General features: G+C 44.0%; 1 protein-coding gene across 2 annotated transcripts; it reads left to right on the plus strand.

Moving 5' to 3' along the window:
• The first annotated feature begins 61978 nt into the window (after positions 1-61978).
• Positions 61979-121407, plus strand: pcdh17 (protocadherin 17). 2 transcript variants are annotated; one of them, XM_086107830.1, is made up of 5 exons: positions 61979-62513; positions 63231-66029; positions 84730-84788; positions 85033-85205; positions 116148-121407. In XM_086107830.1, the coding sequence occupies exons 2-5, from the start codon at positions 63534-63536 to the stop codon at positions 116837-116839; spliced, it is 3420 nt and encodes a 1139-aa protein (XP_085963956.1). In that variant the 5' UTR covers positions 61979-62513; positions 63231-63533; the 3' UTR covers positions 116840-121407. The 2 variants fall into 2 exon arrangements, with proteins under 2 accessions (XP_085963956.1, XP_085963957.1); XM_086107831.1 differs by having other exon boundaries at positions 63231-65819.
• Positions 121408-121896: the final 489 nt, after the last annotated feature.

Below are 121896 nucleotides of genomic sequence, written 5' to 3' on the forward strand. Positions count from 1 at the left end.
GCCACGTCGGACATGCAGGCAGTGGCCAAACCAGTATCACACCTGTCCAAAACCTACGATCATAACGTGACGTCATATGTTATGAAAAAAATAATCGAATGGGGATTTATGACACAAATCGTTACATTTATTAAGATCGTCTGTATAACTCTGGTCACACGTTGCCCACTCATAAAAAAAAATGGAAAACCTGTCATTTCATCAAAAACAAAAATTCCTAGTTACCTGACCGTTGCAATGTGCAAAAGAGCCTCATTGAAGGTACTCGTGTCCATGTTTGGGCTTCCTGATTGGAGCGGTCCACGGGTCACCCGCAGCCTCTCGCCGGCGGTGAGTGGGAGTGAACGCGTGTCCAAGTATACATCAAACTATCATAGAACAACTGAGTGCGCAGCCTAAGTCGCACTACTGAAACCGTAATGGAAGTGGGAATACTCTGATGTCCTGTTTACAGATGTGCACCTGACTTTGGAGTCAGCTATTCCTCCATTAAGCGTGTCCAGTTGGTCCAAAGTGCTGCTGCTCGCCTCTAGACTGGTACTCGTGAGAGGGAGCACATTAACTGCTACACTGGCTCCCGACACAGTTCCTTTGCAGATCCTATAATTTGTTTTCAAATCTTAAAATGGCCTCAGCCCACCTTACCTCTCTGAGGTCCTCCGCCCCTACGCATCCGCCTGCCCGGTGTTTCAGGTCTCCGGACCAGGCACTATTAGAGGTAGGGTTTCCGTTACCACTCCCTCTCTTTGGAATGACCTCCCACCGAACGTTCGGCAAGCCCCCTCGCTGCCCGTCTTCAAATTCACTTTTATTCTTTGGCTTCTTTCGATTCAGCATGAGACTTGATTTTTAGTTTGACTGTTTTCGTGCCTTCTACGCTCATTGTTATTCATTTATTGTTCTATTGTTTGTTGTGAAATGAATTAATTTTGCTCCACGCACAGCACTTTGGATACAGCGGCGGTGGTTTTAAAGTGCTCTACAAAGACAGTTGAGTTCAAGTGGGGTGGAAATAAGGGAACGAGTGTTGAAATGTAGCACGTGCGTGGTGCGCGCCAGCCGTCACCGTGTGCGCTGAGAGGGCGAGAGAAGTGCGCCATTGCTCACGCGCAGGCCTTAGAGAGAACGTTGTTCGTGAACAAATAAACTTTGGTCTGTGAATCCTCACGACAATCAATTCAGTGTCATGTTGATGCATGAGATGTTGGGGAGTAACGCGCAGTAAGGTCACATGTCAATGACCTGCAAATCAAAATACAACAAGTCACAACATTGGCATCTTTTTTTGGGTTTTTTTTTCCACGTCAACGAGTGCCTTTCCCTTCTTTTAGGCATCAAAGAGTCTGTAGGGGAAGTCTGTGTGGTTTATAAAAGAAGAATGAGATGATAAGCATCAGCGCTTTATGATCAAAATTGGCATGTAGACACAGGCGCCTCCTTAGCGCAACTGAGTGCCGTTCCATATACAAATCTTTTAGAGCACACAGCAATCAATGGAGTCACACAGATAAGAGCTTCGCCTCATCCGATAAGGCTCTCGAAACATTCCCAAAGGCTAACCTTTGAATCGAGCCACTCACAAAGAGATTCATGTGAGATAAAACACGGGCGCCTTGCTTTGGTTTCCCCATAATTTAACAAATGCAAATGGCTTCCCTCAATGGCAAAGTTCTAATTAAAGAGAGAATGATGGACTCTGCCATCTCTTATGACCAAAAACCAGAATAGTATCAATTAAAAGGAGAATCATTGTGCGTCAACTGCTGCGGTTCATTTTTTTTGGGGACATTTTAATTTGATTTGATTTTCTAATCGCACTTATATCATGGGATTTTTTTGGTGATGATTTTTACTCGACTGTTATTTACTAATTACTTGACTGTGAGTCCAGACTCGTGGAGCAATCAGTGTTTTTTTTTTTTTTTTTTTTTTACTGTCTTTGTTATTCATTTATTGTTTTATTGTTTGTTGTTGTATGAATTATGTTTGCTCCATGGACAGCACTTTGTATACAACGGTGGTTGTTTTCAAGTACTCGAGTCGAGAAATATCAGTTGAATTGAGAGTTGAGTTGAGTTGAGTGACCCCGCCATCAACGGGGGATCAAAGTGTGTTGATGTTAGGTTCGGTTTCAGGGGCGAGAGATTGGCATGTGTGCCAACCCCAAACTCCCGACTCAAAGTAAAGTAAGTTAACTGCCAATATTTGTTTATTCAAGTGAGCAAATCGTAGGTTAATTCAAGCGTAAGTGGTTTCTTCTCGACACAATATCAATATGCTTAGAAATACCCCTGTGTTGTTTTTTGTCAATAGGGCTTTTTTTTCTTCTTTTGGATGAGTAAATAAATACAGGCGATCAATTTCGGAGTTTAATGTTGCCTAATTGTCTCTGACAGCGTCGTGGGTCACTTGCCTGATTTGTTTCAGGCAATGTGGGCTCCGTCCCCATTCAGTGACGGTCTGAATGTGAATGGCTGCGCGTCTCTACACCCGTCCTGTGATTGACTCGTGACCGGTGTCATCTGCCAAATGGATGCAAGTGAAATTACTGGTCTCTCACCCTTCCTTTGATTTGCCTATGAGACTAGATAAGAAAATCTGCTTTGTTGGCCTCAATAACAAAAGCAACTAAATAAAGGCAATGAGGAAACATTTTTATGAGAGGTGAAATAAACAGAAGCGGACTTCATGAGGATCCTTGACTCTAATAGAAATGGACTGCCCATGGCTTCGGGGGGGGGGGGGGGGGCTATTTTATTGAAGCCTTTGTGACACTGCAATATAATCTCTTCGAAGATGGGAATGATTACTTTATGAGAGAAACATTTGAAATCGCCAAGACGGCTTCAACCCTTATGGCGGTTTGTGTATACGTGTTATGTTCTGGACGGTTTAACAGATATTTTTTTTTCAAGCCATTATCACGGCTTTCAATTGGTTAATATTGTGTTAAAAAGTAGCAGATGAAGTTGGGATGGATCAATAATATCATTTTTTGTGGGAAGGGAGCTGGGGGGGGGGGTGAATGAGATTGATCTTGATTTACGGGGTTTCTGCCCAAAAGCAATGATCTAGAAAGATGAAAATGTATGTATGTGTGTGCGTGTATGTTTGGACATAAACAGCGCAACTAATTCCCACAATTTTCCTTCCTCACTCTTAACTCATTTGCTGCGTCTGGAATTGACGCATGGCATTCTGATGCATTGTGTTGGCCTCTGTCATTGTAAATTCATTCAATGGCTGGCAAAAGGCCAGTCATGCTCATTTGCCCTGCAATCCTCCAGACAGCAGTCACAGGCCATTTTGAGCCAAGCGATTCACGTGTGGAAAATCCACCCTACCTCAGCTGCTGCTCATGGCTGCACGGAGTCAAAGGTTACGGGCGCGACCGTAGGTTAAGTTTCTCATTTTTCAGTGTGGTATGTGTAGAAAGGACAGGAAGAAAGGAGGCGGTGAACTGAATGCTCCAACAGCCAAAAGTCAAGTTTTGTCCTTCGAGCAAATCTTTTCATGCTGCAAAAGGCATTTTAGACGAAAGGCAAACGAGACAATGACCACATTTCATAGGTAAACAGGCGGCAGTTGCATGACGTGTTTAATGGTGTGTCCTTGGACTGCGTCTGAGCACAGAGGCGAGCGGAAAGAGAGCTTTCATGCCTTGAGGAACATGATGTCAGCGGGGAACTGTCCTCAAATAAAATTTGGTACAACAAATGTAGCTGGTTTATAAAAAACAACATCTAAAAAGAATCTGCAGGTGTCTTAAGACTGCGACCATTACTTTTCCTTTGAATTAACATTTTGACACGGACCAGTAAAATGAAATTGCAACCTGATCTCATGAATACGAATGCACCATTAATTTTAAAAAATGCATGAATAAAAATGGAATGAAAAATAAGTACAAGAAAGTGAAACAACAACAACAAAAGCAGCTGCCTTTCAACAAAACATAGATTGTGCCTATTTCCATTGGGTCTTCAAGCTTCAACATGACACGGCAGCATTGTCACCTGGCGTAGCACGTGCGTCCTTGGAGGAGATGAAAACCACAAGTTCATTTCAAAGTTGTCATTGTTGTTGTTTTTTTATTCACTGTATCAACTTAATTTGGCATATCTTTGTCTGCAAAACTGTTGCTGTCACTCATTTTCAGATGGAGCGTGAAGGTTTCAAGAAAATCTTTTCTGTCCCTAATTGCGCAATAATGTGCAATGTGTGACATGCACCGTAAAGAACCGGGGGGGGGGGGCGACGCCATGATATATATATATATACTGTGTATATATATATGCCTGCTATAGGTCCTTGGCATTGTTGTCTGCTGTTGTCTAAGTTTCGATTAGCTTTCAAGCAGGTGTGGCTGTTAACTCTTTTGTGCCTGTCGGATTCTGATGAGGCAACCACCCGAGCACCATTTGAACTCAGTAGCATTCCATGTCCTTGTCGGGACCATGTCCCGTTTGTTTTTTCAGTGTCCGGCGGTAGTGGAGGGCGTTCCTTCCAGAGCCGCAACTGTTGCTAATCATCCTCGTGTTTCAGCTGCCTTTACAAGCTCTGCCACACTGACAAGCGGCTGTCGGACTATTCAACCTTGCTCACGACTCTTGTCTTCACGTGCCTGTTTATTCGAGACGTTCATGACTTTTTACCTGGTAGTCTTCTCGCCGCGTTTTGTCTCAGTATCTTCATGTGAGTCGTTCATGTTGATATTTGCCGGTTTGTATTATTCAGGGATTGTATTTCCTTGTCCTTTGTGTGACAAGCAATTTATATGTATCTTTATCCTTGCCTTTTGCGTGCATTTTTGGTTTGTTTTGCTTTATCTTGGTTCTTAATATCAGGTAAATAAACAGGTTTTATTTATTTTTTTTCTTGGGTCAAACGCTTATCTGCGTCTCCGCTTTTGAAATCCAATTGTGTCCAGAGTATGACTGATATCGGACACTTCACAGTTCCTGTGAACTTCACAATCTACAGTGAGCAGAATGTCACAAGCTCATTTGGGTATCGGTCGAAAACATGAGAAGCAAATGCTTTCCTTCCTTGAAACCGGTTGTTGTCATTTTTAACCCTGACGTATGCTTTGCACTTCGCATAGATAGGTAGTAAAAGAAATACAAGGCGGTTGCTGCTGCTGCTGCTGCAAATGAGCCACTCCCGTTGAATCATTTTATCTTCGGTAGAGCCCGAGTACAAGCGGTAGTGAAAACTCAGTACAGCCTCCAGGAACTCATCAACCCGACAGTGCATTTAACTCCGCTGTACAAATTAAGCCTGCAAGGCTCTGCCGTGTAAAACAAAAGCCGTGTCACCTGGCTCAAGAACAAAAACATTAGAAGCTACCCTTTTCTGGTTTTATGCTCAGAATTTGTAAAAATAAATAACTGAGTGATTTGCGGAAGGCGCTTCTCTATGGATCCGTCTTTCATCTTCCATCCTTCCACTTGAATATTTATGCGGTGATCTTTACCTTGCGTGTCTAAAGATTTTACGACATACATTTTCAATGACTCGTAAAGGGTCAGGAGGATTGCTTTCTATTCTCATAAAATGAATACAAGAGCGATGAGATTTGATATTTTAGCCTTTTAAGGTTTAATGTTTGCTAGACATATTCAGGGGGTCGGCAACCCACAATGTTGAAAGAGCCATCCTGGATTAAAACAAACAAACAAACAAACAAAAAAACAAATATGTCTAGAGCTGCAAAAAATTAAAAGCCTTATAATGAAGGCAACACATGCTGTATGTATCGATATTAGCGATATTATATCAAAATGACCAAGTTGGCTACAAATACACAATGATATATACAAAATATCTCCCTCCCCCATCTTTTTCCATTTTCAAACATTTTTGAAAAAAGCTCCAGGGAGCCACTAGGGAAGCGCTAGAGAGCCGCGCGTTGCCGACCCCCGACACATTCAATGTGACCTTGCATTTCTCAAGGGAAAATTGGACTCCGAAAAAAGAAAAAAAAAAAACAGATTTTGAGATAAGATTCTTTTTCTTTGTTTCATTCATGTCACTGAGTGTTGCTCTTCCACCTAACTGGCAGAGCAAACCACGGCCCGTGATTCTCTACTCCCTCAATGGAGGCCCTCACTGACCCCCCGAGCAGTAATTTTAGACTTCATGTCAGCTGTGCTCGAGAGCCAGGCCGAGCTAATTCAAGGTCATTCCTTTTTTTTTTTTTTTATCCTTTTATCATCGAGAATGGAAGCCAACCTTGTCTCGGGCACTCTGCCATGTTGGCAAGCGCAGAGCAACTGCATTCGACGGCATTTCTGTAATCATGTTGCCAGTGTCTCTAAAAGTCTGTTTTCCATATGCCCATTTCCGTTATGGTTGAACATAATATTCAAGTGGCAATTACAAAGGTTACACTCGTTTCTCATCGGGAGAAACACGGATGCCAAAATATCCTCTTGTGTGTGAAATGTGAGCACCATGCGCTGCTTTGGCGAGAAATGAGACGGGTTGCAAAGCGCGTGAAGATTGCCAGCCTTCACATACTTTGACTGGGAAGATAAATATCTTTCAATTCGAATCGGGTTTTAATACATTGATAAAAGAACGCCTACTTAGCTCACTTGGCGCAGTTTCAGAGCAAGTCCTGCTCTCATTTCATTTGTCAAAAGCATTCATTTTTTAACAATGTACTTAACGTTTTCGGCAAATGGTAGGCCTACACGTCCCGCATGAGACCCGAGTCGTAAACACTTTGTTGCCGTTGTTTCATTTTCTGAGATGGTTTTTGCTTACAACTGTACCACGGCCGAGCCCAATCTCCATGCCATGTTTTATTATTTCGTTTCGGTCTACTCGAACATTATGGATGACGGATGTGGACGCGTGGTGTTTGCAAAGCCGGCGTGGTTAAAGTTTACTCACAACTTTTCAAGATCGATTTCCTCCTCCTCGGTTCCAGAGGATCGCATCATTCGATTTGCCTGGTTAGGTGCCACCTACACGTCTGATGGGTGATGGATGTTTTATATATTGAGACTAAATGAAAAATCCCCCGCACGCGTCCACCCATCTGCGTGTTACCCCCCCCCCCCCCCACACGCACACAACTCTGATGCTCCTCCTATCATCTTCTATCAAATAGGCAAGATAACCTCCGAGCCAATGACAAACGTTGACAAATGGCTTGTCTCCAAGCACCTGTGAAAAGACGCTCAGACAGACTCCTTCACCTTTCCTCCTTCTCCACGCGTTGGGCTGTACGTGGCCGCTATAAGTGATGTACCGTAGGACATGGCTGGGATGTAAGTCATGCTCCTTCCGTTTCCTCCAGATTGTGAGGGTCTCCATCCATCACTGTCAGTCACGTCTCTCTTTTCTCCTTTTGTTTGCCTCGCACGCGCCGTCTTTCCCGATGAGCCTTGCCTCTTTGCTCATTCGCCTAAAGGTCATTCCTCCACACTCGCTTCCTCACCCTTTCCGTCCTCCGCCATTGGTCGCGCTCGACACATATCTGTAACAGAGTGCAGATGGCTGGTAATCTGGCCGGAGGTCATTATGAATCGTCGCCAATGCCATGACCGACGGGCACCTCGCTCCGTCTGTCAGTGCATCTCCGCAAGCGTTGCCTCAAATGAGCTATTCATCTAAATGTCCGGACATTTGGATTTTCCTTGGCAAGTCCAGCTTTTCTATCTTGCCCCCAACCATCTAAATCCAGACTCTTAATTCAAGCAGACAATGATGAATATGCGCTTGACTTGTGATCAAAGTGAATGCCAACACATGCGTGTGCACATAGATCCGGGCGGACCATTTTGTGAGCCGGTTTATTTTAATCTCCCAAATGATCGGCGGATGGTTTCATCCAAAAAGGACAAAGTGAGAACTATTTCGGAATGCCATCTGGATTGTCTGATGCGGCTCATGTCTTTTAATCAGCATCCTTGATGATGGAGAAATCTGAAACACTTGAGACTAAACCACCACCGCGGGTCGAGGTAACGTTCAAGAAAGGGCTCTTAGTTCCCGGTCAAATGTAAATTGGCGCTCATAACGATGCGCTCACCGGCTGATCCACGCATCCGTTTTCTGCAGCCGTCGTCCCATCGGATCGCGGGGGAGCTGGAGCCTGCCCCGGCGGACGTTGGGCAAGAGGCGGGGTACACCCTGGACTGTGCCGGCACTCTAGTCTTAGATACAGTATCCAGTATCTGTGTGTGGCGTTTTCTGAATAATGATGATGCCATATTCCTGCATCGTGCACGCGGTCGCCATAGTCTGACCTGAGTCATGGTTATTTCCCCTCGGGGAAAAAGCCTCTCGTTTTAATGTAGTCACTTGAAAGCCTCCTTAAGCCCACTCTTCCTTTCCTCTTAGTATTCATCACCATGTGACATCGCTGACCTTCACTGGATGCTGTTTCCATTAGTTTGACAAATTTGGCGCGTCAAGCAGCTTTGTTGACATGCAGGTGTAGAATCACCACTGAATGGATTCCACGTAATGAAAATGCCACAAGAAGTGATGGTGTCTGTTCGGGTTGGCAATTAGGTTCAGCCAAGGGTCACCGTTTTCAGCCAGTTTTGGTGGACCCGACACACAGATTCGGGTAGCAGACGATACGTGTGCACCGTCTGCATCTGTGAAGTGAAAAGACAATCAAAGAGCAAGAACGCTGTACCTCCGCAATTCAGGTCTTTTCATATGATGATCAAACTGTGGGTAATTTATGCCGACTATATGTTTGGTGGATTGAGTTTGACTGTAATGCGCTTCACTTGAGTTCTCCAGAAAAAAAAAAAAAAAGAATACCACTAAGTTTCTTACGTTTGCTTCTGACCCCTCCCTCATTTCAATGTAAGTGTTAAGAAAGACAGAGCCGCTAATAACATTGAAAAGTGTGGTTGGTTCGTGATGTTTTTTTTTAAACCCCAAAGCATTGACATGGCAACATTTAACTTCCTCATAAGCTACCCAATGAGAAATGAAACAGAATGGAACAGATATGTCATTTGAGCCGGTAAGGCATTTAAATACATTTTGGAGTGAGTGGAACAAAAAACATTGGTTCAGTCACAGAGGCTCTTTAGTGCCAGCATGCTACGCTCGAGTCGCCAAAGGCCAATTGGAAATCTAACAGTGGCCAGAATCATGACATGAAATGTAACTTCTCTCTTTTTTTTTTTTCCTACCCAAGACATGACACCTGAGTTAAGATATTTGAATGAATTAAAAATGTTTTGTTACACATTTAATTGTGTCATGATGTTATCTCTTTTCACATTAAACATAATATAGTTACAGTTGGAACGCTAAATCGGTATCTTAAAGCCGTCAGCATAATAAATTATTATTTTCAATTAATTCAATCAGTGATTATCAGATCCTTCTTTATGCTACCAGATGAAAAAATGTTCACAATTCAATACCTGTATTTTTCAAAAACATGGGGGAAAAAAAATGTCCTCGGAATTGAATGAATTCAAGAAAATGGCGTTTGTGTTGAGCAGCAAAGTGACAGCGTGTGAGTGAAACTATTCTTTTTTTGCCATTAGACCGATGGCAAGTATCGTCCCGTACGTCCATCAAATATGTCCATCGGTCTCAAAGTTACTCGTGAAGATATTCCCGCAGTCGATAGACGGCAAAGGGCAAGGTCGCGTCTTCAATATCCCAGTGCCTCTTCTTCCTCCGAGCACACTGTTGATCTAAACTCGGAAAGACAGTGCAAACAGCTTCCTTTGACTTGAGCGTGAATGTGCAAGAAAGCCTGCCCTTTCTCTGTTGTTCCCAAATATGGAATTTGATGGTTTTTTGAAGCATGTGCTCAGCCCAGAGCCAGCAACAATAAATTCTGCATTCGTGAAGGACATTGCGCATTTTGTTTATCAAAACCGCTTCTCGATACAGCAGTCAGCGGAAGAACGGTGAAAAATGCCCTTTCCATGACAGAAAACTCATCCATCATGAAGACATGCCTCCCCAGTTTATTTCCACCTTGGTTCTTTATGAGAGAAGATTGCACCTGCAAGTACCCCCTATAAAAATTCCCCAAATCTATGTACTTTTGATTCTGTCACACTTACAGCCCGTAGCTGCCAAAAACTAAATCTTTACTGACAACAAATATAAATTTCCAAAGAAACATGCCCAGCATTTTCAAAACGCTTTTGCAGCAACAGTGGCTACCACATCAAACAGCATTCAATTTTTATTTTTTTTTACCCACCGTAAAGTCCTGTGGATAATATGCCCCCACCTCTGACCAAATACACCTAAAATAGTACTTTTTTTTTTCCTGTGTACTCGTGTATAATACAGTACTCTGATTTGTACCCATTATCATCATCCGGTTGCATTTGTGCAAGTACATACGTTTAATGGTCCCATAACACAGTCTCACGAGACACTATAAAACATGATGGTGCCCTTTTTTTTTAAACTCTTTTAGCCAATCTTGATTCAAATCATAAAAATCACTGCTTTCTACTCTTAAACATGACAGATCCAGTGACATTTGCTTTTGTTTGATGTTTTTTTTTTTTCATCTGAAAGGTTCCTAATGACAATAAATTCCCCAAAAGCACAACTGTATTTTACTAAGGTCTCATGTTCATCCCGCGCCGGTGAAAGTGTGAGTGATTCAAAAGTATGCATACGCGCATGCCGTTATCGTCATCATCACACCCAATTTCTGTATGCTTTATAGGCTACTAGCAACTGTTTACTGTCTCGGGTGTGTAGCTGATGGATGACAACAAGCGGAAAATGGTGATTGCTCAAGGCGTATTGCGGAGCCAGGCATCAGCAAACACACGGATCCCGCTATTATCAAAAACACCACATTTTGCGCTGACGTAAGAGTCACATTTCCATGCCATTTCTCCTCTCTCTCGTGCATGCACGAGCACAACCTGTAACATGGTTTTCTGTTTACAAAAAAAATAAAAAAATAAATCCATTTGGTGAAACACTGACACATTATTCGTTAAGCTAGGCGATGTCCTACGCTCAGTGAACAGTGTGTTTCGCATCTCCGTAGGCCTTGTTTATCTGCGTAGAGGTAAGGTTATTATCAACTCCGAGGCAGCGTGCGTGTTCCGGTGTAACGATGCACAGTTGTGTGTATCCAGATAAATATGTCTGCCAAAGTCGTTGCTTTGCAGGCGTTTTTGTCGATGCTTTTGGCTAAAAGATGGACTCTGGTAGGTAAGCCGCGACAAAACAGCCGTCACCGAGTCGTCAAGGATAATATGCCACACCGTGTGTTTTCTATTCTGTTGGCAATACGCTTCCATTTCGGATGCTGTTTGTCTCGTATCCCCCTCCGCCATCTTTTCCTCCGCGATCCATATCAGCGCTCCCCAGAGGAGGAGGAAAGGTGACGAACAAACCTATTCATCATCAGCAGGTTCTTCTGGCTAAACTGTTATCCGGGCTGAACTCTCCAAACTTTTCTCCGTGGCCGGTTGTTTACGGCCGCATACTCTCAATTTACGCCCGCCGTCGGTTTTTATGAAGTGTCCACCGAGGGCGAGGAAGGGGGGGCAGAGGCCTGATGTCAGCATATTTCCCTGCTCTGACTCTACGGCGTTAACGTAGAGTCAAGCGGGGCCTTTATTTGGGCCTTCCGTCTCTATTTTCCGCGTGCTATTGTTTTGTACTTGCCAGTTTCAGAAATACAGCATGATCATGTTACTTAGATCTCTGCGGGGGACTTATTGTAAATGATTGGATGTTATTTACAAAGGCCAAGAGGGAGAGAGTGATATTGGATGACTTGGAGAAAGGAGCGGCTTGAGTACAAACTGTGGCACGATGAGCGAGCACTGCCTCAAAGTTCTGCGTTTAATGTAATGAACTCAAGCGGCTGTGTAATGGCTTCAATTTAAGGTGAGTTCATTATGTGTAATTGTTCCATTTATTCGCTGGGGTTCATTTTTTTTTTTCCGACACACTAATAGCAAATGCAGATCATTTTGAATTGTTTGTATTCCGCTAACATTCGACTCGCAAGTGCGACGGCAGCATTAGTGGCCATTAGTTGTTCACTGCAAAGTCATGCCGGGAACTTTCAGAAGATTTGTCCAAGTTTTTCGTCTGGCAATTTGGGCAGATCCATTTTCAAATGACGCCATGCCATTCGCCATGAGTCTTTTTCAATTCATTTCCAAATTTGTAATTTGAATATCACAGACGCAATTACGAATGTAAGATAAATTTCTATAACAGTTGTGTCACGAGACTAGGGGGGTGAGGGGTGGGGGTCAACACTAATCTAATGCGTTACTATTTCCAGACCTGGAATCAGATGAAAATGACTCATCGATTTCTGTATTGTGACGATAGAGTATCAAAATACAGAGAGAGAGACAGAAAGAAAGAGGTGATTTCGATTTGCTGAAGATTTGCACTCGCGGATGATTCGGAGTCTTTAAATCAGACATGTCCAGCTCCGGGCCTGGAGGGCCACCGTCCTGCCTATTTTCCATCTGTCTCGGCTGCAACACACCTGATTCAGATGATCAGCTCATCAGCCAGCTCTGAAGCAGCATTAGAACCATCCTGATTATTTGAATCAGGTGTGTTGCTCCTGGGAGAGCTGGAAAACAGGCCGGACAGCGGCCCTTGAGGACCGACTTTGGACACCCCTGCTTTAAATAATCTAGCAGGCATGTTTTGGGATTGTGGAAGGACGCCGGCGCACACCCTGTGATTTCCCAAGCAAGCACAAAACATGCAAATTCCACACGGGAGAGCCTCACCTGGCGTTTGAAGACAGTCACAAGCACATCAGGTGGAAGCTAAAATTCTAATCAAGTCAGTTTCTGTGGGCCTTATTTTTTTATGTTTGAGGTTGACCGGGTATGTCTAATCTTCTTAATGCTTACCACAAATGTGTTACTTTCTAATCTCTTATTAAATGTGCTGAACCAATGAATGCCCTTACCTATCTGAAATGTCAAGCTGTGTGTGTGTTTTTTTTAAAATCCCAACTGGGTTGTCTTTTCTTTTCAATTTAATATTTCCTTAAAACCAAAGCAACATGATTTCAAATTCTGCTTTACTCCAATTTCGCTAGCGTAGACAGCGTATAATATGCAGACTGTCCGATGCTTTTTTTGTTTTTGTTTTCTGGGCTTGTCTACCTCGGGGCAAGCCTCCTGCTTGTGTTTGTTTGTATCGCAGACAGATGCTGGGGTACCGATTCTCAAACAGGGTCAACTTCTCCCTTGTGGTGGTTTAGTGTTCAGCTCCCAACTAGACAAGCGGCGAGCAAACCATCGACTGCATCTTTCTGGATGCACAACATATCAGTGAAATACATTAGACTTTATGATATTTGCTTACTGTGTTTTTGTGTTGCATGATGACTAAATTAGAATCATGATTCAATGCAGAGAGCCGTTGACTGTCCACGCCACAGTCCGCTTACTGTAAGGAGCAACGTGCAAATGTCCCTGATGTGAGCTTGGTCTGGTTAGTGTGGTGGAACCCTCCTGACCTTTTGCTGACAGGGTAGGAGAAAAACATGTGTAGTTCCCAGCTGCCACGACACAGCCATGTCCACAGGCGAGGGCAATTCGGCCTGTGGAAACCAGCGGGCAGGAGGGGGGAAGGGTGCGGGGGGCAGGGCAACGGGGTCCAGATGTGTGAACAGCTCGGAGCCATGCGTCAACTGTGGCCTTGGTTGATATGACCTTCCCCTGGGGCAGGGCACAGGTTGAGTACAGTACATTGCTGCATGGAGCACACTGGTGACTTGGAATACTGAATGTGTGCGATTGAGAAAAAAAAACAACAACAAAAAACTTAGCTCATCACCATGAAATAAGGCCAGTGAGTAGATTTGGAGTCTTACTGTACCTCCTGAACGCCAAGATGACATTATTTAAAAAATAAATAAATATGGAGATTGCTTTTTCAGTGCCATGAGTGCAGAGTACACCATTTAATCTGAGGAGAGTTATGAAAAGCAATCACCCGAGTAAAAATCGTCGATGCCATCTGTCAGGCCGAATGGAAATCACAAGCATAATTGTCACAACCGTACGCAGATGAGACCTTATAATCATATAAAACCCACACAAGGTCCCATGGATCATTTTTAATGTCCCTTTGTGTGAGTGTAACCTGGAGGACTGACTGACTGACTGCCTGACTGGCTTTCCACATTCCCCTTTAGGTCGGCTCATTACTCGGACTTGGCTTCAGGGTGCCACAACCTAAGAGGGACTAGTTTATGACCGAGGGAGTGAGGCCGAATCTGCCTTGCCTGCAATTAAGGAAACACTTTCCCTGGCTCAACGACAATGACACAGGGAGAGGACGACAGATTTGGACTCCAGTTTCCTGGGAGCCAATCTGTCTTTCAAACACCTCTCTGATGTATAACACAGTCACAAAAATAAATAAATAAATAAAATAATCGGACGGTTCACGTAAAAGCAGCCTAAAATACAGTTTAGAAGAGCACTGCAGATGAAATAGGCTGTAAAATGGACCATCTATCATCGTGTCTCCCAAAAAGTGGAGGCGTGGGGAAAGGGGTCGCTCGCACTTTTCATTAAGGCTTCTGCAGCTACGGGCGATCACGAGTCGAAACAATATCCTCTGCAGCAAACGGGTTTTCACAAGGAATGGGAAGGCACGCACCACTCGATGCTTGTTCTCTCTTAGGCATGTAAGGTATAAAATGTGATTTACTTTTCTTTTTATCTGTTTATCTGTTCTTGAAGCTTGCTCTCCAGGCAGCGAATGAAATCGAAGGTTCTTGGCAACGTCGAGTGATGTTTTCCTTTCAATCAAAGCCAGACGATTTCAAACAACGCTTTGCTCCAATTCAAGTGTAGTAGAGACTGCATATACTGTACAATGCTTTCGCCGATGAAAGCGGAGGAGAGAAAAAGGTACTGTATTTCTTTCATTGCACTGTATTTATCAAGACTTGGTTCTCATATCCATCCATTTTCTAATTCGCTTATTCTCACGAGGGTCGCAGCAGGCGTGCTGGAGCCTATCCGGGCCGGCCATCTTCGGGCAGTGGGCGGGGGACACCCTGAACTGGTTGCCAGCCAATCGCAGGGCACTCAGAGACGAACACCCATTCGCACTCACACTCACACCTAGGGACAATTTGGAGTCTTCCAAAAATTTTGCGATGTGTGATTTTGGAACGTGGGAGGAAACCGGAGTACCCGTAGAAAACCCACGCAGGCACGCGGAGAACATGCAAACGCCACACAGAAAGACCGGGGCCGGAATTGAACCCTGCACCTCTGCACAGTGAGGCAGACGCGCTAACCAGTTGCTCACCGTGCCGCCCTGTTCTCGTGTCGTTACTTGAAAATAAGTCCACCAAAATAGACGTGTTTGAGAGACCTACTACGGTATTACGCTGTATTTTAATGTTGGTGGGACACGGAACGCAACATATTCTTTGAATAGAAAAAATTGGATTTGTTATCCTCTTACTAAAACTAAAACAGTTGCATTTTCCTCTACAAAGTCAACCATTGATCACGGTTGCTCAACTACCAAAAGACTTTCCGTGCCTGGTAAGCTCGTCTTATCACAGACTTGGTCGTTGGCAAAACTTTAGCTGTTGAATCAAAGGCGATTTGAATCCAGGAACTATGATAAGCTAATAATTTTAAATGCCATAAAGCTTTTGTTTCTGTGACATCATGAGTTGGTCATGTCAGAGAGCAGCTGAAGATGTTTTCCTCACGGAATTATTAAACAGAGTTGACAAATATTAGACATGCTGGAGAAATGAGCCATGGAAGAATGAGAACATTTGCATTTTGTGTGTGTGTGTGTGTGTGTGTGTCTGTATGTGTGTGTGTCACCGCGTTTGATTTATGTGGCGCCACACTCGCATCTCCCAACAATGTCAAGCCAATGAAAAATATATGCAGCTGCTCATATAATGTGTGATGATATCCACGCTCTGGTGAATGCCTTAAGTTTGATCTGCCTAAATAAGATGACTTCCGTCCACTCCGGAGAAGCAGCCATTAGCGAGACACTCTGCATGCTTGGAATGATAAAAGAATTGGAATTAGCATTTTCGAGCAGCCTGCTACCTGCGTAGCAGGAACTGCGGCTCTGTTCACCGAAGCACTGGAAGGAGGACCTTCAACACGGGGGCGTCGGCATTTCTTGACCCACACAGAGGACAATGTTTCCGTACATACAGTTGGGATGTGTTTATGTGGAGAGAAGAATCCTCACGATGAGCGGGTGAGTAAAAGTTGAAAGTGTACATCAGGTATTTATTTCTTCAGGCAAAGCAGAAGCGCGAGCATACGCGCACACGGCCGCATTTACCTTTTTCCCTTTCCACTGGATGAAAGAAAGCAATTATGGGAAGGAGACGTCGTTGGCTTTGAAGTTACACTAAATGGCAAAACACACTTAATGCAGATGCGCCATTCACTCCTGAATAGCCCAACAGTCTTTTCATGACATCTAAAGCCGCTTATGATGTACTGGAACAATTTGCAGTGTGCATTTTGAACAAAAAGCTACTACAGTATTCATGGAAAGATGCACAGATATTTAATTCATCCCTGAAGAGGAATTAATAATCACAGTATATGCCAAAGAAAGCAGTGTCTTGCGTCGACTGTGACCTGCACAGGTCAACTTGAATGGTTGCTTGAGTTGAGTATTCTTGATATGATTTCAAAAGTGCTACTTCCTAAGACACATCATCTCTGAAAACAAAACTTACAGCAGTGTGCTTCTTCTAAGAAATTGTAAAAACGAATGATATTGTGTCAGTGTTTGGAAAAGTCACCTGTGGGGTACCACAAGGGTCACCGATTGGTCCAAAACTATTTATACTTTACATTAATGTCATTCAGTGTTATAATGTGTCATGATTCGGTTTGGGACCAACAGGTGGCACTGTAGGGCTCCCCCTGCAGCTGCACACCTGTTGGTCATTAGGCAATTAGTGCTTTAAAAGGACTCCCAGCCTGACCACTCATTGTCGGGTCATTGTTTGCTCTTTGCTACTGTCATGTTCATTTGTTTGCTGTTCCTTTGCTGCTGTCAGGTTTGTTTTGGTCATGGTTCTGTTTTAGCTTCAGTTGCTATTTTTGTTTGCTACTTTGGACTATGATTGTTTTTGGATTTTGTTTTCTCTGTGTTTTATCAATACACTTCTTCAAATACACCCTGCTCCTCTCTGCCTGCTTTTTGGGGTCCACTACCACCTCGCAACGTGGCAACTTGTTTTTTTTAAATATTTGTCACTTTTGATGATGACATAAATTGACTATGGTCTGATAAAAAAAGTAAATTAATAAATTGTTCAAAGTGGCACGATGGAAGACTGTTTCGCACATCCGCCTCACAGTGAAGATTCCAGCCACTGTCTGGAGTTTGCATGTTCTCCCCGTGCCTGTGTGTCTTTTCTCCAGGTGTTCTGGTTTCTTCCCACATTCCAAAAACGCTAAATTATCCCTAAGTGTGACTCTGGCGACTTCATCAAAAATATACAACTACTACTCTGAGATAATGTCATTGCTTGTCAGTCTATGATCTTGCCTTCAATCTCCTTGCAGAAAACATTCTCCCGTTTCAATATTTCAAGAATGATACATTTTGGACCGAAACAAATAATAGCTTTATCATACCAAAGGAGAAATGCATTTCAGTCTTTGATTAAATGTGAATCCTTTGATAAACACCGAAGGATTTATTTCATTCCAGATAATCTTAATTTTTTTTCAGCAGTCATGAAATAAGTTTTTTTTTTTTTTTTAAATAAACAGACTTAATGCTAATTCTCTCAGCAGTTAAACTATAACCACATAAGGTGGAAACTGGCATTCCCTCACAAACATTTTGCGTGTGATTGCTGAGAGATCGGGCCACCGAGCTGAAATGCTCAGAAAGGAAATAAATAAAGGACTATTTAAATTGCAGCATCAACTAAAGTCCCCTTTAAATCATGTAAATAAGCATTTGTAGAATCATATAAATTGGCGGGTTACAAAATGCCTGGATGTGGATGGCATCTTGTTTCAAAAACATTCCCAACATTTTACAATCAGTGCTTGGACAGAGAATAGTTGTAGCCCAGATTACATGTTGGAGCACACGTTCAAAATGCTCTTTTTTTTTTTTTTCAAGAAGCTATGTAGGGACTTCACTCATTAAACGCCTGCCTCTGCCAATCCACTTAGCTGAAGAGAACTTCAGTCTGCCCAAGTGGTTCCCAGGGGTTGTTAAGACAAACAGCTTGAGGCTCTTGAAACTTGTGCACACTGTTTCTTGTCAGGGATTTTTTCGATAGCCTTATTAGGCCCTCTTTTCATGTTCAAATGGGGGAAAAGTGAGCAGGCAAAAGGTGGTCACTTGTCAATTAGAAAGAATGGAAGGACACATGAGGATCATTCTCAACTCAACTCAACTGTATTTCTAAAGTACTTTAAAACAACCACCGCTGGACACAAAGTGTTGTACATGGAGCAAAATAACAATAATAATAATAATACAACAAACAATGAAATAATACATGAAGAACAAAGACAGCAGAAAGAAAAAAAACAAACCCAAAATAGTAAAACAAAAAAATCACGTCGCACGCTGAGTCAAAAGCCAAAGAATAAAAATGAGTTTTAAGACGAGTATTAAAGATGGGCAGCGAGGGGGGCTTGCCGAACGTTCAGTGAGAGGGACCGGAAACGGAAAAGGCTCGATCCTCTCTGAGCCTCTGCTTCGTCCTCGGGACCTCTCACAGTGTCTGGTCCGCAGACCTGAGACATTGGACAGAGGAGCTCAGAGATTTAAGGTCGGGCGAGGCCATTTCAAGATTTGAAAACAAATAATAGGATCTTCAAAAGAACTCGAGAATGCGTCGGGAGCCAGTGAAGGGATGCCAGAGTAGGAGTGATGTGCTACCTCTTATGAGTACCAGTCAAGAGGCAGGCAGCGGCATTCTGGACCAACTGGAAATGCTTAATGGAGGATTGGCTGACTCCAAAGTCAAGTGCATTACACTAATCCAGCCGGGATGAGACAAACACATGACTTGTATTAAATGACACTTGAGCAAGCATCACAGCCTCAGCCAGTGTGCAGCCTTCTCGCTGCGTACAAAATCATCCATCCATCCATCCATTTTCCGATCTGCTTTGTCCTCACAAGGGTCGCGGGGGGTGCCGGAACCTATCCCAGCCGTCTTTGGGCAGTAGACGGGGAACACCCTGAACCGGTTCCTAGCCAATCGCAGGGCACACAGAGACCAACAACCATCCACGCTCACACTCACACCTACGGACAATTTAGAGTGTTTAATATGTTTTTGGAATGTGGGAGGAAATCGGAGTCCCCGGAGAAAACACACACAGGCACGGGGAGAACATTCAAACTCCACAGAGGAAGGTTGGAGCCGGGATCGAATCCATGACCTCTGCACTATGAGGTCGACGCGCTAACCGTTGGACTACTGCTCCAGTTCAAAGAAAAGTAAAGAATCCAAACTGATCCGACATAATTGGTGTGTGACTCATTTGTGTCTGATGTACACAGAAGTCGTTAGCCAGGCAGGTGTGGGGTGGGAGTGGCTAGGCAGTGGCAAACCACCTTGAAAGTTTGTGACTACAAATGAGAAGATCAAATCGGGATGCTCAAATAATCACAAGGGAAACGTTTTGCCTTTTCTAACCTCAGCTTTAAATGTAATTTACTCTTTGGTTTTATGTGGTGTATGGGCAATTTATGCGTGTGTGTGTGTGTGAGACAGATGGCTCATAACTGCTTACAAATATACTATTTGGCCTTCCGACTTCGAGTGTTAATTCCACGGCCAGTGAATGCGTTTTAGCTGAGAGAAACAGTTATGCTAACGAAGCCTTTATTTTTCTAATGGGATGCAGATGGGTGACGAGTGAAAGAAAAGCCCCTCTGAATGAATGGATGATTAAGAAAGCATGTTGGAAGCCGACATTACCACACAGGTGCATTTTATGCTAGCAGTTTGGAGTAGAAACTCTCCATTCATGTCACATCTGCTCAAAAACTTCATTTTAAAAAGAGGAAATATATCAGCTACTTCGAGTGATCGTCGGGCCCCTGGTGGTACGACCTTCAGCCATGCAAAGTTCTGAATTGGCAAGTCTTTCACCGCCAACTTGGTTTTGTTCCATGTTGGTTCTGCAGAACGCTATGCAATCTAAAGTATATCCCCCTTCATCTTTGAGTGTGTTGACACATGCATATGATGCTGTGATGGAAATAATTGCAAATGATTCACTGCATGGAGAGAATTCAGAACCCTTGTAAATTGGAAATTTCTTCACTAGCAAAAACAAAACAAAAAACTGTTTTTATTTTTTCCAGTTAGGAACAGGGGGGAAACATTCTCCCAAAAGTGCGTCGAGCATGTAATGCTGTCCTTTAATTTTTCTTGATACATTTTAAAATATTCCTTCACTGTGATTCAAGTCTACCCGCTTTAAATCCAACTGATGACACCCACCTTTCTAAAGACGTCCTCATAGAAGGCAGAGTTATCATTGTCCTGACTCTGACTCTGTTTGGTTGTGGTTTCGGTTTCCAGATGGAGTGGAGGGCGGTTCCCTCCGGCAGCGCACCTGTCACGCCTCACAATTTTGCTCAGTATTTGAAATTGTCACTCCTATGTCGGATTTTTCGCCGTGCTCATGACTCTGTCTCCAAGTGTTGAATTCTCTACACCATAGGTGTCAAAGTCAGGTCCTGGAGGGCCGCTGTCCTGCATGTTTTCCAAGTCTCCCTGTTGCAACACAGCTGATTCAAATGATCAGATCATCAGCAAGCTCTGCGCGAGCCTGACATTGAACCTGTTCATTTGAATCAGGTGTGTTGCAACAGGGAGACTTGGAAAACATGCAGGACAGCGGCCCCCCAGGACCTGACTTTGACACCTATGCTCTACACGTTCCCTTGTTCTTGCCACGTTTGTCTCATTTTTCCTTAATTCATAGGAAGAAGTATCGTCGTCTCGGTTTTGTATTATTTGCGTTTTGGGTTTTCTTGTCCTGTCACGACAAGCAATTTCTGTTGATATTTCTCCTTGCCTTTTGCAAGCGTTTTTCGTGGATCTTTTACAGCGTCCTTCGTTGTGCTTTGTCGGTCTTGTGTTCTTTGTAAATGGTTTTTTTGGGGGGGGGTCAAATCTCTTGTGTGGGCCTACGTTTGTGGAATCCATGTCTTTCCGGAGCATTCCGGACATCTGACAGATTTGTTCTTTTTGTTTAGATGTGGCCATAAACCGAGAGCAAGAATAGCATTTCGTGAAGGTTGCAATAACGAGTCTATCTTCATGAAAACACAGAGGTTAAGTTGCGTGGCCACTTCAATGATGTCTCTTCTCGTTTTACTGAAATCAGGCCCTCTCATGCCTCCTCCACCTCCATTCAGACGCGCGTGTGTCTGATCTCGCCCCCGCTCTCGTTGCATTTGCTCATTTCTAATGCTTGCTGATGAGGGTTAGGGAGGACCACGGGAGGCTCGGGGTGTTGAGTTGATTTGACCCGCAGGTGTTTCCCCATGAGCACAAAGACCTCTCGGCAGGTCGATAACGCACACGCTAATGGCTGCGAAGTGACCGGCCGGGAATGAGAAATAGCCCTCATCAGCGAGGGTAATGGTGTCCCTGGGCCCTCGGCCCGTTCAAGGGGAAAACTGTCAGATCAGCAGGCTATCGGTACCGTATGTATCTTTTAGTGATAATTACAAATGGTGACAGACAATCTTGTCGTTTCATTCTACCAATGACGTCATGTACTGCAGACAGTATATTCTTCTTATTGAAGCTAAAAGCGGAATGAGTCCTATATTCAATCAAAACAGTTGGAAGTCACGTCCCTCTGTTTTGGAATGACCTCCCGCCAAATGTTCGGCAAGCCCCCTCGCTGCCCATCTTTAAAACTCATCTGAAAACTCATTGTTATTCTTTGGCTTTTGACTAGGTATGTGTGACTTGATGTTTAGTGTGACTGTTTTTGTGCTTTCTGTTGTCTTTGTTCTTAATGCATTGTTTTGTTGTTAGTTGTCTGAATTGTTTTTGCTCCATGTACTGCACTTCGTACACAGTTGAGTTGAGCTGAGACATGCACAATCACAGTGGAATCAGAATGTCTGAATTGAGCCTCTGTATCACAGCATGACCTGACCGGCATTTATTATTTTTTTTTATGAATAATTTACCTTAAAACATTTTTTTGTAGCCACACAACAAAATACCCATTCGAGATCAAAAATGTACAGTATAATCAAGTGTACCGCGTACATGAAGTGGGGAAAAAAATCTTATGCTCTTTTATCTTCTAATGCTGCTTAAAAAATATGAAACATGCCCATGAACACAGTTACTGAGTTGAAACGACGACAATGATACAATTGATTTGCTCCATATGACCCCTCAGTATCATTCATGGTAGCGGATGGAGAAAAACACCACACTAAAATTGGATCTCATCGGAATGGAATCGGGTCTCCCTCCAGTGTGGATAAGAAGATGATATTTGCTAATCAGGGACCACAGCATGAAATAAAAAAACAAACAAAAAACAAAAACAAGTTGGATGAATTGGCTGGAGTGGAAATTACCTGTTGAAGCTGCCTGCCCATGTAACCCGATAAGTGAAAGAGGACGAATGGACGGATGGATGGATGGAATGACAAAACAAAAAATGCTGTACAGAGATTACAATATAAATAATAATAATGCATTATGAATACAAACAAAAATGTGACAAACTAAATACATAAAAAACGATTTTTAATTACAAGTGTATTAAATTGAAAAATCATCTGAACAGTAGGCATTCTTTCTTGCAATAATAATAATCTCTTTGGTCAATGACCATGAAAACAGTCAAAAAGTTGGTTTGGTAACATTTAACGCAAACATTGCTGACAGTCAAAATCTCACTTTAAAATGCTTTGAGAAGGACATTTTGTTTGGAGGAGTGCAAATTGTTCCCCGACCCCCACTCCTTTTTTTAAAATTAGTAATAACATTAAAATTCAGGTCAATACAGGAAATTATTTGGATTGATTGCACTTGTTTAACTTGCATTTCTTTTATTAGACTTTGTGCCTTTAATTACTCCCACCCTAGCCCTCCCCAAGATTCGATACACACTTAAATGCAATCAGGAGGTCGTTTTATGTTAAATACATCGGCATTGTACTGCCAAAAAAAAAAAAAATCTAACATAATGAAATGGGGTTTTGGAGTAAAGAATGACCTTCAGCGTGTTGCGAAAACACAAAAAGGTCAAACAAAAAAACAAAAAACAAAACAAAAAAACAACAACAACTCGATTAGAAGACTGCTCTTAAGCAGTGCGGGTACTTTGTGAGCAACATGGACCAGAGAGGCAATCCCGACATGCCGCGAGCCACACTCAGGAAAAAAAAAACCAAAAACTGCGAAGTGAGCAGCAATCAAAACTTGCATGATAGCAATGCCGCAAATTAAAGCATCCGTATCAGAATGCGTGGGAGGGAGGTCAGTTTCATATCAAACAAATCAAATATGAACCAAGCTCTTCCTGGAATTGAGAAAAAGCTTTTGGCACTTTCTTTGATGCCCACTGAGTCAGAGCTGTTGCTATGTTTTTTTTCTCTTATAAAATCCAGTTAATGAATTTCAGAAAATGTACATCAATGTTACAAACATTGTGTGCCTTATGAAATGCTATCATTTTATTGGAATACAGTGGTTAGAAATGGGCGGCACGGTGTTCGACTGGTTAGCACGCCGGCCTTCCTGTGTGGAGTTTGCATGTTCTATCCCTGCCTGCGCGGGTTTTCTCCGGGTATTCCGGGTATTCCCCCCACATTCCAAAAACATGCATGGCAGGTTAATGGAACGCTCTAAATTGTCCGTAGGTGTGAGTGTGAGCGCGGACGGTTGTTCGTCTCTGTGTGCCCTGCGATTGGCTGGCGACCAGTTCAGGGTGTACCTCAGCTACTGTCTGATGACAGCTGGGATGGGCTCCAGCACGCCCGGCAACAGAGGAGAAGCAGTTGAGAAAATGGGTGGATGGATGCAGAGGTGGGTCTTTGGCTGCTATTAAGTGCAGAGCGAGATCTATTCTGTGAGACAGAAGGCTGTTAGCCACCCCAAAAATTTGGGAAAAAAATCCTTAACTATTTGCCTAAACACCTTTAATTAAAAGAAAGCTGATGAAATGACCTAGAAAACACAAAGAATATAGGAGTGATTTCTCGACTGACTTTCAAAAGGTTGACCCATTTTGGGCGACCCTTTCATCCTTCCATTTTTCTGGATGTGGCCCTCAAACAAAAAACTTTGGACACCGCTGATTTAACACATTTTGTAGTGCTGTACAGCGATAACCAAGAAAACGTGGGAGTCCATTTGATGAATCGCTGCAGGAAGACACTTTCGGGCTTGTGGTTCCTCCTCAGGACCTGGCCCGCAGAATTCTCCATCAGCAGCAAATAGCAAACTCATCAACTGTTTTGAACCAGAGAACTTGAACTCCAGTATAGATTGTATACGTGTGGAAGCAATCCAAATTCAAACGCTGAGTTGGTAAATCATTTGTCCTTTCAGCCCTGCTGGTATGCTTTGTAATAGACTACTTTCCACAAGATTACTTTTGCCCAAATAAACGGTTCTCTTTCTCCTTAACGTCAGACGAACTGAGTAGTGAGTAATCATTACGACTGTGTGTAATCGTATACAGACACACACAAACAAACGCCCACACACATCAATCAATGGCGCTGCATATAATGAAGAGCGTCCTATGATTACATATGCAGTCAGTAACTGACCAGCGATGGTGCAGTCAGAGCATGCAGGAAGGTGCGACCAAAACAGCTACACAGGCATACCGAGGGAATATTTTATATAATATATAATATTTGTATGTTTTTTTAAAATTTGTTTTGTTTTTTGGTAGTTCCCAAAACATAGAGAGTACCCAAAGGAGACAATTCATTTGTGTTCAACTGTATTGTGCAGAACTGAGAAGATTATTAGTAATTCTGGTACATGCACTTTTTTTTTTTAAATGAAGGACTACAATTGCGTAATTGAACTCGACATGCATTCTTGTGAATCCAAGTCGCATCTTTACGTTGACTTGAGTGAAAAAGCAGTGTAATAACTGTAAATTACGCGCCACACGTCTGACCATTTCTCGAGGAATGCAGCCATGAAATTGGATCTGCTTCTCACACTTTCATCTCACCATGTTATTAATAATTTTGCACTTCTACAGCTACATTCCATAGCATTTACTCGAATATGGATAACATTTGGCTTTTCATTAACCATCCAGTTACAGTGCGTTCACCTTGAAAAATTGTTCCATGATCAAATCAGCCGTAACAAAATGGTGGTAATTTTCACACTGAAAAAAAGAGAAGGAGTCTTCGCCATGTATTCTCAATGCCGGTTGATCCTAAGTGTAAGACGGGCCCCTGTGCACAGCATTCGCAAGCGAAACAATGAATTGCTTGTGACACCCAAAACAATTGTGGGAATATAACTCGGCATTGTAAAGTAGAACAATACTGAAACAAAGAAGTCATTCAACCTTGGCCTGCCGCAGCCTGCATACATAGGAACCCAAGGGTTGATGGGCTCTGCATGCAGCTCATCTTTGCATTCTGCCACGCGGCCTGTGCCCAGTTGCACAACAACATTAGCAAGACAATTGAGAATTGACGGGAGGAAGCGAGGCGCTATTGATAAAGTCCCTGCATACATTTGAGAGTGTTGGGGCCGGAAATATAAGAGGACAGCAGGGGGAGCACAGAACTTGGCTTCCCATATCGCAAAGACATTTGGCCCACATTTGGCATGAAGCTGGCACAGGTGGCATTGCGTTGGCACTGGCATAAGGCATGTGGGCCAAACATGGCCCAGGAGTGGCAAAGGAGGCACTGGCTTGTCTCTGGCAAACCAGATGTGGGCCAGTTGTTGAGTGAAGTATGTGGCCTTGAAATCAATTTACAACTCTGGGCCATATATGGACAGCCAGTATTGTGCCACCTTTAAATGCAGTTTCAGATTTGTTTTTCTACACACAGCCTTGTTTTATATCGCAGACGTATGCGGAATTCTATGCATCATACACACGCGTGCACACACATCGGCACGCCCACACACTCATGCTTGTGCATGCTCGCTCGTGCGCACACACAAATTCAACATGGTCAAGTAAGATTATGTTGAAGTCGACTGATGTCAGCGAAAAAAGGTACAAGTAAAAGTATTGAATTTTAGGGGGTTTTTTTTTTCCTCGCGCGTACTTTACTATACAGCAGTTGTGTATTGCTACACTCCAACACAGTAGGTTGTGATGCACGGCGAACCTCGTGAAAAAAAATATTTGAAGACGTACGTGGAATTGAACGCCTGTATTCTTTAAAAAAAAACAAAAAAAACAAAACAAGAAAAACGTCCTCTGCATTTGAGTGAGTTAATGCTGGTAAATTTTGCAGTACTGGTACGGGCTGGAATTCCTGGAGACAAATGGAACTTAATTTCTGCAGCAGCGTGGGACCAAAATGAACGCAGTACCTCAACTTTGGCCTCAGGACCTGAAAAACAATCAGGATCTCAGAGGTGACAGACCATGGAGGAATCATGCAAGCAAATACCAGAAGACCCCATTTTAGTCCAGTTTCTTGTGTGACAAGACTCCAGATGTTGATCATGAGCATCTATCTGCCATGGGAAATCTGCTGTCGCTGCCTAGTATGTGAAGGGCTTTGCCATTTGTCAGTGACATCGACTACAATTTCAAATCAAGCTGAGAAAAAAGATCATAATCGACCATGAAGCGCAACACCTGCACTAAACAGAACTCAAAAAAGGGGAGGAATGTGATCATGTTTCGCAGATGTTGCTATGTCTGATCAGAATCAATTGATTAGTGGACGGCCTGACAGCGCAAAGGCTCAATTCTGGACCTTGGCCATCCTGTGCGGAGTTTGGATGTTCTCCCCGTGCCCGCGTGGGTTTTCTCCGGGTAGTCCTCTCACATTCCGAAGACATGTATGGCAAGTTAACTGAACATAGAGCACGAAGTGGAAGAAACTACTTCTGCCTCTAAAATTGAATTGTCTTTATTCATGCCCGCATGGGTTTTCTCCGGGTACTCCGGTTCCCTCTCACATTCCAAAGACATTGCATGGCAAGTTAATTGAACACATAATTGAACACAGAGCACAAAGTGGAAGAAACTAATTCCGCCTCTGAAATTGAATTATCTTTATTCACGACAGTCTTTTGAAGATAAATTGTGTTCTTTTAATCATAAATGGTTGATTTGTATATTCGCCTGTAGGGAAAAGTTCTACAGTATGTAGACAAATATATGAGCAGTAGTGGCACCCATTTTACGAACACCCTCCCTTCTCACTCTTCCCCTTTTTTAACTAAGCTTGTCAAATGTCATTTTTTTTAGGACTATTTAGCACCTGGGCCATACTTTGGACACCCCTGGTATCACCTGCAGCTCCTAAATTCGCAAGACGTGTTCAGTGTTGTTCAATCAAATTTGAGGGATGTAGTAAAATGGCCACGAAGCTGTTTTTTTTCTCCCAAATACCGTTTCTTTCTGTCACATCTTTTTACCCGCGGATCCGACTGTATGAAGACAACGTGTTTGTATTTGAGCACGCTTGCAGTGCGGGCTCGATTTCTTCTGAGTGCCGGCAGCATGGAAACAGCCCAACATGAGAAAGAAGTCAAACAAAACAGTCAGGTTACGCACACTGGAGAGAAGTGATACGAGAGCAGCTTCGGTCCTCAAACTCGCTCACTCACAAGGTTATGGAAAGAAACACGATATTTCCAAAACATGCTCCCCAGTAATAAGATAGAGCAGCCCAATTCATTTAGGATTTTTAAAAAAAAATTATTTTTGTTAAAGGAAATAACGGTGGGGGTGCAACGTTGATGTTGTCTTGCATGCAGTATCAGTCTTGAAAAGTGAGGCCACATGGTGTTTCTTCTACAAAGCCAACAGTCTCTTCATAGACACACTCTGACCCTTCTGTTTTTTTCTTTTTGAAAGAAAACTTTTCAAAGTTCTCTGCTTGAATTACCATCTCATTGACCTGACAGGATCTGCAATGAAAATTGAAATTTATTGAAGCACTCCGGTGTTATCATACGCAAAATAAAATGCAGAAGTAATATAAACCCGTGTGCTTTCTCAACACAAGAGCCAATAATTTAGTTTTCATGATGCCGGTAAGAAACTGATTTGCATCGCTTTTTTTGTTTTCCTGGAGTGGAGAAAAACGCAGTGTCACCCTGTGCGTGCAGCCGCACGTGTCGCACTTCCCAGAAACCACCACTGTGGACTTGGCTCCCTCCTCTTACCCAAGCCCCTCCCCTCTTCATTCACCAATATCAACTTTATGCATTCCTCGGTCAATTTTATGTTTTCCAGTTTTTTGTTTTTCAGCGAGATTACAAAAGGAAAAGTGAGTAATTTCATCAGATTGATCCGTTTCTTAGTGCTGCATTTATCTATTGCCAGCTTTGGTGCGATTTCAATCAACGCTTTCGTGGAATTGGCTTCATTTGCATTTTTTTGCTTTTCCAAGCACAGTCATGGCGATTTTATTCTTAAATTCCGAGCGCTGCCAAGATTATGATTCGTCACAGTATGTGCACTGATGAACAAAACAGGTGCTTCTGGCGCTGCTCTGTCAGGAGTGTTTTTACCCAAACACAAACTGTCCCTGTAAATCGAACAGAATTTTATTCTTTTTGTGTGTGTGTGGGGGGGGGGGGGGGGTTGGTCTCTTATTTCATTGGTTTTTCAGAGTCTGTTCGGATTTAGATTTGCCAGTGGTGGTCAGTGAGTGAAGTAATTTTAGAAAATTCTGAACAAAATATTTTGATGTCACAAGTAACTAACCAAAATACATTCCATAAAGGATGAAAAAAAAATCCTAATTCATAAATTTGACAACGTAATCGTTTTTCCTAAAGTGAGATATCGACGCGCATGAAATGCGGAAGTGTGACGTTGCTTTCAGGAAACAATAGCGGTGCTCGCGATGGAAAGTGAACAAAGCCAGGTAGAAATCAGCTGGGAAGTTTTAACCCCCTGGAACAAACGCATACGAGACAGACGGAGCGTTTTTCCGTCAGTGAAATGACCGCCTGCCACTGACGGACTCTCCGTCAGATAATCAGGCGTCCGTCAGTGACAGACTGAAGGACCTTCCGTGACAGAATGCCAACCTCTGAGAGTTTCTCTTTCAGCAGCACACCTTCAAACCTCTTTCAGCCAATATTCGTGGAGCATGCGCCATCTTGATGTGTTTTTGCTGATGATACTTTGTTCAACTTGAGAGCAAAAAAAAAATAAATTATTGTAGTTGCATCCCTTGAATCATGTAGTGTAAATCCCACGAATGGCAGTTGACAGACTTTTTGGGGGGGGGGGGGGTGATAAAACAGATGCTCCAATGCCTATTGATGATAGGAGACTCATTTAGCGATTGTGTACCTGGGCAATGAAATACACCCGGCAGTCTTATGTTCCTCTACATCAGCACAAATGGAAAAAAAAGGGGTCAATTCGGAATTGTTGCTATAACCCGTTTTCTTTTTTATAGCTACAGTACATGCTTCGGTCTCCTGGGATCATCGTACAACATGTTCCATTCTTTGGAACAGCAGAATGTGCTCCGCTTCCTCCAGAGGTGAGGAGGCAGCAATCCTGAAGCTTCATGACGGAGCACACGCAATGATGAAGTGTTTGTCTTGGAGGCGAGTCATTAAATGTCCTCTGACCCAGTCGGGCCACGGCAAACACCGCAGGATGGTTGGAGGGATGAATGGCGTCGGAAAATGGATGGAAAGGAATTAAGATGACAGGGTGAGACAAATTCTCCGCTGTAGAGACTGCGATTAGAAAATATTATGAACCGCGTGGCCACAGGGGACTTAATCGTATGAACGAAAATGAAGATAAAGCTCCTTAGGAGCGAAGAGAATAAGAAAAATTACACATGGGTTTACAAACATTATTCCTCGATGGTCGTGACAGAGAATATTCCATACTTTGCTCCGGGGTGTATTCAAGTCATCCAAAAGGATCTTTTCCTTTGCAAACCCTTTGCCACCATCATGATTACGTTGATTTAAACAAATAATCATAATAATCAACTTTATTCTGAGGCATATCAAATAAAAAAATAAACTTTGAGTACTCCCAATATTGTGTGCTCCAGTGTCGTGTCCTTTTTGAAAATGTTCGCCAGTGTCTTCAAGAAACATCCTTTGATGACGACAATTACAATTTATTATGAACCGCTTGTTGGAGGAAAAAAAAAAATGTATCAGCAGCAGGATTTGCATGGACTGAAATAAAACTGCTCAACTTGACGAACTGGCCAAGACCCAGAATGGTCTTAAGGCAGCGGCTTAATGGGCCGCGGTACATTAATCCCCTTTCACACTGCGCTTGAACAACGGCGACCAGCACGAGCGTGTCCCTATTTGACACTGGCTGCTCAGCTACCGGATAAGGAGTAACCTCACGCCCTTTCTCACTGCTTTGGCAATAAAATCATTGCTTAAAATGAGAAGGAGGAGGAGGATGAGATGCGATACAAGTGGATCAAGTGTGCGATGCCAATCTTTTTTCATTCATGCTAACACATTGTTCACAGCAGAAGTAAAAAAAAGGTCCGTGGAGCTGAAGAGTGGAATTAAAGCGGCCGACTTAATAGTTGACACCTTCCATCGGATCAGAGACAATATTTCATGCTAATTTTTATTGACGTTTCAAAAATGTTTCGACAAGCAGGAAAGTTCTGCCCGACCCCCGTTCATTTTCTAATAATAATAATAATACATTTTATTCGTGGCCGCCTTTCTAAGAACTCAAGGACACCTTACAACAAGCAGTTAAAAAACACAAATACAATATTAAAAACAACATCAAATTAAATAAGATAAAATAAAACAAAATAGAGACAATGGATTTATGGTTAGAGTGAATAAGCTTGTCTAAACAGATGTGTTTTGAGTCTGGATTTGAAAAAGTGTTAATGAGTCTGTGTTACGAAGGTCAGCGGGGAGTGTGTTCCAGAGTTGGGGAGCAGAGCGATTCCCCCCTGGCACCGCTTTGAACGCTGATTCCACGTGCTATTTGAAGACGCACACTCAGCCCACGCACTTGGTCTCGCGTTTGATAAATCACTGAGTGCGTGAAATCACAAACATGTAATACAGTCTAATCATGTCAATTACAAATACGTGTATACAGGATGAAGGAAAAAAATGACTTTATTAGACATGAAAGCATGTGCGCCGTGCCCCCGGAAGTACAACAAGGTACGTATCCGGTCAATCAGTAGTGTACAGGGGAATGCGCGTTGTACATTTTGTTCCTAAGCAAGGTTGCGGCGGCAATTAGCTTCCCGCGGTTCGGTGTCACGAAGGCCTTTTCGCGACTTTGTGGGGAATATCTGGTCGTGATACTGAAGTGAATGTTCTCATGGTGTTTGTTGTAAGCAAAATCGGCAAATCGAAAATGACTGACGTGAAATCGTGACTTTGAAATGTGAACGTTGATGGGGTGGAAACATAAACGGGGTATGTTGAAATGAGGTTTGACTGTGATATGAAAAAAAGGGTTATACTTGCTCAAAGCAAGTATCCAAAACAAAAAGAAAAAGTACCGTATTTTCCACACTAAAAGATGCACTGGATTAAGAGGCGCACCATCAATGAATGGCCTATATTGTAATTTTTTTCATATAATGGACGCACTACATTATAAGACGCAATCTGCAATACATCCACTAGATGGAGCTACGCTCAAGGAAATGCCAACAGAACACTACACCACAATACACTACACTACTCCCTGATTTATATTGTGAGGATCAGATGTCAGTAAAACGTATTTAATAAAACCGCAACACAATTCACTTAACCAACAGCAAGTTATAACAGTGAACTCTCTTGCCACTGCTCTATTTCCGTGTTCAACTGTGTAACCCGATCGCCTTAAGTTTGAACTCTGCGTTGTAAGCACGTCTTTAGCAAGGAGCCATTTTGGGGTTGACATATTACCGTAATGACCATACACAAGGCGCATCGGATTCTAAGGCGTGCTGTGAGCTTTTAAGAAAATTGAAGGCTTTTAAGTGCCCCTTTAGTGCGGAAAATACGGTAATACTTGCCCCAGGCAAGTATCGGTACACTCAGAAGCATAATGAACACAATCATTGTCATGGCAAGTTCGCTAAACCTTGGTCTCAATTCCCTACGATATGGAGGCAGCATTATCATGAGTCGGGCCATGTCTGCATTCTCGAAGGGTTACGTGTTCTATTATAATTGACCACTGAGGAGATTTTATAAATGGTTAACCTTTTTTTTTTTAAATCAAGCGATGTAAAAGAAAAAAGTGACCTACAAAGTGTTGAATAATTTACTTTGAGAATAATGATGCCAGAGAATTCCCAGTTTGAAAATAAATAAATAAATAAATAAATAAATCGCGCCAACAATGAAATGAAACGTGTAAATAAGGTCAAAGAGATGCCAAAGCCTCGGTCAAATTGAAATGGGCTTTCCCTGGCTAGAGTGCTTTTCTTCATCAAGATACTCAAACCCCTTGACGGCACAAGGAGTCGAACCCACGCTCTTCAGGTTGGGGGACAATAGGGGTGTTCACACGGCACACATTTGCTCCGGCGCTGCACCGATGTATTTTGTTGCGATATATTTTGCACCGCAGCAAATTGTGTGGAGCGTTCACACGTACAAAGCCGCTGAGCGTGTCTGCACCGGCACAGCGTCGGTGCAGCCCCACTTGCGTTCACATGGCAGTTTCTGCAGCGGAGCAAAACGACAGAAAACAAATGAGCTGTCGTGTTGGTTCTTTTTAAAACGTATACACAACTCAAGCGACTACTGGACAGGCACGTCCTTCTCCTTCTCGGTCTCCGTGCCTTCTGCTCGAGAGTGACCGCCCCGAAAACGTAAATCAACGATGACTTCAATGACACTCAGAAAAGCAAATACGTAATGCGCCAAACAGAAAATCAAGAGAGGAAATCACAAAATAAATTATATGGGGGGCGGGGGGTTGTGAACACACAACAAAGGAACAAACTACACAAACAACTCCGAGACAGTCCAGTCTCCTACAAAAGGAAAGATGTTACCAGCCAAGTCTTGTGTCGTTATTAAACAAACACATGACGGAAGTCCGACAGAGCGCGAAAGCAACGCATTCTCGCCGTAGGTAAACTCTTCACAAGCATTTGCTCTGGAGCAAATTTAACCCAGTTGCGTTCTCACGTGCAAATTTACACCGGTGCTGCTTCGCAAACAAGCATTTGCTCCGGAGCAAATTTTTAAACCACCTCCCTGAGGTGGATCAAATTTGGTCCGGTGTAAGCTGTTTTCCGGGGCTACGCCGGAGCTAATTTGCACGTGTGAACGCTCTACTGGGGCAGCCAGCACCGGACCAAATCTTGCCGTGTGAACACCCCTAATCACTCTGCCATCTGAGCCATGCGTGGCACCCTTAAGTTATACACTGACATGAAACTTGCAAAAATCTGTTCTTCCTAAATCAAGGAATATTGAAATGAGTGTTCATGTACTTTTTTGTTTTGTTTGATTTTTCTTTGGCTTTGCATCATGGCCCCAGGATGCCATTTCAGCATTTATTGTGTCATTAAAATTTATTTGCTGGGGGAAGGTCACTTCCTTTTGTTTTTTGTTTTTGATTTTTTTAACTATTCTTAAAGAAGTGTTCATGCAAACACAAAAGAGTTGGTCAAATTTAATCATGGCTCCATTACAACAGGTGTCACGGCTAGTGGAGTTTTTGCCAGTGGGGGGGCAATAAATAAATTAAACGGACGCACCACCTTTGCTCGCTACGACACTGCAACGAGCCAGTGGCGTCGCTAGCCAGCTGCCAGACTCAAACTGTGTTTCGCAGCTTGCGCGTTGATTCAAGAGCTAGCTAGCAAGATTCAGAAGTCTGTGGATTGCACAACACATTGACCATCATCACTTCATACGTATTTCTTGGTAAGATACTTCAGTTCTGTCAGGATTCGGTTTGGGGCCAACAGGTGGCACTGTAGGGCTTCCCCTGCAACTGCACACCTGTTGGTCATTAGATAATTAGTGGCTTTGAAAGGACTCCCAGCCCGAGCACTCATTGTCGGGTCATTGTTGCTGTTTGCTCTTCCTACTGTCATGTTCGTTTGTTTGTTTGTGGCTGTTTGCTGTTGTCATGTTTGTTCTGGTCATGTCTCGGTTGTTGATTGTTTTTGCTTCAGTCACGGTTTTGTTTGATACTTTGGATTCTTTTTGTTTCGTGACTTTGTTTGTTCTGGATTTAGTTTCTGTGTACTAAAGTAGTACACCCTGCTCCTCCCTCCTGCCTGCTTTTTTTGGGGTCCACCACCACCTCGCAAACGTGACAAGTTCAGTGCAGACTATTATTTATTTATTTATTTTAATATATATTTGAAAGAATCAGAACGTGTTATGGGGAGTAACATGTGAGCATTCAGGGATTTCAGTAACATTTCACAGTTTTACATTTCAATGTCTTTGATTGAAGCTCAAAATGCAAAGCTTTGCTCCCGGAATGCAATGTGAAACTGCTCATTTCGAGTATTCTGTGTAACGCGTATGCAGGAATAGTTGTTTCCGATGATATTGTTGTCAGTGTTATGCGTTCTGTTGTATTATTGTTTCTTTATGTTATATGTTCTGGAAAGCGTTTTATTTTTCCTCTTAGCTTGAACGTAAGCATTACCTTGGAGTGGCAGCACATAGCTCTTTTTTTGTGAAATGTCAGCCCAATGCAGCATGCTGTGAAATGAACGGAGCTGAGCTGAGTTCGTTCCCACCATCAAGCGTATCTCAAAAATATCAGCCGAGCGATGTCTCGTATTTTGAAAAACTCGTAAGAGATGGACCACTCCTAAGTGAAGATGCCACGGTTATTTGTTGATCAATTAAGACCCACATCACTGCTAAAGGTTATAATTAAGCTAAGCTAAGCGGGGAAAGGAATATTCATCTAACCATGGAGCTTGACCTTGCTGAGTTGTTATTGATCCCCTCCGCTCTGCCGAATGGGGACGAGATGAAAGACACAGCGGTAGTCATCAAGCAATAGGACAGACTGCAGCAAAAGGGATAGGATGTGATGAGTTGGGGAGGGTAATGTCATGGGAGAAAGAAGCCACGTCTGTGTGATGTCTGAAAGACTGAGACATAAAATCAACCACCTTCAACTTTAGGTAAACAGCACCATTATTTTTTTTAAAAAGTACAGATTGTTGGTTACAGAGAGCAGAAACTCAGTCACCCTTTGACATGTGATGGGAAGGCATTGGAAGAAAAGATGCCTTCATTGGCATTGAAACATTTCAAAAGTAACCAATGAGCGCAAAGTGTTTTTGTAGCTCTGCGCCTCACCCGATCATCTGCCTTTGTCTGTCAACAAAACGGCATTTATTGATTGTAAAAGCTCCACCCCAGCACTCAAGTGTCAGGGCATCAATGAAAACACAGCCCACCAAGCAAGGAGGCAGTCTTCAGCCTGGTGAAAAATGATGATAAATCTGTGGGAGCGAGAGCCTTAAAACGTGTGTGAGGGAACTCATCTCTGATGAGAAAGGTACGTGACGCAGAAGGACACTCCATTTAAAATGAGCTTTCGAGCAGCACAGAAATTGAAGACTTGAGCAGCAGTCAGTGGCAAGGACAATGAGGAGTGGGTGTGAGAAGGGCAGAAGATGAGCGGCCGGGTTCCCATCAGAATCACATTTTCTAAACCCATTTAGAAGATACTTTGAAAATGCAATTTGATACGAATTGAGGCATTAAAATGGCAGCAAAGTGTACAAGTGAGAAATGCAAACGGGGGGCAAGAGTATCGTAGGAGAAGGGGTGGTGCAGGAGAAATGGCAAGTGACGACCGAGAACAAATGGGTGCGCCGATAATGGTCAAGAGGAAGAATTTATGTTTGCATTTGGTTACTTTTCATGTTTGTGGAAATTGTTGAAGGTGAAGATGAAACTCCAAACTTGCTTCATGAACCAGTTGTTGATTTTCTTTTCTACTTTTCTAGATTGGTTTAGCCCACTGCTGAACAAAGGCTGCCATCCAGAGGGGAGTCAAAAACATTTACCAACTGGTTTATGAAGCACATTGGAAGCTTCATTTTCCCATCACTCCCGAATATCAATACTGGGTAAAAGCCACACACAATGTCTTGTGTGGTTGGGAAGATGTAGAAAAATATGTCAAGAAACATAGAGTGGTTTTCGCGATGAATCCGTTCCAAAAAGTCTTATGAACACAAGGAATATTTCACTTCCGAAATAATGTAAATCCAATAAATCCTTTTCGCTCACCATAAAATACTAACAAAAAATACTTCTTTTTTTTTAGAGAGAATAACTACTGGTAGGTTAAAATACAGAATACAATGTGAAATAAATAAATATTAAGTAGTATTTAAATATCACTTTCACCTTATTGAAGACTCTTGATGGCATATGAAAGACGTTAAAGCAAACGTAACGCTCGGATGGAGAATCCCCCGTTCCCTTGCATGTGTGTAATTATTTCTTGAAATATTTTGTGTTTATTATGTAATTTATCAAAAGGCTGCTTGGTGTCGTGGTGGCACTCAGTCACATTCAATATATAAGTAGAAAAAAAAATCTATGGTCGCGCTTGCGCCGAGCGTGTGGGGTGGATTGTCAGTGTTGCTCACTCGTGAGCAGGTGCTGCGCCAGTAACATAGCAACAACTCACCGTACTTAAAATTCATCTGACAAAATCTGAACGGAACAGAAAGACAGACAGAGGAAACACCGTGGCAGCACATGTTGACATATTAAACAGCAGATCGTTAGCATCATTAATGATGCGTCTGTCTATAATGTGACGTGTCATAATGAAACGGGGGAGGAGGGGGTGAAACACCAACCCCGCCCGGGAAAGGGCTGGTGGAAGTGGGATTGCATCGGGGACCTTGAAGCTGATGAACAGTAGCTATGTCACTGATTTTCCTTGAAATGCGCCAGTTTGTAATTCGTAGCTACAAGGTATGATTAAAATGACATTTTCTGAGATGCGCTTTATTGGAAAAAGAATCCGGTTGTGAGCTCATGAAGCTTTACGGCTGAGAGGCGCAAATTTGAAAAGACATGCGGCCGTCACGTTTCGCGGTCGTGGTTGTGGCGAGACATGAACAAAATAAGGCTTTATCTCTTCACATACGGCATGCGGGCAGTGTGGATCAGTGGTAGAATGGCTGTCTCCCAACCGAAGGGGTGGCGGTTCGATCCCTGGCCATTGTGTCTATGAGCAAGATACTGAGATACTCAGTTGTGAAAAAGGGAATAGTGTTGAAGCGCTTTGAGTACCTGAGATAGAAAAGCGCGGTACAACTGACGGTCTGGGAGCCACGTTGCGGTGGTCATGCCAGAACTGCAGCTGGCCCCCTTTCGTCATCATATCATTTGATACGTTTCAATGAATATTTCCAAGTTAACATCTCTATACTGTATTATTTAAACCGTTAAGAAAATATTACTGCTGTGTCGTTACTTTTTTGCATGTTACGTTTCCCCGCTCCCCTTCTCAACATAAAATATAACTGAACGTTTTGTTTGTTTGTTTTTTTTGGTTTATTGAACATATAAAAATGTACAGTAATAAATTGACAGAAAGTGAAGTTAAGTACATTAGGAAAAAAGGAAAGGAAAACAGTCATCATACAGCACAATGATATGTTCAAATCATACTGTATGTTTCTGGGCTTTAAATCCTGTTCAAGTCATTCCTCATTAATATTTAATCATAAATATTTTTGAACATGTTGATTTAATTGTATTTATTTGTCAAAATGGCCCCAGGCTCCTGTTAATGTTAAACTATTGGGTTTATTATTATTGTTATTTATTTATTTTATTTGTAAAGATTTTTTTCCCAAAAGATTACTCAAAGCTTGTGTAAGATGAGAGGCTTTTCAAAATTTGTGCCACAATTCTATCTGCAAAAGGCTCTGTGGACCCATACCAGGTCACTGCAAGAGATAATGCATAAAAGTAATATTTAAAGGCAAAGAAATCAAGCCAAAAGGTCAAAGCAAAGGCGATAAAGATGTTTGAAGCAAAGAAAAAGAGCAAGCGCTTAATATCGAGAAGCAATGATCTAATCTCCCCAGAAGATAAAGGAGAATGGGGATTGGACGACTTGTGTTTGCCCAGCTTTGGGCTTTGAGAAAGTTACGCAAGACATCATCTCCGTTTCACAGTTGGCTGCCAAAGCAATCTATTTTCCGGCATTGGACGATCCATCTCGACTCCTCATTAGGTTCCGTACACAGAAGAAGAAAGTGTCTGGTGTGTGTGCGCGCGCATGCGTGCGAAAATGCGCACACGACTCTGTTTGGCGGTGGACACACGAAGAGATTAGAAAGTTGTTCTCTTTCACTTTGCGCTATCCAACTCTTCATCAGTGAGTCATTTTCCCCTTCATCATCAGGCTGGCTAATTCCTTGAGGAGACGAGAGCATTAATACTCTACGCCGGTGTTTTTCAATCCTTTTCGAGCCAAGGCACATTTTTTTCATTGAAAAAAATCCCGCGACACACCACTCGCTGAAAATGTGAAAAAAAAGAAGCTTATTTTAACAATTAAAGTGTTATATCGTTATTATAAGCGTTTTTTGTACTTTGAAGAATAATGTTGCATCTCCGGTAAAAGTAAATCCAAATGAAAGACAGCTTTCGTTGTGTTGCCTCGCACCAGAAACTTCGCTTGTTTCGAAGCACGAGGCCATTAGCTAGCTGCTAGCTTGCTGCCGCTGCTACCTGTCAGTATGGGAGAGTACTACATGATTACTCTGCCAAGCGATAGACCGCACAGGCATACAATTTGGATAATTTCCCACGGCACACCTGAAAATATCTCGCGGCACACCGACAGTGCTTGAAAAACACTGCCTTACACATTCATTTTTACAGATTTATCAGCATCTAATCTCAGGGCTCGCAACAGACCACTAGCTCTACTTTTATGCTAAAGGGATTAGTTTTTTTGTTTTTTACTAATCTCTTCATTTCTTTTCTTTTTTTTTTGTCTCTTGATGTTGGCAAAAGGAGTGGCGCAACTAAGCCACACATACTTGCATTTTGGAAAAAGAAACAAAAACAAATCTGCTCAAGCAGATTATAGTTGTGACAAGATCGGGGTCTGTAGCACGTTCTGTTTTTGCTTATTTATGGAGTCGGCATCCCACCGGGGATCGGCTTGTGTTGATATTGTCTTGGTTTTGTTCAGCTATTTTGAACTCCTTTGCTAATTGGTAAAGCTTTCACTGGGCAGACAACAGGTGACACTCTTTCCCTCTCTTTCAGTCAAGAAAATAAAGGCCCTCTTTGATTTGAGCATCTCAGTCGTTGATGAATCACTCAGTTAACGCGCACGCAATTCTCCGCGCCGGTGTTTCGATCGGCATCGCGTAAAATTGATTGTTTTGGGGCACAACGTGTGATTTGACTGTTAACGTGTCACCGATGTACGCAAATGGGGACAAGGACAATTATTTCTATTGGCTGCGGGCATACGGGGCAGTTAGCCCACCAATTACAAGCAGGTGCCTCTGTCCTAGATCTTGAAGGATAATAGAGGCAGTAATTATTGTGTTCATTTTAATGGGGTTTTATTGACAAGCATCATTGCAGCCTTGCAAGCGCTTGTGAAAACAGCTTTGCAACTCAATTAGCTTTGACATTGCATTTGACTTCATCACGCCGCTAAAAAAAAAAGGAAACGGAGTTATGCTGCAATTATTCGGCTATTTAAAGCGCAGAACAATGCTTCATGATAAACTTAATACACGATGAATTAATTGGATTCACACTCTGTTTTGCTCGATGGAAAATTATCAGGAAAGGTCAGAGGAAGTTGTGAACTCTTTCTCGCCAGCTGGCTGAAAATGTAAATTTCAAGGTAAACTCATATGTTGAAAGCGAAACGTGACTTATTTACTGGAAGGACTTTCCTGTACCCTCATTGATTGGATGGGAGAATTCGCACGGCGCACGTGGTTCATAGTGAGGCAGAGTGAGGCATTTACGACGAGAAATAAACTTGCGAGTGAGGAATAGAAGCTTTGAAACTGTGAAGCGGCTGATTATTGCCATTTCCTCAACTCCTCCGCACGGCCTTCAAGTTACAAACCAGTATGACCTTTATATCGCTTCTGTGATGAAACAAGGGGAAAAAAAACCATTCGTAACTGTGATGTAGTAATATAAATATTTCCATAACAGGGCAGGACGGTGGACGGCTGCTCCGCCTCACGGTGCAGAGGTCCAGGGTTCGAATCCAGGCTTCAGCCTTCCTGTGTGGATTTTGCGTGTTCTCCCCGTGCCTGCGTGGCTTTTCTCCAGTTTCCTCCCACATTCCAAAAACATGCATGCTAGGTTAAGTGGACACGCTCAATTTTCCCGCGGTGTAAATGAGAAGGGTTGTTCATCTACGTGTGCCCTGCGAGCCTGTGCCCCTCCTGAGGAGAAGCGGCTCGGAGAACGGACGGATGGATTTCCATAACGTGACCCACTCGCCGCCCTTTATTCCACTGAGACTTTTAGGTCAAGTGAGTGAGGCCAGGGATGATGGCGGATGAAGCGTACCTGCACGTACTTCAGCCAGCATGTTGCACCTCCAGCGTACCATAGTACTCTTGTGTAGCTCTTTCAGTTTGATCATCTCTTTTGAAGCCAGAGTACGGGGCAGGTGCACTACGGCAGAACGCTGACTAATTGAGACGGCGCTGGCCGGTCACATGATTCAGTGAGCAGCACCCATCGTGCGCGCTCCCAGTCCAAGGACACTGACGTAATTGGCGGAAGCAGAACTTGAGCGATGACTGTGTCAATGTCACCTTAGGTTCTGCTTAGCTGTTAGCAATGTGTGCTGAGTGTCCCGGCCTGCCATCCTCGAGTGGAACGTCGGGCAGACGGCAGCTGAGTGAAGGACAGCGCCACTTTAAAAACCTGCTGCGGCTAACGATGTGAACGCAAAGGCTGCAAGAATGTGTGTGTGTGTGTGTGTGTTTGCATGCATGTGCAGAGGTATTGGATGCATGTCCAGTACATCCCTTGAGGGCAGGGGTGGGGGGTGGAGGGGGGGTTGTTTTGTCATTGTATACATTTAATTTAGCAATAAAGACACTGTCCATTAACTTCCTAATATGATTTTAATCTATCCCCCCCCATCCCCCACCCTGATAAGAAGGTAAAATCAAAATAGCAAACATAACGGCATGCAATTACAATAAATTGAATGTTGGTCTGTGATATACGTTTTAATAAATGACATTTTGGGGGAAAAAAAGCGGAGTGGAGGAATGGTTATGTAGCACTCCCTCGTGTACATCGGGTATGCCAAATGGCACGTACTCTCTTAGCGTGACCCTCGAGTCGGTGGACGCCGTGTGACTCGGGTCCAAATTGTAATGGTTCAAATCACAGACGGCCAAAGATGCAAATGCCGGACATGCTCAGCAGCTGCCGTGTGTGTGAGCTGCGTGTCATCGTCGGTCGGATAGACAGGCCGACGCTAAGTAGCACGCGTGCCCGGCCGCGCTGTTAGCGCTCCCTGGAGTCCGGCCGATCGGATTTAGCTATTCTGCACCAGCTGGGGCCAACTGATGGGGCAATAATGAAAGGCCAGATGACCACCCAAGAAACGAACCTCGGACCCGGTGCTCGACCGTTGAAAGTCATGTTGTTGACTATGTTAGCGCCAGGACTGGAACGGCCGCGTCATCCTCTCAGGAAAAATGTTTGTGAGTTGGTGGCGTTTTCACGTTTATTCACTCTGGGACTTTCGAAATAAATCAATATATAGTGGATACATTTGGCTTCTTTACGCTCAGTATAAAGAAAACATCTGCTTTGGTAAATGTTTCCATTTTGAAAACAAACAAACCCCCCCCCCCCAAAATAAAGATTCTCAAGGAGTTTGCGTATTTAGAAGCAAGGCGGACATCAGCAAGCATGTGTGAGGATGAGATGGGCATACTAAATACACTTAAGTGTCGTGAAAAGCCCTACAGGCCCTGTCAAAGGCCCGTTGCAGCGGGCTGAGTTGGACTCACGACAGTGGCTCGGCTGGCAATATGTGCAAACGACCGATCCACAATCTGCATTCAACGGAGCATTTACTTCGTCAAAAACAACGGTGAGAGAAATCGTGACTTCAACGGCCACCAATATCAAATCGGGGATGTTCATCTGGCCGGTTTGTGGGATACCCCGACTTCTCTCCTTGACAAATTTTTAACATTGCATTGCCGTATGCAGTTGCCAGGATACCACTCCTCTAAGGCCGAGTCTTAATTGTTTTGACTGAGTTACAAGCTGTTTAATAAAGGCACCTTGTACAGTGTTGTGATGCAAGTCATGCACAAGCTTAGCCAACCAATTTGACTGGGAGGGGTGGGGGGGGGGGGGGGCTGGCTTTGCAAATGCTGCCAGATTAATCTCTTGAATCCAAACAGTTGCACAAACGGTTAAGAGGTTGTTTGGGTTCCGGCACGTCACGTGAGGACATGAGTATGATAAACACATTTCGAATAATATCCGAACAGTCTCGTCCAGCTCTGTTTTTCTCAAGTTGCCAGAAGTAGATGCTGTGCAGTGCCTTTGTATTGTCAGTCGAGCATCTCGGATCCACTATGCACGGAATACGCTGAGTACCGTCTGTGGGTGACTTCTCACATATGAGTGAGAAGAAATCCATAGAAGTGGTGGTGGTTAGTGTGATATTGATTTATGAAATCATGGACCGTCAGTTTGGTAAACATTATACTGTGCTCCCAAATATTGATGCGACCACTGCCCACCAACTATTTGAATGTTTATTATTGATGATGATGATGATGATGATTATGTTGATCACATGATAATGTCCACTTTCTCGATCAATCGGGTTTTTTTCGGGGGGTGGGGGTGGGGGTATTGTTGTTTCATGATGTCAAAGAACACCAGAATGAAGGTGCAGCTGCAGACAACTGAAGTCTGATTCCCAGGCGGCTTCTCAAGATCCAGCCACTGCTGTGCCCGAACCTGGATAAAGAATGGAAGTGAGATTTGGTCCCAGACACTTCGGAATTGGCAGCCTAGCTAATGGCTAGAAGGACTCAATACAGAATCGCTGCATGGATTTGAAATAAATAAATGAGTACTATATTTTTGATTGGCCAGTAAATATCGCTTCCAGTCAAGTTGAATTAGTCATCGGTTAAGCATTGGGATGCAAGCGTGCGTGCTGCGTGCAAATCAACGGGTTGCCCGGCCTAAAGGAAATGGTAAAACGTGCACGTTATTTAGAATGCAATTCAGATTGGAGCGATACCCACACAAACGTGAACTCGCATCTGGTGAGGTGAGGGGCTGTCGTTGAGATGCGGCAACAGGAAACCACTTCGCATGTGACGCGATAGCCTTACCAAGTCAGGCTTCCTCGTCACGCAGGTAGATTTGCCGACGTGTTCTCCTGTGCCCTGGGAGGCGGCTCATCGTGCAGCTCATTTCAAAATTGTTTTGAATGCCTTCATCTTGAGGCTGAGAGGACCCTGAACACCCCTCGAAAAGTATGGCCTGTCATACAAAGTATTTAATCTATAATGTTTTATTTTTATATACATTTACTTGACTTGATGAAATGACTGGCTAGCAAAACAAATTATAAATCTTTACATTAAAACATCATAATTTTGTTATGAAAATGAAGTAGTTTCCACACATGTACTATATACATATATTCAGTATATATATATATATATATATATATAGAGAGAGAGAGAGAGAGAGAGAGAGAGAGAGAGAGATGGGTGAGATGAGAATTTATATACAGTATATATTTATATATATATATATACTGTATACCTGTATATATACAGTATATATATATATATATATATATATATATATATATATATATATATATATATATATATAATATATAAATACATTTTGCCAACACCTTTCTGACTGATCACAACTCAATGAGAACCCAGGCTTGTAGCTTTCAGGTTTTACTGACAGAACCAAAAATGTGTGAGAATCAGAATCAGAATCAATTTTATTGGCCAAGTATGTAAAACCCCCAAATTCCTTACTTTCCCAGTTACAACCTGTCCAGAGGAACATAAATAAAACAATGCCCAACAGGGGGAGACAGAACACGAAGTGTTAAGTAAGAGAAAAAAAGTGCCCCGAAATATTAGGATGACAGCTGATGGACTTCATTTTGCAGTCCAAACCAGAACTGGTGTGAACAGGACCTTTAGATCAAATGAAAAAAAAAAAAAAAAAAAAAAGAAATTACATGCTAGAGCCCCCTGCCCCCTCACGTAAAAGCAGCACCCGTCATCATTTTGTGCTTTGGGTATCTAACAACTGCACGTATTACTTGTTCGCAGACTGTAGATGCTCACTACTTAGGAGGCAGGCGCAACCGCCATTTCATCAAATGGATTTCAGCCACAGCAGGTGGACTGGATTGCAAAGAGTCGCTAAGGAAAAGAGTGAGGTTGGCTGTGTTTGTGAACGATAAGTGGTATGACTCCAGGCACATCCCCGTCAAAGAAAAGCTTTGCCGCAGGGACGTTGAGCTTCTGGCTGTAAGCGGCTGTCCTATCTGCCACAAAACTATTCAAATGTTGACCCTCGTATGTTCTCCCCTCTGCAAATGGCAAAGCAGCCTGCGATGTTCGAAACGTATCCCCTTTAGCGGGCTGCAAACACAGAGATGCAAACGCTCTTCCTCATCTCTGGGGACTGAAATCATATTTCTCTCTTATCTGCTCTTCCCACCTTCACGCGGAACGTAAGCCGCCGCAATAACAAAATGACTTTGTATATGCCAACATAGAGGTTGCATACAGCTCAGTCCCCATTTGTCAAACTTTGAACTGGATCTTGGACTGGCTCACTGACTGTCCGCAGCTGTCAGGAGCAGTGTTTCAGATCTGGTCCTCTAGAGTCTGGGAGATATTGCGCTTGTACTTTGGAGACTCTCCGTGGCCTTGTCAAGGTGGATGAGGAGTGCAGAGAACAAATTTGGGACTTCTTCATCAATGCGGGATGATTAAGGAGAAGGCACAGACACACACACACACACACACACACACACACACACACACACACACACTCAACACATCCATTGAGAGAGCGGACTCTGACAGGTACCTGGGTGTTCGCCTCAACAATAAACTGGACATGCTGAAAAAAAGAGGAGACTTTTCTGACGCCATCGTGGCATCCATCACAACATCCATGCATCCATTTTTTGATCCGCTTCTCCTCACGAGGGTCGCAGGCACGCCGGAACCTACCCCAGCTGTCCTCGGGCAGAAGGCGGGGGGACAGCCTGAGCTGGCTCCAGTGGCGGTTCTGGGGGGGGGGGGGGGGGGGGGGGGCAACGGGGGCCAGTGCCCCTGTAGCACCGATTCTGGCCACCCCTGTGACCCCCCCCCGAGCGTAGATTACGCAGTCGTGCCGAGTCGCCGACGCGAAAGGTGGAACCAAAGTGCGTGATTTAACATTCTAGTCGGACCCTTTAGTGCGCTGCGCCACTTAAAAATGAGCGGGAAAATGAGAAGCAGTCCGCAGAGAAGGAAATTACCACGACACGAGTGCTATTTGCGTGTGTGTGTGTGTGTGCGCGTGTGTGTGTGCGTGTTTGTGTGTGCATGTGTGTGTAACTTTTTTAGTCTCCCTTTTTATTTTAATTTTTATTTAACAGGATCAATATATAAGACATTGCCTTTTAAAATTTGGATAATTATATGTATGTAAAACATCTAGCTTGAGTGTATTTGCAATTTTTGTCCCCGGCAGGCTGGTACCATATCATCCCCTGGCTTGAATATTCTCAACAGATGGACACGGCGTATTGTTACGCTTGCAGACATTTTAGCCCTCCTAATACAGTTTTTTTCTCATCACTGTAATGTTATGACTACAATTTCAAAGTCTGAAGAAATAAAAAGTCAAATAAGATTTCGAATCTGTCTTTTTAGCCCTGGGTTGAATGTGCCCCCCCCCCCCCATCAAAACCCCTGGCCCCAGCCCGGCCCGCTCAGTGAAATTGATCCAGAACCGCCACTGGCTGGCTGCCAGCCAATCGCAGGGTGCACATGGATGGACCACCATTCGCACCTCAATGTGATCTTTTTTTTCTCCATTCAAATGATAAAACGATTTACTTATTACAAGGCCTCGACTGAATAAGTCATGCATGTGCTGCATGTATTTCATCAGCCCAATTTAGTAAGCCCCGCCCCAGCCTCAAATAACTCACAAACACACTCTTCTTCGGGGCTTCACAAACTGGCAAGTATACCATATGATACCTTTTTGCTCCTTTACGGTAAAGTTTTCTGTACCCTGCACCGTCAATTATTTTTCGGCAAGTGATGGCCACCGTCCACGCACATTCCTGGGACAAATGCTGTTTCCAGCACGTCCCTGGATTTTCCTGGGTGCGAATGTAAAATTCTGGGGGGGGTTTTCTCTCAAGTAGCAGTTACAACAGAATTCCCTTTGGTCTGGCTTTTCTTTCAATAATACATAGAAATGATTATGAGAAAGTCCAAGACATTTATCGTCTTTGCATGTTGACTTGCAACTCTGCAAGACAATTGCAGCATTTAGAACAACCCCGGGGAGAAGGCTTGTATGCTTATTATTTAAGCATGTGACTCATCCTAGTGGGAGAATAGGTGAGGATAGAATAATGGGGAAAAAAACAATGCCTCTCCTTTCAGTCTTCCTCATTTTCAAAGGACACAAGCTGTGACTACTCAATGCAACACACAGCGAGAAGAACAATTTGTTAAAAGCTAATATAAGCAATTTAATAAAAACCAAATGCTCTCTGTGTACTTCAATGGGTCCAGGTACTCCGACTTCCTCCCAGATGTACAGGATGTTAGCTTCATTCAAAGAAAACTGGAGAGTAAAGAGGCGGCACGGTGGTTGACCGGTGAGCACGTTTGCCTCACAGTGCAGAGGTGCAGGGTTCGGTTCCGGCTCCGGGCTTCCTGTGTGAAGTTTGCATGTTCTCCCCGTGCCTGCGTGGGTTTTCTCCGGGTACTCTGGTTTCCTCCCTCGTTCCAAAAACATACATGGCAGGTGAATTGAACACTCCAAATTGTCACTCGGTGTGAGTGTGAGCGCGAATGGTTGTTTGTGTGCCCTGCGATTGGCTAGCATGTACCCCGCCTACTGCCCGGAAAACAGCCCGCCACCCTTGTGAGCATAAGCGGATTAGAAAATGGATGGCTGGATGGATAGTAAAGGGTATTCAGAATTGGTTGAGAGAGTGTATGACCCCAAAATGATCCACTTGCGTGATAAAAATTTCTGTACAGTGACAACTGTGCTCTTAATTTAAAAAAAAAAAAAGGAAAAAAAAGCCAATCTGGATCTACTTCCAGAACCAATGCTACAGTAGTGCATGCTAGTATTTGCTCAAGCGCCCCTAATAAGGGTCTACAGTATAAAGACTTGTGTTCCTGACAGTTACTTAGCAACGGAAAGCGCGCATTATAACGAAACATCTCCACATTTTAACACCCCTGCCACACGAACTTGCTCATGCATCACCTTTGTAGCTTTGCTTCCTCACGTTACCAGTAAAAGAGAATCCATCCCATTTTTTATTATTATTTTTTTTTTGTTCAAGGTAAATGCGAATGCTGCAGTGAGCACTGCACCAATATGGTCAATGAGAACAAAGCCTGCCTGCGTGCCCTTTTACTCGTCAGCGCTTCTTGTCTTTCTCAATAGTGCCACCTACAACCAACGAGCACTTTTTATTCAAGGGAACATTTGCAAAGGTCTTCCCGAACCTCCTGATGGAAGACAAAACTCTGCCATTCGTCGCAACACCCTTTGTTATCCTTCTTATTTGTCCTCAAATACTCAGGTAAGCCTGTAAGTGAACCAAAATCAAACCTTCGCCTTTTGACAGCTCCTCTGTGCAAAATGTGCCATTTTGTAAGGACGTTTCATGACTGAGATCATCCTGACTTGACACATCAAATGGTTTGTTTCAGTGTTTCTTTCTAATTTTACCCTGGGATAAAAAAGTTACACAAACTATTTGGGAACGAGGAAGCCTTAAAAAAAAATAAAGACATAGAATGCACATGGTCGGGGGGGACACGATCTGTCACATCTTGAGCAAGGCAAGCAGATCAACCAGTAGAACAAAAAACTGTGAATCGGTTGGTCGGCACAAAGGAATTTGATGATCGCTCTGATAGTTGAAGTTGTCCCACTCACTCTTGTACTGATTTTTTTACAATATTTATTTATTTAAAAAAAAAAACATATCTGTTTACAATTCCCGACTATGTTCAAAACATCGGTGCTTACCGCACCATCGGAGACAACTCACCACTCCAGTATTTCTTTTATTGACAGTTGGCAAGCATCACATTTGATCATTTTCAAACACTAAAAGCACCTTTCAAAGTCCCATTCCACCCACTGCCAATCTTCTTTCTTTAACGGTGCTTCTTGTTTTATCCCAGCGCTTCTTTTATCCCTATATTCTTGTTAGCTGTTTGTGTTTTGAACATCTTTGAATCCTGTGCCACATGTAAGCAAAACCGAGCATACACACACACACAAAAGCCTCAATATGTATTTATTAAATTCAAAGGAAGAACAAACTGAATGCATCAATCTGAAGGGCAAGGGCAAGCAAAGAATGCGAGACGACTAATTTCTGTATTCCTCTTACAGTAAATGAGGGCACGGTGGGGCAACTTTCGGGACCTATCTTTGCAACCAAGCAACAGAGCACCATACTGTGTATCCATCCATTTCTTAATCCTCACGAGGATCGCAGGCGTGCTGGAGCCTATCCGAGCTGACTTTGGACATTAAGCGGGGTACACACCTGACCTGGTTGCGAGCCAATCGCAGGGCACGCATCGACTAAAAAACAAAACCAAAAAAAAACCTAACTAAAAAAAAAAAAACATTCACGCCCACAATCACACCCAGGGACAATTTAGAGTGTTCAATCAGTCTGCCATGCATGTTTTTGGCATGCGAGAGGAAACCGGATGACCCAAAGAAAACCCACACATGCACACGGAGAACATGCAAACTCCACACAGGAAGGCCTGAGCCCGGAATTGAACCCAAGAGCTACGCATTGTGAGGCGGACATGCTAACCAGTCCCACCGTGCCGCCCCATCCTGTCGATGTAAAATGCTATTTCAACTTGGTAGCTGACCGTAGACAATATGAAATATCCAAAGCCTGACAGATTTTGTCCCTTACAATCATTGCAGATACGCCCCTACCCAATGTGGTGAATAATGACACAAGTAGGCTACTTAAATTGGGAGTAAACGTGAACAATGGACTCAAGTGAAACAATGGTGTGGTGAATTTACTCAATTATATTTCATCAAATGGGTGCACAAAATGATATCCAGTTGACTTTAAAAATGCATGTGAGTGCGGGTGATTTTACTTTGTGCAACCACTTGATGAAGTAAAGTTGAGTAAATTCAACTGCAACTTTTTATCAGTGTGGATTGGAGCACCAACACGGGTGCTGTTTACAGGAAATTACTGAGCGGACTGTATTTCCTGAAGAAGCTGAGATCCTTCAGTGTGTGTGTGGCAAGATGTCGGACTTGTAAGTGTCACCTACTTTACAGCTGTCTGCTGGGGGAGCAGCAAAACGGATCAATAAACTCATCAAGAAGGCTGGTGACATCACTGGACTAAAGATGGAGACGGTTGAGCGAGTGAGTGACCGGAGATGACCGAGCAAACTTCTCCCCATCTTGGACAATCAATCACACGGGCTCCACGACACTCTACAGCACCTAAGGAACTCTTTCTGAAATGGACTTTTCCGCCTTTGCTGCCAGAATAAATGATTCAGATAACCTTTAAGATCGTTCTGCATTTACTTATATAACATTACTCCTAGACACCACGCAACGCCGTATTGAACATTTTTCACATGTTCAATAAATATTGGAAAAGCGAACACAAATACAATACATATTCACCGTTACTTTGCATGCTACTTTGGATATTAGGACAATTTAATTCATCAACACATACCTTCACTGCCAATGCAATACTTTCCTTTGGCACTTGTTGTATGGCTACTGCTGTGGCATATTGAACTATATTTATACTTTACTAATTACTTGCCATGGTCCACCAAGAAGCAACTTAAAGTCTCTGTCTCCTTTTCTTCCTGCTTACATTAGATTTAAATTTTCCTCTATGTATCTCTCTATCTTTCTAGCTAGCTAGCTAGCTAGCTAACTCGTTGTCCATCTATCTATCATATTGTACAAAGGCAATTTATTTGGTATTATGTGTCGTAGCATGAATCGTTGCTTCAGATTTTCATGTCAGCGTTTCCATTTAAAAGTAAATATTAGTTCATAGTTGGAATATAATGATATTGAATTCACAATTTTGTGGCACCGCCTCAAGGCTAAGCTACCCATCGCATTTGTTGCAATGCTGCTTTCCAACCTTCCAACCACAGCACCAATCCAAACACAAATAATTAAAGAATGAACTGTTTTCACTTTACTCCCAAATTGACCCCGTCAGTGTCAAACCTGGGCTTGTTTATTTGAGCAGAAAGCTGATATACCCAGTGGAGGTCATGTTGCGTGAAAGACAATGTGGGTACACAAGCTTGTTGAGTCTTCTGCCACCTCAAGGAATTGTTCTGGTTTTCACTATCACTGGCAAGATGGGGGAAAAAAAAGATGTAATTCGCTAATCTTCAGGCAGTCGGTGAAATTGGATAGATTGGGTTTCTCACGCCACACTAGGGTGCCACAACGGCAAATCACTGGCCTGTTCAAATCTATTCATCACCGACGACCCCCCGTCCCCTCCTCACAATCTAAATTGGTAGAGAGCAGTCAAATATTTGAATTGTAACTTTCAAGGAATAGCTGTTTACGACATATTTGGGATCACACACACACACACACAAAAGATGCGCACAGATTAATCACCACTAGATGGTGTTAATGTTTTCCCTCCTGTATTGGAATTCTATAACCATCTAAGATGTTGAGTGAGTGCAAAAGATTTATTGCCAGTCGAAGAAATCCCAGCTCCTTTTGCTGTCAGAGCAACAAGCTCTCTTTATAGCTGCAGAACGGACAAAAGCTGTGTTTGTTGACATACGCGGTAATGAGGCAAGTGGCAGCAGTGTTGTGTGACGTTGTGAATAGGTGCCGGAAAATGAATGAATGAATGAATGAATGAATACATAAAGGAGTCTTTTGGTTAGCTCCAATGGAGTATAAATCCCTGAATTTGTGTCTACCAAAACAGTGACTTTACAGGCGCCTGCACTACCTTATCCGTGGACAGCCAAATATTAGTGGATATGCTGCCAGATTAAGATTGACAGTCGTCGTTTTTTGTTCCCCCCCCCCCCCCCCCCCCCATGCGACGATTGCCTCTGTGGGTATGTCGACAAACGACAAGTAGATAATGGGAATGGTGCATTTACATATCCCTTGAAATAACTAACTGCAGCGCGACTGCTTCAACATTAATAATGACGATACCGATGATAGGATTGGAATGAAAAATATATTTCTGGACCCAAAATGGACTAAAGGAAGCATGGATGTTGTTTGTCATGTGAAAAACATTGTAACACCACCCTGCACATCACATAGAAATCGCTGTTGTGCACACCTCAACTCTGAGAGCCTACAGACATGATTGCAGCTGTGATGGATTTGATTTCCATCCCCAATGGTTCTGATTCACCACGGAGAGAAGGCATGGCGCCATTCTTGTGGGAGGGGAAGGGTTGCAGTCTCTGTTTTGCTTTCAGCTGCTTTGATATCACCTGGAGGCATTGTGTGTGTTGGGGAGGGGTGGGGAGGGGGGTCTGAAATTTCAAACAGAAGAGTGAAGCAAAAAAAAAAAAGGAAAAAAAAAGACATTTCATTTGCCTCCTCTCTGAAACACCATCCTTTGCTTAATGGATGATACTGATCAATGTGCGGGATACTCTTTATTTATGGCAATTTCTAATGGCCATCATCACAGATGTCATGAATTCATCAAAATACAGATACTTTTCATTTGTGTGACTTTCTGATTTTTTGTCTTGCTTGATTTCAAGCCACACGTCCTGCAAGTTCTGATCAGTTTACCAGGTTACTGTTTGCATCAGTAAATTTTGTCTTGCGTTCTCCGCTGTAGGATGTCAAGGCAGGATGGCAACAGCGTTGCCGTTCCGTAAATAAGTATGACATCTCGGCGATGCGTGTAACAACGTGGAACTCGCCCAAAAATGACACAAAAAGATGAATGCCACTCAGGAGGAAACGAAAACAGGATCAAACTTAATTCCTCTCACTGTCACCATCTGTAATAGTTTATTGTTTTTTTAAAAAAAGGAACTTGTTGATTTCAGACTATGCCACGGAAAATGAAAGTCATGCCACACTCAACATCAAGTCTGGGCCCCACCCTGAGTGTGTCCTACAATCAAGCTGTACTGCGCAAGGTACGCTCAATCACACATTGTACATCGGTGATTCCTGTCCAAAATCATGTCAGATATGAAAATAAAGTGATTTGGTTGATACAGTGAACTAGTTGATTTGTCGCAGCTACTATTACGGTGCGTGTGTGTGTTCCGTGTGTGTCTGTTTGATTAGTCAACACTCAGTATTGTGAAGGCCTTTGGGCAAATTGCATTCTGAAATATGATTGGACCAAAAAATAAAAATCTTCAAACGACTGCATGCGGCGCAGCCAAAACACACACAATGACGTGAGGACAATCGACCGTTGAAATAAACTCCTCCCATTTCATGTCCAGCAAGTTGCAACTGTCGGTCCCGATTTCTGATCGAAGCCTCGTAGGTCCGGACAGATGGCGCTGTTCTAAACTGGTTTTCCTTTTCTGTTGCCTCACTGTTTCAGATCACAATGAAAAAGAGCAGCTATGCTACGCACCGTTAACCGCGTCTGCATAAAAGTGTCGGCATGTTAGCCGACAAGTACTCCACTTGGAAGGTGAGAAGAACCATACAACAGGATGTCTTGCTCTGTTTTTGCAAACGCTCGGCGGAATAAAACCGACAGGTCGACCACAGCACCCGGACGCAAATTGCAGTTCATCCGACCCACTCGGACCCGTTTGAGTTTTTTGCTCCTTGCGAGAGAAGGAGGTTGTGCGCATTCAAAAGAAGGAGGGAGAAGAAAAAAAACAACAACTCACAAAGCTTGCACAGCACTGAAGATAAAGATTGAAAATGGCAGAACTCGCGTTGTTTGTGAGTAATGAAACAGATGGCTTTGTTGATGAATGTGGGTGAATCCACCTGTCAAAGTTGAATATAATCAGATGATTCCCCCCCCCCCCCCCCCGCACGATGTGATTAAGTTGGTGGGCATATTTTGTGTAAACAGAGTCAGTGATTGAATTTCCCAGCTTTTATGTTGTTTTATGAAGACACTATTATATTTAAGTCATTTTGTGGGGCAATGTTTGAATTTAGATGTTTCATATTTTATGTTTTTGCCTTTGATGTTGACGCGCTATTTAAAAAAATCGAATTAATTTTGGAGATGCCCACCAATTACTGACTACTTGATTAGTATTCTGACTGAGTACCTACTGACTCCTAATCAAGTAATTCTTTGGAGGACTACACTGAAAAAAATGGCGCTTTGGTGTATAATCACCTGGATATACGTTTTTTTTTTTTCTTCCTTGGGGGAGTTATTAATCGAGGGGCCACTCAGACCATGCAGGCCGCCAGTTGCCCAGAGATTTATTTTCCTTAATTCCGCCACACGTTGGGAAGTGGAAACACAACATATTTACACGGGTGCTGCTGTCATAGTCATTACTAAAGACTTATTTCCGGCTAAAATAGCAATAACGAGTCCCGAAGGTCATGACAATGATTTTTAAATGATTTTAGGTAGTGCACACGTGCACCAGATCCACAGGGAGCAAGCTGCCATAAAAATAATGCAATTGGATTCATATCTTATTTCTGATGGTGACCAAATATAGATGCGGGCTAATTCAGACGGGGGGCTGGCATTGTAAAACATGGGTAGTGAGAACCTAAATGAATTCCTCCCGCAAGCGATTTACATAACCTCAATCCGCCTTTAAATTCGTGTTAGTCTGAGTGGGAAAAATAGAGATTACGACCCTTTTCTAGGAGAATTGGTCAGAGTCTTTCTAGCTACCTGAGATTCAGGAACTTCTGCAGTCAGCGAGATCTGATGGATGTGCAAGGCAATTGACCGGCGCACTGAAAAAGATGGTGTGTTGAATTTACTCAATTTTATTTCGTCAAGCGGTTGCACGAAATAAAATCACCTGGCTCAGGTACTTGTGCATCATTTGATAGCGCCAACCGGGGTGAATGAGCGAGAAAAGGTGCTCGAGTGAATCCGAGAGAATTTTGCCTCCCTTTTTTAAGTTCTTGCGGTGTGCAGTTCTTCAAGAACGGGTGGGTGGATATCAATGATTCTTTCTCCGGTAATTCCAGTGTTTTGGACAACAATGGTGGTTAATAAATGCAAGTTCACCGAGAAAACATTTGCTCGGTCTAGAAAAGGCAGTGCTCGGGCACCTCGAGCGGGTGTGCAAGCGCAGTCGCGGAGGACGGGAGAGGTTGATTTGAGATCCGCCTGTCGCCATGACATCCAGACTGACCCGAGTGAGTGCTGGCCAGATGTGGATGGTTTGATCGAGCGGAGCGCTGTCAGACCACCCACTTGGGCTGACATAAGCTGTGAGGCCTAAGCGTATTAGAAGGCGGGGGGTCCACTGGGACCATGGAGACACTTCAGAGTAATAAACTCATCAGGGGAGAGACGGATACACCTGTTCGCTAGGGGGTGACTGAGACGGAGGCTACAAAGTATGATGGGCTCAAGAAATAGGCAGGGGGCCGGTGGGTATATGAAAAGTATGACGAGAATAGAAATGAGGAAACGACGATCTTCCACCACATATCGAAAGAGCTCAAGTCAAATATAGACACTTTACTAGGTCACCTATATAAATTGCTTGATCATTTTCCACAATCCTCGAACTCTTTTCTTTCTGAATCTCCATTAATAATGCAGTGGCCTATATCATTTAATTGTATGGGTCTATTTCCATGCAAATTGGTTCATGTTCTTATTTTTATGCTAAATGCACAAATCACAGAAAGTAAGTCGACGCAGATGCATGACGGGACTGACATGAGTGGGGAAATATTATAGTGAAGTCATCAGTTTGGAAATAAGTAGTTGCCGAACACAAGCGCCGTTTTCAGAACATAAGCCGAAATAGTTTTGGTTGAATTTACTCAAATTTATTTCGTCAATTGGTTGCGCGAAATTCAATCGTCCGGATCCAAAAGTTGCCCTCTCGAGGGCATACCTTTCGAAACCTCCACACAAGCAACGGTACGGAACTGCCTGGTGTCAAAACAGCTTCATCTTTGAAGCGAACGCCCGGTCATGCGTGATTGGACTGACATCAGTGGGAAGATCATAGTGAGGTAATCGCATTGGAAATACGTGTAGTTGACGAACACAAGAAAAGGTTTTTGGGGCTGAATTTGCTCAATTTTATTCCATCGAGTGGTTGCTTAAAATATAATCGTCTGGATCCAGAAGTTGCCCATTTTTGAGAACATACTTTTCGCAACCACCAAACAAGTCACTTCTCTTGTCAAGCTGACGCCAAGTCACGGACGTCAACCAGATTGCACGTTTAGGCACACGTTTGGTCATTGTTTGCTAGCTTCTTCTCCTTACTTTCTCTTTACTTCAACTTCCAAACCAAAGCAGTTGAGGTAAAGGTCGACTCTGAGCGGCTCCTGTCGCGCACATTTCATCCGCGTCTGATGGCATAAATATGCTCACAGCTGGTCGCCGTTATAACAAATATATCATATAAATCCAGCCCGACGCATATTGCCCTTTAGAAAGTCATCAACCGGGTGTGTGGGGAGAGATATTTCTCAAAATTATTCACGTAAACATATCCACGATATTTAAATTTTTTCAGATCTGCAAATATGTGATTTTCACGCTTTTCAGATGCATAAACACATTCGTGATTTGCTTTTTTTTTTGTGCATGTGCATTTATCACGATTTGCTGTTTGCAAATATTCATTTCTGCATTTGAGTTGTTGAATGTGCATTTGTGGATTTTTTGGACCCAAATGACAGGCAGTTTTCACCTGAAAAGTGTCACCAAAAGAATTTTGGAAATTGCCATTGGCCAACTTTTAAGAGGAGAAAATACAAACTGGGTCAGAGATTTCCTTTCATCAACTTTGTTTTTTTTTTTTAAACCCTTGCAGAATCCTTACATTTTTCATGTACAGCCATAACAATAAATGTCTTTTTGTTCGGGACTGTCTTACAATAGACATCATTCCCCAATCTCAGGTTACTATCTCTGACAGGCAGTAATTGACCCCCACCTTTTAATGTCAGACTTTTCTTCCTATTTTTCAATAAAGATGAAAAGTATTTATCCGGAACGCACATGCACATTCACAGCCACATCAATGCCTCGGCATAACATAAAGTTAGCATAAAATGCGCCCCTCCCCCACAGAATTGTCCTTCATTGCATTGTCTCATTACATTGGCATGCAGTAGAATGTCCTTCTCTATTTGTATAAAAAGAGACCAAGAAAAAGAGCCGGACAGGCATCGAGCAGCAAAAAATAGGACACACACACACCAACGATCAATTGTTCCTGCATGAGCAGGATATTAATGTTCAAGCAGAATTGAGGATTGAAAATGCAAGACTGTTTTACCTCATCCTACTTCCTAATTTTTAGTTGAACTTTTCCATCCACGTGGACACGATAAAATACATCATGCATGTGTGGAAATGTTATTCTTGAGGTTGAAATTGCAATGAACCTGGGAGGCATGTAGCTCAAACAAACTGACTCGTCTTCCAAGCTCTATTTATATTCTGCATGCAACTACTTTCGTCCCGTTCCCTGTGAACAGTGCAACACAAAAAAAAAAAAACTGACTTAGAGTCATGAAGGGCGCACAAAATATTGACACCTCAAGATTTTATGGCCGCTCCACAACACAAATTATTTGGTGCCATATTTCGCATGGGTCTCATTTTGATTTTGATTTTTTTAAATTCACGTTCACTTTTATCATTAGACATGCTTTCGCAAGACTATTTCAAACACCCTCTTTGGGATGTTTGTCTTGGGAGTCTAAAAATGTCGTGGCAAGACAGACGGAGAGCAAGTGAAGAAGTGGGGAAAGTTATTGTTTTATTCATGCTTGCTCTGCCAGTACTTCACACATCCAAATTATAAGTGTTTTCTCTTTGCTTCTGTAAATGTCAAATACAGTATGCGGTGTCAGCCTGCCATGAGACAACATCCAAACTGTTATACAACAACTCGCTTGTGATGACACCATGAAGTGCACCTGCTTAAAATACCCTTTGCGCCAAGCGTTTTTCATAAACACCAGCGGTATGCACTCAAAATATCTCTCAGAACGCGGAACGCTGTAAAGAGAGAAACAGATTCGGATTTTAACGAGGAAAAAAAAAATATGTGAGAGGGAAGAAGTGAGCGCATGTCAAACAGGTGACATTTTGCTGCTGAAGAAAAAAAATCCCAATGGAAATGTCAGCCGTGTTATGTTTTCGTCTGAGATGGTGGATAAATGAAAAGCTCACAGACAGACGAGGCATTGACCATCTCGATGGTTGCATTTCTCGATGGAACAAACAAACAAAAAAGGTGTCCTAATGATCATATAACGTAAAGGAGTGCGGTGCATGTGCGTCTACCACACCTGCCTTGTTGCTCTGAGGTTTGGGTTTCAAAGCTCGGCTCCATTCTGTGGGTGCCCTCAAAAAAAAAACACCCCCCCCCCCCCCCCCCCCCCAATAACACCCTTGGTAGGTTGCATGCATGACAGGTTAACAAAAGAATCACCACCAGGGGTGCTCACACTTTTGCAGCATGCAAGCTACTTATCAATTGAGCAAGTCTAAATGATTTATTAGATTGATTTTAAAATATACTTTGAATTCTTTATGTGTACGATAGACATTAGTGGACCTTGCATAACTGCATGAGCCCATATTGCACAATACAACAAGTGTACCGAGTTATCTGGATGGTAAGCGGCTCCTTTTTTTCCCACGCTTTCGACCCTTTTGATGCGGCGCAGTTTATTCATGATTTTTTTTTTTTTTTTTTTTACTAACGAGCTTCAAGCCACCTGTAAATTTACCCATAGTCTCGTCACATCTGACCAATAAATTGACCAAACACCTCACAGTGGACCAATGAAGAGTGATGAAATGATCGGCTGATACATAGAATCCAATGAATGAACTTTCAGAAACAAAAGATCTGGAATTCACGTTTGCTTTTGAACACAGCGATATATTTTTGTTTGAACTCATTTAACGCCAGCCGTTTTTCTCAAATTGGGAGCGCCGGTGGCAGCCATTTTTGAGGCCAAAGGAAAGCAAGTTCTGTTTAGCTATAAAAGCATGAAACACAAAAAGGGCACTTTGATTGCAAAAAATCAGTTTATTGCAATAAAAACACTGCACTGATGCATAATCTATGCATGAACTTTGCACGAACGTTGAACTTTATCACCACCACACTGCTAACGCAATTTAACATTTTGTCACTAAACGGCAGGGTTTTTACTAATGTCATTTAATGTTTTGATATGAAATTAGTTAATAGTTAATCAACAGTTAATTCAATTGGTGGCATGAAAAAAAAAAAAAAAGAATCTGCAAATGGCTGGGTTTATTACTGAGGAAAAAAGTCAGTCATTATTCAAATGTGCCGCAAAGCATTGTTCTGGGAAAAACCAGCACATTTGAATCTTGTTTTGCAGCAATGTGATTCAAAGGAAAGAGGATTACGTGACTTCATTCAAGGTTAAATTGACTGATTTCCCCCCCACGAGATGCTAATCATATTATAAAAAGCATGTTGGAGCTCGGCATCCCATCTCTGCTTATGTGATTCTAGAAATTCCCCGGTGACTTGCAGAGGGCATCGGGCACACACAGGAGCATGTCATGACGCCTCACGTTTCGACGTGCAACACAGCACGCACGTTATATGCGGATCGGGACAGCGATGTGACATTTACTTTCATCACTTATCAACAGTGTGGCATTTGCACATCAACAACTGTTTAATAATGCGTGTTAGTCGCCATGAGACTAATGAATGATTCCGACGCTTGTCACTGGCTCGTGTCAGGCTGAGAGGTCAAAACGGTTGACAGCCGAGCATCTCGGTTGGGCGGACTTAATGATTTAGCGTCATTCCATAATTGGAGGGCATTTTGGCTTCAAAACTCTTTCCAAAATAGACTCTTGTGGTTCTCTGCCACATGTTCATAAATAGTAGCTAATAAACTATCAAAGGCTTGATCAATTCAGCTTATATCAATGGTTCAATATTTAATACGTGATTTATTTGGTGTTTACACTGCCTGTGAATGTAAACTCAGGGTTGCAGGTAAGAGGGTCGCAAATCCGGATGAATTTTCACTCTCTCTCTTTTTTTTTTCAGCTAGTTGTTACTGTTGACCAAGAGCACAAATCTAATTATGTAAATAAGTCAAGAAAAAAATGTATTATCTTGTTCTGATCATTTGCATAACAGGTCGGCGTGAGGTAGAGTGAGACATTTTAAGGGGGTACTCCAGACTTATTGGTGTTTTTAAAACCATTTTCAAACGTTCTTTTCTCTTAGGTTTTTATTTATTTTTTAAGAATCGGTCTCAGGACAAGTACAGTATATGTAATCATACACTGCTCTTTTAGTATATTGTATGTGAAGTATTACTCAAACTATGATGAGTGGCACGTAGCTGAACGTAGCAATCTCACGTGGGGTGGTGGTGGTGGTGGTGGGGACGGGGACGGGGGGGGGGGGGGGGTGAGTCCAAAGTCAGACGACACAGCGTTGGTCGAGCGCTTTACTTCATAGCACTGGCTGGACCCCTCCTAATTTCAAATGAAGGTCCGTGGTATGCAATAAGAGTTTATCCACCTACGTAATATACAGTAAAGCCACAAATAATGGACCAGTAGTTTATTAGCCCTGCTTTGATTTACATTTTCTAATGCAGATTTTGCATTTTGCTAAATAAACGGCGTCGTCGAATGAAAAATATGCATAATGCACCTCTGCAGAGCACATCTATCTGATACACACGAGCAAACTGCAGGTGCTAAATTGCATAGATAACACGATAAAGTATCCTAAAACCTCAAGCAGGCACAGTTATGTACAGATTAAGACGATTTTTTTACCTCATCATGGCCCCTCAAGATTATTTTCACCTCATCATAGCACGCATCCACGTCGTCAATTATCGCGATTCACAGACCACAGCCACGCCCCCTCAAACACGCACTGTGAATAAGCTCATTTTTGCCATGGCTGCAACATTGATTGTGTGACGTATCCGTAATGGAGTGTTGCAAAAAACAAACAAACAAAAAACAAACCGAAAGGCTCTCTTTGTCGAATATGCACAAGTGCTAACGTTCAGTGTTCTATCCATCCCTTTTTTTTTCCAGTAGGAGTTTTTCTCATTAGAGTTAAGCTATGAAAAAGCTATCACTCGCTCATACTACTGCACGTCGACTGGCTGTTTTCTTTTTCTTGCCTGAACTACATTATTAGTGAATTAAGTTGCTGAAATGCAGTAATCAATTCAAAATGTGCTTTGACAGACATACAACAATACATTATTTTTACCACCTTGAATTCAAGAATCTTGTAGTGTAAATAGGACTGAATACATAAATCCAAGGTAATTGCTCGTGAAGTTTGATTCAAAAATACTGGTTCGTGGTACTGTAGCTCACAGGGTCCTCACCAGGTTTTATGAACACGGGAGGAGCAACTTCCTTTTTACATTGATTTAAAGTGGGGTTAAGAATATTTTAGAGTGGGTAAAGCCCACTAAAATAGGCCTAATGCCGCTACTGCTGCCTCCTATCACATACAGGCCACACATATTCAGTACAGCGCATAGTTTTCTATTACCACAGAAAGGTTTGTAAGAGCAGTCTTGCATGTCCTGCTTTCTGCAATTTTTTAAAACAACTTGTGACTCAATGGCGGACGTTCACTTCCAGAGTGTTGGATGAATGGATGGATGCTGCCTGCCATCACTGTAAAATGAACACCTCTAGATTCGGTGCCTTTCATTGCCATCGAGAGCTGATGAATTACATTTGGCGAAGATAAACTCAGCCACCTACGCTCACTTCAGAATTACCAATACACTCTTTGCATCTCACATCAATTTCCAGGTCTCATTTCATTTTCTCATTTTCATTTCTGTATCGTCAACAAAAAATAGATTAGCAGAGCAAAACTAAAACCATTGATATTTTTATAAAATATTTCCTCCTGCGCTATAAAACGATAGAGATTTTTTTTTTTAAAAATCAAAAGTGTGTGTTTACAAATGTGTTGAAAGAGCGACACTGGAATCGTTTCTTGTTGCCTAACGGCTTAACAGACATTTCTTTCCCGGGGCCACGCAGGCACAGACATCCGCTGGCTTCCTGGATCGTAACAACAATGAAGTTGAGTGAGTAATGAGTTGTCGGATTTTTTTTTCCCTTCTCGTCCCTTTTTGAAAAATAACATGTATTGCGGGTGGCCAACGAGCCGCCCGTCATTTGTAGTCCGGGCTGGTGGCTGCGTTTGAATCCCTCCTTCTTTGCCCTCCTCCCGAAAGCGATTGGCTGCCTAGCGAGCACAGAAAACATTTTAATGCAGCGCCTTCGTGCGAGGACTTCATTCTTTGCTCGGAGGCGCTCTCGTACTCAGGACTCGTCCAAACGTGCACAACACACTTTTGAACCAGCGTGCTTTGCACAGCCGACCACTCACCGGTTCGATAGGAACAGCACAGTGAGTTGAATCCAGTATGCAGACGAACTGTTGCCTTTCCGCTCCTCCGCACTTTGGATGAGGACGCCGGACAAGGACACCGCCGCTGCTGCTGTTACTGAGTGGAAACCGGTTGCCCTTTTTCCCTTTGGATCTTACCTTGCCAAAATATCTGGATGCCTATCGTTTGTTGAACGAAGGTGACTCACTGTCGGCAGAAGGCGAGCCCCCCTGCATCCTAATCACACAGAGGAGAGGACTTCGGCTCATTGACATCACAGTCAGACTTTTCTGAAGCCGTCTAAATTTATTTACACTGCGGTGCTCTGTAACCCTCAACCCAAAGGGGATACGCACTCATTCAAGGGGGTCAAAATCACCCAAACCCATTTAGGAACTGACTTTGGATCTTTACATTTTTCCTCTTTTTGGGATTATTATTTCAAGTAATATGGGTAAGTTACCGTTTGTACGTGTGTGTGTTTGTTTGTCCTTAAATCGTGTTTTTGAGTGTCGTGTGTGTTCTCGGGATTTATAAACCTTTTTTTTTTTCTTCGGAGGGAGCATGCGGAGCAACAGCTTTTACAGTTGAGTCTTGCAGAGAAAGACACAGAGCACCAGAAGACAGAATTACACGGTTGTGCTGATGGCTGGCAGCTCGTTTTTTGAATTTTTATGAGGCTCATTTTAAATATCCGGATTATGCGGATTTGTTAATGCGTGTAAGAGGCTCATTTTCTACTCACTTGTTCGAATAACCATGACAAAAGGCCATCTCCTGTTGTATGCCCGCATAGTCACCATATCATTAAAGTTAAGACAGCTTTCATCCTGATATTTTTTCAGCATATTGAATGACCAGGTAGAAAGGCTGACTGGCTCTTGATGTAAGTAGTGACATTCAAGGGGAATCATTGTTTATCAGTGAATCAGAACTGTGTGTGTGTGGGGGGGGGGGGGCGGGGGGTTGCAGGGGGGTGTCTTCCCAAGGTTAACTAATTGGCAAGCTCCACCCATAATTGTGGAGATGAATTACATACGAGCCCGGTTTCAATGTTGGTTCACTCGCGGATTTTATTTCTCCTGGGTAGAATGTCCAATATTTTCTGTCTACCTTCCACCAACAAAGTGACATTCGGATAATGTCTCTGTTTCTTTGTGCTTTCTCCTAGGTGGTTATCCATTTTTGCTCACAATGAGTGTTCAATTTGGAGAGTGGCTCGTGATTATTGCTCAGATGAGTCCGAGTGCTCCGCGGAATATGAATTAGGCATTCAGCGCCGCAGATTGCTGGGAGAGGCAGAGGAGGAGCGCAATCTACCAAGACCAATGTCAAGACCTCACGTGATGAACAGGACTCTTCATTTGATCCTAAGTAATAATTGCCAGATTTAACAACACATCAACAGGTCAGAGGCAGAAGAGAGAGAGGAAAAAACCCAGTCTTTTTGCCACTACTGTACTTCAGAGTGGGGATGCATCTTTCCATTTTCTTTTTCCTCCTCTTTTGGGCTCAAGCCCTGACATTGAAAAACTTGACTTACTCTGTCCCAGAGGAACAAGGTCCGGGAACTGTCATTGGAAACATCGCCAAAGATGCCAGACTTGGACTGGAGCAGACTGGGCCGGGAGGGCAAGGAAAGAAAGCCAACTTCAGGGTGTTGGAGAATTCGGCACCGCATCTCATCAATGTTGACCCCCAGAGTGGACTACTCTACACAAAGCAACGCATTGACAGAGAAACGTTGTGCAAGAGAAACCCCAAGTGCCAGCTCTCGATGGAAGTGTTTGCCAACGACAAGGAGATCTGCATGATTAAAATAGACATCCAAGACATTAACGACAACTCGCCCGTTTTCCCTTCGGATCAGATTGATATTGACATATCTGAAAATGCAGTTCCAGGGACGCGTTTCCCTTTGACCAGTGCGCATGATTCAGATGCGGGGGAAAATGGACTGAAAACCTATCAGATCACGCGCGACGACTACAATCTCTTTTCCTTGGAGGTGAAATCCCGAGGGGATGGAACCAAGTTCCCAGAATTGGTTATTCAAAGGCCACTAGACCGGGAAGAAAGAAGCCATCACACTCTCATATTGGCAGCCACTGACGGCGGGGAATATCCAAGGTCGGGTACCATGCAGATCAATGTTAAAGTGATTGATTCAAATGATAACAGCCCCGTGTTCGACCAGCCCTCCTACGTTGTTGAAATTCCTGAAAATTCACCTGCGGGTAAAGTCCTGATAAATTTGAACGCCACGGATCCCGACGAAGGCAACAATGGCCAAGTTGTCTATTCTTTTAGCGGCTATGCCCCAGAGAGAATCCGGGAGCTGTTCTCAATAGATTCCCGAACAGGGGTCATCAAGATTCAGGGCGAAATGGACTATGAGGAGAGCCCAGTTATTGAGATTGACGTCCAGGCAAAGGACCTCGGACCCAATCCGATCCCCGGCCATTGTAAAGTCACCGTTAAAGTGCTCGACAGGAATGATAACTGGCCCTCTATCGGCTTTGTGTCCGTAAGACAGGGAGCCATCAGCGAAGCGGCACCTCCGGGCACGGTTATTGCGCTGGTTCGTGTCACAGACAAGGACTCCGGCAGGAATGGGCAGCTTCAATGCAGAGTGCTGGGTAATGTCCCCTTTAAACTGGAGGAGAACTATGACAACTTCTACACGGTGGTGACAGACAGGCCGCTGGACAGAGAGGCACAGGATGAGTATAATGTCACCATCGTGGCCAAAGACAATGGCGTTCCTCCCCTCAACTCCACGAAATCCTTCACTGTCAAGATTCTGGATGAGAATGACAACGTCCCGCGCTTCACCAAGGCCGTCTACCTTCTCCAAATCCCAGAGAACAACATTCCCGGCGAGTTCTTGGGTTCGGTCCTTGCTCATGACCCGGATCTCGGCCAGAACGGCACGGTGTACTACAGCATCATTAATTCCAATGTGAGCGGCGGTGATGTCAATACTTACGTCAATGTCAACGCCGCCAACGGAGCCATATATGCGGTGAGGTCGTTCAACTACGAGCAAATCAAATATTTTGACTTCAAGGTTCTCGCCCGAGATGCCGGATCGCCGCACCTAGAGAGCAACGCGACGGTGCGCATCAGCGTTCTGGATGTCAATGATAACATACCTGTCATCGTTCTGCCCCTTCTGCAAAACGATACGGCTGAAATCCACGTACCGCGGAATGTTGGCGTCGGCTACATTGTCACCACCGTGAGAGCGGTGGACAACGACTACGGTGAGAGCGGGAGGCTCACCTATCAGATCTCAGATGGGAACGAAGAGCACCTTTTCGATATAGAGCCGGTGACTGGAGAAGTGCGAACGGCCCACCCTTTCTGGGACAACGTAAACCCCCTTGTGGAGCTGATTATCCGCGTATCAGACCACGGCAAGCCGAGCCTCACTGCCGCCGCTCGGCTGATCATTAAGGCCTCCGATGGACAGCCGGCTGATGGACTGCTGCACGTCGACGGCAATCAGAACTGGGACATGTCGCTGCCTCTCATTGTAACTCTCAGCATAATATCAATCATGCTCCTCGCTGCCATGGTCACCATCGCGGTCAAGTGCAAGAGGGAAAACAAGGAGATACGGACCTACAACTGTCGCATTGCAGAGTATTCCCACCCACAGCTCGGGAAAGGCAAGAAAAAGAAGATTAACAAGAACGACATCATGCTGGTGCAAAGCGAGGTGGAGGAGCGGGATGCCATGAATGTGATGAACGTGGTAAGCAGCCCTTCCTTGGCCACCTCTCCCATGTACTTTGACTATCAGACACGCCTGCCACTCAGCTCACCGAGATCAGAGGTCATGTACCTTAAGCCCACTTCCAATAACCTCAGCGTGCCCCAAGGCCACGTGGGATGCCACACCAGCTTCACAGGCCCAGTCACCAGCACTACAGACACACCTACTAACCGCATGTCCATCATACAGGTAAGGGGAATTGCCCTACTCTCCCACACTGTTATGCCCGCTCCCACGTGACTACCCTCGTGAAGGATCCAGGTCTTGTCTTGTAAAATGAAAGACAGCGAAACCAAAGGCACGGAGAGGCAGTAGAGTACGGAACGGAAACATAAGACGGGGAGGAGAGATCATTCGATGGATCAGATAGTCCCGTCCCCTCTCATGGGGGATCTAGTGACAGCCGCACAAATTATTTGCCTTTGAAATACATCACGGCAAGCTTTTCAAAATCCTCCCCCCGCCCCTACAATTAGCAATTTGTGACTAAAATCTACACACATTCCTGCTCAATCTGACACAGACGCTTTACATTTTCAAAGGTTGCATTATCCTAATTATTACCATTTCTCCAATGTAGACTTGTACATCTATTATTATTTATTAATAAATATTACAATTTGCTCACATTAGGGTTGAGGGTAATTGGATCGGTCCCCGCTGACTTTGGGCGAGACAGCGTGGTCTAAATGCAGCGCACTTATAGACGAACAGCCATTCATACTCAGGTTCACATGGATGGGCAGTTGGGGAGTTTTCAACTAACCTAAGGAGTCTCTCTCTCTCTCTCTCTCTCTCTGTATATATATATATAACAAATGTGGTCATTCCTTACAGTGAGACCGAATGATGCAAACTGGTATTTGCAAACTGCTACTCGTGGAAGACTCACAATTAATAATGTTTTGAATTAACCATGAAGAGATGATCAGATTGAATATATTTTTTCCAGCTACTTTAAGCATCTTTGTGGAGAGTATGTAGGTCTGTAAGTCTCTAATGTGTGAAATTCTCTGAGTCTTTTGGCCTTAAGCTCATTAGAAATCTGTTGTGTCAGACAGGGCTTAAGACCTGCAGCGCTACGTAATGCTCAGACAATGGTCAGTTGGAACAGACCAAGTCTTGTGTTTGTTTACTTTTTTCTTGTCTATTATTATCATGGTTTGTATTGTTCACTTCAGGTGTCGGTATCTTTGCATAACATGAGATATAGTTTTAAATATTTCAATGTTCTAACTTGCGTTATGCTAGCCCAAGTCAGACTTTCTTTCTTTCCATTTGTCTCTTAGTTAAGCTGTCTGTTGTTATTTGTAGCCCCCTATATGAGCTGGACATTTCTGTGATGTTGACCGTGATCAACTGTGACGTGTTCCCACTAGGGAGGAAAGCCACTGTCTGTTGTTCTCACTCTCAAGCAGGCTTCTATTATGAGCCAGCTGCAAAGGGCAAAGGCCAGCGCAAAGAGCATTAGTTGGACTTCCTCATCAGGGCGACAGGGTCATTTCTGGCTGTTTCCTTTCTCATTTGGTGATGATGAATTATACCACGTTACATTTTCTGCACACTCATTGCACGCACTCTTTTCCCATCCGTCTCCCGACAACAGTCGGGAAAACTAGTCGGGGCAGCAGCAAAGCACACGTTGGTATCTTCTTTTAAGTGGGTCCCCTGAAAGTGTGAGCTATGTAGGGTGCTCTATTGTATTATTCAAGAGAAACCAATGTAGAGAGAGATGCCTTGAGGCATTAAGTTTCTTCAGAGGCTGTACAGAAGCGGATCATTTTCTTTTCCACCCTGCCACCATTCTCCCTTCATGTGGACAGGAAGTAACCCGAGTCAGAGCAAAGTGGCGACGGAGAAAGATGTCAGGAAACAAAGACAAAATTCCTCCTTCATCGATCCTCGAGCTCCACGGCCCATCTGTCAGTACAGTTGCGAGTGAAGGGACAATAAATTTATCAAGCGGAAGAGATATACGCCTGCTCCTTCACTTTCACAAGAGCAACTTTGTGGAGCTAGTTTGACAGGCACCTGCATTCACCAGCACTCACAACACTCCTCTTGGTCTCTCATGATGTTTACAGGCACCGCTTGGACTTTTGCTTCGAGAGAGTAAGAACACAAGCGAGTCTTCAAGTTATCCGGGTACCTCCGTTCATAAAATGGCTCGAGGCATTTTTTTTCTGCCGCTTATTTACGTGTGTCAGAAAGAAGTAATCAAGCTAACCGCAGCAACCATGGTTTATGCTACGCGCGACAGTAACATGCCGTCAACACGGTGAGAAGGCCTTCAAAATAAACCATACATAATACAACAAATAATACATTGACAATACAATCGCTAATTAAAATAATGACTTAATTACGTTGACAATGTATTGTACGGCGCCAGTTGCCATCATTTAGCGCCAGCTGCAGCGTTAGTGGCTAGCAGCGCTAAAGTGCCCCATATAGGCTTGCGAGACTACTTTTCAAGGCAGTTTAACAGACGTAGATGACTGCACACTTTGATGCTGACGGCCTGACATGGTTGCCATTCCTTTTGATCGCTTTTGAACAAATCAGGTTTTGTGAAGTGTGTTGTTTTAGCCGGCAAAATCACTCTCATGCTTCTGATGTCCCAAAATATATGGAGGGAAATGACTAAAATCCCACTGTTTCCAGTGAGGGAAATCACTTTGTAAATGAATGTAACAAATTTTGACAATCAAAAATTGAAACCCAGTTCGGCATTCCTTCATAAGTGGAAATGTTTTTGTTTTTTTTTGTCTTCGATATTTAAAATCCAAAAATGTATTGATTTTTAGTTTTTTTCCATCTATCCGATATAATTTTCAGTAGGATACCCAATTCCCAAAATATTCAATAGCTGCAGCCCTAACGTAACCATATCAGCAGAGCTTGGCTTGCCCCGATCATAGTCACAACTGGACCAGCAACCAGACCGGTGGAGAGCTTCCTTCTATTTGCAAGGAGAATTCCTGGGATAAGTAGATGAATGATACGCACAGTAATGACGCTTAATACTGCTTAAGGCGTTGAGAGAATTACTTAGCGCAGGATGAAGGTTAAAGCCAATCTGTTGCGAAATTCCTCAATGCTCAGAAGGGATTGCTGTGACTCAAAAGCATGCCCTCTGTCATGTCATGTGCCCCGTGTCCAATACAGGTGGGGGATTTTATTTCGCATTGTTAAGTTTCAGCACTTGCTGACTCTTTGGGGAAATTGCACTCATTTTCTCCAAGGTTGTGGAGATGTTGTTTCGGCGGCTGTAAAATGATCGCATCCGTTGTTTGGATACACTGTCATTTTAATTGAACAGACATGAAAGACTGCAATTTTAAGGTCACGGGGCTGCAGGTGGTACAAATGGGAGACGCTGACAGATGCCACACTGAGGCAGTTTACGCTGCCTCTAGGTGGCAGCGTTCTGCTGTGAGTTTCAGTTCAGTTTTTCCAAGTTAATTGTGGTTCTCACCCCTTGCTATTAGGGAAGGGTTGTAAATGTACTTGCCTAATACCAGCAGCAACATGCCTGATTTTCAAGCCATGTTTGAAATTCACGCCATCTAATTTCAATCACAAACATCCAACAATGTCTGAACCTTTTTTTTTTCTCCAAAATGAGTGTTAAAAATTAAACAAACTGTGAGAATATCATAATTTAGAACCGCGTGAATTTCTAGTATTGTTTAGCCCTCTTTTGATTTGTGATCGTTGTGCGTATGCACATCAACATTGTTGCCGGAGTGGATGTTTAAAATGAATTCTTCCAGGAATGGTCTCCGTCTGCATAATTCAGGCAGATTTATGTGCGTGGGTGGGTGGGTGTAATTTCATTGTGTATTCCAGGCATAGGATTTAGTCCTGGAGCCAGAGCCTCTTCTCTTTTGTGAGCGTGACAATCTTGCATTTGTCCAAACCTTGAAACACCCTTCCTCTCAGAAAGGCACACACACACACTTAAGCACGCAAACACACTGATGTGCATAACAGCGCCGTGTCTTATCACATCCTCTGCCATATATTATATTGAAATTGCTCCCACACTTGAGAGACCACTGAGGCAATGGATTAGAAAAACAATCTTTATTTAATTTTTCTTTCCCCCTTCATCTTAAGATAGCTGCTCTCCTCCGGAGCCTCCGGTGGGATGGGATAAAATATATAAAGTTACCTGGGAAAACTAACAGTACTTTTAGAACTGACTTGGCAGTTGTTTCAAAGTCACTCGCGTACTCCCACAGTTGACTTGTTAAGAACCAGAGTGCGGGTATCGTAAAACTGCTTCATTTCGCTTTTCTCGATACAGTACGTATTCCTAAATCCTTTATGATAGTTGTGAGGCTGTAGAATGTTTCTTTGGGGACATAAGAGAAAGTATCTCTGAAAACAATCAGTTAATATTTGTTTATTCAATTCCTATGACTGTTTTCTTTTTTTCTGGCAGACTACCAGACAAGCTTGTTTTCAGTGTAAATTAAGCAGCTACTCGGCTGTGTGTGTGGGGGGGGGGGGGAATGTGAGATCTTATTAGTATTTACATTAACTCACTGCTCTGTTTTGTCTTCTGTTTTGAAGCGCCCACAAAAGTCGCTGCTCTGACTCATATTTACAAATATTTTATATTCCCTTGAACTCCGTTTTTGAAGATGGATTTTCCAAGCTCACAGAAATTCAATCAATGTGAATAAAAGGACTCAGGTGCAAGTGAGTTTATTCTCATTTATTTATTCTTGAAAGATTCCTGCAAATCAAAGTAGTGAAATAAGTCCATGCATCCATCCATTTTCTAATCCGCTGATCCTTACAAGGGCAGCGGGCTTACTGGAGTCTATCCCAGCTGTCTTCGGGCACCCTGCACTGGTCGCCAGCCATTCGCAGGGCACATACAGACAAATGACCATTTGCGCTCACACTCACACTCCGGGACAATTTTGAGTGTTCCGTTCACCTGCCCGCGCATGTTTTTTTTTTAATGTGGGGGAGGAGTCCGGAGTACCCGGAGAAATCCCACGCGGGCATGGGGGAGAACATGAAAACTCCACACAGGAAGCTGGAATCAAACCCCACACCTCTGCACTGTGAGGTGGACGTGCTAACCAGTCGCCCACCATGCCACTACTTAAATAAGTAATGTAGATAAATGAAGCAGTGACTATAATTGACTCACTGTGTGTGCCTAAAACTGTAATTGTGACAAAAGGATTTTTGAAATTGAAATACTGTATTTTTTAGTACAGCACATTATTAGATAGAAATTGATAGACTAACATTTCTGTAGTACATTGCACCTTGCAGGTAACTACACTTTGTTTGATTTCACATGCCACGAGAGAGGATATGTTGGCTGTCGGATCGCAATTCTTTGCCCAAAAGCTCTTTCAAATAATTTTAATGAAACGCTGACTCTTTCGCGTCCGTGCGAGTTTAGCCTCTATCGGGAGGTTGGTCTTGTCGGGCATTCATTTTGTAATTTCATTAAAATGAAAGACCTCCTGATCTGGCTAAGGTTGAAAACAAAGACACTTTGTGTTGTACAAGTGTCAAGAACCAGACAGGATATGAGAACACAAGTTGGCCTCTGTGAGACTCAAATGGGCTGGACACATTCAAGCAATTAGCTGAGTTCAAAAGGAAGCAGCCTATTGGAGATGACATGGCCATGATAATAACTGCCTTGGCAGTGTATCCGTGGAGGAAGGGAAGTGGATTTTCAAGGCTGCGCTGTCTAATTTATTGACACCCGAGTTTCAAGTCAATAACCTTTGGCCGTTTTGTATTTGGAGTCGGTGTGATTTGAATTGTCTTTAACTGCCACCGACTGAGACAGCATGACTTTGTTGTACGTCCCATTATTTCCCCTGTTTTCTTTTTTTTTTTTTTTAATCTTATTTTTTGTTTTTTACTAATTCCAGATGTATCCTTTTCCCTTTTAGCTGCTGATTTTTCACTTTGTCTTCTTATTTAATACAAACACCCCTCAGCTCCTGCTGGTTCTGCGATTTCATCCACACAATTTAAAAAAAAACAAACAAAAACACTGATGCATGTGACCAAATGAAATGTTGATATCCCCAGGAGACCTGAGGCATTTACCCTCGCACAGCTGGCATTTTGCTCAAACAAGGCAGCCAAGAAGTCAATAGCACCACCAAAGGTCACATAAATCACGAGAACAAAACATTGACTGTGCGGGAATCTCGAATTGTGCTGCCAAGTGTGTTGACAGGCAACATATAGGCTACAGTGACACAGGTGATCTCACTAGCAGTGCTAGGTTGAAGTACTGATCTTGCTGGTTCGTTTAATTGGAATGGCCTTTCCAAGGGATCATTTACCCCTTCACGACTCGTCGGGTCCTTCTACAGCCAGATGATGGAGCCGCACAATTTTTGATCGGTATAGACCAGGGGTCAGCAACCTTTGACACTCAAAGAGCCATTTCCACCTGGTTTCCCAGTTTTAAGAACTGGCAAGTCAGCGTGCTTTCAGCCCAATGTCGAACAGAGACTGCATTCTAGAAGAGTTAGAAAAAAATACGCACACACACAATTGGTTCATCAAGCAAAATTTGAAGCTTCATTTTCCCATCACGACTTTGAACTAGGCGGCCCGGTAGTCCAGTGGTTAGCACGTCGGCTTCACAGTGCAGAGGTACCGGGTTCGATTCCAGCTCCGGCCTCCCTGTGTGGAGTTTGCATGTTCTCCCCGGGCCTGCGTGGGTTTTCTCCGGGTGCTCCGGTTTCCCCCCCACATTCCAAAAACATGCATGGCAGGCTGATTGGATGCTCTAAATTGTCCCTAGGTGTGAGTGTGGGCGTGGATGGTTGTTCGTCTCTGTGTGCCCTGCGATTGGCTGGCAACTGATTCAGGGTGTCCCCCGCCTACTGCCCGGAGACGGCTGGGATAGGCTCCAGCACCCCCCGCGACCCTGGTGAGGATCAAGCGGTTCGGAAAATGGATGGATGGACTTTGAACTAATCGTCAGTCATCAACATTCACATTAACTCGCCAATAAAGTCGGCATCAAACGTTTCACTGTAGCTCTGCTTGAACAAAAAACAAAACAAAAAACAGATATGCTGCAACTGGTGGAAAGTGAGACAACAGTGCAATATTTGGAAGTCTTCTACTGATAACATAACTGTGTGTACGTGTGTGTGCGTGTGTGTGTGTCTGTGTGGGGCTTGGAGGATTAACATGACAAAATCTTTTCCGGGAACACCAGCGTGTTAATCATCTCACGACTTATGATGGACGAAAACAGTGTTGTTGTTTCACATGCTGGAAAACTGTTTGGTTGCACCGTCACAATTTTTGCTCAGCTCGACCTGTACAACACCTCCCCCTGGTTGAGATCCTCTTTTTTGTAAATCCAAACTAATGGAGGATGATTCATTATTTCACTCTAATTTCCCTGTGGTGTATGAAATGCAAGTATGCCTCCGTTGGATGTTTGTCGTTGGCGGGCTTCAGACGTTGTGCCGTGATAAGCATGAAATGACGTTTGTAATTGGCTGGCGTTAGTGTAAAAATGCCGTTTGCGACTGCCCGGGCACTAAATGCGGGGCGAGCGGGAAAAATCGTGGCTCTCGCTGGTTTTGCGGTCTCAAGATTTTGAATGTTCACACCAGCACGCGGAAGGCCAACGATGCGAACAATGCACTCTGCGAACTGGCAGTAGTTGGGGCAGCGAGTTGCAAATCAGACACTTTCAAAGTCAACGAAAGTGGATCTCACTCCGCAGTGCTTTGGCGTCGGTTCAAGGCGAGAGAGCAACACTCTGCCCTCTAGACATGTGCCACTACCGAAACGCCATGCGGCTGCAAGAACGAATTATGGGGATCTGTTCTCACCTTCTCCCTCATTAGTTGAAGGAAACGATTTATCCCTCGCGCCGTCCTTGTCCTTGTCTTTTACTGCTCAGCGCTTCTCCAGCTCCATCAGTGATGTGATTAATTGATCGACTGGACATACTGTACCATGAAAATCATCTCATTTGCTTGAATTTCGCCAAAGTACAAATCAAAACAAAATGGCTCTTTGCCCACATGATGACATTTTGGTCTCGATCACGTTTGCCCGGTGTTGCAATTAACGGCGAGAGCCATCGAAAGACTATTTTTGAGGAGGCCGGCGAGTTTTTTCCCGTCGGTTCGCGCGGCAACGGGTGTTTGGGAGGTGGTGCTAACCCCACCGTTCGCACTGTCTGCTGCTTCCATGTGGATCCCGGTTTGAAATGTGACTCCCGCGCCTTAAAGCCTTCTGCGTGTCTGAAGGGAAATGACAGCCCCGGTGCTTTGCTGTGACTGTTATGTGTTTATAGCAACAAAATCGGCCTGAGTCGGCACATCGACACGGTATTGCCAAAACAAAAGGCTGGCGGCTCGGCAGAAAACAACAACCCCACCGCCCGTTTTTTCCCCCCCATTTCCTACCTTCTAGGGTTGAATGCAATGACGGCAAATGCTAATGGGGTTTGAAAATGCGGTATATGTTTCATCGTTTTCTATTGCATTCCACCGATTCACTCAATTGGTCCCAAACCAGCGTTATATCTCAGAGAGGGCTTTTAACTTTCCGATCAATTCCTCGTCTGTTCTGTTTCTTATTGACGATGCAATATTTTGTCTTGAAACACAACATTTGATCGTCTTTTGCTTTTGAGCCATAATAAAAAGGATATCGGGAAGCGAGCTCTCTCGTTTCAACCTTTTTTTCCCCCCTCCTTTCTCTCTCCCGGCACTTGTCATTGCTGATAACTGTTGCAATTGCTCATGTTACTGACGACCCGGGCCAAATTCATAATGATGAGATTATCTTGTCAACAGTACAGTGTATACGTCTGCCATATTGATCTCTGCACACGGTCTTAATGAATAAAGTGCCACGGAAGAAGCACTGGCTCAATGTTAACTCGGAGCAGATCTTGCTATTTATACGCTCTCAACACTGCGCCGATGATGAATGGAATTGTGGAGTGCTGCAGCTTTCTTTGCCTCCTTCCTTTCCGTGACTCTCCTTCCTTCCCTGTCCAGATTAGTAAGTGAAAACAGCTCTCTCGCACGTTGCCGGAAAAGTGTCACACCGACATCTTGAGTCCGTGTACTCCCAGGTGGAGAGGCGTAAGTGGTCGTGTGGGTGTGCGGGGATGGGAGGCGATTAAAAGCCAGGCAGCCCATTGCATGTGTCTTTAAATGTCAATGTTTTTATTTATTTATTTATTTATTTGGCCGGTGGTGGTGGAGGCGGGGCGGTTAGGGGATTATTTCGACTGTTCTACAAAAGGCCCTTCTTGATGTTATTGGCCTTCAGAAAAAGAGATTGCACTTGATTGTTTTCATATATGGGCTTGCTAATTATTGCCGAATCTGGTTTGGCGGATTGTTAATGCACTATGGACACACTTAACTCTTTTATTCCCCATAACGTATAAACACGTCTTGAAAATCACTACGGCCGCCTACCCATGACATATTTTTACCTTCTTTTGCGTCATCGTGTGCAGAATAGTCTGACGCAGTCCTTGACTCTGACTCGGGCTTTTCCGCATTGGAAATCATTAAAGATCTGACCAGCGGGTGGCAGCGATCAGCCAGGATCATGCTGCCGAAGAAGTAGAGGGGGGGGAGTTGTGGGCTAGCATGGAGTTAGGAGAGAGTGCGTTCGAAGATCGTAGCGAGGTACAAATCAAAACAATTAACTCTTGATTATTGTTTTGGGAAGAAAACGAAGCTTGACACAGGAGCTGAGTTGACCACTTGGAGGCGCTGCAAGGGCAATTTCTTCTTTGACCAACTGGGCCGATTATTCATCTTGTTTTCATCTTGGACTTTGAATGGACTTTTATGTCATTCTAACACACATTGTCTACCAATATTGTGTCAAATGTTGCCCACTTAGTATCCATTGCAGCCTGGTCATCCTGGAAGGGGGATTCTCCCATCTGCGGCCCCTTCTCAAGGTTTCGCGTTTTTCCCCAGAAGGGTTTACTGTATTCTTTTTTTGGAGGGGAGTTTTTCCCCTTGCCCTCCTGGGGGTTAAGGTCGGGGGATGTCATGAATACTTGTCAACTGTGGGCATGTGAAGCCCTTTGAGACTGTGACTAAGGGCTAGGTCAATAAATGCGACTTGACTTGACTGAAGTCGCTGAAAGCGCTGAGATGGCAATGGAACACAATTGCCAATCAGTCAAAATCCAGCTAAACGGCGGGGTTGAGGGCTTTGCTCCAGTGAAAACGGCTGGCATTCAATGCGTGAAGAGTCAGAGGGGGAACAGGCCAGCTAACGCTTGCACGCTGCAGCAAAGCATCGCCAATTGAAGCTTCTTTGAAGGAAAAGAAGTGTAAAGCTGTCTTCTTGCCTTTCCTATTCGCTGAGAAACCTCATCACCACTGACCTAATGCAAGCAATGAGGAGGTCACCTTGAACGGAAACAGGACCGCGTGTTCGTGCTTGTGTTGAGAGATGGAAAGAAAAGTTATCCAGATGGATGCTGCGTGTGCATATGTGAATCATTGCATGTATTGATAGAAGATGCGCGCGTTTCATAGATCTGGCCTTGGTTCCGGGCTTTGGGGAGCCAGAGAAAAGCCTTTTATCCCAGAATGGCTCTTGTACTATCAATTCCAAAGGGATATTTTTCTTGTTTTCTGGTTCACTTCTCAGCTTTTATGCATTTCATTAGTGATGAGGTTTTACCACCCTGCTTGTTTGTTCAATTTAAAAAAAAATTCTTATTAGTTTTATTTCGGTTGCAGTAGAAAGTCACAAATGTGGATAAAGGGTAGACAAGTTTATAGTGGATGGATTCAGCGTGAGGGCTGCAAACAGAGATTCATTTTGAATGACAACGCCTCAATCAAAATGAATTCATGTTAGCTACTGCAAACTCATTATTAAATGCCAAAGTTAAATGACTCTTGGTTTTCTGAAATTATGATGTACACCAGGGATGGGCAACTTAAATGTTGAAGCGGTCAACAATTTTGCATCAGTGCTACTCGGAAGGGGCAGGGCACATAAGCACATAAGTCTTCCAAACCAGATGTAGGACAAAATGACCATTTTCAATATAAACAAATCCTATGTGCACAAAAATAAGAGCTTTTGATTCATATTACATGTGTAAAAAACATCCACGATCCAACCTCAAGAACAAAAGGAGTTGAAGCAAACAATATATTAACCGCATGCTGTCGATTTTTTTTTCTCCCCCACCTCAAATGGCACTCTTGCATAAAAAAATCACAATTCAAGGATGGCACAAAATTCTGGAACAAGAAAGCAACATTGAGCGTGTGAACTCATTTTGAGTGCATGAAATGAAATTCTTTTTTTGCAATCCAGTGTCTAATTGCATGTTCACTATTTAAATGGATCCTAAGCCAAACCCTTTGCTATGCTCATTATCATTTCATGAATGCCGATTGATGCATGTAGACCTTGATAAGTTGGTTCTCTCTTTGTGTTTTGGGCTGAGTTAGCAGTGGTTTAAATGAGGGTAAACCAAGGTCAGTGCTGAGTCAAGACTTAAGTTAACGGCAAAGATGCACTAAAGTATTGATGAGGATGCACGGAATGATTAGCAGCACCCACACCAGGATTGCATGCTGCGCCCGTGACTACTTTCTTCACAAGGGCAGTTGAACAATTAAGCATCAAGCAGCAGTTTTTTATTTATTTATTTCCTTATTCGCCATTCTTAATCTTGCCCTGCTCTCAGTTTATCAGCAGCCAGGAAGCTTGGTCCTCTTCTCTGAACCACATGGTTAAATATGTCGCATGTCAATATGTTTACTTGAACTGTTTGCCTACTGTGCTTGATATTTCGAGCATGTTGAAGTAAATATCTGTGCCCGAAGCCATCATTTCCCTTCACCCCTACGGCTAAACAGCCACATATGTAGGTAATACACATGATGCGTTGTGTTGCTGCTCCCGTTTGAAGCACACTCCTTCCTCTAAGATAAGATGACTGCTGTGTTCGTGTCATCGGTTGTATTGAAACACTCTCATGCTAGGATTTGCGCACAGGAGGAGATGAAATTAAAAACGGGAGCGCAACTTTCCCTACCTTTGAGTCAAATAGACTCGGGTGTGTCGATAATGAGAAGGCATGGAAGTCTTTCTTTCGTTTGCATTGATGTCCACGCAGAAAGGGTTAAAGTCACTGACAACACACAAACATGTCCTCTACCCAGCAGCTCATGCGTTGTGTTAACTCTCCACTTGCATGCACATAATTACCCGGTCTGGTGGAGGATTTTGGCAGAAATCCGGTCTCAAAGCTCCGAGGTCAGTCACGGCAACTCACTCAATTTTGGTAACCTTCTTACAGGATTTGCATGAATGACACCGTGCTGAAATACGCATTTGCTAATAGATACCGCATATTAATATGATAATAGAATAAAGTATTGTCACTAGAAGCAACGATGACTTTTCTCCCCTTTCCTTCTGAGGAGAATTTAAAATTGGATTTGGGAGGGGGGGGGCATTATAAAAATTGTTACTTCAAAGATTCAAAGTTTATCCAAAAACTGTTCAGAACACAAACCCCATACGATAGCATTCTGGACCACTTATCCAGGGTCCAGTTGCTGAGGCAGCAGCTTTAGCAGGGAAGCCCAAACTTCCCTCTCCCCAGCCACATCTTCCAACTCTTTTGGCATGATCCCAAGGCATTCCCAGGCCAGCCGGGAAACTTCATCTCCCCAGCGAGTCTGGCCTCTTGCCAGTGGGACAGGCCCGGAACACCTCACCAGGGAGGCGTCCAGGAGGCATCCTAATCAGATGCCCGAGCCACCTCACCTGGCTCCTCTCAATGTGCAGGAGAAGCGACTCGACTCTGAGCCGCTCCCGAATGACCGACCTTCTCACCTTATCTCTAAGGGAGATCCCGACACCCTGCGGAGGAATCCCATTTCGGCCGCTTGTATCCGGGATCTCGTTCTTTCGGTCATGACCCACAGCTCGTGAGCATAAGTGAGCATAGGAACGTATAATGACCGGTAAAGTGAGAGCTTCGCCTTTTGGATCAGCTCTTTCTTCACCACGACAGACCGATACAGAGTCCGCATCACAGTAGACGCTGCACCGATCCGCCTGTCTATGTTCCGCTCCGTTCTACCCTCACTCGTAAACAAGACCCACAAGATACTTAAACTCCTGCACTTGGGGCAGGATCTCATCCCTGACCCGCATAGGGCACTGCACCCTTTTCCGACTGAGGATCACAGTCCCCGATTTGGAAGTGCTGATTTTCATCCCAACCACTTCACACTCGGTTGTGAACTGCTCCAATGAGAGTTGGAGATCCCGGCTTGAAGAAGCCACCAATAGAACACAAACTCTTTTGTTTTCAATTTGGCAGCGCAATACAATCTTTCGTTAAAGATATGTTGATCAAGCCGGGTTTTTTTTTCCTTTGGTAAATTTGTGTGATTCATCATTTATCCCGTGAATTTAATGGAGTTACATTTAGGATTATGCAAATGTGTTTCGTCATTTCTGGCAAACAGAGCATTATTAAAAGATTGCTCATTAAGTTGAGACTTTTGAGCCACTTTGTTGCACGCCAAATTCCATTTGGCCCCTCGCTTAGATTTTCATGGAACATAAAAGAGCCCCCCTAGTATGTTGTTGATGTCGGTTTACACTGCGTAAGCGGGAGAGAGAAGTGTCGACAAATAGAAGGTGTTCAAGGGTATTTACTCTCTGGAGGTTTGCCTTTCATTATTTCCACGTGGGTTGACTCTCGAGACAATAATGACAGGCTTTGTTGACCAACTCGAAGGCCCACTTCTGTTTATCCCTTAAGTGTTTTCTTTTCATATACTTGAAAGGTAATTTAGTCTTCCCCAAATTAAATGACAAACGTTATTACAAAGGATAGACGCACGACTCCCTCGCAAGCAGTGCAATACCGTTGTCTTTCCCAGCGCAAGTACACTGTAGCTGTTCATGCCTGCTTGGCTTCGCGACACGGTACCTTAAATGTGACCAAAGTAGTCATTTATCACCACAGAAGAAAGAAACATTACCAGACTTTTCACCTGGCCTGTTCTTCTCTGGTGCCTAATATGGATGGCTTAGGATTCTGTTTTGTGCAGCGCAGATCTCGCAACGGAGCGATACGTACTTGTTATACTGCGCCGGAAAACGGGAGCTGGTGCTGCTCGAAGAGCTCCTGACCAGTGTCGTGAATGTTGTCAGAACCAATGATGCATAAACAAGCTGGGAAATTGGACGAAAAGAGCCAAAAAGAGGACCGTAGCGGCTGCAGCATTATCGTGGTTCTCACTCTGACTAAATAGGGGTGGGGGGTGGGGGGGGGGGCGGAATGGTACACATGCAAAGCACCCTATTAAATATGTTTATGGGTTATATTAAAGTCAATGAATAGAGCCATTCTATATCGATTGTTTAATTACATCGACGATCTACAATCAAAGACCTGAAATGTTGTCTGGTCTATTTATCGGGCTCGTATAATGAAGTCTTCTGAAGAACAATCATCTGGAAAACGAAACGGCTCTGCATTTGCCTTTCTCAGCAACGTTGGTTAAATGGGTGTGCCGTCGGACTTCCCTGTGGCGATTCCGAAGATCGCCAAGCAGGCAGCAGACACCGGCGGCTTTGGCTTGACTTCAGCCCATTGAATGATTTGTCTTTTATCTCCCCCGCTAATTAGATGTGATCACTTACAATCGCTTTGAAGTCACCAAGTAATCAATGTAGTCTAATTATTGTTCAGTGTCCCGAAGCCCTCTTCTTTTTCCTTTCCGTACACAATATCCTTTATCATCCTTGGCTCTTTTTCTCTCCACTTATTTTTTTGTTTGTGCTGCTTTCCCGCCCAACGCCGTGCTTTCTATCTGCTAACCTCATTTTGCTTGTGTTTTATCCTTTACCAAGTCTTGCGATTTGGCCCGCTTGCTTACTTTGACAGTTTTCCAAAAGGAATAAACAACGGTTCCCCTGGTAGAAACACTCTCTCCCGGCCTCCCTCATTCTCTTTCTGCCTCTCTACCTACCTTTCTCTCCCTCCCTCTCTCCCGATCGCTCTGTCCCTCGCTCTCTCCCTCCCTCGCTCTCCCCCGCTCTCTGTCTCCCTCACTCTCTCTCCCTCCCCCTTCTTATCTCTTTCTCTCTCTCTCTCTTCCACCGCCTCCCTCTCTTCATCTCTCTCTCTCTCCCCGTCTCTACCTTACTACCTCTCCCTTTCTCTCTCTCTCCCTCTCCCTCCCTCGCTGTCTCTCCTCCCCCCCGACCCTCTCTCTCTCTCTCTCTGACTCACTCTCTCCCTCTTGCCCTCCATCTGTCTCCCTCTCTGTCTTTTTTCTAGCTCTCTCTCTCTCTTCCTCTGCCTCGCTCTCTCCCTCTCTCGCTTTCTTTGGCGAACTGACTGTTGTGGTCCTGATATGAATCCATTTTCAAATGTGCTCATGCAGTCAATAAAGAACAAACGGGTGTATCATACCCTCCAGAGTAGGTGAAGGTGTTGCCTTTTTCCTTTGAATGAACCATTGCAGTCCAATCATGTGGAAAAGAGAAGCTGCCACTTTTTCTGTTCACTGACCATTCCTCTGACAGCTTAAACTCTCTCTGTCTCTCTCTCTCACACGCACACACCCGTGCACACCTCTCTGTACACTGGCCCTGTGAAAACGAACAAACCGCAGCAACATGGCCTGAGAGTGAAATAGCAGTCTGATGTGCTTGCCCCATTTGTCTCAATCGTTCCTCTGTCTGCTTGGTCAGTCTTAGGGCCTCTGTGGGAGTAGAGAATGGAGTGGAGCTTTTTACACTTACTCAGCCTCACAGTACTGAGTCTCCCTCTGACTCCCCCCCCCCCCCCCCCCCCTCCCGATCCCCTCGCGCCCTTGCTGCATACACTAGAAACCGTACGTCATTCGGGACGACACGTTTTTGCGATTCTCAAACACAGCTGTAAACAAAACCCGATCCCATGTGAGGTGCAGCAACCGAGAACTACGAATATGTGGCAGGCATTCACTTATAGGTACGTGTGTGTCATTTATCGTGTAGTCCTTGCCAACTTGATATTGCTACATGAATTGAGAAATGCGAAAGAGTCGGACAGAATCCACGTTGATAAAAACGGAGCATTAAGATTGCCCCAGACTGTCGCAGGCAAGAACAAGGTTGCCAAGCAGCGTCCGTACGAGCTTTTGAGTTGGTCATGTTGCTGCAGTGATAGACGGAAGGCAAACAATTTCTGTAAATGTCCTTCTATGCTGATCAAATTCAGGTGGAGTCGCGTCACGCTGATTGAAAACCGTGTCCAAGGATGAGTCCCTGGATGGCTACAAAAAGAATTTCATCTCCATTTTTTTTCATCTCCTCAAAGCTTCGCACTATTATCATTTCAATGCCAAATGATTTCAAACAAACGCTCGTCCTTCTGCGTCCAACCTTTTGATATATTTTCTGGGTGTTTTCTTTGACTAATGCCCGTGGAGGAATGGAGTGTTCAGCGTAGTGGTAAAGGTGTCAGAGTAAGAGCGCATAGTTCAAAGTATTGAGGTTTCCTCTCTGACCTTCAAATGCTTCTTTTCATACAGAGCCAAAGAGATTGAAATAGTCTATCGACTGTGAGTCAAGCTGTGCATCTGAAAAACCTTAGCGAGGAACAACACATTTGCTCTCTGATCGTTTCACTGCCATCCGTTCAAGACAGTCCAAGTGATTTGTGTTACTCTAATGCATATTCACGACTGCGCACGGATAATTACGCAATTTTTATCAACGGAGTCATTTCATTCTTCCTCTAATTCGACACCGTGATTTTTTAATCGCTTTTCAGTTTTTTTTTTTTTTTTGATGTTCACTCTTTATATGGGTGACAGGAATTTCTCTAAAGGCCACTCGGCGCTGCAAGGTAATGGTGACCTTTTACATCAATTGCCATCATTAAAAACACTCCCAAAGTACACTTTGCTGTAATTACTGACAGCGAGTGAAAGCTGTTCCAAGCACTGCCGAGATCAAGTCTATTGCGCTGAGGCGAAGTGACTTCACAGTTGATGGCTTCTTGGTCAGTCACTCCGTGTCATTGGGTTTCCTGAATTGAACGGACACAAATGCGCGAAGGGCTTCTTTGATGCCTTTTTGGATTGTTCTTTGCGTTGACTCCAGGTGCATTCGCCCCCCCCCCCCTTCCCCTACACACCCACACCCACACACCCGATGTGCACGATCAGGCTGGCTGCAAGTCAGCCTGATCATGCGTCAATGAAACGCAACGTGTGCAGCATCACGACATGCCGACGTCACATTTACACTGTTAACATTCATTCATTCATTTTCCGAACCGCTTGATCCTCACAAGGGTCGCGGGGGGTGCTGGAGCCTATCCCAGCCGTCTTCGGGCAGAAGGCGGGGGACACCCTGAACCGGTTGCCAGCCAATCGCAGGGCACACAGAGACGAACAACCATGCGCACTCACACTCACACCTAGGGACAATTTAGCGTGTTCAATCAGCCTGCCATGCATGTTTTTGGAACGTGGGAGGAAACCGGAGCACCCGGAGAAAACCCACGCAGGCCCGGGGAGAACATGCAAACTCCACACAGGGAGGCCGGAGCTGGAATTGAACCCGGTACCTCTGCACTGTGAAGTCGACGTGCTAACCACTGGACTACCGGGCCGCCACACTGTTAACAATTTCTGTTAATTTACCGTGTGTTTAAAACAGGATCTTACTCTTTCTGTCATATTTGTAAAATACCGTTAACTATTCATCCCTAGGTGTAAATGAACAGCTAATGCTTGGGTTAAAAAAAAGAGAGCAAGCTATTATACAACAGTATCGAACCATATTTTCCTGCAAGCGGTGGAGGAACTCCATTGCTATCTCCACTGCTTGACGGAGAATGTATTCCACTTCTAAATCGACATTAACCACTGGGATTGGGGACGCACTGTTTTGTCAAACACAAGACACAAAGATGTTGTCCCGTTGTCATGTACTGTAACCTCCCCACCCCCAAAACGGTACTATACTTTTAAAGTAAATTATAGTAGGAGATGCATTGTAAAATAACGGCATAGTAATTGACTGTTATTTTACAACAAAATTCTTGACAGTCGTGGTGGGCCGTGTATTCGGTACTTGAACCTTTAGCGGTGATTTACCCCATTCAATCCACCTCTCAATACCGCCACGAGCAAGTCACTCAGGGTGTGCAGACATTTCGCCACTGAAATCGGTGCCGTTGTTAAATCCAGCTTCTTTCGTCTTTGGCAGCCGGCTAAAGTAAAACCTGACCCCCCACTGAACATTGGGCAAGCCCCCTCGCTGCCCAACTCATTTTAAAACTCATTTCTATTCTTGGGCTTTTGACTCAGCATGACTCAGACGTGATTTTTAGTATGACCGTTTTTGTGCTTTCTACTGTCTTTGTTATTAGTGAATTGTTTTATTGTTTGTTGTTGTATGTATGATAATTGCTCCATGTGCAGCACTTTGTTTTAAAGTGCTCTAGAAATCCAGTTGAGTTGGGTTGAGATATGGTCGAAACACATTGTGTAAATTAGGATTACTTTGTTGCACTATGGTTATTACTGGTGCTGACTGAGATAAATATCCTACCTGTTTTTCATCTCCTACTTTCTGCCACATTTGGAGTTGTGCTCGGTGATGTAGCTCATCATTGCTAATTTGCTCAATTTGCATGGGTAATAAAATGGTCAGACCTGAATAAAGAGCAGATTCAATTCTCATTATTCCATTGAAGCAATCTGTCCTTTTACACCATTTTCCTGTATAATTAATCACCTGGAGATCTTGCTTCACAGTAGGTGTGCTTTCTGTAGTGTCCAGTACATACCTTTTTTCCCCTCTCTTTTCTCTTCAGACGGACAGCTTCCCCGCCGAGCCTAATTACATGGGAAGTAGACAACAGTTTGTTCAAAGGTAGGTGTTGGTGTTTGCAACTATCACTCCATCTCAGACCGGATTATTATTATTTTTTTCCCTCCTCTGGCAGCTCCACCACAGCACTTTCGCAACATCATGTATTGTTCATGAGTTACAAATGGCATGCATTGGCCAATTCTCATTCATTGCATGCAGGATGAACACGTGTCTTATGAAAAGATTTTTTTTTTTTAAAGCATTCAGGAGTCCCGACGCTCTGTTGTTGTCTGTCTTTCTGTAGTAGTTCCACATTCAAAGACCCAGAGCGAGCGAGTCTCAGAGACAGCGGCCACGGTGACAGCGACCAGGCCGACAGTGACCAGGACACCAACAAAGGCTCCTGCTGCGACATGTCAGCCAAGGAAGCGCTTAAGTTGAAGGCGACGGGTGTTCGACCGCCTCCGTTGGAACAAGGTGAGCCACGAGGCTTCCCATTTTTTTACCGTGCCTAAACCGCAAGGTGCCTCTGAAACCTAATGCCTCCCAACCCACAGTCTCCACCGTTATTATCTGTAATAACTCTAATGCAAGCGGGGGTCTCTGATTGTGCCCCGCTACATTATCTGCTCCTTAATTTACGTTTCCCTTTTCCTGCACCTTTCCCCATTCAGTGTGTGCGACATGAACGCGCTATACGCATCTCTGTTTTATCAAAGGCGACAAGCCCATTATGTTTTCATAAGCCCGACTACTTCAGCCTCTCCATTTAGTCCCTCAACCCGAAGCGCACGTCTCTGAAATTTTGATAATGGAACATGGAAAATAACTTAGCGAGCAGCGAGCGACGTGACGCTGTGATGTGGTGATGAAATATGAATAATTATTCGAAGCGCTGCGGGTCGGGCAGATTACACATGACATGTGTTGAACAATAACTCCCTGGATATGAGTTGTTGCAGCCATCTTGCGTGGTTACTGCGGGGGGTTCGAAAAGCCAGCGTAAAAAGGCATAAAGAGCCCTAATAGCGCAAGTGGCGCGCTGAAGTCTCTCCGTCGCTCCAAACAACCTTGTACCTCACAGGAAGTCATTACCTGCTTAGAAAAATAGATATTCCCAGAGAAATCCGCTCTTGTCATTATGGCACGGCGTAATCTTACTAACGGGCTTTTTGAGCTCCACTGTACTATATTGAACATGGATTCTTTGTAATGGTGCTATTAATCCAAGGAACAGAAGGGCCATTTTACTCCTTGCGGAAGGACAATGGCAATTTGTCCAACACTGTGTTACATTATGCATGTCTGACTCCATGCTTTTTTTCCCCTCCCATTTCACAATTAAAATACTAATTCTACACATTGGCAAAACAAAACAACAATAGAAAAAAGCTCCGTAAAATGTCTTCAACAGTTTGAACGCGTTAGTGTGTTTTATTGAATCAAAAATGAATCCCATATGCGCAGATGACAAAAGAAGCGTCTGTTAGTCAATAAAAATAAGTCCCGGTGCGCTGATGTGATGCTTCTGCATTCAAGAGCCGACCCCAGCCAGTTCATCCAACTTTCTTTGTATGACACTGTATACTCTTGTGGTGCTTGAAGAAAGCCAGCACGGGCCCCGTGCACCAATCAAACACACGAGCGCTACAAGTCTATAACCTGCCTTCGATAGCCTGCTTTTCACTCTTCACTGCGCTTCCATTTATTCGCCACCTCTGCCGTGCCTTCACCCCCCCGCCCGAGGACTTTCAGTCCTTGTTTAGGGAAATTGCTTGATGTGAGATTAGGCAGTTAACTTGGCTGCAGCTGTCTCTGTTTAGCCAATAACATGATCTTATCCAAGAGGTGTGTGTGTGGGGGCGGGGGGGGGGGGTGCAACCGGGAAACTAAGGTGCAGGAGCAGTTTTGAGTCGTAATTTCATAACTTTGCTGCTGTGAATTGGGAATTTCTCCATTGCGAGACTAGTAAAGGGTTTCTTATCTTATCTTATCTTAATGTGCGGCGGACGACACATTGCGTCAGGGTGTAATTTTCTGCCTGTTAAATGATTGAGAGAGGTCCAGCTTCGCCTTCCATGTCGTACGGTCAAGAATAAATATCGAAATGATTACCTCGGGCCCGTTCGAGTCAACTATTTTTTTCCAGCAGGCACACTTATGTACAGGGTCTATATTATCACACTTGAACAGCAAATTAATGAGGCTTAGGAAGAGGGAAATGACTTGAAGAAATAGCAACATGAGCTGCCAAAAGCAAATATGGTATTACATTTTCTGCATTCAGCCTTCATAATCCCGCGTGCACGCGAGCATGCAGACCGGCGAGCATTACACACTTTACATCTACTTCCAGGGGGCGAAAGAGAAAGAGGAGGGCTTTGGCATTTATTATTATTATTATTTTTTTTGTTATGGGAACGCCAATATAGGCTTGTATTCTATACAGCACATCTCAAGTGTTTCGCGATGTTGAGCCATTGCAAAGCGTCATGCAGTTCATTCCCATGTGCTTTCTACTATCTTCGTTATGAATTTATTGTTTATTGTTGTGTATATATTTGCTAATGTGCAGCACTTTGTATACAGCAGTGGTTGTTTTAAAGTCCTCTATAAATACAGTTGAGTTGAGTTGAGATAAACAGCTAGAACAACTTCCACACTTTTTGTTTCTTTGTCCATTCAGAACATTTGAGAGATTAGAAGTCATTAATGTAGGGCCTGATGGATTGTTGTTCTTCCCAAATGTGATTGATGTGGTAGACAGAGAAGATGCTCTTCTCGCTCATGCTAAATTACGGTTCTTTTTTTAAATGCTTTCTTAAACAAAATGGCGGCACAGCGGTCAACTGCTTAGCACGCTGGCCTCACAGTGCAGAGGTGCAGGGTTTGATTCCGGCCTTCCTGTGTGGAGTTTGCATGTTCTCCCCGGGCCTGCGTGGGTTTTCTCCGGGCACTCCGTTTGCCTCCCACATTCCAAAAACATGCATGGCAGGTTAATGGACTCTAAATTGTCCCGAGGTGTGATTGTGAGCGCGAATGGTTGTTCGCCAATGTGTGGAGGACAACGTCGAGGAGGTCAACGTCTCCGCTGAGTGGACTGACTTGTCGAACCGTCAACTAAGAAAACGTTTAGCAGCCAACACAACCAACGGTCACCAGATTGACTAGTAATGTAGCAACTTTTTCTTTGTTTTTGTTAAAGGAGCACCTCCTCCTCTCCGCTTCTCAGTTTGTAAGGATAAACAAAACTGCAGGTGTGCAAAACATATTTGCAGTACTCTAGCCAATTTCAGTTTCCAGCCGTAGGAATTAGGTTTCATATAAATATACAAATTCCAAACAAACAAACATTCACACTCTCCTTCCCACCTGTGAGAAGTTTAAAATATTCAGTTGACCTAAAATGTTTCTTTTAGGAATGTGGGAGGAAGCCGCGGTGCCGGGAGACAACCCACACAAGTATGGGGTTAATATGCTCATCGGAAGGTTTATGCTGAGATTCAAACCAAGAACCTCTCAACTGTGAGACAAATATGTTAACCGCGATCCCTCCACTGTTGCCTCGTGAATACTTCCCCTCTGCAATTTTCCTCCAGACGTACGCTTCCAACCTGGAGGTCTTCACATCATGGCTCATTTTCCAAATTGATTAATTAGCCCTGCAAAATTGCTAGCAATTTATTAATTAAGCTTAAGTTTATCAGATGTGGGTTTTTTTTTGCCAGTTTTAATTAGCGAATAATTGATGCTCCAACATGATCTCAACAGACACGGATACAGCCTTGTCTGGTTCCGGCAGTGCGGCTGCCAGTGTTTTTGCTTGCTTCTGTCGAAATGACTGGCCGAGACGCTATCGCAAACAGACAGGCAGCAGTGGTTTAGCGAGATGTTTCCCACTGATAGCGCTTTTCAAGGAAATGATGAGAGAGAGAGAGGCGTGAGGGAAGAGGAGGAGTCGGGAGGGACTCAGGCGGTGTGAGTGTACCAGAAGACCGCTCCTAATTAGCCATGATCCCAGTATGATCATCAAACTGCCTCCGGCTTTGTTTTAAAAGCATGTGTGAGTAGGAGAGAACGGAAGCGGCGAGGTGAGAAAACAAGGACTTCCTGGATACAAGAAGGGGAGATAGTGTCATCCGTGCGCCTGTAAGAGCGCCGAGCAAGCGCAATGAAGTCGACTTCTTCCTGTTATTTGTTGCCAGGGTGGATAATTCCCTTCCCCCAGTCCCTGTTCTCAGCTTGTGAATGGCTTCAATAAGAGAATTTATTTTGCCATTGGCGCTCACTTGCGTCAATATGCAATCTTTGATGTAAAGACAGACACCCACACACGCAGATATTGAATGTATGATGCGCGCCAACATTTTAAGTCACCTGGCATTCAGAGGTGATTTGCTCCAAGCGTTCTTTTGAAGTGTAATTTGCGGTGTGAAGTTGTCAAGAGCTTGATGCATGTATGACACATCAAGCGTTGGTAATGTGTGAATATCTTAAAGCACGTTGGTGGAAGACAAGTGGGAGTCGGTGGGCCAGTGGCTACCATCAAAATGCAAACATGCGTAAAATGAGAGTATGGCGCGAGGTTCCGGCTCCAAGCGTCAAGCAAAGTTGAAGCTCATCGGGGAATGTCATGAGCATTGCTCGGGATAAATATATTGATTAGCGTCATTTAAATTTTGACCTTATGCGTGCACGAGATGAATATTTTGCTCCAAATGTCAGAGCAATTCATCCAGTAGCTGCTGCCATGTATCATTAATAACGTTGCTGATAATCAAGTGTACGGTTATTTCACGCTTCAGTCGGGTTGGGCAACAAACACCTTTGCTTCTAAGATGTCGATGCATCCAATCCGATTCGTTTTGAAAGTGGAGGAAATATGTCATCGTCGGATCAATTTGGAAAACAAATGCATAAGAAAGATGAATGTGATTACGGAATCATCTCCAGGCTTAATGTAAAACTCTGTGGGGTCCCCAGCCTTTTTACACCACAGCCGGGTTTCATCAAAAGATATATTTTGACAAATTGGCATAGAAACAAACGATTACCGGTGCGCAAATCATCTTCAGGCTCGACGAAGTTTTCTTAATTGGTGGGAACAGTGCGCTTGTTTCTCTTCATTGAGCTGGTCCAGTCTTGGGGATTTGTTTTTTTTTCTTTTTAAAATATTTGGCCTGTTCTCCTTTTCGAAGGAACTCTCCAAAACGTGTATATAATTTTTCTTTTCAAATTTTGGCTTCTTCACGTGGTCGAGATGAGCATTTTGACAGAAGCACGGGTACACCCGATGTTCAAAGTAAAACGTCTCTCGTCATCTGATAATCAATAAGATATTCTGTGTTCTGACCGAGCGGAACTCGCCCCCCACCCCCAGTCTCTTCCCCAGCCGCGCAGCTCAAGCCTGCTTGGCCCGCCGCTGCGCAGCTGAAGAGGTTTCATCTGGCCCACCCGTCGTCCCACGCAACCTGCCGTCTCATCGTCAAGCACAGCGGTTCTCGAGCAACGTCTGCTGCTCTGCTGTAAAAAAAAAAAAAAATCAATAGAAACTTGTTCTGCCCCCCTGTGTAGCCCAATACGAAACCGCTTGCAACTTCTTACCGGTGCTTGGCCCAGTTGGGACCCGTGCTTTAGACCAAAGTGGTTAATAAGTGGTGGGTCTTTTCCCCTCATTTTGAAAAGTTTGAACTGGTGTCATGTTTTTGCAACACATTTTGAAGTATGTTTCACAAGGTAGGACATATTTGCCTTTGGTGCAGTGGATGGAGTCAATCAATTGATGAATATTCAATCGTTTCTTTGGACGGCATTCATTCGCCATCTTGGTTGATTATAGCAATGCTCTTATCTGTTTGTAATGTTCGATTTGTGTTATGGCAACAAAGTGGCGTGTGAATGTGGGCACAGGCATCGCCAGAAAATTTTCAGTGCAGTGGACACGATGACGCGGCATCTCACTGAGGAGCGGTGGACATAAGCGCTTTCACGTGGATGTGTACACATTGACATTGACTGTTAGAATCATTCTTTAGTCAAGACTGATTCTTCTAAGCGTTCACATGCAGGTCGATTTTAAATGTTTTCTTGAAACGTGGAGTTAATATAAATAAATTCATTGTGGCAGAGTATCGAGGAATCCAAGAAGATTGGGGGTGGAATCTAAAAAGCAATCGTTGTGAATATGAGAGTGAATGGCTGTCTTTTATAATCTGTCCCTACGATTCACTGGGCGTGTGCCGGTCAAATGTTTCAGTGTACTGTACTGTGCCGTGTCTGTCTTGCCTGTCCTGGAGTCTAACTGCCTTCAACCATACTGTGACATCATGAATGATGCAGGACGCGTGATGAGTTGAGGTGGAAGAAAAGTCGTCTATTGCACTGTAAAAATCAGCTTTCAAAATGATTGTTCTTTTCAGTTTAGGGTTTTCACAGAAGAAAACCCTACTCGGTCGTTAGGTAGGATTTCCCCTTTTCAATCGTTTTGAGCACATGATCAGTTGAGCGGAAAACACATTCAGCCATCGAGCGAGAGACGTCATCGATAAGCTGGATTAGTCATGCAATGTTTCAGCAAGTTACTTCTCCCTCACTTATTTTATTTTATTCGTTTTTAATTCCTGCCCGCTCTGATTCATTGATGTCCACATGAGTGTGTTCATCAATGATTGGGAACAAAATTCGTCCCATCTGTCGATGCTGCAAAATAATCGTTGACGGGGAGTGGTGCGGCCACGTTCAAAAGGGACAACGGCTTTCGCGCGGAAACCCAGGCTTCCCTCTCCCCAGCCACTTCTTCCAGCTCTTCCTGGGCGATCCCAAGGTGTTTCCAGGCCAGCCGGGAGACTTTGTCTCTCCAGCATGTCCTGGATAATCTCCGGTGCCCCCTGCCCGGAACGCCTCCCTGAGGCATCCTAATCAGATGCCTGAGCCACCTCACCTGGCTCATCTCAATGTGGAGAAGAAGCGATTCAACTCTGAGCCCCTCCCGGATGACCGAGCTTCTCACCTTTTAAGGAAGGGAAAGCCCGGACACCTTGCGGCAGTCATGTGCCTCCAAAATAATGGTTGAGGGAAGTGTGGGTATAGAGCCACCGCCATGCCCAGGACCGGCCTGTAAATACACCGGCCGTTTTGGAAAATGACCAAATTTCCCCAAAATTCCTGATGGCCACCTCACTCCGGCTCACTCAACAGGCCAAATCGGCCTTTTCAAAGCACACAAGCAACAAGTCGACACCAACATGATGAAAGTCAAGTCATTACTGCGAATGACATCGTCAATATTTTTTCAATACAGTCATATAAAAAAAATATATAGGAGGTAATGCTTACAATAATATAAACCACAACTCATACAGGCAAGACGCACAAAAAGAAGACATGCCAGCTGTCATGTGATTCCAGCCAGACAAAAAAATAAAATAAAATCCCATCTCTTGAGGAAAGACAAATAAATAAAACTCTCACTCTGTGTGCTTGCCTTTGGGACAGCCAGGTATCGTTTGCACAACAACTTGGCCAAATGAAGAAACCTCCTCGTCCCCGTTCTGGGCGCACCACAGCGGCGGGTTCTGCATTGTGGGAATTTGCTGAGTTTGCAACTCATCACAGACCTCTTTGTGTGCTGTGGAATAATTCCCATCTCTCCTTCCACTTTGATTGCGCTTGTTGTATTGTGTATTAAGGGGTTCAAACCGGCAGCAAGGTGTATTACGCAGTGCAAGCTTTTCCAGGCAACGACGACCCTCCCACTCCACTCAGCGACAATCGAACATCACCAGGCGTGAACAGACCAGTGTGCCGTGGAACATTCAGGTCACATCTTGCGGTAATATATCTATTTTTTGTTGTAAAATAAATAAATAAATAAACGCCAGTGAAGCATCGGAACCAAACCAATTGCTGATAAATGTCACAGCTAAAATGCTGTGACAGCTGACTCACAGCACCTCTTCAACTCAGTAAAATAATATATATTTTTTCTTTTTCAGTCATCTCTATGCTGCCGCGCACGGTGGTTGGCTCTCCTGCTTTCCAGTAGGTGGCTCAAATCTATTTGCTTGCTAATTTTACAGTCAGGCATGGGAGTGATCGGTCTAGCCGAAGAGCAGAGCCTTGATGTCAATATCGACGAATGACAACGTTGGCCAAGCTTACGTCATGAAATTGCCGGAAAAAACAAACAAACTGGCAGTGACGTTTTTAAGACATTTGGTAGCATTGACGCACATGGGAGAATATGACCCAAACAGTGTCAGTCATGCCTGCTTAAAATGCGATGCTCACACCGGAACCCGTCCTTTCGCTGTCGAATGACAACTCTTAATTGCGGTGCAGAGTAAAACCTCGGGCCTCATATTATTACATTTTATTTATTTATTTTGCATATTGATTCACACACGTCTGACAAATGCATATTTTCTCCTCCATTAATCACAGTTTTTTTTCTCCCCCCATTCTGAAATATCGGCACATGAGGATTTGAAAAGGGCTTTGTCAATGCCCGATTCTCGCAGAAGTCATTGTTCTCCGCGTTAATGGATAAACATCTGCTGAGCTTCATAATTAGTCGGTTTACAAACATTGCTTCAAACAGGTAGCATATGGAGGAGTCAAGGTTTTATAAGATTTTATTTTATTGCATCTGTCAGTTTAAAACATGATTAATGGAGGAGTGCGTTAACTCCTTGATGGCATTTGACGCACTGCTGCACTGACTGCTGCTTTTATTTTAAATTGATTCCCCGGCAATTTTATTTTGGGAAATCATTTCCGTTTAAATCTCCGACTCTGCTGAACCATCATTCGGAAACAGTGCCGAATTGCTTCGGAGAGTAGATATGACAAGAAAACAGCATCCAGATGCTCATGTTTCTTCCATTGGACAGAGGATTTGTCTCTGAGCCCTTCATCTGTCCGTGCTCTTCATCTTCTCAGCCGTCTGTGGCCTGTCCCCGGCTGGGCCGATAGCCGGATTCACGGCGGCGTTGCCAGTTCCTTCCCTGGTGGTGGGAAACAGGAATCATTAGCAGTTTTGCCTTTTGCGCAATGCCTCCCTCATGGTCAAATCGTGTGCCCACACACGCGCCAGATTGTGTGGTCACCCCTCTCTTGGAGGATCTGGCCCTATCACACAACAGCGAGGAGATTTGTGGCTAAGCTAGTCGAATCCTGTGGAAAGCCGAAAATCTTGTGGGGTGAAGGGATGGAAGATATCACAGTCTTAGGATTCCTTCTCTCTCATTATGGAAGATTTAGACGGATTAGTCTACTTTTCGGAAATACACAAAGATGTTTTAAATGCTATTGTTGTGATTGGAGTCCACGAAGGTTAATGTCCAGTTTGGAACATTCCTTCATGTTGTGCGAGTGTGTGTGTGTGTGTCTGTGTGTGTGTGTGTGTGTGCGTGCGAGTGAGCATGTGCGCGCATGCGGTCTGTGGGGGTTGTTTTAACCTTTGAGCCTCAGCCAGCCTGCTTTGAGGATCACCCCACGATTCTTCTGCCAGTGGAGCCTCTCTCAAATACGGCGGCATTGCAGTGTAGGGGAGCAATTGATGGATCACTCAGACTCCTTGTGTTTCCGCTATAAATCTCTGGCAATATCCGTTCTCCTAGGTCACCGCAGTGAATAATTATAGGGTGTTTATGGAAGCAATGAGTCAAAAATGTATCTTATTTCACTGGGCGCACCATTATGGCTTCATCATTGCATGATCGTGTTTGTCACTTAAACTATCCCGGCGATAAAGCTTTGTGATGCTGCGGTGTTTTCATGCACTTTAAATCCTGGTTGGTAAGGTTTGCTCCTCGCGTAGTTTTTATCTGCAAGAGTAACATTACACGCTATTGTAATTGTAATTAATGTTTTTTTTGTCCAATCTCAACTGGATGATTGTAACGCATTTGACTTTGGAGTCAGCCAATCCTCCATGAAGCGTCTCCAGTTGGTCCAGAATGCTGCTGCCCACCTCTTGACTGGTACTCAGTAGAGGGAGCACATCACCCTTCACTGGCTCCCTATACATTTGAAAGTTCTATTTAAGATTCTAATCTTTAAATGGCCTCGCCCCACCTGACCTCTCGAGGTACAGAGGACTAAGCAGAGGTGATCGAGCCTTTGCTGTTGCTGTTCCCCCCCACTGAACGTTCGGCAAGCCCCCCCCCCCCCCCCTTGCTGCCCATCTTTAAAACTCATCTTAGAACTCATGTTTATACTGCGGCTTTTGACTCAGTATTTTTAGTTTTGTGCTTATCTGTCTTTGTTATTAATTTATTGTTCTATTGTTTGTTGTTGTATGAATTATTTTTGTACAGTACGTACTGTGTATTTTTTAAAATCTTAAATCGTTACAATGATTTTTTTTAAAAACTCCTCTTTTCAACCTTGGAATAGCTAATGGTGTAGGGCCTTGTTCAAGGAAGGTGACAGCAAGGTCAAAAAAAAAGTAACACTGAACATTTTTTTCTGTCATCCACTTCAAAACTGAAAGAAGCAGCAATTGTAAGGACCCCAAGATCGATTAGCAATCTGGGGAGAAAGATGGGATTTTACAAGGCATTGCTTCTGTGCATTTGCAGTCTGCATGATTCTGTCCTACATTACGGAAATGATTCTTTGAAATGACCTTTCTTTTCGGCTTTCAGAGGGTTTTAATGTCAAAGCATTGATAGAGCTATTTAGCTTGTTGCCGCAGCCCTCCACAAGAGATTTTGTGTGTGTGTGTGTGTGTGTGTGTGTGTGTGTGTGTGTGTGTGTGTGTGTGTGTGTGTGTGTGTGTGTGTGTGTGTGTGTGTGTGTGTGTGTGTGTGTGTGTGTGTGTGTGTGTGTGTGTGTGTGTGTGTGTGTGTGTGTGTGTGTGTGTGTGTGTGTGTGTGTGTGTGTGTCTCTGTGTGTGTGTGTGTCTGTGCATGTGTGAGAGCGAGCAACACAAGTGCTGTTCTAGTTTCTGCCCGCAGTGGGTGAAACATGTTGTCCAGCGCGGCAGTAGGGAGGATACTCAGGGGCAGCTTATTATGACAGAGAACATCGTCACTTCTTGGACCGGGGCCACTCCATCGCCATCTGTCCTCAATCCAAAGAGAGCAGAGCATTTTTCGACATGCATGTTTGTGTGCTGTGAGTTTTTAGTATTATTGAGAATTATTTATCTCACTCACTCTGTTATATTTCTCCAATTGGCTGCATAGACAGCAGCAATCAGGGAGTCACCTTTTCATGGATTCTAGCGTGGCAAAAACAGGCAGGTTATTTTTTTTGGTTTGTTTTGTTTTTTGTGTGGCAAAATATTGTCTATAGTTTGTATGATTGTTGCATTGTAGCATTTACTGTTGGCTGGAAAGATGCCTACAAAAAACAACAAAAAAAAAAACAGACAACAACACTGAACTAGATGTCCACTAGAGCTTGGACTTGTACCCTAAATTTCCATTTGCTATTTGTGTTGACGGCAGGGAATAATTTCCAACGGGTTTTAAATGTTGCTCATTGCAGATTTTAACCAACATCCAACAAATGTCAAATCCAATTGGATGAAAATGCTAAACGAAGTGCACGTATAAAGCACTTAATTGGCATCATAGTGCGTCCAAAGCGCTTTACAGACCTTTGCAGTCACTTATTTGGAAACGATGTCTTGAGAGGACGTTTGGCTGCGGACAAGTTTTTCGTGTCGAATGTATAGTTGTGAATGTATAAAATGACTTCCTTTGGCTGTTGACAAAAGGGTTGGGGGTTTTTTTCCTTGTGCTTGTTGGTGCTGTAGGTAGATTATTGTTCCGCCAAGCGGCTGCATGGTTGCTAGCTAGCTGTCTCTTTTCTCCAGTGGCTGACTTCCGCCACATTACAGAGTGAGTTAAGAGGCCTGCAGCGGACTATCAACAGAGGCGTCTATGCAACTGCCGAGCTGGGCTTTGTTGACCGTACTGCGTGCCATTCTATCTGTTCTTACAGCAGCTCTGTTCTATTTTTAATTAGTACACGTTAATTTGTGTGCGTGAGGTCACGGTATTTGTAGATAGATCGGTTTGCTGGGGTTGTGGGCTCAATTAAACTACAATAAATGAGGTAACATTCTTAATTACAAAGAGTGATTATTCCATCAATTTTGCGAAGAGGGTTACAAACTAGCAGGATCGGTTAGTTTGATGATGCATAGGCTGAAAAAGCAACCCGGAAACTGAATTCAACACGACCCCCACCGCATCCTTCGGATCCAAGTGAAGGGCCCTTTGTCTGGCCTATTTCATTCGAATGGGAATGAATATTTGTGGTACCCTGGGACGTTGTTTCCCGTTGTCCACTGCATCAGGAAACAAAGAGAGCAATGGTCCCGGTCTTTTCAAAGATTCTGGACTTTTTTGTCTTTCAACTCTAAGAATGTCCTTTAATCTATAGGCTGCAGTGGTGTGGGTCAGAAAGGAAGGTAAAGGAAAAGGATACAGCGGTGGATGGATGGTCACCAAGCCAGCTTCATGTTGAGATGGTTGAAGTCGAATGGCGCAAGGCTCCCTGTTGTCAGTACAAATAGGAAAGAAAAGCCGTCTAACGAAAAACAGTCTGCTAAGGCACCCCTTGCACTCAGTCTACTTCTCCCGCACACTGTTAACTGGCATTGTTATACATACTGAGGTGGCATAACAAGATGTCATTTAGTTGCCCCCCTGTAGCTGTGTTTAAGGAACATTTTAACGGCGGCTCAGTATCTCTGCGGCTTACGGATGTCAGATTCCGTTACTTGAATATTATTTATTCAACGTATGCGGCTCTGTGCTCCACATTAGCCCCCTTCAATCGAGGTGATATTAGGAGAACAATGCGGGTAGTTTTATGTAGGATGCAAAGATATGAACGGCAACTGTTTTTCTCTGATAACCTCAGCTGGTTACTTTGTGATCCTGCTAAATTAAGATAAAGGACTTGGTTAATTAAACTGTCACAAGGCAATCCCTTGAGGAATTGCAAGGCCAACACAACTTTAATTGGGTGACTCAGATTGTCCCTGCGTTGCCTCCTTTCTCAGGGCAGCAGCCCCCGGAAGAGAAAACAACACCCTCCTTGCTGCTGGCAAATGTTGAAGGGAATGTCAAGTGTGAACATTTGAATATGGAGGGATAAGGGTCAAGATGTTGACGCCATAGATTTGTTAATATGCTAATGTACAGTATGTATATATATATATATATATATATATATAAGACAGATCTTACTCTACATTTAGCCATACGCCAATCAATAAATTGAAAGGAAAAGAAGTGTGCTGCATGGCAAGATACAAGTGGTTCAAATTCATGACTACTTTTAATTGGTGTTTTTGTATTCAGGAGTGAGGGTTTTTTTTTTTTATTTATTTTTTTTAAATATTTCTACATTTGACTAATCGCTATGGTTGCAAGATAGGTCGCCAAAACCCTTTGGGCATGTTAGCGAGCTTAAGCTGCATCTGTAATTACCAGCAGCCAATTAATACACATCCACGACCTCTCATCCAAACTCAAACCACAACTCAAATCTGTTATGAGGATTTCGGATGCTGGCTGCACATCAATGCGCCGTTGTTTCTCATGTACATTGCTCTTGGGAATTATTATTTTTTATTTATTTTTTTTACACACACTCACACACCTCTGTATTATTAATTTTCAGGTGTGTTTAAGTAAAGCAAGTTACTTATTTCGTGTATTTTTCTTTTTTTTAAATATTTGTTTTTTCCTCTTCTGGGGTGAGTAATGGTGAGCGGCATACCTGGTTTCCACTCCTTACCAGTAGGTGGCCGTAACACAGTCTCTTGCCAACCGCCATAAAATCTTGTAAGATGAAGAAGAAGTTGCTTTCAGATCTAACAATTGTAGAAAAATCGTAATCTTTCTGCAGAAAAGATTTGTTGTCCTTACTGGTTAAATGTAGCACTAATATGAATATTTGAACCCCGTAAAATCTCGTGTATCATATGGACCCGTGTATAATACTCTCCCCCAATCTACCTTAAAAAAAAGTAGTTTAATAGTAGTAGTACCTCTTGTTTACAAAGCCACAGTAACATCCATTTAAAATTGCTCCTGCAGCCAACCGCATCCCTGTACGGGACATGAGCAGTGAAAAATGGATGGATGGAATAAACAAGTGAAAACATTTGTTTTGTCTGTGAACCAGATGCAATCATCAAAAGATCCAGACCTGGCTCGCAAACCATAGGTTCCAGACCCCTGGTCGAGGCACTGGTAAACAACTATACATGGTGACAAATTTTTATCATATTCATATGAACACTCTCGTATAATACTGTTAAGGATTTTTGGGGGTGAGGAGGGAGTTTACAGTACATATTAGATATTGCATCACGCACTACATCATTGTAATTTGTTTCCTTTGTCTGATATACTTTTCATAACATGCCTGAGATTAACTGTTTCTTAAAAAAAACTGTGGTGTTGTTGTTGCTGGAGCGCGCGTCCTCGACAGCATCGTCTGCGGTGATGTTTTGAAAACAGCTGTCCATCTGGCGCTGAAGGTGATCGAAATCTATCTTGATTAACAAGTAGGAAATCTGTGTGATGGTGCCCCTTGCATCTTATCAGCTCCCAAGTGGGGATCAACCGGGATGAAGTTTTCATCCGAGGGATAATCTAGTTTCCTGGATTGTGATAAAGCTGCTCAGGATGATCAGGAGGATGAGATCGGGTTTGGGCGCCGCGGCTGAGGGGGGTCATGAATGCCTGCGAAAGCATTACCTTTTGTGCTTGCGTGTTTCTGAAAAAAAACCCAAACATGGCAGTGAGAGAGTCAATCGCTATCCAATTTGATGTCCCACCCTGGCCTCTTTCTGATGTTGGTGTCCAGCTGTTTCATCAACATGACAAGTGCTTCAGGAAACTCCCTCATTGTTCAGTGACCAATTTGCAAACAAACCAGAATGCTGTCAACAGGCGTTTTCTGCCCAGCGGCTTGCGTTTCTCCACACCCGTAGTTTGGTGTGGGGTTTGTAGGGTAGGGGAAAGGCGGGGTGGACAGGGGGGCATTGGGGCGGAAAGGCAGTCAACACTTGGATTAGGTTGCCTCTCTGTGTCGAGATTTAATGGAATTGTGTACTTTTAAAATGGCCAAATTTCAAAGGGAAACCATTTCTGTGTACGTCCATCGCAGAAGTTGTGTTTTTAATTGCTTAAAGTATTTCGGAGTGTTCTAAAACATTTTGGAGGGTTGGGGGTGGAGGATTCGTCAAAACCTTTTTGCATTTCAGAGCAAATCTTCAGATATTCCATGCATTTCTAAAGCAATAATTTAGATCATTGTAGGTAGTCGTGCCTCACCTTGTCACAGATCACTTTTTGTAACGTCAAATGTGTTGCAAATTTCCTTACATACTGTATCTAATTTTATCTCGGCAGATTGTTTTCTTTTTTTTTTTTTTTTTTTTTTTTTTTGCTAAATTGAGGGATTTTTCAATAAACCACAGTCCAAAATTTGGGCTCATTTCACACATTTCTCACACACACACACACACACACACACACAACATGAAGGAATGTTCCAAACTGGACATTAACCTACCGCAAAGCAAAACTGGCTGACAGAATTGCATGTCTACGTTAAACATTGTTCGCTAATTTAACATAGCCTACCACTGCTCGTCAGAGTGAATTGTAATCCTTCCGGAGGTGGTCAAGGATACACCGCGTAATTTCAATCGCTCTAAAACAAATGGTAACAAACTAATCTTAGATTTGCTTCCCTGTCTTTCAGCAAAGAAATTTAGTTAATTGATGTGATGTTGATTTAATGATTGATGCTAATGCTAATGAGTTGGGCGCGTCATTGGCTCGAAAGAGGCTATGCTGGTCATCGGTAGGCCTTCCTGACAATGAATCTATCGACTTATCGTTGAAGAAATAAACTGGACAAAATCTTTTTTTTTTTGTTGTTGTTGTTTTTTTTTCCAGATTCGATAAACTGCCATTTGCATGCGTGCTTGTTTACATATGTCATCAACAGGCAACAATAGTCAACCTGCTCACCTCTGTGGGTGGTGACACACACACACACACACACACACACACACACACACACAGAAGGTGAAAACAGCATGGAAGCAGAGAGAAAAAAAATTTGCATACTCAAGGCTACTTTTTCGAATGGCTTCAGTTGTACAATTCCAGAAAGTTGTGCAGCATAAATGTAATTAGTCCTCAAGCCTAATGCCACAATGGGAGCGTTTTGAATCCAAGCCAGCTGAATGCCAAGTGGCCCGCTCACGTCAGCGAGCCGCTGTCGCGTTTGTTTGAAGAAAGTTGCAACACAACAAATATCCAAATCCATTGAAAGCACAACCGTTGCAGCCAATTTCTTCGACTGCAAAAAAAAAAAAAAAAAAAAACACACACGCACGGCAATTTCCCTGCAGCTTGCAATTATACAGTCGCGCCTCACATATAGCGTGACTCCCTTTATAGAAAAAGAGATGCAGCCATTCAACACCGGCATTTGAAGATATGCCGCAGTACCAATTGCCTTAAAAGACGTGCAGGGGAAAGAAGATGCTGTCGAGGAAAGACAAACATCGATTTTAACCTGCCAGTACTGAGATGTGGTTCAATGTGCTTGAGAAAAGAGCAACATCAAAGATGCTGCCGTTTATTGCGATCGTTTCTGGGAAAATATAATTCACGTCGGATAACTAAGCCTCGCGACGTAGTTATGCACGTTATCGTGTCGAGTTACGTGGCATTTACTCTTTGTGCTACTTTGCTAGCTTTGCTTGTGAAACTTTTCAGAATTGTGATCAGGTGGCGGGTATGTGCGTGCATGCGTGCGCGCGTGCATTCTTCTAGGCATCTCTCGAGTCCATTAATCCCAAATCTAACAGATTTACTGCATAGGCAGCCTTTGATGTGTGCCGAATCCCTCGCTGGAATCGTGGAGGCAGCTTCCAGAATGAATACTCACTCCCCTTTCTTTTGTCAGGAATAGATTGCTTACTTTTTTTGGCGAGGCCTGTCCAGCAGGACAGCTGCTGCCATGTTGTGATTCAAAAATCCAGGTGCGCTTTCACCACCGCGAGCGACTGCGATCTGTAATTTTACATGAGTGATCTCTTTTAATCCCATTCTTATTTTATGTAAGCCTTATAATCTTTGACCCTAATCTTAAACCGTCACACCGAATTGGGCAGCACGAAGAGGAGTCGGTTGTTTTTTCCAATCCCATGCATTTGTTTGGCGGAGAAAATGACCGTCTTCAAACCTCTGGGCTTTCTTTTCAGCAGCTAGATGCGAGTCTATTACAATGTCTATCCATCTATTGGTGTTTTCGTTGCAGCGAGTTCAACGCTGCCTCTTTTAAAGCCGCCGTTCTCCAGCGTAATGAAAAATGGAGATGCAAAGAAAGTTTAAATTAGATAGTGAGATGGAAAATACATTTGTATTTGAAATGATTATCCACCCCCCCCCCCTCGCGGCTAGACTAATAGACCATGATTGCATTTCCTGTGCATTCCTGTTCTTTTAATCGAATCACACTTCTAAGCAGACGAGTGAGCGTGAGTGTTTTATGTTTATCCATCCTGCGACGCAAGCAACCAGTGTCTAGACTGCAAACGCCAATTTGGCCGCTGCGCAGAGAAACATCAATGCTAAAGCAATGTTGCTGAAACACCAGGCAGGGTTCTCCGAGAGCGGAGAGTGCGGTGACAGACAGATGGCGATAGGAGGAGGAGGAGGAGCAGAAAAAGACGAGTTGGCAGAGCTCGCTGTGGCTAATACATCCAAAGTGTGTCAGTTAGCTTTCGAAATGTGTTCGGCCCCGGGGTTGAGAAAGCCAACACCATCCGCTCAACCTTCCTCCCGCCACCTTTTCACTTAACCTCTCTTGTAATTCAGCCAATATCCTTCAGGGAACGACATTCCTCTTCAATGGCCAAAATCATCAAATGCCAACATACGAGTGGACTGTTTTCTTATTACTGGTAGTCTCATGAGGACGGGTGCCGAATGTTTGTTATTGGTAATACCAGTACTCTAATCCCTCGTTTTTCGTGGTTAATGGGGACCAGAAACCCCTCGCGAGATAGCCCCCCCACCCCCCTAAGAATTTTCGGACACCTGTACCATCATGTTTAAAAATATATAGATGGTGTTTCTGCTTTATATATTTCAGACAAAGATGACAACAATTACTTAAATCTTGAATGGTAAACCCCACACAGTAAAGTATTTTATGTGAGAGGCGAAGAGACTTGCGTTGGTGGCGTAGAAGGCGGCTCTCGTATGACTCGAAGGCTTTTGGTTCACTCTGACACTCCTGCTGGAGGTAGCTCCATCCGTCCATCCATTTTCTGAACCGCTCAATCCTCACAAGGGTCGCGGGGGGTGATGGAGCCTATCCCAGCCATCTTCGGGCAGTAGGCGGGGGACACCCTGAATCGGTTGCCAGCCAATCGCAGGGCACACAGAGACAAACAACCATCGCGCTCACATTCACACCAAGGGACTATTTCGAGCGTTCAATCAGCGTGCCACCCATGTTTTTGGAATGTGGGAGGAAACCGGAGTACCCGGGGAAAACCCACGCAGGCACGGGGAGAACATGCAAACTCCACACAGGAATGCCGGAGCTGGAATCGAACCCGGTACCTCTGCATTGTGAGGTTGATGCGCTAACCACCCGACGGCGCAGCTGAGGTTTTTAAATTGCCGAAAAAAAACGCGGTGACGGGTCGCGCTATGACGTTCATCCCCATCTTATTAGTTGAAATACGTTTAAGGTTTGCCGGCACGGTAATCAACTGGTTAGCATGTCGGCGTGTCAGACAGGACAAGGTGGAAGTTATTTGACCAAGACGTGAGGGTCCTGACCGTGATTTGAAAGGATACAACCAAGTAATCAGTAAATAAGTTAGTATTTTCAGGCAACCACAGCAGCAAAGTTTGTCATGTGTGTTTGCTGCGTGTGTTCTTTGTGGCAGGTCATTTTTCTGTGTTGTGTATGTAGTCCAAAATGTGATTGATAGGGGATTTAGCATTCGGTTGCACCACTGTGCATTCATTCTCAAGATATGACATTAAAGGAACGAAAATGATGACGCTGAAACAAAATTTGCTCTTACAAATAAATAAAGCGGCGTGGCTCAGGAAGTCAAGTGACCTTCTGAAAAATGGAAAGGTTACCAGTTCAAAAATTGACTGCGCTCATGTTCTCGCGGCTGCATGACACGCATTCTCGAATTTTTTTTTTTTGCCTTGTGCGAGGTATGTTGATTGACTTTATTTGGATGCTTGACATCGTGACTGGGGAGTAAATAAATGAAGCCGGGGAAAAGCCTGCACACAGTAGAACAGATTTGCTGGATTCATCAATCTGCAGCAAAAATCAGGCATGCTTCTAAATGGGTAGCGACGGCAGAATTTTTAGAGCCGTCTCTTATCCGAGATCATTCATTCAAATTCATTATGCAAAATATTTGTCCTTGTAGCGGAAGTATGATTCATTAGGCGAATCAATATATTTGTTATTCTGGTTTGACCTGTTATAATGTGGTATTGGACTTGAATATTGGTTGCGAACTTCATTCATTCATGAATTAGTTCATACAAAAACGAATAGTTTAAATTGTTTATCCTCTTAATTGTTCTCCATTCACTTGACGGTTCCAAAACCTGACACCATCACAAAGAAATGACCGCCCGCCCGTCGCATCTTTCTATTTCTGCTCGTCCCCTGCCGAAGGTCATGCATTACACGGGGCGATATTGATACGCGGCCACTCGACACCGTACTCGCGCATATGTGATGTTGCCTTTGCAGGGATGATTCTGAAACGGGGAAAATGAAGCACTCCTCGTAATCCCGCTAAAGCAGTACACATGGGGATGATTCCTCGCACAAAGCCACGGCACCCGGAGTTGTTGAAATCCTTTTGTTCAAAAGAGAGCGACAAACAGAGAGGCAGACGGGGAACAAGTGGGAAAGAAAATGATTTAATTCGCTCAGTGTGACAGGATTGCGTGTCGTCTGCTAGAGTTTCGTTTTGTATGGGTCGGCTGAATAAAACCCCGTGCGGGGATTGTAAGACAGACAGATGTGCTGGATAGTTTCCTATTTCATGCTTGGCCCATACTTAGCACTCTCGCTCTCTCTCGTGCGAGTATCTTATGTCATTGACTCAAATAGTTTTTTTTTTTGTTGTTGTAAAAGGCTGCGATATGACTGACAGCCTATTTGATTTTGCTAAATATACCCACATACACTGTGAGGGTGTCGTGTGGTGAGCAAAGCCGCAAAACAATGCGCTCCTTCATTTACGTCTGTAAACAGTAGTAGTGGGAAGCAAGTCATGATGCAGGCAAGCTGTGCTGTTTAAGTTGCGTCTGACTGAGCACGCTGAGCTGCGCACAATAAAGCCCAGGCACATGCACGCTTGCTATATTAAGATGACAATCTGCCATAAACTCAGGCTAAAGGAATAAATATACCCAAAAAAGAAGGGGGCGGGGGGGGCAAGGCGGTCCAGAAGAATCCCCTGTCACGGTGCAATCCCCCATGTCCTAATTACACAGGCTTAGAGGAAGCGACGGATTAGCTACTGATTCACCACGCTTCTCGTCTCATATTTTAATAAGTCTCCTTCTTGTTCCCTTGTTGCCATCCTACGCGTCTTTCCTCAGGTACAAGTCACATGTTACAATTAACCGGCGGCGTCGCCCTGCTTTGCTGGCTTTGCGTTTTTTTGTTTTTTGTTGTTGTTGACACATATCCAGGCCAACGACATACGGCATGAACCGCCTGAGAAAAATACTGGAGTGTCTTCAAAACAAAAGCTCAAAACCAAAGGGCAACCCTTGTTGCTAACAGGGGCACAGCCGGAAATTCTTCAGTGGGCGTGGCCTTGGTGACACAACAGCATCATTCTTGGTCAGACCATCCACCGTCAAGGTTTCATCAAGTGAAATTGACGTCCATCCAGAACAATGCCCGCCACGCTCATCATCAAGCAGGAACAAATGTCGGTAAAAAGCGACATTTCGTTCAAGTCATATCTTCAAAAGCGAACACATTTCTTGATTCTTCCCAATTCTAAACGCTGTGTTTTACTTAAGCGTGCTCCTGCTTGTGTTATAAGTGTGTGTGCAAGACGGGTATAAGGTGTATTTCATTTCATGAAACCGTGACTGAGGATGGTGTGATAAACAATGACTTCTCAGCCATGGTGTGAAAGTAGTGACTTTGATTGACGTTGGCTGTAAGAAATGTCAGTCCTTTGAGTTAAAATGTTAATTATTTTAATTTTTGCATTCAGATCAATTGTATATTCCCTCTTGAAATATGGCATTCATAAGAATAACTTGTGGTAGAGGATGTGAAAATGTCGGAAAAATCACAAAGATCAACATTTTGCCCAAGGTGGCCACAGTTATCCTGTAGCACCTGGTTGTTCGCGTTTCACGCAGTCATCATCAAAATGACAAGAGTTGCCATATCTGATCTGATTTATATTCCAACAAGAGATGCATACGGCCCCTTTAAAGATGAACCTCTATGAAACATAAGAAGAGCCGCTCCGCTTTAATTTTGGTTGAAGGGGACAGCGGGAATGGCATCGTTTGCATGAAGGGAACCCAATTTGAGGCATACGTTTCACCCAAAAATGTTTCTATGCAAAATGAGTCATTTTATGAACGAGTCGACTTTGAGTTGGCTGACTTCTTTGCACTCTACATCCAAGTTAAGCCAACTATAGTTTGATCGTGTTTGATAGCAGGAACACGGCGCCAGGAGAAACCTTTGGTCCTCTCAGACATCGACAGCTAATAGCTCGCCTGTGGCTGCTCTCCTGAAATTGCTCCATCGTTAAAACACTCAAGGAGTGCGAGAAGGATGAGTTGAAAAGTGAGCCGTGGCCCGAGGACATGCGAATAGCAACGGTCTTTTTCCATCCAGTGACTTAAAACCCTCCATTGGTTTGGCCCACGCGACAGCCTTGCTTGACCCTGCAACTTCGCTCAACTCCGCACTTGAAATAAGGTCAAGGGAAAATCTATCCACTGTGAATTGCGAACACTATAAGGATGTTGCATGTGCATGTCCTTGAATGTAATTTGTTGTGGTCTCATGTGTTTGTGAAGTACCCGGATGCTACAAAAATAGTCACTCCCTCGGTTTTAGAAAGAAACCCAGACACCTGTCATTGAAATGACTTGAAACTGATGAGCCCGCTCTTTGCCAAAAATGCCTGATGACAAGCCACAAAGCTTCTGTGAGAATTTCCTCTGCGCAGATGAGTCAAAACTGGATCTTTTTGGCAAGGCGCTTCGGCTCTATTTTTATCGACGCAAAAATAAAGCATCTAAAGAAACAAATGCTATCTCTTGTGAAACATCAATAAGATCTTGGCAATATTTTGGGGGCTGATTTGCTCCATCTGGCACAGAGTATGGTGAATTTGTGCAGGGTATAATCAAATCTTACCCCGATGAAGGCATTCTAAAATGAATGCCGCAAAGTGTCAGAAAGCTTTGCCTCGGTCGCATGTCATGGTCCCAACATGACCGAAAACACACAAGAAAGACAAAGAATAAAACAAACTGAGGGTGACCTAATCAGAGCTGATCAGAAGTGGGTAGAGTAGCCCAAAAAAAAAAAAATGCAGGTACTGAGTTAGAGTGTGATCATTTTTCAAAACTTAGCAGAAACCTCAAATGGACCAAAAATATACAATAGGAAGGTGCAAATGTTGATATTTTATAACTATCACTTGAACTAAACCAACCAGGACTTGGCATGGCGGTGTATTTGCTCATTGGAGTTACTCGCCACTCAGCATTTTCACCAGCCACGATTTGGCTTTCTGTCTGATCCGTGTGCAGCTCAGGCCTGTAGACTTAATTGGCTGAGGAAGGTCACATGGGATGGCTTACCTGACATCATTTACATCGAAAAACAGGAACGAGGCAGTTCAGCGCCTGGCAGAACTGTTCTTTTCTGTCATGTGTAATGTAAAGTTAGATTGAATGTGAGACCACCGCTGTCCCGCTTTTTCTGACTGTGAGTCACACAGCGTCGTTTTCTTCATTGTTTCTGACACGCGTCACGTAAATTAGCCACTTTGGAAACTTTGCCTTAGCGGAGACTTTGTATGCGCTCATGTGATGGCCCGTCTCAGTTAAATTGGTGAAATGGAGTCAAATGTTGCGAGCGGTTACGTCGAATTGGTAAAATACACACTGACAGCACCCGTGACAGAAGTCGCGCCAACACACTAAAACAAACAGATTGCGCAAGGTAGATGAAAAATACAAGTCACAAACAGACAGCGGCAATACACTGAAAAAAGGTTTTGTGGAATTTACTGTGTTTTATTTCGTCAAGTGATCCGGACATATTCTTTTAAAGAAGGCTACACGTCTACTTCTAAAAGTTGATCTGGATCCTGATGATTTTATTTTGTGCAACCACTTGACGGAATGAAATGGATGAAATTCAACACGGCGACGTTCTTTTCAGCGGTCTCGAGGGGCCGGCCAAAATACCTGTCGGTAGGTGAACGAGTCTCACGGCGATTGACAGAAATTGTTTGATTGCAGAAATTGCCACTGAAGCTTGTGCAACAGCGTATTAAGTCAAGGATACCGTCTTTTTTTAACCAGCTTCTACTGTATGTACATTTTGAAATTCCGTTGGAGCACAAAAAAGCAATGCCTGAATTTAATCTTGCGCTAGTTTCTAATATGTATATTTGGAGTTGAATATTATTTTTGTGGGCGGCCCGCTGGTCCAGTGGTTCGCGCGTCGATCTCACAGTGCAGAGGTACCGGGTTCAATTCCAGCTCCGGCCTCCCTGTGTGGAGTTTGCATGTTCTCCCCCAGCCCTGGGTGGGTTTTCTCCAGGTACTCCGGTTTCCACCCACATTCCAAAAAAAATTAAAAAAACATGCACGGCAGGCTGATTGAATACTTACTCCAAATTGTCCTAAGGTGTGGGTGTGAGTGTGGATGGTTGTTCGTTTCTGTGTGCCTTGCGATTGTCTGGCAACCGTGGGGGGTTGTCCCCCGCCTACTGCCCGAAGATGGCTGGGATAGGTTCCAGCAACCCCCCCCCCCCCCCCCGCAACCCTCGTCAGGATAAAGCGGATCAGAAAATGGATGGATGGATGGATGGATGGATATTACTTTTGTCACTTTCTGATTATTTCAGTGACGATGATGGGATTTCCCTTCTTTCCCAACAATGTAATCCTTGTTTGCATGTTGAAAAATAAAAAAAACAACAACAAACAAGAAAAACCCAGCGGCAATTTTCAGCGTGTTGTCACACATCATTGATGAAGTTCTCAGATAAAGACTGAACGATCGTGTTTCCAGCCCCTTCCGCCGTCGACGTTAGCAAACCAGTTTGGTCAGATTTCAGTTCTTCCCACCTTGGATTGTTAACCGTTAAGAAAACAACCTGACGTGACACTTAGCTGACACCCTTCATGATCGACAATAGCCATGCTGCGTACAAAGTAGTCGCGGTTGTGTTTATGCCACAGTTTCAATTGTATATGGATGCTCGATGATGTAACATTCCTGTTTTGAACCAGTGGCAATTTGTAAAAATGGGTTGGATCGGACTTTCAATGACAGATTTTCATGTCATGTTTGTGACACACTTCCCATTCATTCCATCTTGACTCAGACAGGAATATACGTATCCACACGCAGATCTGCCACAGCCATGATCAAATACGGTTGCTAACATGGCAACCGTTTTTGATTTTCTCCGCCCACGTTGTGCTTTTAATGCTATCGTTTGTGCTTGGTTCAAAAGAAAATGGGCCGTCGTGCGGCAATCAGCCCCACCCCCGGCACCGCTCCGCTCCCATGTCCGCAACGGCCGGACCTTTCCCGTCACCCGCAGCAGACAGCGCCACTCGCTCACCATCGATTCGGCTTTGTGTGTTTGTTTTTGTTTGAAGATGAGCTTGCGCGCCCGGTCCTGCTCCGCTTGAGTTTGTGTCCCGCGCTCTGCTCTGCATAAACGCTTTCTCCTCGGGGTGTTCTTTAAACAACTTAGCCGGGGCATTAGCTGATGGAGGGCCCTGCGGTTTGTGAAGGAATGCCTGATGAGAGGACATGTTTGATCCTGAGATATACGTCCTTGCTTGAGTCTCAGTATCGCCAACCACCAGGCTCCCCTACTGCTGCTGCTGCCAAGCATTTCCCGCTACGCATCGCCATTCTATTGCCTCCCACTGCGATAAAAGCTATTAGACACCCCCCCCCCCTCGCTCCCCCGAAAAAAAGTATCCCTTTCTTCTTAATCCCCGGCTAAACCGCCCACAGTCCTCTTCTCCTCATACTTGACCACATTCTCGAGGAATTTGGAATGAGCAATTATATGTTGTTAACCAGAAATGTATATACTTTTCATAAATAGTGTTTGATACAGCGTCATGGCCTGCATGTTTACGGTGCACTTCTAAACGGTAAAGCAGTGGTCCCCAACCGCCGGTCCACACAGAGACAGACCTGACCTGTGAGCAAATTTACGCCATCGGACGTGGCGGAAATGGGCGCAACTCTAGCCAATTGGAGCCCCCACTTCTAATGGTGTGCAAATTGAAATAAACAGAGCTGTTGCGCAAGGTATGTCGTTCAAATCAGTGATACAAGGAACCCGTTGAATCATTTGAACAAGCGTGCCCCCCCCACCCCCCTCCAAGTGATCAAGTGGAAAGCATGAAAAATGCGAGCAGAGTTGGCACAGCCTGCCCACGTAAAAATCAGCAGTGTAGCCGCTAACAACTAGCCGGAAGCTAGTAGCAATGATGCTAACACCGTATATATATTATTATTCTCTTTACATTATAAGGTGTATTCGTCATTCCAAATTGGTCCATTTCTTAGTAGTTCACTGTTATTCTATTCTACATTTGTCATACAGTAGTATAACACAGTTTGAAATGAATGAAAAAAAATCTGTGTTAATAAAATGTTCAATTACTCAATAATCATCTTTGCTGTCAGTAGCAGTGCTTTAAAACGGGCAATTTAAAAGCAATGAAAAAAAAAATGGTTGCCAGTCCGTGAACAGCATGTACTTGCCTCAACTGGTCCGTGACACAAAAAAGGTTGGGGACCACCGGTCTGAAGTATTTATTTGTCATAGGTCCAAGTGTGAAACGACAGTTCCCACAGTCGTCACTTGACTGTGATGAGAACAGCAAAACTGCAAGTCAGTGTAAATATACTTGTATGACCTCAAAACAAACGGAGGAGCACCACCCGTATTTATACTTCGGGTGGTGAAAAACAATCGCATGATCAAAGCGGTAGGATGTTCCTGCTCCTGTTGTGATATCAGAAATTTCACCTCTAGTTAACAAAAATATGAACGCTGTTTTTGCCCTGCATTTTCTTTACACTCATTGGTGTCACATATTAAGTTAAAAAAAATGTCACTGCTTCTTTTGCTGATAAATAAATAACTTGTGGGCCACTCAGTAAAATAACCTGTGAGGGGCCAATAAATGAATCGGTTTTTTTTTTTGTTTGTTTTTTTATGCAAAGTGCTATAGTTTGCAATGCACTTGACAATGATCCTCATTTCATCAAGCGGTGAACCGAGACCTGGTCGCTATTGAACATTTGCTCTGGATGTTTTCGTCTGTGCAGTTCCAATATTTAGTTAGCTGATTCGGTTCGAGCATTAGAAGAGAGGCCCGCATGCATCAGATGGGCTCAAGAGCAGTAGGCGAGGAGATTAAAAAGACAATAACGCACACATGGAGGCATGCACACACACTCGACGGTCTCCCTCAGGTGAGCAGGTGCGTCTGTGGTCTGTCACAGATGCTCTCCGCAACTTGTCAGCTGCCATTCCTCCTGTCCAGCATGGTTTCTGATGGCAGGGGGGTTCATATGACGCTTCACTCTTACTGTGTTTTGGGATTACAGCACTCGTGTGTCAGCCTGGCAAGCAGATTATTCTCTTTTTTTTTTTTTTATGTCTTTGTTATGTTCAGGCTGAGAATTTGAAATGGAAAGTTCCAAAATCATATTTTTGGGTTGAATTTAAAAAGCATTTTCTCCATACATTCTGTAGCATCATAAAACGTGTTGTTTCAAATGTACACGGCTTCTTTTTTTTTTTTTTTTTTTTTAATGCTTGATTGGAGATTTGCCTCACGCAGGCACGATAATGCTCCTGACGCTCGAGAATAGTCACTTTGCATTCATTATCACGTTTCATCCAATTTCCCGTTCAATACTTGTGACAAGACCATCAGTCCATCCCCGTGCTCACTTCAAACGCGCTTGAAACTGTTTCCTCCCACCCTCCCCGCACGAGAAGAGCCGTGTGTGACAGAGGGACATTAATCACATGGATGGGTAATAACGCAAAGAGGTTTGGGGAGGAAGCGCCATGGTGGCAAAAAAGGTGCGGTTAGGGAAATCACGCATTGCTTTATGACACACACTGACAACACAAACGCGTTGCCGTGCACAACATCGCCGTACTATATTGAGAGCTTGACCTAGAAATTGGAACTATTGAATCAGGAAAAGAAGGGAGGGAAAAAAACGTCACGGGATTATGGGAACGGTGACCGGATTTGGGCGGATCTGTGTGTGTTGGGTTGTGTTGTGTTGAGGAAAAGCTCTGTGCAATTCTCACGGCATGTGGCCCTTCTTTAATTAAGCTTTGATTATGTTTCCCTCTTTTTTTCTGTCAGGGAACGACTGAGGCATTTTGTAAAATTTGGAGAGAGATAAGAGATATTATCAGACTCAATAGAATAATTGCTGCTCACCCCTCTCCCCGGATACTGACAAATCTATTGGCAAGATGAGAATCTCCTTCTATTTTAAGGCTTCTGTTGCACACTGCAGACAACTAAGATCCTAATTCTAAATTGTGGATGTTCACATTTGAAGCTACTGTAACAACAGAGATGTCCGATTAATGATTTATGATTGAATAAGTATTGACTGGCGTCACGCTGGATGAGCCGTTAGCACGTCGGCCTCCCAGTGCGATGTGCAGTGTTCGATTCTGGCCTTCCTGTGTGGAGTTTGAATGTTCTCCCCGTGGCCTGCGTTGCTTTTCTCCGGGTCCTCCGGTTTCCTCCCACATTCCAAAAACATGCACGACAGGCTGAGCGAACACTCCAAATTGTCCCTCGGTGTGATTGTGAGCGCGGATGGTTGTTTATCTCTATGTGCCCTGCGATTGCCTGGCAATCGGTTCAGGGTGTCCCCCCGCCTGCTGCCCGAAGACAGCTGGGATCGGCTCCGGCACACCCGCGACCCTCCTGAGAATAAGCGGATTAGAAAATGCACGGATGGATGGATGGCGAAGTATTGACTGAAAAGCAAGTCGCCCGCGAGCAGACAATGAATTCGTATAGGCCAAATGTTCCGAAAGTGTGACTGGAATCCATGAGATGGCAGCTCTTCCGATGACTTCTTTGCATTGTGTTGCAGGTTCTGGTCTGCTTTTCATTTTCTGGAGGCTGACGCTTTGACGATAATAGTGTTTACTTGCCGGAACATTACATACACGTTTGTATGTATGTAGGTCTGGCAAATGACTCTGGAGACCACGTGTGTCTAGTTTTATTGGACTTAACTGCAGCATTTGATACAGTGGATCACAGTATTCTGCTGTCTCGTTTGCAGCACTTGGTGGGCATTGGCGGCAGTGCTCTTGAGTGGTTTAGGTCCTATTTAGCTGACAGAACCTTCTGTGTCAGCCTTGGCTGCTCTGAGTCACGCACTGCTCCCCTGTCATGTGGTGTTCCACAGGGCTCAATTCTGGGGCCTCTGCTGTTCTCGCTGTATCTGCTCCCATTGGGTTCCATCTTAAGGAAACATGGTATTCCCTTCCACTGCTATGCAGATGACTGCCAGATCTATGTCCCACTGAGCAAGAAAGACGCCTTCTCATTAAGGCCACTCCTATCCTGTCTGGAAGAAATCAAAACCTGGATGGCACAAAATTTCTTGAGATTCAATGAAAAGAAGACAGAGGTGATATTGTTTGGTCCCAGTGGCCCTTGTACATTCCATCCTGTAGACTTGGGCCCCCTGTCTCCTTATCTTAAGTCAACAGTCTCAAACTTGGGCCTTAAACTGGACAGTGATTTCAAACTCGATCGGCAAATTGGTGCCGTTGTTAAATCCAGCTTCTTTCACCTTAGACAGCTGGCCAAAATAAAACCTCTCCTCTCACATGAACACTTTGAGATGGTAATTCATGCCTTTGTCACATCCCGGCTCGATTACTGCAATGCCCTTTACTTTGGAGTCAGCCAGTCCTCCATTAAGCGCCTTCAGCTGGTCCAGAATGCCGCCGCTCGCCTCTTGACTGGTACTCGTAAGAGGGAGCACATAACTCCTACTCTGGCATCCCTTCACTGGCTCCCCATTCATTTTAGAGTTATTTTCAAGATCCTCTTATTTGTTTTCAAATCTCTGAATAATCTCGCGCCACCTTACCTCTCTGAGCTCATCCGCCCCTACGCACCTGCCCGGCGCCTCAGGTCTGTGGACCAGACTTTATTAGAAGTACCAAGAACTAAACTGAGGCTCAGAGGGGATCGAGCCTTTTCTGTTGCTGGTCCCTCTCTCTGGAATGACCTCCCACTAAACATTCGGCAAGCCTCCTCGCTGCCCATCTTCAAAACCCTCCTCAAAACTCACTTGTATTCTTTGGCATTCGACTCAGCATGACTTAGATTTGTTCTTGGTTTTACTGTTTGGTGCTTTCTACCGCCTTTATTACCGATTTGTCTTACTGTTTATTGTGCATGTTAAATTTTTCCTTTTTTTTTCTCCAAATCGGATATGAAACATGTTTATAATTCTTTTCGCGGTGCTGCATTGAAGTGCCGATAAACACAGGCGCACGCACATATGTGGGAGTCATTTACAGATGCATGCGCCACCTCAAACCACCGTGACCTTTACTTTTCAGCCCACCTTGGTTCTTCCTCAGATGACTGCCTCACCATGGGAAATGTCAGGCTCCTCTTTGCCAGCCCTGTTTGGCTTCTTCAATCATTTGCAAAGTGTTAAGCTCGTCGCGATTGCTTCGGAGACAATTCTCTCAGGACCGCGGGTTGCCGACCCGCTTCACGGGAAAGACAAGCCCAACACATGCACTTGGGCACATTCACTTGGCATCACGCCAATAAAATGGATGTATTACATCCAAGTTTTTTTTTTTTTGGGGGGGGGGGGGTCGTATGCTCGCTACACAATAAACTAATGTCTTACATGTGTTCCAGAATCATGGGGAAAAAAAATGCGATAAACGCTTAAGTGGCTCTCCCCGACGTCTGGGACACTCCCAATTTCAGCCTTCATAGACGGCAAGATTTGTTTTCAGAGCATGTGCTCAGGACCGTGCGATGCCTCCGCGAGTTGCGGCAGGAAGTACAACAACGTACCGAGTCGATTGGTCGCGTTGCTAAGCGACGGAGGCAAATCTGGCACTGTACGCTTTGTCCGTAAACAAGGTCACGGCGGCAGTTAGCTTGCCACGGTTTGTTAGCACGTCGGCCTTAGCGTGCAGAGGTGCGGGGTTCGATTCCGGCTTCGGCCTTCCTGTGTGGAGCTTGCATGTTCTCCGGGTGCTTCGGTTTCCTCCCACATCCCTGAAATGCGCGTCTCATCGAGTGCAGAAAAAAATCCTCTTTGACACATTTATCTCGTTCGACGCACCGAGTCGATGTATTGTTGGGGTCGAACGCTGCATGCAGATGTGATTTTGTTTGTCAGTATTTAGACCGGCGCACATGAATGGCAAGGCTCCATTGTGTGATTCGTTCATATATTTACCACTGTTGGTTTTCTCTCTTTCTGTCCCATTTTTTTTCTCTTCTGTTTTTCACTTTAAGCTCAGGAGGAGAAATGAAAAAAAAATAGTTTATTTGTCATGATTGGATTCATTTGACACAAGCACGAACACTCCCATAATCAGCCAGTGTGCGTCCTTCTGATAGAGATGAAAGAACAGAAAACACACTCGTGTACATACACACACACACAGACACATTTACACACTAAACAGGGGTTATGCGAGCCATTTGGTACCGATTTTTTTTTTTTTTTATCAAGGGAGCGCTTCAAAGTCCACCGACATGAATTTATGATAACGGTACGATGCCGTTGCCAAACGGCAACTGTTGTTGTTTTTCTCTCCCTCCATCCCCATCACGGCTGCCATCGCATTGATCAGAGCTTGGAAAACGGTCGCTGCCGCCCCCTTCCCAAGTGTCTCGGAGAGACGGGGTCGTGTGTGCGGTGTCATCGCTTTGCTGCAACTTTTTGACTTTTCTAAACATGACCTCCGACTTCGAGCTTCGCGAGAAAACGCCGCCGCCAATATCCGGCGCTCCTTTCCCCATCCATTAATTCCTCTCCGCCTTGTCTCTGCAGATGAGGACTGTTTGAATTGTACGGAGGAGTGCCGAGTACTGGGTCACTCCGACCGCTGTTGGATGCCGCAGTTCCCCGCCGGTGGAAACCAAGCGGAGGGCGTCGATTACCGCAACAACATGTTTGTGCCGGCGGGGATGGAGAGCCTGCCTGAGACGGAGACCTACGAGACCGTCAACCCCAACGGCAAAAAAACCTTCTGTACATTTGGCAAGGAGCGCCGCGATCACACCATCCTCATAGCAAACGTCAAGCCCTACTTGAAGGCCAAGCGGGCCCTCAGCCCGTTGCTCCAAGAGGTTCCCTCTGCGTCGGGCAGCCCGGTCAAGGGCGGCCCCGCCACGTGCGCCTCAGTTAAGAGTCCGGCCGACGGTGCCGAAGGCAAGCCTCCTCTTGCCACCTGCTCCGGCTATTACGGACCTCCCGATGGCCAGTACCTGTCACCCACCAAACAAAACAGGGAGCAGGGGGTTTACCCGCCGTTGCCCCCTTCAGACCCGGTGGCCAAGGTGCTCGCCGAGGCCCGCTCGAGAATCAGCCAAGAGAGCCGAGGGGAAATGGAGTGCGCACTGGAACAGGCGCAGAATGATGCGAGTCGCGATGGGATGGATGCCGACCAGGTGGTGAGAGACATTGACAAGCTTTTGCAGGACTGCAGAGGAAGCGAGGCCGCTGGCACGCTGAGGAAGTGATCCAAAAAAAAGAAAAGAAAGACAAAAGGGAAAGGGAAGAAAGGACGGAAGATGAGTGCGGAATAAGAGCCTATTCCAAAAACTCTCCATGCCAAAACTCTCACCCAAAGTAATACAGACATTGACGTTTTCTCTATTGAAGGACCTTTTTCCTGACGGTATGCAAAAGTACCAACACTGAATTGAATTTGAGAACATTTATTCACAGTCCTTTGGCAGCAGTTCAAGAAAATCCCGCCCCCCCCCCCCCAAAAAAAACACCACGGGGTCATCTGAAATCTGCTGAAATCGATTTGTTCCTCGCGTTTGGGATTTTCAAGAAAACGGCAGAGGATTGAGCCTCTGGCACCTCGCAAGGTATGATCAAAGTGCCCACCGGCTCATGAGTTTGTTTTTCCGAGTCTCTCGTGAATTTGTGTTTGGAGGTGAATTTATTTTCAGTGCGATGGCCATAGACTATGGAGAAAAAAAAATAAAAAGAAAGAAAGGACCTCATCAAAGGTCAGACGTGACAATCGACGTGATGATAGACAAACGGATTCTACTGGGACAGTAGCTGGCCAAAATACACAAAAAACGATCCTTATGTTTGGCGACTTTAATGTTGGCATTTTCCCTTGATGGATTGTGTGTGTGAACCCGAGGGAGGGATTGGTCATCGGGGCTTTGATGGCGAAAGATTGATCTCTTTGAAGTGGTCAGGATTAGCGGGCGCTGCTGCTCTGCTGAACAAGAATTTGGAAGGAACCGTGTTTTGTTTTTTCCTTTCCCCGCCTTCCATTTGTAGGCCACGTGTAAAGCTGTGTCTGTCTCTAACATCCACGAGGATCGTCACACACGCACCACTTCGACACGAGCACAACACGCCCACACACACTCACAAGCACTGACGCGCCGCACCACACGCTTGTGTAATTGTCGTATACATGTTCATCGTCAGCTTTCAGTGTACAGTGAATTTTCGTGTGTGTGCGTGTGTGTGTGTGTGTGTGGCAACGCCTTAAGGCAATCACAAGTTGTATAAAAAGGGACATTTTTGCTCAACTGTGAAAAAAAAGATCTATATGATTATAGAGATGCCTATATGTACGATTCCATGTACAATGTCCTAATAATAACAACATATTTATACGTTTTTTTTTTGTATTGGAAAAAAAAAGAAAGAATTGTGGAATCTCAGCAAAAAAGTGTCCTTGAGTTCAGGCCAAGAGTGGCGTCAGGAACTCAACTCAACTCAAAGGACGTCGCTTCTGTTTTGACGCCGACTATTCAGAAATAATCAAGAAAATGTCCCTTTGTATTCTCACTATACATACGATCATTATACGTGTAAATGTATTCAAGTTAGATGTGTCAACATGAGAAAAAAAACACAACAAAAAAAGGCATATTTTTATTGATTTCATGACAGTTTCTGTGCATTTGAGCCAAATTGTTACGTGTACAAAAGCTATATTGTGTATTTTATTAAATTAATATATAGTTGTGTTGCAATATACATGGGCTTATATTGTATTTGGCAAAGGTTGCCTTAGTAGCTGTCGAACTCTGTGAGTTTGCTTTAGTTTGGGGTTTTGCTGTTTTTGTTTGGTGTTTTTGTTCTTTTGCTCCCTTTTCTGCATCTCTGCCGAGCGGCTTCAGTGCTTTTGAGATGTTTTCTCCCTGAGATTCAGCAGGATCGCACACAATAACTGTTGAAAGCTTAATGAGCCAGCCAGATGATGTACAATGCAAGTCAAAAACCACCAACAATAACACGCGCGCACACGCACACACACACAAAAAGCAACGACCAGAAAATAATTATTGGGGTACTTTTACGGAGCCGATTTTTACCGGGCAGCTATTTATTTTCCACAAGAGCTCGTATGCATATTTTTGTGTTCATTTTGTTTTTTTGCTTTCAATTCCCCCCCCCCCAAAAAAAAAAAGAAAGAAAAAAAAAGAAAGTAACCTGCCATATGGAAAATGGAGTGATTTTCTTGCTGATCATCAAACTGCCTTACTGTCTCTGCGGAGCGCTTACATTATGACTGCTTACGAGACCCCCCCGGTCCACCAGAATGTGCATTTTCTATGAAGGGCCAATGGAGGTCCCCCTTCAGCGGTCCCCGCTATTTATGTATGTACTGCTTCTCAACACATGCTACAAAGTCTCCTAGAAACCGGACGTGTGAAATTCTTGATGTCTTAGCTATTTTGGCGACACCATCCAGTCGTAGAATCACATTGAGGCTTTCTTAAAACTATTGACAGACATTTATTTTTTCAAATCTTGGCAAATTTTTGGCCACGCTGTGAAATAACGACAGGTGCTTTTTCTAATGTTCTCCGATGGTCAAATCAGCCCAATTCGAGGCGTGCGTTGTAACCGCAAATCCAGGGATGACGCAACCAGGAGAGGGAACGCCGACTGACCGTCCTGCACGTTCGTTGAGCTCACACGAAGGCGAGCGTGCCGTGTTGGGTTTTGACAGCAAGAATAATACATTTCATCCCGCATGCATCGGAATCTATTTCCTGTTCCCGTGTCACATTCCCGCTCAAGTTTTGAACATCCATGCCGCTTTGCTCACATTGCATATTTCTCTTTGTTTGCCCGTTTTGTCCTCCTCGTGTTGCCGCGTTTGTTTCATTGCCGACGAATAGCCCGGATTGCTTTTGTAAGTCTTGTTAGTCCGTCAAATATTTGAGTTCCGACATACCGAGCCGTTTTCCTCAGAGATAGCCGCGGCTGCTTTTGTAGTGCGCTCGGAGGATTTGGCTTAGGAGGAAAAGTCTTAATGGTAATTTAAAACGGGGAGTTTTTGTTGCCTCTCTTGGCGAATCAAGTAAGGCTGACACTTGGATCATACGCGCGGTAGAAATCCTTCAAATGTGCTGCTCAAAATGCCCCCGCGCGCAGCAGCCGCCACTTCAGCAACACACCGCCTTTCATCGGAACGCAAAGGCCTTTAAAGGGAAACTCAAGGGTTGAAAGGAGGGCAAAGCACTACCTAGACAACTGTGACACATCATGTGAACTTGTCTTTGTGTTATTTCCTTTTTTTTTTTTTTATCCCATTATGCCCTATTTCCATGCAGGATCAAGGATCGTTCTCAACATATTCATCTGCTTTATTCATTTCCATGTCAAGTTGAACCCCCGCCCCCCCCCCCCCAAAAAAACATCTCTTTTCTTGCTGTTAAACTTCTTTTACCTGTGCTGTACGACACAAACTTATTTTTCCTGCAAGTCTTGTTTTGCAGGATTTGATCATTTGGTATGAGTTTTACAGCCACAGGTGAGTGCTGTCCCCTCGAATGGTCTTTCCCTGGTCCGGCGACTGTTCTTTCATGTGAATTAGCTTTAAGGTTTCTTCCCCCCCCAGACAATGGTCTTTTTTTTTTTTTTTTTTATCTGGGTGAAGAGAAAAAGTCTTAGCTGGCTGACAGTTTCGGCTTTCGTCGGATCTGTCACAGCTTCCTGGTGACGTGTCTTAAAAAACAGCTGACCGGTTCGGGAAACGTTCAAAATAAGGCTCCCCGACCCCGGCAAGGCTGCGCTCCAACCCCCTGCCGCCGGTGTGTGGGAGCACGTAAGCCCTTCGTCCCTGTTGATAGTGGCATCTCCACGCCTCCTTCTTTCCATTGCCTCTTTTGAATGTACTGGTTTTTGATGCGATGACTTTCCCCCTCCTCCTAGTCCATGACGTGATTGCTTCTTATGCAGTGGTTCTGCTTTTTTGTTCTTGTGTTATCCAGTCTAACGTCCTGTTATTTGTTTTGCGCATTCCGTTTGACGTTGTTTTTTTTTTTTTTTTTGCGGCTGCTGAATTCAGTTTCTCCAATCTAAGTTTCATTGCATGATTTGCATGGGATTTCCTAGCTTGCATTTCTTGTCCGGTGTCACGGTGTCTTTTGGTTGGTTGTTTTTTTAATCACCCCCCCCCCCCCCAAAAAAAAGACCATTGTCTGGGGAAAAAAAAGAAACCTGAAACGGAATTTAACTACAAGTAGACAAGATGAACGTCATAGCGCCAATGTTCATGTGAAACCCGCAGGCCGCGACGGAGCTGGTTGTTGTATGGAAGGTTCTCTTTAAAGCCATGGGCCCCTCTCCTGGGCTATTTGCTGTCTAATAGCGCAAGGCCATGCGAGATGCGGAGGTCAGCGCATAATAGGAGATGGAGCATAATGCGAGGCCTCTCCCGTCATGCTATCATTCGCAGCTGGCAGTGTATTTCTCAAATCTGAAATGGCTTATATGAGCCTACACCGAGTTTTTCGGGCAAGGCCTTGTTGAATGTGACTCGCCGCCATCGTCTCACTCACACCGTTGCAGGTAAAAACACAGCCACCACAGGTCGCTTTTGGTCAGCGACAACAAGCATCCGATGTTTGTCGGTGTCATCCCACCCCTCCGCCCTCCCCAATCACCTGCACCGCACAGCGCTACGACAGGCAACTGGTGAAGACCAGAGAAATCCATGTTATTGTTTCAACTGCTATTGTCTAAAGGCTTTGTTCATTGTGGATAAAAAGAAGAAAAGTTCAAATAAAAAAAATTATTAAAAATATTACTCATACTGTTCTTTTGTCTTTGTCGGTTTTGCAAAAGTTGCATTCATTATTTTTATGCCATTATTTATGGAACCAATTTTTTTAACCTTCCCTACCTGATAATCGTGCCTTTTTTTTTTCTTTTGAGAAATTGGCCTGTTTCTGCATTTACATTTAAGGGATATAATGATAAATATCAAAAAGTATAGTTTCATAAGCGCATATGCGCGATCATAGGAACAATATCACAATACAACCTTTGCACGCTAATTGCCGCAGAATGACTCCAAAGTGTTCTTTCCAGGGAGGATGCATTTTTCAGGTTGCAGGCATGACCTGCCAGCTCACCGCAGACTGCAGTGGTAGAAAAGGGACTCTCAAGAAGAAATTGGCGTCAAACAGCCACTGATGGAATGACGGCGCTCAATACTGAAGTCGTCGGGCAGGGCCGCCTCATGCTAGCCACCACAACAACTGTTTTTTAGATGCTACGCAAGGTGCCGCAAAAAGCAGGA

This window comes from Hippocampus guttulatus, chromosome 3 (assembly GCF_054856545.1).
Source record: "Hippocampus guttulatus isolate MCC_2025c chromosome 3, RoL_Hgut_1.0, whole genome shotgun sequence".
Taxonomy (NCBI): domain Eukaryota; kingdom Metazoa; phylum Chordata; class Actinopteri; order Syngnathiformes; family Syngnathidae; genus Hippocampus; species Hippocampus guttulatus.

What these genes read in the sequence shown, in the direction of transcription:
- pcdh17 (XM_086107830.1), top strand. Translation starts at nt 63,534, where the DNA reads ATGCATCTTTCCATTTTCTTTTTCCTCCTCTTTTGGGCTCAAGCCCTG. An exon ending in AGACAACAGTTTGTTCAAAG is followed by an intron (nt 84,789 to 85,032) that starts GTAGGTGTTGGT and finishes GTCTTTCTGTAG; the next exon opens with TAGTTCCACATTCAAAGACC. An exon ending in ACCGCCTCCGTTGGAACAAG is followed by an intron (nt 85,206 to 116,147) that starts GTGAGCCACGAG and finishes TTGTCTCTGCAG; the next exon opens with ATGAGGACTGTTTGAATTGT.